The sequence below is a fragment of the Neodiprion virginianus genome, chromosome 7 (assembly GCF_021901495.1).
Source record: "Neodiprion virginianus isolate iyNeoVirg1 chromosome 7, iyNeoVirg1.1, whole genome shotgun sequence".
Lineage (NCBI taxonomy): Eukaryota > Metazoa > Arthropoda > Insecta > Hymenoptera > Diprionidae > Neodiprion > Neodiprion virginianus.
In genome coordinates this window covers 7097953-7234245 of record NC_060883.1, presented here as the reverse complement: position 1 = coordinate 7234245, position 136293 = coordinate 7097953, and the positions used below count along the sequence as shown (strand labels likewise).

General features: G+C 36.2%; 2 protein-coding genes across 5 annotated transcripts; both read left to right on the top strand.

Annotated features, from left to right (window-relative positions):
• Nucleotides 1-44222: 44222 nt before the first annotated feature.
• LOC124308852 (protein eva-1 homolog C-like) lies at nt 44223-121259 on the top strand. 2 transcript variants are annotated; one of them, XM_046772002.1, is made up of 12 exons: nt 44223-44479; nt 44724-45145; nt 46044-46360; nt 65121-65356; nt 86543-86698; nt 97786-97824; nt 98045-98195; nt 100273-100422; nt 102342-102503; nt 113113-113322; nt 118406-118646; nt 119299-121259. In XM_046772002.1, the coding sequence occupies exons 3-12, from the start codon at nt 46288-46290 to the stop codon at nt 119468-119470; spliced, it is 1590 nt and encodes a 529-aa protein (XP_046627958.1). In that variant the 5' UTR covers nt 44223-44479; nt 44724-45145; nt 46044-46287; the 3' UTR covers nt 119471-121259. The 2 variants fall into 2 exon arrangements, with proteins under 2 accessions (XP_046627958.1, XP_046627960.1); XM_046772004.1 differs by lacking the exons at nt 44223-44479; nt 44724-45145; nt 46044-46360; nt 65121-65356; nt 86543-86698 and adding an exon at nt 87247-87607.
• Nucleotides 121260-131250: 9991 nt separating this feature from the next.
• LOC124308573 (mediator of RNA polymerase II transcription subunit 27-like) lies at nt 131251-135559 on the top strand. 3 transcript variants are annotated; one of them, XR_006909026.1, is made up of 6 exons: nt 131251-131711; nt 131854-132123; nt 132204-132504; nt 132590-132892; nt 132994-133139; nt 133485-135559. XR_006909026.1 is itself a non-coding variant. In XM_046771392.1 (5 exons), the coding sequence occupies exons 1-4, from the start codon at nt 131539-131541 to the stop codon at nt 132725-132727; spliced, it is 882 nt and encodes a 293-aa protein (XP_046627348.1). In that variant the 5' UTR covers nt 131251-131538; the 3' UTR covers nt 132728-132770; nt 133485-135559. The 3 variants fall into 3 exon arrangements, 1 of the variants encoding a protein (XP_046627348.1); XR_006909025.1 differs by lacking the exon at nt 132994-133139; XM_046771392.1 differs by lacking the exon at nt 132994-133139 and having other exon boundaries at nt 132590-132770.
• The last annotated feature ends 734 nt before the right edge of the window (nt 135560-136293 follow it).

Below are 136293 nucleotides of genomic sequence, written 5' to 3'. Positions count from 1 at the left end.
TAAAATGCACTGACACCAGAAGTGCACTTATCATGAGCCCAATCTCGGCAACTAGTGCATTGTACCCACTCTTCTCCTGGGACACTGATTGAATGGGACTCAGCGCACACTAGACAAAAATAATCATCCTCTTTGGTGTCTGACGGAAGTTTTGTTTTCTTTACATTTTTTTTCTTCTTCTCATTAACCTTTTTATTATTTTTCTTAACGTGACTGAATATTAGAAGTCATTTCAACATGACTAAACATGGCTCATTCGACCCCAATTGTTGTGTCTCAAATGACCCCTTCCCCGAATTTCATTCAATATGTCAAATAACAAAAAATTTATTGAAAATAATTTATTTATGAAACTTGAAACATTGACAGTAATCATGTTAAAATCACAATATACTTACTAACGTGAGAAATCAACAAAAAAAGAAATAAAAGAATGTCCAGTGAACTTGTTAATAATAACTTCGATGTAATACAAGGTGAAACAATTATTTCTAACTTTACTATGCTGAATAAGAAAATTTTTTGATGGCGGCCATTTTGACGGCGGCCATATTTGATTTTTTGATGGCGGCCATTTTGATTTTTGCTTAGTCAGACGAGCGGCCATTTTGATTTTTGCTTAGCCGGATGAGCAGCCATTTTGATTTTTCATCGTCCGACAGTTTGATAATATGATTTTCGCTATGACGTCATCAGCATAATCGACCGATTTTGCCGTCTGACGAGCAGCCATTCAGACAGCGGCCATTTTGAATTTTGCTCAGTCGGATGGGCGGCCATTTTGATTTTTATCGTCAGACAGTTTGATAATGTGATTTATTTCTTGGTCGGACGAATAGCCATTTTGATTTTTCGCCGTTACCCGTAAACTTTCGCGCTAATAGTTTGCCTCGGGCAAAAAATAATATTTTCCACGTACTTCGAATACATTCTTGTGCGTTAATCGACCGGTTGGCGACATCGCAATTAGATAGACAGGGAATGTTCACTACAATTAGATAGGTCGGGGAATGATGACGACAATCCGTAAACTTTCACTCGCGCTAATAGTTTGCTTTGACTATCACTCTCCCAAATTCTTACCTTACCCAAGTGCAACACGATTGTCATATGCGCGCAAAGAATTGTCACATTTGCGAAAAGCCGTTTACCCCTGAGGAGAAAAAGTGCCACGACCACTGTCACTTCACGGGTAAATATCGTGCTCCTGCTCATAATCGGTGTAATTTGAATTTCAGAGAGACGCGCACATTCCGATAGTTTTCCACAATTTGTCCGGTTACGATTCTCACTTTTAATAAAATCCCTCGCGTCAACTTTTCCCGGTGAAATTACCCTTCTATAATTCTTGTGAGACGAAAGCGCTAAAGTCATCATGATACGTAATAACCAGTTTACCGGCGAAGAAATAATTATAGGATTCAGCGACGCGACTTCGGAGTTTTCGCTCCAAGATCTTCGGCGACTCGTTGAATGTGTCCGGAGAGCTCGCGCGCAACCGCGCAGACAGCACAGGATATATGTTCGGGACATAACATTAATCCTGCATTTTCAAAAATGGGGGAAATGAGGTGATCGCGATCTTTCGGACATCGAACCAGATGACGATGAACGCAAAGCCAATTGGATCGAGCGTCGTCAGATCAGCGAGGAATGAGATACGTCCCGACGTATGATTGTGCGCCCGGAAAACGTTCAACGACTGCAACAGTGTTCGCCCTCAGACCGAAAATAATATTTTCACCATACTTCGAATACATTCTTTGTGTTAATTGACCGGATGGCAACATCGCAATTAGATAGGTTGGGGATGATCACCACAATTAGATAGGTCGAGAATGTTGATGACAACCCGTAAACCTTCACGCTAATAGTTTACTCTCAGAGCGAAAATAATATTTTCACTATACTTCGAATACATTCTTTTCTGCTAATCGACCGGGTGGCGACATCGCAATTAGATAGGCTGGGAATGTTGATGGTGGTCCGTAAACTTTTACGCTAATAGTTTACCTCCAGGCTTATTTCCCACTCGATGGGGTGAGTGGTATATAAAACGTGGGCCTATTCCGATGATGACGCGGGCCTCATCGTCTCTTCGCGTCGTGAACTGCACTTACTAGTGAAAAACAAGAAACCGATTGAAACGCGATGGATCTAACAAAAGTTAACCACGTCGGCAGTCTGGAGCATCCGCCGACCAAGAAGATGTCGGAACTTGAAATTGGAGCGGCGTACAACATCACGGGCTTACGGCTGGTCAAAACGAAATTTGGGATATGTGTTCTGGCAACGATCGATGAAGATAACAACGTCTTCTTACCACCGAGAATCGCAAGGGTCCTGCAAGAAGATTCAAATCAGTTGGCTGAAATGTGCAACATGGCTGGGCAAAATCGCCTGCAAATGAAATATCTTGGTGGGGAATTCAACAAGCTCGAATTTTCATGCGGTTATGTGCCATAAATAAACTATGCGATCCCCAACCACCACCTCTACAAAAATTCATCCGCGAGGGGATGAAAGCAGGCGTGCTGGAGATCGAACTTTCGCCAACCGGATCCGAACGGGAGTTGTAACGAATCTCGGAAATATCAACCGGTACCAGCCTCTCGCTGCGGGGCTTTCGACGTTCGTTGAGCTGCCCAAGGACATTCAGCGGAAGAGGGCGGTGGTGAACGTGAAAAACAAAGATGAAAGATGCCTTCTCTGGCCCATCACTGCAGCCCGCCACCCGGCCAACACCCCCACCGATAGAACTAGCCATTATCGCCGCTTTATCTCCGAGTTGGACTGTACAGGTATCAAATTCCCCCCCACTCTGCATGATGTGAAAAAGCTCGAGATTCCATATTGATACCTGGACAGACCGACACCCTACCTTGGGGGTTTGTCCCAGCCCCCTGATAGCTATAGGATAAAACTGTACACGTTTAATTATTGTGAATATTTACGCTTGACGCCTCGGGCGATCCGCCATCATGCGGAAACCATTTGGACTGGATTTGAAAATGTGAATTCACATACTAAACATTTATTTATCTATTTATTTATTTATTTATTTATTTATTCATTTATTTATTTATTATGCGAAAAATCAAAACGGCTGTTCGTCCGACCAAGAAATAAATCACATTATCAAACTGTCGGACGATGAAAAATCAAAATGGCTGCTCATCAGGCTAGGCAAAAATCAAAATGGCCGCTGTGTGAATGACCGCTCGTCTAACTAAGCTAAAATCAAAATGGCCGCCATCAAAAAATCAAAAATGGCCGCCGTCGAAATGACCGCCATTTTCAAAATAGCCGCCGTGGGCACGTCAGCCGGTTACGTCACATGGTTACGTCACCTGGTTACGTAATGGCTTGGTCTAGAACTGTGATATCTATACTACTTAACAAGGACTGATTTTGTTTGCAACTTGAAGAAATTTCTCATAGAAAGTAAAAAATTGCAATAACCACCAGATAGTTGGTGATTCTAATATAAATATAGTGAATCTAGATACAATAGGAAAGGAATTTTTTACTAGTATGCTTGAATATGGATATAAACAATGTTTTGAAACTACAACTAGACCTGAAGCAAATTTGGATACATGTACCTGCATAGACGATATTTTTATTAAAACAAACGATGTCGATTACAAAGCTATGAAATTGCTACCAAAAATAACTGATCATTACCCACTGTTACTGAGCTTGAGAAATGTAACTAAACAAACTCAAGTAGATAATAATATGAAAATACTTAGCTATCGCAAACTAAAAAGAAATGCAAAGAAAGTAGATCGGCTAAGACTAATAATGTACGATCCGAATTTTACAACAGGTCTTCTTATAGATGAAATTAAACATTGCATATCACATTCGTACAAAAATCTGGGAGTAAAAAAATCTCACTCGAAAAATAGACCTAGGAAAAATTGGATTACTAAGGCTATTATTATATCGTGTAATCACAATGAAAATCTATATGAATTGTGGTAATTAAATCACAATAAGAAAGAACTGAGAGATAATTATAAAAATTATGCAAAAATTCTTGATAAAGTTAATGAAGATGCTAAATATAAGTTCGAAGAAAAACAGATTCTTAGATACAGTGAAGATCGAAAAGAACTTTGGGGCACTGTTAATTCCATAATAGGTGATAAGACTAATAAAAAAAACCCGTATAGAATATATAGTTGATGAAAATAATTGGGTAATTGAAAATAGTGATAATATAGCTGAAGAATTTATTGATTATTTCTGTAATATAGGAAAGAAATTGAGTGATGGGATCAATTGTGACAAATACAATAAAACGAAACTACCTGACTTTCAAAATAGTTCTATGTTACTTGATTGTGCGAATGAAAATGAAATTAAAAAAATACTTGAGAAGATGAAAGTTAAAAAAGGGGGAGTTGATAATATTGATACTAAAGTGGTCCAAGTTATTGTTGAACATATTGCTATGCCACTAACTGTATTATTTAATCAGTGCACGAGTCTTGGTGCATGGCCCGATGCATTGAAGAAAGCTGAAATTATTCCTATCCACGAATCAAGACATAAAAGTAAGGTTGAAAATTTCAAAAAAAAATTGACCAATTTCTCTGATATCAAATACTGCTAAAATCTTTGAGAAAATAATTCACTGTAGAATATGTAACATTGTTATAAAGAAAGGAATAATATTAAAAAAAAAAAAAAAAAATTCGGATCTATGAGAAATCTAGGGACTAGCGATGCGTCGGAGAAACTAACTTCCTTAACTAATTCCAACATCAATGGTAACGCAACAACTATTGTATCGTTTCTGGATTTGGCCAAAGCTTTCGATACTGTTGATAGAAAAATATTGCTACAAAAAATTTACAGGTATGGGATTAGAGGTGAGGCCTAGGTGTTACTAAGGAGTTATATTTAGAGTAGAGAACGAAGAGTCAAAATTAATAATGTTCATAGCAACTACCGCTCAATCGACGTTGGAGAACCTCAAGGTACAATATTAGGCCCACTACTATTCTTGATATACGTGAATGACTCACTAACAAGCATGTCGGATAATTCTATATTATCATTCGCCGATGATACCGATGTGATACCGAGCGATGATATATGAGCATTGGCGAAGATAAAAATGAATATATATCTAAAGGAAGTTTCAAACTGGCTTGCTTTTAATAAGCTATCACTGAACGCAGAGAAAACAGTGTACATTACTTTTGGTAGTTATGAGGACAGTGTTTCTGATAATATACGAATTACAATTAATGACAAATTGATAAAAGGAGTAGAGTTTTGCAGATATTTAGGAAATGCGTTAATCGCATTCTGTGAATTATAGCAGAGACACTGGGTTTATCCTAGTACCGCTGCAATATGCACTTTGTACTATTTGGATTTAAGAAAAAAAAAAAAAATGACGGTACTTTATGGATTGACTTTTTATTTTTTTATTAATTGATCAAGTTTTATAAGGTTAGTTTCCCTGATTTTTATTCATATTTTTATTATATATTATCAATGTTTGTTTCAAATTTGTCACCAACAAGACATTTGTAAAGAAATTGTTTCCAATACATGCATTAAATAATGTCCTGAGGATGACTCTAATCAGAGTCGAACCGTTGACCTCAAGTATTGTCGTTAATACTTTGACCTACGTATCCAAGATCAAGCGCAACAGTATGGATACAAAGTTTTCGATTTCAAAACATAAGACGTTGTACAATATCTTCAGGACCCAATTGAAGAAAAATGGTTCAGCGTAAGTTTGATAATTAACAGATTAGTCTCACTGATTTGTGAGATGTTCTGTTACGAATGTATCATTGCTCACACGGAATGATTGTTTATCAGGCCAGCAAAATTCTAATTTTTGAAACACTCCGTTAAAAATTTCTTAAGAACTTTACAAGTTAGAAGCTGTTTTTGGTTTTATTTTGTAGATAGTCAAATTTACTACAAAAAAAAAAAAAAGAAAAAACGGAAGAGACATTATTTACAGCCGGAGAAAGAGCTGAAAGTGAAACTTAACAAATTAGTGAGACAGGAGACTAGAGGACTAAGATCCTCCAAGTAAACGTTAGCGATTCAAACGAAAGCAGAACAACACGGCAAGAGAATTGTGTCATCGCAGTACAGGTAAACAGATGCGATAATTCGTAGGTCGAGCAGAATGATGGGAGAAATGATACCGAAATGCAAAAAAATACAAGTCGATCGAGTGATGACGGAACTGAAGTTGCAGCTTACAGACACAAGATACTCGAAGGAATGTTCAGAGAATTGATACTAAAATGTAAATTATAAAAGAAATACGTGGAGTCTATCTTGCGATGTAGGTATGAGGCGGATAAGAGATAGCTAGAAGAAATAGAAAAGGGCTCGGATATTTTCGACGATCAATAAAGGATAATAGAAAAAATTACAACGCGATGTCTTATCAGCTAGAGGGAAAAACTACGTTAACATCGGTATCGGAGAAGAAAGGTGATGGAAAAGATGTACAATACGGAGCAATACTCCAAAGTCAAAGGACGATGTGTTTATAAAGCGCAGCGATTTAAGGTCGCGCACGAGGTAAGCTTACGATGTTACTCAGTCGCATATATTAGGTGAGCGACCCATTTTACGATCAAATTAGAGATGTGGAAAACATAAAGAAAAGATAATAAGTGACAAGGATAGACTGTGAAAAAAGAAAACCATAGTTTGGTTCCACGGACGCCATTTGAAAAAATAATTAAAAATTCGTCAACTTCGAGGGCTCCAAATAGTCTAAATGCGCGTGAGAAATAAATTTTTATGGTCGAATCGGATACCTTGATCTCAAAGATACTTGAATCACGTATTTTCAAGAGTAAATATTCGTTTGATACGCAAAAAACATTGAGTCACTTTACGAGGCCATTTTACGAGTTTTCTCGGCCAATAAAGGTAGGAGTACCACATGAGCTTAATCGTCGACTCTCGCGTTACATTTTTGATCTGTCTGTACAAGCAATGGGTCCGGAAAATTTCCAGATCCTTCCCAGAATATCCTGGAAAAACCATCGAACCACTTACCGATTCCACCCCTTTATTACCCAGAACTGCCAAACATTTGTGACTCAGTGCAGGTGTAAAAGTATCTGCTCGAAGACTGTCTAAAACCGTTTTACAGACAGACCTCCCATATACCTACCTGCTTTTCACAATTTCATCCTTTCCCGTAGTCTCTAATGCGTTCGTGACTGTGTTTATAAGACATAAATTCAATATCGATGGGTGACGGTCAAGAATGAAACGATGCACTATTCGCACACGATTATGCTTTCATTCGACGTTTCTAACGTCATTAGGTTTATTTAATGTAAAATGAATAACACGATTTTACATGAGAACAATACGGTGTTTACAATTTAACTAATGTACGAAAATGCCGCTGTTTAATCTCATTGTTGAACTACTGTGTGAAATTCGAATATTCCAAACTTACATATATCGACATTATTTGGCACTTGTGGTGTTTGTTACATGGTGTTCAAGAAGGAAGTACGGATATCTCGTCTAAAATGCCGGAACAAAAAATCAAGACACCTTATAAACGGGACAACGAAATCATCAACATCAACATAAACAAGATAAAAAAAACTCGAGACAAACTGTCTATAATGAGAAATGGACAAATATTCCTTCTCAAATGTAAGAAATAAGGGTTGATTTCATCCTTTGTCACATTTAAATTTAATAATATTGCTCACTTAACTAACGACAATTCTTTCAAAAAAGTCACTAAAACAGCTACAACGGTTGTTCTCAATCTGAAAATAGCGCATAAATACCGTCAAGAAGTAGCAGCGTTGAATAAAAAAAAAAAATGATCAACAAATTGTCGAATTTCATGCAAATAATTCGAGTCGATAAGAACTGGATAGATTCAACGCTGACATTAAGAGCTCCGAAAGAACGTTTCTAAATATCAAATTGAACGACATCAAAAAACTTAATGCATTAGAGGTTAAAATGTGGCAAAATGTTGACGTACAAAAGAATTGGTGTGTTAATCTAACTAAGCACGAGATACCTGGTAACATTCACAACATGATAGCTCTTGGTCCTAAACATGTTATACTATTTAATAAAAAAGACATTACTATTAATGAGCCAATATGTTCCGTTGAGACTGTTTTAGCATGAAAATATGTTATAACCAAGGATAGAGTTGGAGCGAATGTCGCTAGACAAGTCCTTGATATCAGCAATTCAAGAGAGTGTAATTCTTATTATAAAAAGGCACAAGCATTTCTTAGATCACATAAGAGCATTGTTACTACAAAAGCGAATGAAGGCGATAGTACTGCCATTATGGACAGGGAAGATTATGTCGAAAAAAAAAAAAAAAAAGAAATGAAGAAATTCCTAATCATACACAGAACTATAAAGCACGCAAAGACTTGACTAATGGAATAGCGAAACAGACCAATGATCTAATCAATAGCATAGCGATGAAGGGAAATTTTTGCGAACAAATCTATGGAGTAGCTATGGGATCACCAATTAGTCCGAGTGCAGGTAATTTGGTAATGGAAAAACTAGAACAAACTTTCGTCAATTCTTTGCCTTTCGAATTAATTTTCTACAAACGATACGTGGACGATACAATAACATGTGTGCACAAGGACAACATCCAACAACTAGTAAATGCATTCAATTTCTATCATCCACGTATAAAGTTGACGTATGAAATTGAAAAGAAAACAACCGAATTAGCATTCTGGATACGTGGTTAACTGACTACGAAGGAAGAGTGAAAACTGATTGATTTCACGATGAAACTTGGTCTGCCAGATACATTCACTATCAATCTCACCATTCGCTTCAATATAAAAAGATGGTGTGGCAATAGGCCTATTTGACAGAATTTGGTACCAAAAACTCTAAATAAAAATGACTATACAGCAGAATTGATCTGGCATTTACAAGAACAACGAATAGAAAAACATTACGATAGTCGCATGTATAATAACGTTGATAACATCGATACTAAGAAACGAAAAGGCTTGGATCAGTCCCGTTTATCGATGACCTGTCACAAAACATCAAAAAGACAATGTTTATAGAAAACATCAATGTCTCGTGCAAAGTTACTATGTAGCAGTCGAATGAGCCTGCCAAAATCACAACAAGAGTTCAATGTAGATCGTGTAAAGGCTTGACCATCGCGGTCGTGGCCTATGAATCTAGTCCTCACCGTTTCTGGCTCTCACTCCCTCTACGGCAACTGAACCGATAACACGTTCGAAAGATAAACATATACATCTGAAAATGGAGTGAACTTTTCGAAAAAACCAATTTTATCGAAGACATACTGAATTATTAACGTTGAACAGTCACCTAAATTACACCCCAAAAAAGGCAAATATAAATAATAATGGAAATTACGAAGAGGCAGAAAATAGGATCGAATAAATCAACGGACGACACTGGACAAACACGAGGCTAAATCACGATCGGATCGCTATTGATAAGTTTACATTATACACATTACACATATTTATATTACATTTCCACATATTATCCAACTTTTATACAAGCAAGCAGAACTTCACCGTCCACAAGATAAGATAATTCTTTGTTCGCGTTCTTCTGTCAAACATTGACACGGAGATGTGGTGAAGGAGATGTACAAAGTGATTTATTATTTTAATTCATTTAATTGCATTGTGATGGAAAACAGGCATTCCGTCACAACTAATAAGTTGAATCATATATTTATGACTTGAAAATCAAAAACAGCCACACTGGAATAAACCAATGTTGTCTATAAAATCGATTGTAAAAATTGTGACAAATGTTACATCGGCCAATCGTCGCAACATCTGAAATAACGGATAGCTGTATACGGATACGATATTAAAACGCGCAATCCAGACAGATCAGGGTTGGCTTGTCACTCGCTCGTGGATGGACAGAGTTTTAATTTAGAAAATACAAATATTGAAAACAAAGAAACCAACTGGCAGAAGAGGATCGTAGAAGAAATGATACATCCCACCAGAGCGAGGCAGTCAGCAGAAGAACTGACGTTGAAAATTTAAGTTACCTCCATTCTGACATCATATAAATTCTCAAGAGGAAAAGCACTGACTGTTGCGTAAACAATACATAAAAACATACCAACTAACGCGTAAATATATGGATGACTTTCAAAGATAGTTGTTATAATTCAACATTGAGTGAATAGGCTTGTCAGTATACGTAGGAATGTGGGTAGTCACTTCCTTTTTGAACACCATTTAACAAACACCATAAGTACCAAGTAATGTCGATACGTGTAAGTTTGGAATATTTGAATTTTACACAGTAGTTCAACAATAAGATTAAACAGTGGTATTTTTGTACATTAGTTGAATTGTAAACACCGTATTGTTCTCGTGTAAAATCGTGTTGTTCATTTTACATCAAAGAAATCTGATGATGTTAAAAACGTCGAATAAAAAGCCTAATCCTGTGCGAGTATCGCATCTTTTCATCCTTGACCGTCACTCGACGATATTGAATTTATGCAATAAATTACGCGAAATGTTTATTTCAACAGTTTTTGAATGCAGAGAACGATTTATTTGATTTTTCAATTCACGTCGATTCGTTTCGTATTATAATGATGGTCGATCAACGATTTTTAAAATCACGTTTCAACGAACAATCTTTGCTACGAAAAGAACCTGATCTTATCGTATCCCAATCGAAATAATTGATTCATCAATCGGTACGAATACAAAGACTCGGATGATCATCACGCTGCGTTAAAAAAACATGCATTGTCGTTAAATCACCAATTTGATTTTGGCAGGGAACGGAGTATATGGTGGGGACAACTGAATCGATTACAGCTCTCATAGTGGACAAAATTTCGTCCAATCGTGCTTTCGTTATAAATAAACACGTAAAAATTGAATATAAAAATGGTTCATAATAGTTGTTGCGTTGTTCATTGTAAAAATACAGGCAGAAATAGTCGGTGCAAATGTTACGCATTTCCAAGAGCTAGTTGGAAAGTAGAGCAAAGCAAAAAGTGGATAAACAGAACTGAGAGAACAAAGTAAGTAATGTATAACCTATTTCTGTAGCATGCTCAGTCAGACTAGTGTGTGTGTTTCACTCTGCAAGTAATAAGTATTTTGTAAATACAAATACATTGAAAAAAATACATACATATACTTATATATATATACGTTCTGAAAACTGCCCGAACCGTAAAGTATATATATATTTTTTTATAGCGGCTTTTTATTTTTTACACACATCTTACGATTTTCAAGCGTGATTTAATGTAAACATCAGATGTCGCTTAATCTAATCACTGATATGAATTCGTAGGTACGTGACTGACCTTCTCACTTGTCTCACATTTTTTCTATGGTTCTGTTTACTTTCTTCTTCTTATTTATACTCACTCGTTACAAGAAATGGGTTATGTTATATTTACTGACCTCTCTCCAACTCTCTTTCTGTAACGACCTTTGGACAGAGTACTCGTGTGGTCCGATTTCTGACACGTTTGCGGTTGAATCATAAATAAGCCCAACGGAGCGATGAGAAATAAGAAAAAAAAAGTGTCAACCAATATAATTTGACACAGAAAGTGTTGACAAGGTTGCGTCAATAATGAAACATAACCTCTCTAGTTGATGTAATGTACAACAAGAATCTCAAAAAATCCAGTAATGAGACCGACTAGTTTTAACAATTTCGAAACAATGAATTTAAATGAAAAAGAAAATGATATTCATTCGCGAAACTTTGAGAATATGACTGATGAGTGCAAAATTTTACACTGACAATTAAACCCAAATGACAAATTGACTTTATTGATCCTGGATGTTCCTGGCGAAATATATAAAGTCATGAGAGAAAATCAGTCAAAAATATTTATTCGCATACAACGTTGCAGACTTTACGACATGACTGGTGTCGAACCTTGTTACAATTGTGGTATGCTAAACCACAAAGGTAGCAAGTGTGATAAATAAGTCAAATGCCTGAAATGTGCTGGTAAACATGCTACAATGAATTGTGAAGGTAACTGTAAGAAATGTTGCAATCGCTTTGACAGCAACCAGAATTACAATACTAAGTATAAAATTGACCACTTTACGACTGACTGTTACGAATGTGACATTCTGAAAAAGAAAATAAAGAGAGATATTGACAACACGGATTATAGCGATGAACCTATTTCACAAAGATTTGTTGGTAAAACTGAATTTACAAAGAATAACACCGCAGTTAAAGAGAAACCAGATTTATCAACTGTCGATGAAGGAGCGAATGATTCCAGCGACGATGAAGCGGGAATTACAAATTCTGAAACTACAAAGAAGAAAAAACTATCACCAAAGAAGAAAGTAAATAAGGATAATCTCTATATCGGATAAAAAAGTTTCGAACAAATGAAAGAGAAGCCTGAAGCCAAAGAGGCCTGAATCCTATAATAACAATAGTATACGCACGAAGTTGGCCGTGGGATGAGATAAGATGAAAACGAAACAAAAAGCATCTCGCAAACAAAGCTTCCTTTGACAGCTGTCATCGGCTGTTTATTACAGTCTTTGACAAATATCTTTATAGGTATCTGTTTCTGATACGAAAAAAATAAACATGCAAATTATCAAGATGATTCCCATCGACGCGCAGAGGTGAGACTGAGTATCGTTTCAAATATAGTGGATAATTGGTCTGCATTTGCGGGCTTTATTAGAGGTAATGAGTAAAACGGTTCAACAATAAGGTCAGCTGGTGATTACAAATCACGTATGAACAAAAATGGAATTTACGGGGGAGAAGCAGGATTAGCTGCAGCTGCGGACATTTTTAAGATATGTTTAATCGTGTATCGCGGAGAACAAAGTCATCCACACCAAATCGGATCCCAAGATGAGAAACAATTCTCGCTACTCTTCAACGGCGACGGAGGCAGTGGACACTTTAATGTCTTGCAGAAACAGAATACAATTCAGATAGTGAGTACAAAAATCTTCAAAAACTTCATTCGCCATAGCGTCTGCATCAATAACCAAGATGGGAGCTGATAAAGAAGAAAAGCTTTGGTTTATCAAACAATCCTCACGAACCTCGTGAATAGTTCCGAGTGGCTCTAAAGAAACGTTCGATTCTTCCTCACGAGAACGGGAATTCACTCCGGCAAAAGAACTTTCTGGGGAAACTCGCAAATAAACAATTAAATATACTCTGAGCTCAGACGAGCGAAGGAGAAGATCGAAAATTTTCATCAATCAATGAGATTCGAAGTCAACTTCGAACTAAATATGAAGTGAAAATTGTAAAATAAATTGATTTGAAAAAAAAAGGATTGATATCAATTATTTGTACTTATAAACCAGACACAGTAGACTCTATATCTCTATATGTAGATTAGACTTGTCCTTAGGAAGGGAAAAATCGAATTTTAATGGTCTTACCCCCCCCAATTGGTTCGAAATAATTAAAAAAACCCCACAGGCAGGGTCTTTTGAACCATCCAACAGGGTTACTAGAGAGCAAAAAAAAAGTCTCACACGAAAAATAGACCTAGGAAAAATTGGATTACTAAGGCTATTATTATATCGTGTAATCACAATGAAAATCTATATAAATTGGGGATATTAAATCACAATAAGAAAGAACTGAGAGATAATTATAAAAATTATGCAAAAATTCTTGATAAAGTTAATAAAGATGCTAAATATAAGTTCAAAGAAAAACAGATTCTTAGATACAGTGAAGATCGAAAAAAACTTCGGGGCACTGTTAATTCCATAATAGGTGATAAGACTAATAAAAAAAACCCGTATAGAATATACAGTTGACGAAAATAATAGGGTAATTGAAAATAGTGATAATATAGCTGAAGAATTTAATAATTATTTCTGTAATATAAGAAAAAAATTGAGTGATAGGATCAATAGTGACAAATACAATAAAACGAAACTACCTGACTTTAAAAATAGTTCTATGTTACTTGATTGTACGAATGAAAATGAAATTAAAAAAATAGCTAAGAAAATGAAAGTTAGAAAAGGGGGAGTTGATAATATTAGTACTAAAGTGATCCAAGTTATTCAACAATAACGATGATACTGATGTGATAGCGAGCGATGATACATGGGAATTGGCAAAGATAAAAATGAATATATATCTAAAGGAAGTTTCAAACTGGCTTGCTTTTAACAAGCTATCACTGAATGCAGAGAAAACAGTGTACATTACTTTTGGTAGTTATGAGGACAGTGTTCCTGATAATATACAAATTACAATTAATGACAAATTGATGAAAAGAGTAGAGTTTTTCAGATATTTAGGAAATGCGTTAATCGCATTCTGTGAATTATAGCAGAGACACTGGGTTTATCCTAGTACCTTTGCAATATGGACTTTGTACTATTTGCATTTAATAAAAAAAAAAAAAGATGACGGTATTTTATGGATTGACATTTCATTTTTTTACTAATTGATTAAGTTTTATAAGGTTAGTTTCCCTGATTTTTATTTATATTTTTATTATGTATTATCAATGTTTGTTTCAAATTTGTTACTGACAAGACATTTGTAAAGAAATTGTTTCCAATACATGCATTAAATAATGTCCTGAGGATGACTCTAATCAGAGTCGAACCGTTGACTTAAAATATTGTCGTCAATACTTTGACCTACGTATCCAAGATCAAGCGCAACAGTACGGATACAAAATTTTCGATTTCAAAACATAAGACATTGTACAATATCTTCAAGACCCAACTGAAGAAAAATGGTTCAGCGTAAGTTTGATAATTAACAGATCAGTCTCACTGATTTGTGAGTTGTTCTGTTACGAATGTATCATTGCTCACACGGAATGATTGTTTATCAGGCCAGCAAAATTCTAATTTTTGAAACACTCCGTTAAAAATTTCTTAAGAACTTTACAAGTTAGAAGCTGTTTTTGGTTTTATTTTGTAGATAATCAAATTTCCTACAAAAAAAAAAAAAAGAAAAAACGGAAGAGACATTATTTACAGCCGGAGATTAAATACAGCCGGAGAAAGAGGTGAAAGTGAGACTTAACAAATTAATGAGACAGGAGACTAGAAGACTAAGATCCTCCAAGTAAACGTTAGCGATTCAAACGAAAGCAGAACAACACGGCAAGAGAATTGTGTCATCACAGTACAAGTAAACAGACGCGATAATTCGTAGGTCAAGCAGAATGATGGGAGAAATGATACCGAAATGCAAAAAAATACAAGTCGATCGAGTGACGATGGAATTGAAGTAGCAGCTTACAGAAACAAGATACTCGAAGGAATGTTCAGAGAATTGATACTGAAATGTAAATTATAAAAGAAATACGTGGAGTCTATCTTGCGATATAGGTATAAGGTGGATAAGAGAGAGCTAGAAGAAATAGAAAAGGGCTCGGATATTTTCGACGATCAATAAAGGATAATAGAAAAAGTTACAACGCGATGTCTTATGAGCTAGCGGGACAAACTACGTTAACATCGGTATCGGAGAAGAAAGGTGATGAGAAAGATGTACAATACGGAGCAATACTCCAAAGTCAAAGGACGATCTGTTTATAAAGCGCAGCGATTTAAGGTCGCGCACGAGGTAAGCTTACGATGTTACTCAGTCGGATATATTAGGTGAGCGACCCAACTTACGATTAAATTAGAGATGTGAAAAACATAAAGAAAAGATACTAAGTGACAAAGATAAACTGTGAAAAATTGTAAGCCAATTAATTCACCGATCACTGCAGAGAAACAATAAATGATCAAATTCAAGTCAAACAAGGCAATTGAAGCTATTCAACAGTGAGCAAAAAGATAGTAAGCCGCTGCTGTTCATCGATATCAGGTGAATCAATCAATTATAGCAAAGCAAGATCAAGAAAATAGGCAACACTCGCTACAAATTAAATAAGTGCTGCCCGTTGCGAAGTCACTTGCGGTCAGGGTTGCAAATTTTTTAACCAAAAAGTAATGCGGTAACTATTACTTTTTCAATTCATAATGGAAATAATTTCCATTAAACCATTAAATTCGATGATTAAATTGCAATAAAATCCATTGAATCATTAAATTTAATCTGTTAATGAAAACACTAATGCAATTAAAAAAGTAATGCATTGTTTGCAACCCTGCTTGCAGTATTAGATGAATCCCACGTTGCTCACGCAGAGCAAACCACCAGAGAAAGTACGAAAAGAGAAAAGATGTAGAAAAGATACGATACAAGTAACTTCGTGGCTTGACGAAATAGAAAAAAGAAAACCTTACTTACGAGAATAGACGAAAATGCAGGTGCAGGTGTAGAAAGCAGGTAGAGAAGATGTCGGTAGCACGGTAGAGAAGAAGATAATAGAAAAGGGATGAAAAACTAAATCTATTGGAAGCGGTAGAAAAGATAACTCGTACGCAGAATCGAAAGCACGTCCGCTTGGACAATGTGTTGAACGTAGTGCGTGAGGCGTTGAGCGATGATTCTGGCGATACCGGCCGATTTTCGGTGTGCTGCTGTCACGTGATTGTCTCCTCATCCTGTGCGATCTCCGATTGGTCGAGCGGGTCACGTGATACGGGTCAACAGGTAAGAAGGACGGTAGTCCATCTTCGCTCGTCTTCTCCTTCGTCGATATATCTTGACATTATCGATCCGTAGAGCGATATGTGGAAGGATTGCGGTCGGATGCATCGCGCTACTAGTGAGGGGGGAGGTCTACCCCTCACGATATCGCGATATCGATGCGTGTGTAGATCTTGCAGGTAAAACGCACGATGATTGGAGATAACGATCTCACTCGCAATGTTGCGGTGTCAGTATCGAAAAGGTACAGATCCTGTGCCGACTCCTCGCTTTTTTGATATTCTCCGCGTAGTCCGTTTCTCCAATGCGTAGGTATAAATAAATGTCACTTAAAAGTAGTCAGTCTTTTGTTTGGAGTATTGGCCTCATTGTCAGCAGACGTGTTTTTTCGACGTGTTTCGCGTATAAAATACCACGTGACAAGACAAACAACGAACAATCGTTCGTCATGTTTTGAAATCGAAAACGTTGTATTCTTACCGATTGATTAACCAATTATTTAGATTGAAATAGGACATGATTAGATTCTATTCGCAACGAAAAATTGTTCGTTAAAAAGTGATTTTCGAAATCGTTTATGAACACAAAAAATAAACAAATCTCTCTCTCTGCGCTGAGAAAAAGTTGAAATAAACGTATCACGTGATTTGTTGCGCATTGTCATTTCTCAAAATCTCAGGTAAATATTTCCGACCGCTAAGCTAGCTTATCATCTTAAATTCCGAAATTGTATTTCAGCTGTAATCAATCGTTCCAGTTAGTTTTAATATCAATTAGTAACTGCCGTCTATCGCTCAACTTCGTGTCAATTGTGTAACTTGTTATTCTTGCACGCAGGGTTTTCATGAATTGTGCCAAACCCGCGAGGATACAAAGTTATTGTTGTCGTTGTTGGCGGATTGTGCTGCAAGACAAAGGATTGAAACAAGGGGACGAAAGTGAGAGCTTTGCAGCGAGAATAAAGCGTCGCGCTTTATACAAACCATTTCCAAAGTTTGGCACGTTACTTCGAAGTTGACGTATAATACATTAAAGGTGAGTAAATATGTATACTTCCGTTTTCGTTCGAGTAACTGAGACAAATTTTCTGGCTACCAAAAATAAACACTTGCTAGGTTTTTTAATTCTAATGGCTCTGCCATAAGTTCCTCTCAGTTTAACGTATGTTTTGAGGCTAATTTTAAGTCACAACAAACAATCGTCGAAACGAATAGACATCATCTTGGCACAACGAGGCGAATTCGAAAGCTCTGGCTGAAGTCAAACTGACAGTTGAATTTGCAAGGAACGATTATATTGTCGCAGATGTATTTTGAGTTAACTTTGAACAGCTGCTATATTGTTTGCAAAGTGTCGATTCTTGACAACCCAACATTGTCAAGATGAAAGAAAAATTGAAAACATCGGGTTGCTATTATAATTACTCAAGTTTGATTGACGAAAATTTTCGACCATGATAACACAGGCCCACAAATAAAAAAAAAAAAGAATCCGAATATGAAGTCAAAATGGGGGATTTTTCCGGGGCGATTTTCACTAAATGGCTCTTGAAAGTAAGAAAATAGTGATACACAGTCGTATGAGTTTTCGAAATTGCAATCATTGTAACTATACGTTTTTGGGGTCGCTGAATCCGAATCTGGGGTCGGTTTGACCCTGTCAGTTCGAAATCAAGGTCGTTTCAAGGTCAAAATGAGAAATAACCGTTGAAGCCGAGACGATCGCCATAACTATACGTATGTGTGGGGTCGATGAATCCGAATCTGGGGTCAGAATGGGGCATCCTCAGGTTCGATTTTCAATAAATGGCTGTTAAAGGTGAGAAAATTCCAACAATCAGATGTAAACACCTAATATGTAATTTAAATTCAAATTCCCCAGATTCGGATTCACCGATATTTTTGTTATTTGTCCTCGTGGGCCCGTGCAATGGATTTGCGCCTCTGGATCTTTTGTCCGACGGGAATATTTCCTCTAAGCTGTACTCACTCGGCACGTGAATATAATTCACTTCTCGGTACCGAAGGCGACAAGGTTAAGGCGGGACTTAAACTTGGATTTGCTCGTCAACGGTGCGAGAACTCGGAACCTCAAGCGTCTGCATCCCCGCAGAGACGTCAAAGTATGACTTGCGTATGACGCCAGTTATACGGCTGTATATACCTATGTATCACGCCATGTATTATGTATACTCGTAACGGGTGGTGGAAATTGTCAGGTCGAGAGTCGCGCAACAAGACGAGTGAGCTGCTCCTAATCCCCTTGCGGGTCTGGTAACCGAGACTAATAAGCAACGAAGCCGAAAGCGCTTTGCCTGCGGCGAAACTGTCTATTTCGATCAATAATATGTACTAATAGTCCAGTCACCAGGTGAGTCTATCCTACGATAATAGATAACCAAGCGTATGTATATTACAATCCTATTCGCCAGCCTACTAAAGAATTTATAGAGGTAATATGCGAAATAGCTGGGAAAATTAATGATTGTTCCGCAGTGAATCGTTGGATATGGCTGTTGAAGAAAAAATGGATTCACCAGCTGGGAAGCTTATGAAATTTTAAACAATCTCGTTTCTTCAATCACATCTCTACGGCCAATGGTTTAAGAAACATTCAGGTTTCCAACTGACGCAAGAGAGTGGAGTGAGCGTATTATGCAACTAGTACGTAAAATACGATTTTACGCACGGTATCGAAAAGTGCCCATCTACGCAGTAATAACACTGCACGGATCGTTTGAACGCTGCCTAACCCGAATGTTGTGGCATTTGTTGGTTTTTTTTTCTGTGCAAAAAAATTCCCTGGGGTCTAAATATTGGCAATGTTTTTTTTTTGCTTTCAATCGTACAAACGAGTTATTCTATCTTGCGCGTCGAATTTTGGAAATCAAATGGTGTTTTTAAGAAAATTCTTTTTCTGACATTTGCCTTCTAGGTTGAAAGAAATCTTGGAATTATATCGTTCCTTCCCTAAATTGCGTTAAGAAGACTGATACGGAATTTTGATCGATTGAATCAAATCTACTATGTAAGTTCATTCTAGTTCAATAAAATATCTTTCAAGCCGCCAAATTTTTGCATTGCAATTCAGTTGAATAAATTCTTAAACGATTCGAAATACACGTCCGTTCACCCTTTTTTTATGTAACCTAAACAAATCTACATTTTGTTCAGCAATACGGATTATTATAATCAAGCTTGCATCGTAAAAAAACAATAACTGTTTTTCAGGTAAGATTTTCACTCGATAGTTGAATCCGAAAATTATTTTCTACGTCGAATAAATTTTTGAAAATAACGCTTTTATTAGACAAGGCAACAAAGCTGAGATTTCTGCACGTTGTGAGATCAAACAGATCTAAGATTACTATTCAAACATATCGTCCCCTAGATAAAAAAAACAAAAAAAGGACGAAGAAACAACTTTTTTCTCTCGTCGTCGGTGCGTGAACCTGAGATACAAGAAGAAAATCGTTGACTTTGAGGTCTGTTTATTTTGCGTGAGTGTTCCTCACGTAAGCACAAAGGTCATCCTCCTAGCCTTTGGTAGCACCGTTCAAGCGAAATTCCGTAAGTTTGTTCATTTCCTACGAGATTACACAAGGGATGTCCCCCCGAGGAATTCAGGCCAAGCTTTGATAGCCTGAATTCGAATCCCGATAGACTGTCGCCACTATTCGCTAATGATTCCGCAATCATTGATGCGGCACGCCGTTTTGCAGTGGCGATTCAAAATCACTGCGGTTATGTCGATTATTCATCGAGGGCCGATCCGTTCGTGCAGATATTAACCCACGAACCGTACAAATCGGATAACAACGGGCCTTGGGAAATAATTTTTTTTTTAAAAAGTAACTTCAGACGAAATGTTTGTCGGTAAATAATTATTTCATAAAGTTTGAAAGACAGAATTGAACGATCTATTAATTTTCAAATAATTGCTGCAATTATGCCAATGATAAAATCTCACAGTTTTGTCAAATTAATTTGATTCAGTTAAATGATTGTCAGAATTCCGTGAAAATCTGGGTGAAAGTATAAGTAAGATTCTGCGGGGGGGATAAAAATGCCTGAAGTAATAACATTGCTGGAGATATTTTGACCGCGGTCATTTTGTCGAAAAGTCCTTTTCTACGGAGTCATTTTTTACGAAGTCATTTTGTCCCAAGTAATTAAGTGCGTTGACCGTAAATTGAGCACGATACTTTTGAATATGAAATGAATTTTTAGAATGTCTGCCATACTCGTAAAAAAAAATTCTTTGATTTGATAAGAATTGATTGTTGAGATTCGAGAAACTGTATTTAATTAAATCGAAGCTTGTTCAGTCGAAATAATTGTTCTTCTCTGAATGCGCGGTGAAAAGAGAAGGAAAATCTGAGCTTGAGGGTATCGATTTTTCCGTGCGGTGAATGCGCGGGTAAAAAAAAGTATTAGTTTTTGAACTAATTATCACTTGCCGAACGATGAGAAACCAGTTTTCAAAAAAAGATCAAATATAAACAAAAAATTTTAATCAGTGGTTTTCTTTTTATTTTTTCTTATTCACAGCTTCAACGCTCCGAGATATCGAATGGTTATATTTTTATTACAGACACGGTCAAAATGAATTTTTCATATTAAGGAATAGATTTTGCCTAATGATCTTACCTTTTTTTTTCCAACTATGACTGTGTAGTGATATTTCAATTGAAACGTTCGTGCAGACAATTAAATGTTTGAATTATTCCAAATAAAAGAAGCGAAATGTACCTAGCAATAAATTAATACATTTTCAAAAGATTGCTGATATCCGAAATTATGCACAGTTGATGCACTGGATTTACTCGGTAATAACAAGTATAATGAATAATTTATCTCTGCGTAAAACAAAATTAATTTACGCAACGTGAAGGAAAAACAGCGCCGAGAAATGGAATTTCGAACGTTGAACCGAAGATGAAATACATTTTAATTATTACCACGAAGTGAGTTTTTTTCATCCACTCGAAACGTAACTTATACATTTAACGATTATACACTGAGAGAAATTTTTAGTTCCGGTTACCGCTCGGTCCTTAACTATTTTCATTTTTTGCCACAATCGAAAAATATAGTTCTTGGTAGAAAATGAAAATTAGTTTTCTAGCTGTTAACAGAAAATCTAGTATCCGTTACGATTCTTTCTCATTACGATCACTGTTGCTAGATTTTCTTGCAACTGTTGCGAAAATTTAATGCTTGCGCAAGAATAAATTGACGTTAAAGACTTGTTTAACTAAAAAAATAGAGTAAACCTCTGTAATGATTCAAATATAACCGCGCAATGAACACGGCACGAGTGGATTAGGTTAGACCCATTGAGTGGGGAACCTGGTCACAAATTTGAGAAGGAGGAGGCTTGGTCTACGTCTCTCCAGGAGGAAGGAGGTGCGAAGGTTTTCCTCTGAAAAAAACTCGTAATCGATCCAAAATCGACCATTTAAAAATAATAAAGGAAATCTAAACTACGAGGACATACATATTAAATTAAAAATTAAACACTCCAAAACCCACGCCCAAATTTAAAAAGAGACGATATAGAACGAGAAATAACAAAAGTGTAATAAACAAATATAGTGCCTTGACGAAAGACGGTCATTGACAATTATTTATAATCTCAAGAATATCCACCAGTTTTAACCATATACACTGTTTTAAACCATATACACCTGGAATGAATGAATTGTGGAATGGATGAATGAATGAATTTTAAACCTAATGACGGCTCAGGTGTGGATATATTTATAAATAAATTAAAATTTTCACTCTACTACTCAGTTTATAAAAGATTTTTAATATTGATTTGGCATAATTTCTAATTTTCAAATAAACTTATAAGTTTCTACTGAATTTTTCTAGTTACCGTAGCAAATGAAACTTCCCTCGGCGTAGAGAATTGATTCGTCGTGAATGTATTATCTCTATCCGCAGGGCGAATGTTGTTTACCAAAGTTGATAAATTTTATCTCCGCACGTATAAGCAAGGATAGCTATAAGGAAAAAGGAAAAGCTTTTTCTCCGCAGCGGTACCTGCAATGTTTTCTGGTTTGAACTGCAGGCAAGTCGGGTAGGCATAAAACCCCTGAGAGATATGATCCCCGGTACGTGCAGCACGTATCGTCAAAGGACCTCTTATTTTCAGGTACGGATAAAACTCGCCGTCTCTCAACTGCTGAACCGATTTTTTTTTTCTATGTGGATAGCTGCAACGTCTGGTCGGGTTCAGGTCCGTGTTTCGGTACAATTAGATCGATAATTTTGGCGATACAACGATATTTGTAAACCAAGTCAGTTTTGTAGCATTTATAAATTAATAACATCATTATTTCAAACGGTTCGATGTTTGAGGCCTGATAACTCCGAAACGACTTACCTTACGCAAATCTTTGTTCAGATCTTTTTTGTAGAGCGTCAAATTTCCTACAAGAATATGTTTTGTTTATATCTTCACACTGATTCGTTTTCGAGCAATAAAATTCTAAATTTTTAAAAAAAATTTTCCCATGTTATTTAAATGGGAAATAGAAAATTGAGAATCGCCACCTCTAAATATCAATATTAAGAGCTCATATTTTACCGAGGTCATTTTTGAGGGACACTCGGAAGATTTTTCAATGTTCTCCAAAAAAAAAAAAAATTGTCGGTTTTTTTGATACACTCTAATATACCCGGAGGTATGATACGTAGTAACTACACGAAACTTTGCCATTTTGAATATTCGCCAGAGTTCCCACGTGCGAAATAACTCCGCGAATTCAATTCGCCTCTCGAATTCCTCCCGGCGTGTATGGAAAGCGAGCTTTTCGCTCTGTTTTTTTTTTTCCAATTTTTTTTTTTTTTTTCTCTCCGTTTAGTTACAACACCGCACCGACTGCCTACTCAACCTCTGCACGAGCTATCTATCCCGCAACAAATCGTTTCATTTCCGCTCACTCGGACGCGTATCCGTTCGACTTTTTTTCTCCCTCTGGTTCTTTGTTTTCTTGTTACTTTTTCAAAACGCTGCTCCTTGTCGCGAAATAATCGATCGATCTAACAGGTTTTTCATTTCGTTTCAGGCTTCTATGGATTCGAAATTTTTGCGCTGTCGCTAGTTCCGTGGGGAAAAAACAACGCTGTTCAAGGATTTTATTCATTTCTTCTGCGGCAAATCTTGCAGATCAACGAAACAATGTATCGTGTATCGAAGTACATGTATACACATATATATATACGTTAGGGTGATCCAAAAAAAAAAAAAAAAAATATTTTTTCTTCCAAACAGGCTCAAAAGTTTCGTTTCGATGTAAAAAAGTTTACTGTGAAAAAATGAGCCCTTAATATTAATATTAAGATAGTCCTCGTCGCATTTTTTTAATTCCCATAAGAATAATACGAGAAAAATTATTTTCGCTTCTTCTGATTTTTACACCTTTTAAACGACCAGTCGAATAAAAAAGCGCCATTCTGATCTTTGTAGAGAATTGAACGTCCTACAAAAAAGGTCTGAAAACATTTTTTGATTAGTCCACTCGTTAAAAAGTGATTCAAGATCAAAGTTAAATTTTTTTTTTCTTCTTAAAAAATTAACATCGGTTTTTTTTTTTTAGCTCACTTTGGTCTTAATTATTGTTTTCTTCGTGTTGTTCGTCAAATTTGAAATATCCCACGTTATTACCAGGCAATCTCCTTTCAATTATATCGGCACAAGTTGCCTTTGTTAATCTCATAATTCTCTGTACAATATTAATTTTAAGCAATTCACTCTTGTTACCAATTATTCTATTCTCGTGTCAGATGGTTCTGTAAATATATAAATATAATCGTTCCGAGGACGGGCCGGAAACGTAAACAATTTTTTCTGGATGTCGTTACTGACCTTCATTTCCAAGGAAAATATTTACTTCAACATTATCGAGGTCAAGAAACTACGATTCGTTATGTTATAAAGACGACTTGAAGCTCGAAAGGGTCATATAAATAAATTCTATACATTTTTGTCATTTTACTAGTGTAATTTTTTTTTTTTAGAGAATCAAAATATAAGACACAAAAATTAGATATATGTATATTTATATGAAAAAAGAAAAAATATGTCACAAGGCCTCGCCCTGCTAGCTCCGAGTCAAGGGTCCGACCGCGCTTGAAATTTCCCTACAAGTGGCTTTTATGGCGGAAAGCGAGCTTGCACTTTTTACATTTTAGAGTAGTCTTGGCCGTGCTCTCGCAACATACCCATCAATTATTTAGCTTCATTCGTTTCTCTTCACTATCGTTATTCATTCGTCTAGATTAGAGTACTGTAACTGTTGTTCTGTGGCTTTTCGTTTTCAACAAATCATCTATTTATTGTTCGTTACCGTTAACCATAATTTCTACCGTCAATCATTTCACTAATCACCCCTATAAACTCCACGATCGTTATTTTTAATCTTGAAATCAGAGGTGCCAGGTCAATCTTTTGAAAATATTTCAAATGTAGATATGATAGAACGAATGATTTTAAATTTGAGCAATTCTGAATTTTAATACAATTCTTTTGCCCTGTACTTGTTGAATTCTTAAAAAAAAAATATCTTCAACTCAGGGTAATCAATAAGGCATTTACCACTAATCCGATAACAGAAAATCGCATTACCAAATTCCATACCTAATCTCCAGCTGCGATGAACTTACAAAAAACTTGAGTCACGGTATGCAAAATAAACAAAAATTTGTTTTCTAACATGAGAGAAGCGCTTTATTTTTTTTTTTTTTTTTTTTTTATGAAATCCGCGATGTTTTTGCGTCTAATAATAAAAATATCCTCAATCCAGCATCATTCCAGTAACTGAGTACATTGTTTAACGTTTTTCGAAATCTCTCGCTGCAATAAATTAAATAAGCTTCACACAGCATGTGAAATTTTTATTAAAGTAAGTGTCAAAAAACCTAACTCATTGTCAGTCCAGTTTCCCCGAAGTATTTAGCAAAATAATGGTGACTACGTTTTTTTTTTTTTTTTTTTGTTTTTTGTTTTTTTTTGTCCTTTTTATGATGACGGACTGAAGCGTGCCTACGAAACGATCTCCGAAAACAAAATATGTTATCATTCATATTGAAACGTAGCTAATCCAATTGTTAATAATTTAAATAATTGTCAATAAATAAAATTGTCTCCCTGACGGAATTTTCCAGATCTATATATGTCACTCAAATGTGTCGTCATCTTGTACGTGATGTTAGAAAAAACAAAAAAGGAAAAACAAAGTAGGCAATAAGAAACAAGAGAAAAATTGTTCGATCGAGCGTCAAAACGGATCATTTCTTCCAAAGCGTCGACGTGAAAATCGTTGCAAGCTCGCAATTTTTTGTATTCATCTTTTTGTTTCGTTTCGTTTGGTCACGTCACATCTTTCTTTCATTTTATTCCATCCCTTTTGTTTTGTATCCAGTATTACTTTACAAGATCGAAAAAAAAATGTGCGATGTGAATTCGATAGATCGTTTTCACATACGAGAGTCAGTTTTGAATCGCATTAGAGAATCTAAAATTATATCAACAATCACGCTTCTAACGCGTTAAATTTTGAGTGAATTATTCGTTACTCGATACATAATAAAATTTGAATTTAGAATATTTCAACTCTTTTGAAACCAATTTTTTTACTCATCACTTGTTTACGGTAGAGCGATTTTCTGGAAAATAAAAAAACCGAATGTAACAAAGAACGATAAACTTGTTAAACTTGGTTTTTTATTTTTGAAGGCGTCAATTTCCCAATAATCCATCATCGTAAAAATATCGATTCATGTTTTTCGGGTACGAAACACTTACTAAAAAGCTGGCCAAAGTTTTGAAATAACTTTTCAGATTATACAGTCACGTATAAATGTCGATAAATCTAAATTTCCTTGCATAAATGCAGAGATTATGAGTCAAGAAAAAATATTGAATCGCAATTGTGAGAAGGAAAAACGTCAAGTAGGTTCAATTAGGCACGTTTAATAGTTTTTTCATCCGTAATAAATTCTTTCGTTAAAAATCCTGAATCATTATTTATTGAAAGGTCGTAAAGTGTAATGTATCGCACACTGAGAAAAATTTTATTTCTATAGTAATTAGAAAAATTCAGTAAAACAGGTATCGTTAAAAAAATATTTGAATATTGTTGGAGTTGAGAAAAACGAGGTAGGCGTAACCATTTTGTGCTACTGTCGATCCTTTTTTGGTAATTGCAACGCAAAATCAGTTTCTTCGGTTTACTATACTTTTTTAGTTAAACAAGGCTTTGAGGTCAATTTATTCTTGCACAAGCATTAAATTTTTGCAACAGTTGCAAGAAAATATAGTAACAGTGATCGTAATGAGAAAGAATAGTAACGGATACTAGACTTTTCGGTAACAGCTAGAAAACTAATTTTCATTTTCTACCTAGAATTGTATTTTTAAATTGTGGTGAAAAATGAAAATCGTTAAGGACTGAGCGGTAAGCGGAACTAAAAATTTCTCTCAGTGAACGTTTAATGGCATAAAGGACGTACGCTGTATTATACAACCTTTTACCACACGTGAGGGTGAAAGAAAGTATTTTTTTCCCTCTGTATTTACGTGAAAAACATCGAAGCCACATTCAACAACGTTATTATCTTTTTTTGAGAAATAGAAAAGATTTAAACGTTCTTCCCAAAATCAACGAATCTCCACATTTCAAAGATTTGCAAAGCGTTTGCGAAAAAGAAACAAAAATTGGTCGAAATGATCTGATACAGTTACGTGGGATATCATTTTTTCTTACCTTGTACCATTTCTAAATGTAACAAATAAATTTAAAAAAAAAAATAATTCCACCGCCTTTTACCGTCAAATTCATATTTTCGACGCATACGTCGTTTTACCATCAGACACGCGATATGTTTCTGAAAATTACCTCTAAGCATGGATTAATCGGGAGTTAGATTCGGCTGAACAAAGGATCGACAGAACCTCTCAGTCTTCGCATGAGATTATCTAGACTTACCGTTGTACTTTGAGCATAACTCGAAAGTTTTCTCGGTTCAGGCGGATCATCCACTGCAGACATCTGTTCGAGATTTAGAAGTAAAAATAGGGAAATGGTGAAATAATACGCGACCAGTTGAACGAGTGCAAGGCCTTGCGAGTCGTTTCATTGTAGGTAGATTCCATTCGGTAATGTCGGTGATTCTGAGTCGACTAACTTAATTCTTCGACTAAAAGGTTACGTTGGCAATGCTGAATCAGCACGCAGCGCCACTGGCGGCTAACAGTGAAACAGGTTCAAACTATGTGAACATAACATAACCTATAACCTATGAGCTTCGAATTTGATATTTTTGGGTTAGATTTGACGGCCACGAAACCGGCTCAACCTTTGCGAACATAAGATAACTCGTGGCCCGAGAATTTTGTATTTTTAGGTTAGATTCTACGGTCTTGAGTTATTTTTATCGACCTATTATGTTTACTAGAGCGATCCTTACAAAGGTTATGTTTGAATTTTGACCGGCTCACCTCCCAGTTTATCAGTTCCGAATAATTCAAAAATAACCTTCTAATTTCTTCAGATTTTCATCTAAACTCTAACCCGTGCCTGTAAGAGGGTGGATTTCAGCGTTTAACCCATTCACGGGTACGTTTAATCCACCGAACGATGAAATTCGGTGGAAATGGGTTTCGGGGATCGCTGACTACGAATCTGAACTCGAAATTTGAAAATTCCAAATGGCGGATCCAATATGGCGAACCAAAATCCAAAAAGTCATTCGATTCCGATAAAATTCAGTGCCCAGGGGTTTTTGAGGTCGCTGAATGCAAATACGAATTTAAGATTACAAAATTTAAAATCTTGGATCCAATATGGCGACATTGGTCCACCATATTGGATTCGCCATTTTTAATTTTCAACTTTTGAGATCAGATGAGCAGTCAGCGACCCAAGAAACCCGTCTGTTTCAAATTTCATGGAAATGCGTTTAGTAGATTTAATGTCCCCTTGAAGGGTTAAATGGGGATATCCACCCTCTTGCGGGGAGGGATTGGAGTTGAGATAAGAATCTAAAAAATAAGGGAATTATTTGTAAATTATTTGTAGCCGATTCAGGAGGTAAGTTGGTCAAATTTCAAAAATCACCATTTTAAGGACCACCCTGTTGTACACACACACACACACCGCAGTATGTTGACAAAGATTAAGCTTGTTTGAAAGCTGACCGGTGGTGGCGCTGCGGTCTGATCGGTATTGCCAACGTAACCGACTCACCGTGAAAATTAACCATTTCAGAAGCACTGCGGCCAAGTGTACGTGAAAAAAAAATTTGCCCACAGCGAATGGTTATCTTCTCTTCACGGTTCAATGCCGGCACGATTCCGACCTGAACAAAATCAAACCTTGCTGATATAACTATGCTGGTTGGTGATCGTGTCCGTCCAATGTGTGTTTACATCGTCAAGATCACTCGGAAGCATTGATTAGATGATGGAGATAAATAATAATTGGTAAGCACAAGTCTTGTCGCGGAAGCGGCTGCGCGGTGAAAAATTTAATTTTTTATGTTTAGTTAAAAATTTTAGTAAAAAAGGGTATCGTTGCGATAACGGTTAAAAAATTGTTGGAATTCCGAGAAAACTGTAAAGTTTCTGAATACAGCCATGAAATTCTTTCGAATTTCGTACCCCGAATTATATTTATTTTCGTTTTGGTGAAAAATTGAACTAGATCAGGATTAAAATCTTGTAATCATGTTGTTCAAATATTTGTACAAATTCCAGTAGAGAAGATGGAAAATTGTTATAAAATCTAATTCAATTCAGTGTTGTTCGAAAAAATTCTGATGTTTAGAGACTTTCGAAGTAATGTATGAAGATTTCAGTAAAAATAAATGCGCTTCGATAATTTCTCAAAAATTTAAAACTCGCCAAATCAAGTAAACAAAATTGCAATTAACAAGCTTTTCTGAATCAACCAGGGTTTTCTTGAATACTTCTAAGCCTCGTTTCGATCACCTCGTTTTCTTTTCTTTTTTTTCAACGATTAACGTGTTCATCTGAAAATTTTTCCAAAATCCATCGTTGTAGGATTTCTCGAAACGAATCAGCGTATTTCAAAGTAGTGAATTGTACACCACGAACCAAATACTTTACAATACTTTGGAAAAATCCTCGGTAATATTTCCTATAACTGATCTGTTGTATCAAAGATTTTTCAGAGATTTTCGAATATTTTTTTAAAACCCTGGAATATTCCGAAATATTCAAAATCATGAGGTCTTCATGTTACGTCCGATATTAAATTCTTTGACAACGATTTTTCTTCAAATGTTTCCGCGTCAGGCCGAAAGTTTAATGCGAGCTTCCTCAAAGCTGAAATATGTTGTAAACCGAATTATACGTAAACGTGCATACCTGTGTTCCACTTTGATGCCGCGCTTTATATAATTATATTAATTACCCTCCATTCTAACGGTAAATTCTTCGACTTTAATTAATGTTCACAGCGCATAATAATTATACATTCATAACATACCGTCGAGGTTACGGTACGTGTGTAAACAATTATGCGTGTATAAATACGTTGTTTATGTTTTTTGGGGTTTCCATGCGCGACTCTCATTTATAATACTTTCTCGTTCGTAACAATGAAAAAATAATAAAAAATTTCACGCCCCGTATATCATTGCGAGGTATAGTAACAGCACTTATTCAATTGTTTTTGTGATATTTCACTAAATTTTCAACATATTCCTTGGAAAATTGATATTCATTTTTTCGGACCAAAACACATTCGATACAAAAGTTCAGGTTATTTTTGATAAAACTGTTCAGATACCGCGATATTCTCTCACCTCTGATGTTCGTTTAATTTTAAATTTAAAAAATTTTATTCATAGATTACTGTGCTGCAAATTGAAATTCCTCGGTTCACTGTGCAATTTTCATCAAAATAACCACTGCTAGTTTTTGCGATTATTGTTGCTTCAAGTATCGTTTTTCAAGATACTTTCACAAGGACACGAACGAACAGTCACGGTCTAGTTTATGCGCAATCTACATCAAAGCTCCATAAAATTCTCGTCAATAAACCTGCGCGGTTCGACTATGGGTAATATGTCACGTAATATGAGAGAACCGTGTGCAAGGAGCGTTTTATTTTCATTGATAAAATTCCTTTCAAAATTGATCGGTATTCATATTTCGAGGGGCGCGCTCGTTGAAACAATTTGAATTTTATCTCTGTTCGACGGATTTTATATATTATATATTGTATAAACCATGTACCTAATATTATGCATAATGCGAATAATGCCGCCGGTTTGATTTATAATAAGATTTATCGTATAACACCTGTAATGTATTGCACTGATTGCGGCTCTGTACATTTCGCGAATTTTGCACACAATGGAGTATCGATTACGCTCGAAGCTGATAAGGGAAGACCGAAAATCTATCCTCCCTCGATTCGGACTACATTCGCCCCTTTTTGCGCCCTTGTTACTGACAGAGGGTCGAATGGATACCGTCGCCCTATTTTCGTATACACAATACGGATAAATGGCGCTCGGTTTTCACCAAATATACAAAAAACGAAACTATTTGTCTCTAGTAATAATTCGGGTATTACACTCGAACAATGGCTTTCCTGCTCTCAGTTTTGACGTTTAGTTAAAGGTGAAACGATATTTTACAAACAGTGAACTTTGCCGAATATTCAGGCTGTAGATTATTCCCAATATCAACGTAACTTTTCAACCAATATGGGAGCAATTTTTTAGATTTTCTTCAATCTCGTTTGGAGAGCTTTCTGCGAAAGTTCAAAAATATAAGCTTCGTATAGTCATAAATTTTTTATTGACACTCGATAACTCGAAATTCTCTGTCACCTTTCAGGAAAATAAAAAGCCGCACGGCCATTTGATTTCTAATTCATTTTTCCGTTCGCTGAACGAATGACCGAAAAACATGTCTGAAAAATATGAGGCGTAGTAAAAAGACAGAAAGGCAATATTATTTGCTTGTAAATATATTATTCACTCAAAGCGATTGACTCGAGGAGCTATTCACTCATTCAAATCAGAAGTGTCTTGCGATTACATTTTCTTGAAAATTACAATCAATCGCTTTGACTTGTTTGGAATCACTTCTAAATCCATTATAATTGTTTCAAAGCGTTTGGCAGCGTTTCAAACCACTTTTAAATCGTTTAAGACTTCTTGAAATTAGTTTGAAACCATTCTTAATCATTTTAAAATCGCTTGCGATCGTTAAAAATCACTTACAAATTGTTCAAAACTCCTTTGAATTAGTTTTCAACCAGTTTTCATCATTTTAAAATTATTACGAAGCGCTTGAGATTGCTAAAAACCACTTTTGAGTTGTTCAAAACTCCTTAAAATTATTTCGAGACAATTTGTCGTCAACCTGAAAGTGCCTGAAATCATCTCTGCATTCTTCGAACCCGTTAAAACTAGTTGAAAGGCACTTGTAACAATTTAAAAATCACTTCAAACCGTTCGAAATTACTTGAAAATTGTTCTAAACTTCTTGGTATTACTTTCCATTCATTTGAAAAACCACTTGAAATCACTTCGAAATCCATTATAATTATTTTACACCGCTTGAAATGGCTAAAAACGATTTTTAAAACGTTTAAAATTCGTTGATATGAGTTTAAAATCATTTGTAACAATTTAAAAATCGCTTGAAATCGTTCGAAATTACTGACAAGTTGCACGAAACTCCTTGATATTAGTTTCGAACCAAGTTTCATCATTTTGAATCCGTTCGAAATCACTTCAAATTCGTTCCAAATCGTTTTTTTTTTTTTTTTTTTTTATTATTATACTCGATCTGTAAGTGATCGAGTGTTTTCGCGTTATAGGATTATAACAATCAACACCACTAAAAATTTCTATCTACAAAAGTCAAAGATAAAGAACTTAAAGACACAAGATCACGTTTGTGCAGCTTGAGTTTCTTAAATTTTTCTCTATCGACACTCTAATTTCCATCGAATAATACGGATACTTGTTTGAAAAAATGAGATCAACACAGAGGCTTGACGCTTGAAAATAACGAAGCTTCAAACCCAACAAACTCGAAGCAGCACAGGTGTGTAAAAATTCTCTGATGAAAAGTTAGTCAAACGCGTTACAAGTTGCGATATATCGATGCCAGAAATGAAGGGAAGTACAAAAAAGGCGAGTTTTGCAAACGCGATGTATTTTTCGTTCGTTTTTCCCGCGCGCGGCAAAGCTTCATTCAAACTTTTAAATCGCGCGCTCTTTCATACGTCAAGTGTCGTTAGGTATAAGCGGAAAAACGGGCGCTGGAGACAATTTCGAAGAGAGGTGGAGAGGGGAGGAGTGTAAGGACACTGGGTGAAAGGATGTCGCCAATACGTCGCCTCACGCGAAATTGCCGAGAGCAAGGGAGAGAGAGGTGAGTAGCGTCTAGGTGCTCGTCGACAAGATTACGTCAGATCCGGCGAGACTCCGAGCGCCAATAAACGCGCGACGCCTCAAGCCGCAAGCTTTTCGGTAGCCGCCTGCAGCTGCTTTCTAGTGGTTCATAGTGGTTCGTAGTGGTTCGTAGTGGTTCGAGTCCGACCGGCGAACTCCTCGTTTATATATAATACTTATGCTGAGACGCACTTTAAACTCAATTTCACCCGCTCTGAGCGAACCTCGTTCACCTCGCGATTATTCCGGAAGAAGCGTTACGCGCTTGGGTAAGAATCTGGCAGATCCTCCGCTAGGAAAATATTTATCGTTAATACTTTTTCACGAATATATCGAAAATTATTAACCCTCAGCGGCACAGCGTCTTGTATGTGAGACACCGTTTTTCAATTTTCTAGATATCGTTGTCATCTTTTTTTTCCGCATATTTGGACTTCTAGGATGTCAATGTTGATGTTTCGAGAGGGATCACGGTGATTCGTATTCGATCCGCCATTTTGAATTTTGAAAATTTCTCATATCTGACCTCGTTTTTTACATCGGTGACATCGAAAATCCTTATATACACAGTTTTAAGAAATTTTACTGCAAGGAAAAATATACGCTTGAAAGGTTAAAAATCTTTTATGAATCCTGATTCGAAACCTTTTTATAAATTTCGACTTCGAGTTTCAATCGAGAAATTGATATTAAAATTTAAATTTCTTCAAAATATCATTCAGAACAAACGCACTAAGTTCTTTGATCCAATACCTAAAAGAAATACCTTTTTTCCTCTTGTTTTTAAACAAATATTAAGAATAATAATGATGTGTGGCACGATTTACTAACTCTGCTTAGCTCAGATTTCACAAATTTTTTTGATTTTTCAAATATCGAGAATTTAAAGTTGAAATTGAAATTTCATTGAAATATTTTAATCCAGAATCCAGTCAGTACACGCAGCTAGATCCACGATTGATAAAAATATTCCATAGATTTTCCGGAGAAGTTCAAGGTTTTCTCTGGGTTTTCATAATATCGGACCACGAAATTTCTATTTATAGCAATCATACAGCCCACAAGTATTTTCACTTTTCACCGTAATTCAAAAATACAATTCTGATTAAAAAATGAAAATCAGTTTCGTTATAAGTTGAATAGTACGTGTTTAATTTTTTTTTTTATTTTTGAATTTCATCACTTAAACTATATGTTTTCACGTCACTATTTCCATAATTGTATTTTAGTGCAACAACAATCTGATTTTAAGACCTTATTCCAATAGTTTCAGGTTTAAAATTTTCTTGAACTGTACCGTGGATTTTTATTGTAACTCGGCCGCCCAAAGGAGCGAAGAACTTACCTTGCGTATAATAATTTGGCGACCCGCGATGAAAGCTGTAAAATAGATCTTGTAAAAGATATCGCAAAATTTTGTTGGGCGTCTGACGTGATAAACACGCTTCTCTATCGTCAGCTTCTCTATTCCTCGGCTATTTTCTTCCGGCACTAAATAAGATGGGATCACTTTTTGGAGAAAAGGAACGGACGTTCATACACTATGAAATTTAACAAAATGAAATGAAATAATATATTCTGTATTAGAATTATTACACAACAAAAAAAGAGATATTTTCCAAAAACAAAAATATCGAAAACAAAATGTCGAATAAATCTTGAAACTACTTTCGCTAGTCGCACTCTTGATATGAAAATCAGATTAATACAACCGAAAAGAAGGAGAGTAATGAACGAAGGCGCTAATCGCCACGGATTTTGAGTCAATATTAATTACGACGCTATTTGCCAAACACAAAAACAAAAAAAAAACAAAAAAATTAATAAAAAATAAGAATATAGAGAACAGAGTCAAATTTTATAATTATTTATGGCGCCGCTACTCGCCAAGTAAAAAGAAAAAAAAAATTAGAGAACAATGTCACATTTAACAACTAATTAGTCTGGAACTAGTCGATAAAGAAAAACTAATAAATGTGCTACAAGTTTTGAATGACTAACGCGTCAATAGCACAACTACTCAATATCGGAAATAAAAAATAATTCCTAATTCAACAATCTTTGTTCAAAGCAGCCAACCGTGATGCAACCGAAACTTGAATATCACTCGAGCAACATCCAAGATTACACGATCGTATCGCTAACCTGAGCACTCACACACAGCCACCTAGATGAGAGGTAATCCTTCCCAAACACTCTAAAGCGACTAGACCTTGTGCAGCGGAATTTGCTGAACGCAAATTACCGAGATAAAAAATCTGACTCTCCTAAAAACCGTGACTGGACTATAAATTTCTGTAGCCTTAAGCCCTCGAAATTTTCAAAATTAAAATTTTCAAAATAGCACCTAGATTTTGAAAAATTTGGGCATGTGAACTCTCAATATCTTTACTTATAAAGGATCGGATTCCGATAAATTTCTCGCGTAAAGTTCGAGAACTTTGCACGCAGGTGTTAAAAATGTCGTAAACCCGCCAATTTTTTCCCTAGCATTAAAAGAAAATCTAAATGCTTCGTCTCTGTTGAACATAAAGAGAGAAATTTTTAAAATGTAAAGGATGATTTTTCCAGCGGTACGGCGCGAATAAAAATATGAAATATAATCGCCCAATATCGTATTACAAAATGTGTTTCCCTTTCAAATACAATTTTATGCACACTTAATTTCATAATTAGTTGATTTCATTTTCTGTCACCACTTTTGAAATTTAACCCATTGAACCATGCTGCAGCCTTAGAAATCGTGCCCCTTTAATCCGCAAAAATTCTGCAGAGCTTACTGGTTCTCGAATTACGCAATTCTTAAATCCTAGCTGATCGCTAACGTCGATTTCTGCTGTCGCGGAACGCTGATTGGCTGCCGGTCTCGCTGGCGCTCCCCCATTCGGCAGTGGCGTTGTGACGTAATCGCATCCGCCTCGGTTTCTCTCGCGGCAGAGTTCGTCATTGGCGCGCTTTTCGTAGCCTCGCGTGAGGCCCTCCGCTCGCTTTCGTCGCTCCTTCGTCGAAATTGTCCGCAACCGTTGTCCGAATTCTCCGCCGATTCCATGCCTGGTGTCGCGTATACTTGAAACAAGAATAAAAAAAAAGTCCTAAAACATTTCATTAGCTGACCTGTAAAGTGTCCCCTTCTCGGAATTTCGGATGAAATTACTAGCGATTACTATACAGGGTGGGGCACTTAGAGTGTGACAGAGCAATAGCACTCGAACTATTGATGACAGTCAAAAAAGTTTCAGACGAAAGTCACATTGTTCTAGAAGGCTGTCATACCGGAACATCTTGTTTCATTTTCGGTGGAGACGCTGAAGCTACGTCAAGGTCGACGCCACTTTTTTAAATGGAACAATGTATTTTTTTTTTCTACGAGATTATTACCGACTTTGAAGGAAATTCAGTGATCTACAACACAAGTATCGTTCTAGGCACGCGAAGTATGAAAACAGTCGAGAAATCGAATAAAATCAAGATAATTATTTTCAAAGGATTTACTAACCTTGGTTTATGTCTACCTACAGAAGATGCTCCAAGTGATGACCCTCGACTTGTAAACAATTGTTAATTCGCTGATGAAAAGACCGTCTAACTTCAGCCAACATTTTTGGTGTAATTTCAGCACATGCTCGGTGCATTCTTTCTTTCATGTCTTGAGGCGTGGGTGGTGCTACCGCCATTACGCGCTCTGTGACAAAACCCCAAAAAAAGTAATCAAGTGATGTTAGGTTAGATTAGGTTAGGCATCTTCTGTAGGTAGACAGAAACCAAGGTTAGTAAATCCTTTGAAAATAATTATCTTGATTTTATTCGATTTCTCGACTGTTTTCATACTTCGCGTGCCTAGAACGATACTTGTGTTATAGATCACTGAATTTTCCTCAAAGTCGGTAATAATCTCGTAGAAAAAAAAATACATTGTTCTATTTAAAAAAGTGGCGTCGACCTCGACGTAGCTTCAACGCCTCCACCGAAAAAGAAACAAGATGTTCCGGTATGACGGCCTTCTCGAACGATGTAACTTTCATCTGAAACTTTTTTGAGTATCGTCAGTAGTTCGAGTACTATTGTTCTGTCACACTTTAAATGTCCCACCCTGTATATCGCAAAATTCCTACTTCAGGGTTCCGCCTAGAGTTCGAGGAGCCAATTTCAACGCGTATCAAAAATCCCACGTTACAGTTACACCTATTTTCAACAATATCATGTAAAGCTATCATACAAAGACGCTTATTTTACTAGAAATTTCTACCAACTGTAACGATTGAATTTTTTTCTGCGCAAGACGGAAAGGGGGAAATATTTTCAACTTCCGAGGTAGTCTAGTTTTATTTTCGATCTGGAACGTGGTTGTTAAGTGGAACCCAATTTCTCCAGCAGCGATTTTCTCAGGACACTTTTGCGAAAGGGATCAATCTATTGGGCAACCTGTGGGAGCATTAAATGGTTTTCAAGGGGGAACTTTCGCGCTATTCAAAGGAGGGCGTCGAATCTCTTGGCCCGGTGAGTCGAGTTTTGTGAGAAAATTCAGTAAACGTATTCCACCTTATTTTTAATCTACCGGCTGCAGGCTGCGCTCGAGGGCTCTCAAGGGCCCTTCCGAAATGTTTTACTCGCGAACCAATCGGTAAAAGTAATATCACACAGCCGCTTGAATCGAGAGCAAAAACATTCTCCCGATTTTTAAAACGGCGATGATTTCAAGAAAAAAAAAAATATTTTGAGTGACTTAATTTTGACGGAACTCGGAGAAGTTGATTACAAAAATAGTTATATTATTTTTTTTTTGAGATACTTTATACGACGTCGCGAAAATTTTGACCAACCTGTTGAATCTCGTGCTGGTAAAGACTTTTGTTTTCTCGAAAACAAAGATAAACACGTTTTATTTGTTAATTTACAAAGAATGGCACACATTGAAGAAAACGTCTCTTTCTTCCTTCACATTTTCAGTATCTGATTAACGTTTGGAACAAGAAAAAATAAATTTTGAAATGCTAGTTATTGAATGAATTATCGCACAATTATCGATTCTTTGAAAATGATCCAAGTTTTTAACTGAAGAAAATAAATACAAGTTCTGTGAAATAATAAAAATTCGTAAACACGAATTGCAATTTCATATTTAAACCCGATTCAACGACGAGACCCAAATTTTAACTTCCATGTATTATACATTTTAATCGGGGTAACATTCTAAATATTCACTGTCACACAATTATCGCTTCTCACATTTCGATTGAAAAAAAAAAAGAAAAAAGCTTACGGAATTGATCAAATTTTCTCACATCTTCAACTCGCAACTGACACAGAGCGTCTATTTTGTACTTGAAATATTAATTAATTCCTCTTGAAACCTGATTATTGGAATAAAAAGTGTACCCTGTCTAGTAAAAATCGTTTCGAATAATTTTAAAGTCACCGTGTGAAATATGCTGAAAAACGTTTTTCCGACTAGCTCGAATTCAGTTAAACAATTATGGACAGATTTTCAACATTCAAGCGTTACAAAACACACATAAAATTACCGTCTATCAGCCGTCTCATCTTCGGTTATTTGCAAACCTTCTCGTATCAATAAGACCAAAAAAAGAAAAAACAACAACGACAACAATAAAAACACAAACAACAACGACAATCACAAAATATATGTTTTGAAAAAAATTTCCAGCCAAAAAAATCGATATTCAGACAATAACGAAGAACGAGTTCTTTTTAACGTGAAAAATATATTTTTTTTTTCGCGCCAAAAAACGCCCCGCATTCAACGAAACACCGAAACACGGATCTTTTTACGATGGTCCGAAAACGCGTTGAGATTTTTCTTCGTTTCGTAGTTTAATCGATCGTACCGATATTTTTATCTCGGTTGGGGTGCATTTTTTTTTTTTTTCTTTTTTTTCTCACTTCGAGAAGTAAACACTCATAGACGACGGGCGTTTTGATGGCTGAATTTTTTGAAATCCATTCCCGCATCTGCAGTGCGATCGCGTATTTCCGAGATGAAACGGCCCGGTTTCCCCGCAACGAATTCCGTGGGCAGATATTGGAATAGCTGACATTTTTGAAGGGGTCGGTTTACGCGCGGCTTCCGGTCTTCGTGTTAAATTTATTAAGGGGTTACATCTGTTTGTGTGTCTGTGTCTGCGAGCGATTTTTTCATCTCGTTAATCGGTTGGAATTTTTTTTTTTCTTTTTTTTTTTTATTCTCACGAGAGGCAAAATGGCTACCCTAGAAAACTAGAAAAAAATCTGATGCGTACGCACAACGTTGCTCGTTATTTCCGCATAGTTCGCCGGTCGCGATTTTTTTTTGCGTGAGAAATGGGGATACAGCGATGCGTGCTGGTGACATTTTTTTTACAGCGAAAAAAAATCACGACAACGTTTCATTACGTTTACCGTACACATTGGGGTGGCAATTGATATTGGTAAAAACAAATTTTTTCTTCTCAAACCTCGAATCTTATTAAATTGACTCGAAATACTGAAAAATGATTTTTAAACGCGAAATCCGCATTTAATTTTAATATTAACCCGTGCCCCGAAGGCCCTTTCAGGGTGTTAAAATCGATCAGGAGTGATTAACGAGGTGAAAAATTTGATAAAGAATAAGATTTACACAGTTTTTTCCTGCGAAAATCAATGCCGTTATCCGTATTTCTACAGCGTTACTTTTTTGACATGAAATAAATACGAGATAATCGAAAAATAATCAGAGCAAAAAACCGCAACGTTTATAGATCGGCAATAATTATGGTCGGAGATTTTCACATCGATTTCCGGCTCATTTTTGTAAAAGTTTCACCGTTTTTTCACGTTAAAAATTTTCCTTAAAACATTCTTTATTTCTGCTTCTTAAATTCAAATCAAATCAAATAATCTCTAATTTTGTCCAATTAAAAACGATTGTTTCATTCGTATTTATTAGCGATTAATAACATATCAAAAATTCAGCTTTTTATCTTTACGTTGCTCTGATGTCCATATCACGTTAAGAAATTCAGATAAATCTACGGAACGCGGTGAAATTACTTTTACATTAGTTCAAGTTGCCACTCAATGTTATTTCATTGTTTATACGCATATTGATCGAAAAGTTGACAAAAAAAAAAAATAAATCCATTTCGAATCCTTTAAAGGGCCTTTGGGGCACGGGTTGATATTAAAATTACGAGTGGATTTCAATTTTAAAAATCATTTTTTTACTATTCCGAGTCGATTTAATATTAGACTTGTATTTTATAACCAAAAAAATTCAATTAAAAAATTGCCTCCGTACTTTTTACTAACATTAAAATAAAATGCAAAATACATTCTTAATCGACTAATTAATTCTGGTATGCTAACAATCTTTCCAAAAGGTTAATATTTTTACTTCATCCAGTAACAATTGTTCGACAGAATCGCTTCGTTCAATGTAAAATTTCAACGACTTTACAAATTTCTACAAATCCGTTTTATACAGTTTATTTCCCCTCGAGTTATGAAAAACCGAACGAATGATTTTCCTTTGATAGCGGTTAACTTTTGCCCACGGTTTTCCACGCGCATAGCTACAATAAATTTATATCCGCTTTAATTACCGTAGTGTTTAAATTTCAAATCAATTTCCAATGCGAGCGTTCAAAGTACAAAGCGAAATTTTTCCCCCCAAGTAATGGGAAAATATTTGCCAAAACAGCGGCGCCGAACCGAAACGCGGGTAGTGGAGCAAAAAATGAGCACCAACGACGCGAATCGTGTTCCCCTCGTTTATCTACGTGCACGCATATCTGCTTCAGAGATAATAGAAACCCACACGATATTCCCCGAATACGCGGGTGGTATTGGGAAAAAAATATATATATTATATATATATATGTATGTATATATAAAAAAAATAAAACTCGGTTACTACAAATATGCAGGTATCATACATATATATACATCCTTTTTATTCATTTTTTCCATATCCGAGGACAAAGAAAAAAAAACAACGACGAATGAAGCAGTTCAATAAAAAGAGTGTCTCGTTTTTTTTTTTTTTTAATAAATAAATTTTGATTTTTATACATCGAATGATAACCAAAATATTCATGACTATGTCCGCCAAAAACTTCCATGTACGTATTTGTCAACGTGAAAGAAAGACGAAAGCAAGCTTCGCGAGCAATGAATCACAATTTTGGTTAACATTCGATGTCATCGAATCAAAATTTATTTATTTAAATATAAACTCGAAACAATCATTTTTTTTTTTTTTTGTTTTTTATTTACGTCGGCCTGTGATTAATTGTTATTTTCGAATGAAAGTTGGATTGAAATGCGAAACTGAAGTCTGTTCAATTCATTTATTTACGATAAATGTTTGAGAAAATTAATAAGTAGTTTTTCTTAAAGTCCGAAATATCGTTGTGGTTTGTAGAAAAACAAACTTTGTCTAGTTAGACGGTTTCTTCTTTTATTAGTTACGTGAATGAAATCAAAATTTGACATCTGGGACACAGACTCGAAATTCGTGTTGACCGGTGTGATGAAACTTGTATACATATATTGATATGTAACATATATTAATATTGAATCACGGATTCCGGTGGCAAAATTTTTGTCGATAATGTATTTAACGAATGAAAATCCCGATTCGCCTGTCAGATTTTTCTGCACGACATATCCGAACGCTTTTTTAGCACCGTTTCAAGATATTTTCCGAAAACAATTAATTTCGTCAGTGTACATGTTGCTGGCTACTTTAAATATGTTTCACAGAAAAATTTGAGCGCCAATTATAGTTACTTATTTACGGACTTGAAGTTGAAAAAAACTGTGACTGCGTTTAGAAAAATTATGAAAATCGTGCTTTTTATTTTGGAGACGTTAAATGTTTTTTTTTTTGTTTTGTCAATATTACGTATCGCAAATTTTTGCTAATTCACAAAGAATCAATATGCAACAACCTAGTTAAAAAATGACTCATAATCGGTTTTCTAAATGGAATTCGTTTACATTCGCGTATCGTGTGTTTGAGAAAAACATGAGAAAATAGGTCAAGAGTCTGTAATTCTTACGAATCAAAATTGACGATCGGATACCGGTGAAGTTAGTTACTTAATCCTGAGATTTAAAATAAAGACTCAAAAAAGTACGTGAAAAATTATTTGCACAAGTTATATTCTATGACTGATTGGATTTTTTAACGAAAAACTAAACTGTTTTTCGGACGAAAAATTTTGAATCTCTCTTTCACACTTCTCAAGTTTGCTTCCGTATTATTCCGGCCAAATACGTCTAAATTCATGGTTGATTTATTAGGCACTTAATTTTGATTCCACTTCGTTCGCAATTTCCGAATGAACGCACATATATAAAAGGGATATTAAACATCATTAGTACCAACCGTAAACAAAATTAAACGATATGAGAATTTGTGTGTATGTATATATACAAAGCGCGCAGTGGGTAGAAATTGAGTTTTCGAACGAGACTTTTTCTCCCTGAAATTACTTCCACTGCAGGATTGTATTATTATACAAGTTGATGAACTGTAATTTCCGGTCCTTTCTTTTTTTTTTTTTTCTTCCTTCTTATTTTCTGTTCAACCCAACAAAGGCTGCCGCGCCAGCGTAAAATTATGCTGACAAACGCGAGGCGCATCGGGAAGTCTTGCCATTTAAACACAATCTCTTGTGATTCCGGTTCAGTGACGTCACGCGTCTTTTGCACATTTCTGACGTATAACTGTCGAAATTCAAAATTCCGCAGAGCTAGCAAAGAAATTTATGGAAAACCAAAATTGTTTTCGCGCAGCGCAGTTTGCGAAATCTTATTTGCGGACCTGGAATTTCAAGGATACGAATCTTATTGAATTCTACAATTCACCGCGAAAAACGTTGATGCTTTTTTCCATTTAAAGTATTATTCATACATTTTTTTCCCGATATCTTTTCCTCGGGTTTTGATATTTCTTCGAAAAATGTACGGTATAACTTTTCAATCCTTCATGTTTGCGAAATCTCTAACAAGATTGGCAAAACGACGGTTCTTATTAATTCTTTCAAATTTTCCATTTTCGACAAAATTACCGTCTGCATTCAACAGATTTAATCGAAACTATTTAGTGTATTATAATTAATTAATCACTGCATCGAATTCGACCGCGATAAATTCCAATCACGATTAAATTAGCTCGGTATCTATCTGTGTGAATTAGTCGAGAATTACCGATACGTTTGAGTACCCGTTGATTTTCAGTTATTATTAATATATCAGCGAATTTTCATAAATTCATATTTGTTCATCGAATATCGGGGAGTATGAAACCGTTTTGCCGGTATGAAATATTCTTCGGGTGACACAAAATTAGTAATTTCAACGAATTGAATTGGAAAATGCTCATTTAGAGTCAATAAAGATATATATATATATATATATATATATATATATGTATCGATATAAATTATTTGACAATTATACACAATTATATAAAAAGTGAAGTGAATTGACATCTCAAATTATTATTGTATATCTATATTAGGTTATATTCCATATTTCGTTTGCAAAAAATTCATAAAGTTTGTTTAAACGTCGCTAGATATAATTTGGAAATTATGAAAAATTTTATTTCAATAGTTTGTCTTAAAAAAATACTCAGAAAACTTGAATAAAAAAAAAAAGAAAAAAAAAACAGTCGTCTCGCCGCCTTAAAGTTACCTCGAAATCGACTAGATATTAAATTCGATAACTGCGGTAGTTTTCGAAAATCCAAGCATCAAAATCGAACAAAGGAACATTTCTCAGCTCGAAACGAACCGGAACGTTAATTTTGTATACTCGCCGATCAAGGTGATCCAGAATCACCGCCTTTTTGAAAAACCGATTCATTGTGCGCTCCGGGGCGGCAGAATAACAATAATAAACTTTCCGATTGGAATCGCGGGGTACGTTTGCGGCCGTAGTTTTTACGGGGGGCGGGGGATGAAAACAGCGTCGCATCACGTCGCGTCGTTCCTCCTTCCAGGCTTGTAGTGCGCAGCGGCTAAGAGAACGAAGTTGGTAAAACAGGAGCTTGCGACGATTCTGACGACTGAAGGGGCGGGGGTGAATTCCTCGCGCAGAGTGGGGGGGACTCCGTCGACGGCAAGAGAGAGGGAAAGAGAGAGAGAGAGAGAGGACAGTCACCCGTCAGCTTTCGGCGCCGTTGGGTCGACGATACGCGATGTCGAAAGCTTCCTCGATCCTCGGGCCGTATCTCCACGCCGGAGAAAAGTAGAGAATTAAATGGTAACTAATCGCCCCTGAGACCGCGAGTTGAATAATCAAAAAGGCCAACCGACTCGAATGCAGCGTCGCAATGCACGAGAGATGACATTTGCCATTGACAGTGGTTAGTGAGAGTGATTAGCAGTGAGGATTGTTTGTTTCGTCGACTTTCTTCCGCTCAATGATGGGTAATTAAGTGTTCGGCAAGTTATTGAAATTTTACCGCACAGCTATGATAATAATTTATCATTTATTATTCGAACACAGCTGGTACGGAATTTGAGATCTTTATTCAGTCGCCTTTTTGCGGCTTGTTGTTTCTTGTACGATAATATTGACTGCGTTCCGGAGTTTACTTTTGGCTGGTGAAAACGCACGGCGTACATAGTGGGGTTCAACCACGGTGTATAAAGTTCTGTCTATTTTTTTCAGCTTTTCTGCAAGTTTCTCGACTCTTTGATATTTTTTCTTGTCCTTTTCTCTACCCTAGTCTTCTATTTTTTGGCCCGACTCACCGGAGGTGAATAAAAGTTTTGTTTTATCCGTAGGGATTATTATGTCGGTAGGAATGATGATACTTTTGGGAAAAGTTGTTCTTTTTTGCCCCTAGGACATTTTCAATTCTAACTCAGTTTGCAGGTTCGAAAGTTGAGAACTGACCGAAAAGAAGCTTTCAGAAATGTCAAAGTATGTATCGAGGACTCGAGACACCTTTCGAAAGACCAGCATTGTGTACCGAACGTGGAGTTTGGCTGTATTCCTATCCTTGCATGTGGGACGCAATGAGAACCAAATTTTATAAGCAGAAGGTGTTCGAACTAATAGGAATAAGTGAGAAATATGAGAAACGAAAGGTGAATTGAAGCCGGAAAAATTCGTATTGAACGCTAAAAAATATTTCAAATTTTCTGAAAACTTTCACCGAATAAGGTTGGTCCGATCATAGTGAATAAATGAAAAGCACCGATCCGTTAGTTTCGATTAATGACAGCTGACGGTTATACTTTCGTAAAAGAATTGTGTTAAAATACCCTGATTTGAGATTTTTCCATTGAAGCTTTTTAATTAATTAAAAAACTGTACGCAAAATCGATATCGGTTTGTATTAATCAAGTATCGCTTCAGCAGTAAACCTTTATCGAGGTGATTGAATATTCATTTCTGGAAATTTTTGAAGAATCAAATTACAAAACAAATAATTAGCTTGGATCTATCAAAGTACAAAAAATACGATGTTTGTATCAAAAAAAAAGAAAAACGCAAGGATGATTCGATCCTGATAAAGTTAACAAACACTAAAGATTCTCCACTCGGATTATTTTTCATAAGCGTAAACGCGGTTCATTTAATACGGTTAATTTATTTTCTTCAATTTCAATTATAGTTTTTGAACTTCTGGTTTTCTTGGGGCATTGGATCCCACGTTGTCATCAATTGTAACTTTGATGCGTTCCTATCAATATTGAAAATCTCTAAAGTTTCAGAAACTTTTCACCAAATTAGTGAGAAGAAGAAGAGAGTCTTGAACGAGTTTTGCCTCTGATCCTTGACTTAAGGTCCAAAAAAGTATACGAGATTTCAGATTAAAACACTCTAAAATAGATTTCAGTTTCACTTGGGGAGATAATAAGTTTTATATGAAAGTTCTAGGAAAAAAGAAGGAAAAATTTAACGTTTCTACCATGAATAAAATAACGTATTTCATTCTCTCGTTGTTTCACTACTGCGTGAATTTTCGATCCTTCTTCACAGATACTAGTCATTTTTTTCTGTCGACATTCGTCGCAGTAACGTCAGAAGCTTGATTAGAATCCAATATTCAACAGCCAACAGTGAATTCCGATGTAACAAAATATGTTCGAAAATATTCTCACGGACGAAAAATGCCCCGCATATCGTACACGATGACGCATTGAGCGGATAGAAGGAAGGTGGGTAAGAGTACCGTGAGAAAATGGAACCTGTCGACCATAGTGAGTGAATTTAAGGTGCAAGCATGTGCTGGAGAATTGCCACGATTTACATAATGGCTCACCTCTCGAGCATTCGTGCTGATATGGATTATATGGGTAAGCCTGTGAAAGTCTTATCGAGCCAAAGCTTGACGGTGGCAACTGATTTGCTTAATTATGATCAACGTAGGATAATTGGCATTAATGCGCGATGCAAAAACTTTATTCAAATTCAAAAGAATCGAAATACAATACTGCCACTAGTTCACTAGTCAGGGTGGCCACAAATTTTTTGGACAACAAATTCCATCACATTTTCCAAGTTTGCCAGCACCTGAAACCTAGTTTTCCCTCATATTTCCCCAGTTCTAGTAAAGTACTAAAACCTAAATCGTTCGGCTTATCAACTCTGTAGTCAGTTCGAATTTAATTCGAATTGACGAACAACATATTATACAAAAAAGTCAGTATAAGCCAGTTTATTTTTGTGACAAAAAAAAAGTAAATTTGTTACCTCGAAAAATCGTTTCCAATTCCCATGATAGGAAACTGATATTTTCAGTTTTTTCCAATTCCAGGTTTTCCAGGATTTCCTAGATCTCCAGGTTTTTCAGGTTTTCCACGTGTGTGGCCGCTATCTTAGTGTTGCTACGATCGTTTTGCATTTGAATTCAACAAAATGTCACTTTGTATCCGAATATACTGAAAAAAAATTATCACACGTTACAAATTTTTACAGATTTTCACTTTTGCTCTGGTCTTTATTTAAATGAGTACTTTTGTCCAAATTTTCCTGGAGAAGGATGAAAAGAATTCAGAAGTTAATTTTTCTCCACTTGCTGCTGTTACCCATTTTTACGATTGAATTTTAAGCAATCAAAAACATTCGTGAAAAATTGCTTTTTCGTGTCCCCGTTTGAGGAACCACAATGTAGGCTTCAGAAAGTTGTGTAGAATGAGGACAGAAGAATTGATCAAATAAAAGAATTTAGTCTCCTATTAATAAGACGAAGAAATATGAGAAATCCAAAAAGCATTTTTTTCCAAATGGTATGCGTAATTTTTCGAAAAAAATTAAAAATACCATAGTAGGTAAATGTATTGATTAACTGGATAGGTTTTGTTTTATGTTTTTTTTTTTTTTTTTAACTGCGTTTTTATATCAAACTCGTTAAGATTAAAATAAATCCGATAATGATATCTGATACCTCAAAAATATATAGGAGGTATAATTCCGTACAAAATAATTCTGTTTCCCAATGACCGAATACACGCGAATTTCAAAATCAATGAATTATAATGAACACTCGAACAAAATGGTAGGAAAAATTTCCGTTGAAGAATGAAAAAAGAAATAAAAAATTATCAACAAATTCGTGTACTTTTCCTCAAATGTAACTAGATGCAAAAAACAAAGAAAGTAATTTCATAGAATTTCAAAGAGAGACACATCGGTGAATTTTCTTTCTTTGCGAAAGACAGATAAAGAAAAAATCATCCCTACAATTAACTTCAATTTTCGTTGACAATCACGAGTCGGTTTGAAGGAAAAAAAATCAAAAAAAAAAAAAAAAAAAAATGTTCAAACACCGTCAAATCCAGAAAACAATGAATCGTCAAGGCCGAATCTTTATTCATATCACGAATTTTCATTTTCCCTTGAAGATAACGTAGCGGCAGGCTTAATAAGAGCGACAGTTTTTCTTACTCGTATATACTTTGCTTCGTTCTTGAATCGTGTCCGGACTACCGATCGGACAGGGAACGAAACCCTCGAAGGTCCCGGAGGACACAATTTCTCGTCGATTTTCAATCGAGTCACTGAAAATTCGGCCAGTTTTTCACAATGAATACGGAAAAGAAGTAATGATAATAATAAACATGAAGCCTATTCTACCTATGAAAAGAAAATTCTCGCTAATCTGAATTCACGAATGGTACCTGCGATTTTTTTTTTTTTTTACACCGAACGAAAGGTAAAGCAATCATCGAATTTTTATATGGGGAATTCCATGCCGATCCAACCAGCGTCTGACCCTCATCATTTCTGATTTTGTTCGAAATTTTTTGTGCAATTTTTCCAGCCCTGAAACAGTACCCTGAATTTTTTCAGATTTTTTCATTTCACTGGTTGATTATTTACGAATATTGAGAGTGATTTTCAAATTTTTTTTACAATCCTCCAGAAATTCTGTTAGACTGTATTTTCTCTTTCAAACTTTTCGTATATCATTTTTCTTTATCAATTAAAACGATGTTTAAACAATCTGAAAATTTCCAAAGACTTCTATTCCTCGCTTAGAACATTTCTAGACTGGTTTCATTATGAAGTTGATACAAAAAAAAGTTTGAATATGCGAAAAAAAATTGACAAAAATTGCTCCATAATGAACCCGGTCTAGAAATTTTCCAAGTGAAAAATAGAAGTTTTGAGATTATATCAGGATAATCGTATAAATAATATTTTGGATGACCGAGAAAATTAAAAGTGCGGAAGAAAATGAACAAAAATTGGCCCATTATGGCCCGGCTTGAAATATTTGGGATAAGAAATACAGTTTTTCAGAGTTTTTTGAGAATTTTAAAAAAGGTTTGCTTTAAAATCACTGTGAATATTTATAGCTACCCAAGTAGTGGAATAAAAAAAAATTTTAAATTCGGAGTGCTGTTTCAGAGTTCGGAAAATTTCAGAAATTTTTTCAAACAAAATCAGAAATCACGAGGGTCAGACAAATTGGTCGACTTGGCGTGGAATTACCCATATAATGATACGCTGATTGTATAATTCAATCAGGCATTTGAAGCGGAGTACTTCAATTTAATGAATTCGTTACTAACTACAAGTTAGTAGGAAAAGGTCCTTCCATTTTTTGGTAAAATTTTGACTTTCCGGACGTTTGTTTTCATAAAATGGCAATTGAATTACTCGGTGATTTTAGAAATAAATTACACGATCAATCCGGCAAGCTAAACAGTGTTACAGAGTAGATGAATTAATCCTCGTTCTAGTAGGTATATGAGTTGAGTAAAATCTCAAAAACCAACTCAACGTTAATTAACAATGCCTCGCTTAGTCGGGCTCCCGTTAATTTAATTACTAACAGGCGCGTAACAACGAGGTGAAAATTTCTGGAATACGCGTGACGAGCTTCAAGTGAAATATGCGCGACGGAATGAATAAGTGGTTGAATTTTTCAACTCGTTTCAGTTTATTCTTTTCTCATATTTATCTCTCAACACGTCTGTGCGTCGTCACGCTCATTAATAAGATTACTAATTATAACCCGTTTGCCGAAGACTTACCCGATGAATGTACATCTGAATAATTTAGAGAGCGAAGCTCATTGAAGTTAATCGGTCATTTTTAGAAAAATCATTACTTCGCAAATGTAGGATCGTCTCGAAACGACTGATCTATTTTTAACAAGCAAAGTCTATTCAGAGTTTGGAAAGTGAACTCCTTCAAAGTCGTTCTCAACTATCGAAACAATGATTTTAGTTTCAATATCCCGTTACATTAACGTTACTAACTTCAATCTGGTGAATTTAGTAACCTTTAAATTTCTTTCACGTATATTCAAGAATAAGCACGAACGATCAGAGAAATAAACCAAAGACGCCCGGTTACAAATTTCGCTCAAAATTCAGAAGTCTCGTATAATATTGACTGGCTGGATTATTAAGGTTCGCATTGGATTGAATGGATGAAAATATGTATTACGAATGAATAGAAGCAACGAACCAGCGTAATTTTTAAAACAGGATATCGGTATTCCGATTTTTATCATGCTGTGCAGTGGTGAGATGATAATAATGTTATTATATATTGACAATAATAGTTTTTGTAGTTTGTTGAAGCTATTCGACTCTGCAGGCGTAGTTGAAACGGGATATTTGATAGCGAAACTGTTTCAGGTGGGAAAAGATAATAATTAACGAGCAGGGTAATTAAACCGGACTAGCCTGCGGCATAAAAAGTGCGTTCGCTGTACAACCGGGGTAAATCATAACTGTGGAAAATTAACGGGGTGAAAGAAAGCTCTAAGCTCACTGCAAACGATCGTCAATCAACGTTACGAGGGTTTGTAATGCCAGTCTACTTGAAGATTATACAGAGATAGACAAAAAGATTGCGGCTGAAATTTATTGAGTCGCACTTAATTCGACATGGTTTGTTTGAGTTATCATTTCTATTTCTCGAGTGAATTGCACTGATTTTCTTTATTTTTCTGTACGTACGAGATGTTCGCGATGATGTCAAAATTTTACAAATTTAAGATGAATGAAACACGGATTCAAGAGAAGGATTAGAAAATTCTTAACCAATCAAGTGTAAATTTTCGCCCAAGAATTGCATGATTTTATGAAGGAATTGCGCGAATTACAAATTTATTTCAATTGACTGATGTAGAGAAACGAATTTAACCGTTTCGTGCAGAAATTTTTCCTTACATGCGATTCACTCGAAATTTTGCACTAATGGACTTTTGGAGTCGCTGATTACGAATCTGAACTTGAAATTCGAAAAATCGGAATGCTGGATCAAATATGACGAACAAACTAAAACAACGAGAAGAAAAATTTCATGACACGTATGAAGTTTGTGTCAAAATTGGCATTCGGATTTTAATGGCAGATTAGCAGAAAACGCTTTTTTCATAGAAAAGTACGAACTTCGACTTATTGTTCAAATGTGCTAATTTATAATACATAATTAAAAATAAATTTCGTATTCTTTTTAGACTTGGAAATATTTCAGGAACCATGTGAAACCAAAAAATTCTGCAGTTGTTACCAAAAAAGTAGTTCGATAAGTAAAAAGCTCCAAAAAAAAGGTGGAACCCTAATCGTTTCAGTGTGAATTGAAGGGTTCAAAGAGAAAACAATTCAAAATACGCGAAACCGAAACAACAGCTCGAAGTTGTATTTCGTAAATCTGTAGTAAAATAAAAAAAAAAAAAAAAAAAAACGGAAAAACGCCGTTGAATTCGCAGAAAGGAAAGTGTAAAAAATCGTTCTCATTAGAACTCCGTCTGACTAATTATATCGTTGAAAATTAATGAAAACCTCCGAAAAATATACGGGTAAAAGTTGGGGGTAAAAAAAAAAAAATCGTCCACGAAGGAAAATGTGAGACTGATATAATTTGAATAACAATTTCCCTCGGGGCAATATTCGCTCAGAATCAATGTCAAAAATGGTAATCGTAATAAAATTTCAAGCCGCACGGTTATATCGAGAACTTTACGTTGGCTCTTCAAGCTTGCGCTCAACCCCCACCCCAATTTGATAAATTACCGTCTTTCGAAAACGGAGCAGAAATGACAAAACGAGGGGCGAAGTTGAAATTTCGAATTTGAAGGTTAAAGTAAAGAAATCAAGCTCTGACGAAACATGAAAGTTTCGAAAGGTCAGAAACCAGACGCTCAAAATTCCGAAAAAGTAAAATTTCGAAAGTGCAAAAATGAGAAAATTCAAAAAAACCGAAACATCGAAATTCTGAATAATCGTAGATTTTCAGTTCTGTGAATTTCTGGCTTGGTAAAATTTCACCACCTTGACATTTCTGTTTTGGATTTTCGATATTTTTACGATCGGAGTCCCGGTCATTCTGATTGTCAGTTTTTTATTTGATTATCTACAGCCACTCGTAAATTTTAATTTCTGGAATTTCACTCGGTCGAAAGTTTATTTTTCAGAATTTTTCCTCCGTCAGAACTTCACTTTTCGGAATTTAACTTTGCTGGATCGTAACTTGAATTTTCGGAACTTTGATTCGTCTGGTTTCCGATCCTTCGATACTTAGTTGTTTCCCCAAAGTTCGACTTCTTTACTTCAAGTTTCACCACCAAATAATTCGGAATTGGCCGCTTTCGGAACTTTTCAATTTTGGAACTTCAACCCCGCCTCCAAAATGAAAATAAATACACGCGTGTGATTCGGTAACTAGAAAGCGCCGAGCGATTTGCTCCGCGGTATGTAAAAAGCAATTTGATCGTTTGATTGATGCCCTGCGGAATTTTACGTACGCGGATGTAATATTAAACTGCACACCTGGGGAGCTTTTTCCATCTCTCGTTTACTGAAAATTCTGAATTGTCGCAACCAAACACAGTTCGGCTAATTTGACACCGCGTCGAATAACGATGGGAAAATACATTTCGCATATGACGGAAGAAAATCGCTTCCGCGGTAAAGCGAGTCTTTCGATTTTTGGTCAATCAACTTTCCTAATATTTATTAGAGACTTTCAAAAATCTAGTTTCGGAGAACAAACAGGGTGTACAGAAAAGAATTCGCTTCTGTCGCTTTGTTCTTACATTTTTCAAAATTAACAAAGAATTAGGAAAATTTTTCACGAATTATCTGCACATTTCGATCGACGGAAGTGATTTTTTTTTTTTTTTTCTCCCAAATATCACGAATACTGATTTATCCAACCTCGAGAACATTATTTCGAAACTTGACTTTGCGTAAGAAAATTTTCTTGTGAGAAAAACTAAAAATAAATGGCAAATGTTTACTTGACGCAAAGAATAACATTTCTATCAACATTTGTCTTGGGTTTTTTCGTTTTCGGGATCTTTCTAGTTTTCTGAAATATCGTAACGGATTTACGTAAATTGAAAACAAAAAAAAAAAAAAGTAAAAGTCTGTCATTAAACAGTTTTAAAAGCATACAAGAAATGGAATTTATTCTTTCCACGACAGCCAAAATAAAAACAAAGAATTAAAATCTTGTTAATAGCTTGTGCGATATAAACTCGAAAGATTCTATAACACGGACTCCTCAAATTCTGCCGCGATATCAAGTTTTAGAAATAATACCAAAAAATTTACAAGGATTTGTTTAGCTAAGGAACCGAAAAAAATTTTGTCTACGAGGTCAGAAAAATCACAGTTATTAAAATTTAAACGATTTTGAGGCAATTTTGAATCCAGATCTACAGATAACAAGACTATTTTATTGCTTCTAATTTTTGTTTCACGTTATATCTTTTCCGTATATTCGCGAAAGGAATTTCGTTTGGCGAATGTTACATTCTAAAAAATTTGTCACCTCACGGATGTTTAGAAAATGTGACGGACACAATTTTCAAAATTTCTTTCAGTGTAATTGATTGAAGGGGCAGTCAAACCGTTTATCCGAAATAAATGTTAATCGGAAGATTCTGTATCCCAAAATTTCGATAAATTGGTTACTCGATTCATGAAAATAAAACTAAAAATTATCACAAATTTTCAACTCTCCAAAATGATAAAACGTTATTTCTACGCCAATTAAAACCGCGATATTATCCGCGTCTTTTCCCACTTGACCTCCATTCTGAAATTGGACGGTAAAAGTCATCGGCAGAATATTTCCCGTAGAAATAGATTGGCGTATTCAAGTGCGGATCGAGAAGCGTTGATTGGAAAGCCATAGACGACGGTTTTCGCAGTTGTGACGAGGAGAATGATTGTTTGATTGAAAAATATGAGACGGAGGGAATTGGGACGAATTGCCGGCTTCGCGGAGCCCGCGATCGCATAAAATTTGAATATTGTTATCGGCGAAGTTTAATGATCGTATATATAATAAGGAGACGCGGTGGAAGAAGCCGGCTTATTGGAAACGGACGTTAAGGGGGATGGTCTTCGAGTCGTTGATATTGATACGCGAAGCTTCGCGAATAACCGACGATCGAAATATACCGCTTTCATCTTTCTAAACCTAACCTTGGATTCAGGAATATCACACGGAAAAAAAAATTCAGCTCGTGGAACTAAATATTAGATAGTTACTTGTAAACAGTTCGTCGAACTAAACGTTCTGTTATTGGAAGAGCACTGCATGGTTCGTATAACTGACTGTTAGTCAGCCGTCATAGCTGTACGTTGTTCAGCTCTCTCAGCTAAACAGCTTCGTTCGAAGAGCTAGACCAGAATTTTTCGGCTCCGCTCACAGCGCTTATTATTAAATAGTACAATTATATTGCTATTAGTATTATTTTTCATCATTATTATCATTATTTATTCAGTGTCATTTACATATTTGAATGGACTATTTAAACAATTATCTATCAACTGTATTTAAATCATACTCATGAAATTTGAAGGTTATGAAATATGTCAACGCACCAGAGCACAGCGCAACTTACAGCTCTTAGAGCAAAACCATTCAGCTGTGAGAGCTGAACAACTTGCAGCTATCAGAGCTGACTAATATATAGTTGCTGTAACTACAAGATAGACCGTAGAGTGCGTATAGTTACTGGAGCTGTAGAATACAGCTCGCCGAACAGAATTTTTTTTTCCGTGCATCCAATATCCCTTAGCTATGTATTCCAGGGTGGCGACAGACGGCTCTGAGAAAAATTTCATTCGTTAGAGTAACTAGGAAAAATTCAGTAAAACAGGTATCGTTAAAAAACGAACTGTTTGAATATTGTTGGAATTAGGAAAAACGAGGTACGTCTAACCATTTTGCGCCGTTGTCGATCCTTTTTCGGTTATTGCAACGCAAAATCAGTTTTTGAGGTTTACTCTACTTTTTTAGTCAAACAAGGCTTTGACGTCAATTTATTCTTGCACGAGCGTTAAATTTTCGCAACGGTTGCAAGAAAATCTAGCAACAGCGATCGTAATGAGAAAGAATAGTAACGGATCCTAGACTTTTCGGTAAAGGCTATATTTCAAGAACTATATTTTTCGATTGTGGTAAAAAATGGAAATAGTTAAGGACCGAGCGGTAACCGGAACTAAAAATTTCTATCCGTGCGGAAAAATCTGGAAAACTTGGGGAAAAGTCGAGGGGTTTTATTTAACGAAAATTATCGCCACCCTGTGTACTCATTCCACTTGAAATAACGTTTTTCAAAACTTTCGCACTGTAATTTCGAAACCGTTTCTACGGTTTCAATGAAACTTTGTATACACGAGGAATTCCATACGAACCCAACCAACGACCGAGCCTCGCCATTTTTGATTGTGTTCAAAAATTTTTCTGCAGTTGACCCAACTCTAAAACAGTAGTCTGAATTTTTTTCAGATTTTTTACTCAACCGCCTCACTATTTATGAATATTGAGAGTGATTTCGAAAAAAACCTTTTTTCAAAATTCTCAAAAAATTCTCAAAAAATTCTCAAAAACTGTGTTTTCTTTTCCAAACATCTCAAGATCGGGCTCGTGACGGGCTGATTCTTTTATCATTTTTCTTTTTTTTTTTTTTTTTCTTAAAGAATTTTATTGATCTACTCAAACATTGTTTGAACGCTCTGAAGAATTCCGATAAATTCTCGAAACGTTTATCTTTTACCGAGAACATTTCTAACGTTTGATTGACAAAGATACGGCCTGAAATGTGTCACCGTTACCTCCTTATCGTTTAAAAAAAAAAAAAAAAAAAAAAAAAAACAAAGGAAGGAAAAAAAAAGGATCCAAACCGAAGTTTTTTATCACGGCAAGCGCATTCCTCGAAATCTCACGCGCGTCGAAGATCGAACGAGTAAATAAATTGAAATAAAAAAAAAAAGAAAAAGAAAAAGGAAAAAAGAAAAAAAGTAATCCATGTTACACAGTGTGTAAAAGAAAAGTATATTGGCGCGGAATTCCCCCGCTTTTATTTACTCTTTTCACTTTCACTCAACGATACCGAGGCAAAAGGGATCCAACGTCGGATTGAAGGGTCCCCGGATACGTGAGATGGTCCGTTGAACGCGGATCAAGGTTTGCATGCCTTGACGGTGCAAAGAGAAAGAGGAAAAGTGGATCACCTTCTCTGCACGTGACCATCCACCACCAAGGCCTAATCTCTCACCTGTCGTATCGATACCTTCGCCATTAGGGCGATTTATTCCTACTCGAGCAACGATACGTCTGGCTTGTGAGAGGAAGAAAGAGAGAGAGAGGGTGACGGAGAGGGAGAGGGAGAGGGAGAGGGGATAGATAGATAGATATATGTTCATTTAGCTTCCTCTGCTATTTGTTGTACATTTATAATATTATCTTGCACACAAGTGCATACATATATATACATTAGACTGGGCCAACAAAATTGACTATTTTTTTTTTTTTGAAAAATATATTGAGAATATCATTCAGTATGGCAAAAAAAAAAATTTCATGAAATTTTAAGCCCTTAATATTAACTTTAAGAGGTCCATCATCGCAATTTTTGATTTTTACTAATAATTTGATGTTTTACGTCAGAACTGTCGAAATATTGAAGTGAAAAATTTTTATGTTCACTTATCCCTTTATAAAATTAAATTCCCCACAAAAAAGGTCTGATTATAGATTTTTGTCAGACAAGCCGTTTCCGAGTAATTAAGCTTAATAAATTGATATAATTTCTCGATTTGACTTTTTTAATTTGGAATCTCGTGACTAACGAATCAATGAATGTATAAAAAAGATCATGACAGATTCTTAAAGGAAATTTAATGTTCTACAAAAAAGATCTCTTAATATTTTTGCCTCAATTTAATTTTTCAAAAGTTATTCTCAATTAAAATTGAAGAAAAACTTGAAATTTCAATATTGTTTCGAAAAAATTTAACGGTTTATTATTATTATTATTATTATTATTATTATTATTATTATTGATCGAAGTTGGCACCTCGAAAAAAAAGCGCGTGGGTGGCCCCGGTGATTTCGGCTCTTGATGTTATCTGAAATCAAAAATTCTCGACAATTCTTGATCTACAGACATATGTCATTCTCGTCGGAACTACTGAGGTTAAATTTTGTGGATAAATAACGAAATGGCGGACTTTGAAAAAAAACGTCCATTTATCTTAGCGAAGAAGGGGTTGTAAAATAGAAAGTTGGGGGTGAAAAAGTTTCTCGGTAGTTCCGACAAGAACGAGATATGTCTGTAGATCAAGAATTGTCGTGAATTTTTGATTTCAGACAACATCAAGAGCCAAAATCACCGGGGCCACCCACGCGCTTTTTTTTCGACGTGCCAACTTCGATCAATAATAATAATAATAATAATAATGATAATGATAATAATAACAATAAACCGTTAATTTTTTCAAAAAAATTTCTTTTCGTATCTTTAATATGTAAATAAAAACATCCTAAATATCCAAAACGATTAATTTTTATTTTCCTACGAAAAAAACGCCCTCCAAAAAAGAAATGAAAATCGGCTCAAGTTACCAGACTACTACCTTGAACTGTTCCAATTTCTCACAGTCTTTTACCTCTGTCGGTAGCGCATTGTACATCCTTACTCCTTCGTAGTACGTACATACTTTTTTGGGCATTTTTTCGTCCTCCTAAATGGTAATGCTTTACTCCCAACTCGACTTGTCCCTCTTCCACTTCTCGTTCCGACTATCCGCAGTCGATTTTTTTATTTCTTTTGGAGGTAGGTTATTCACCGCCTTAAATATAAATATATATATACATACATTTACATTTGAAATTCGTCGCGAAGAGACACATTTTTGACTTGTGTGTGAAGCTTGTTGGTATGTGCACACATATGCTGTATGTGGCTATTAATGTTTTTTATTTATTTAATTGATTATTAATTATACATACAATATACAATTTTAATAATTAATATTAATTATACATACATTGTAATATAGTCTCTGTCTTATTGACGTGAAGTGTAACACATTGGGAATTTCCTCGACGAATGAGGGAGACAGGGAAAGATGAGGAGGAGAATGTAACAAAACAGAGATATTTATTGGTTTCCTGGGACCTACGTCCCTTGTGTAAACAATAGTTAGTATAATATAATGCTTTATACGTATATATTAAAGGGTCAGTTTCGTATTATCAGGGCGTAAAAACGCCGGTCAATTAAGATACGAAATCGAAATAGTACTGTTGTTACTAACTTTTGCGTCGGTGTAATTTTTGAGACTCTTTGGATTCGTTTTATACTCAATTGAATCGTGATAGTGTGACATAAATTGCAGAATTTTTTTTAAAGTAGCAGTTTGAAAATTAGATGATCGAAAAAATCCTTGCTTTGCAAGTTCTTTTTTTTTTTTTTTTTTTTTTTTTTGTTACAAATATTACAACGGATAGGATAGGAGGATTTCATAGATTTATAGAAGCTTACGTTGTTTCTGCAAAATCATGAGTAACAATACAACGAAATTAACAAATTGAAATTTTTCCATTTTTTACCGATCTGATGATTATTTAAAAAATTTACCCGTCACTTAAAGTTTCCATTGAAAATCACCGATTCCTGTTCCGGCTCTTTTTATACTCACTCAGAACGATCGATCGAATTTTAACGACGTTCCAGAGTCCATGATCGCCAACGTTATGGAGTACAGACTTAAAAAAATCATCGTTCTCAATTTGAGAATGATTTTGTAGCATTTGTTACAAATTCTTTGTTCTACTGAAACCGTAATTTACAATCTGATACTGTATTTTCAATTTTTGAACGATTCTGCATTTCCGAATTGGCGATTCTCATATTGAAAATTCCAGCATTCATCCAACGCGAAAAACTGTTCCGATAATTCGGTCAGTTCGGATAAATCCCTAACTCTCAGCTCTCCGCAGATAAGATTGAAGTTACGGTTTACGAGTTCAAGATGTTAATCGGATTACATGCAAGGAATATAAAGACGGCAGGTATAACGAATCGGATCGCGTGTATATTCGAAGAATAAAGATTGTAGCGAGTAAGGAATACCGAATATCGGGAGGATAAACCGATCTCGCGGTGTATCAGAAGCGAAGGATCGAAACGGGAGTCGAGGAAAATACGCAAAGCTCGGCGAAATTGGCGTACGAGAGTGAAAAGGGGAGGGAAATTAAATTGGCGTACAGCAAAAGGTCGAAGGTTAAAAAATGTATACGCACGCGCATAAATACGGAGTGTCGGTGCCAACTCGAGCAAATTTTAACCGCAGCATTTTCAATTTGATCTAAGCTTTTCAGGTGCTAAATGATATTCGTGTCTTTGAAACCATACGTTTTTGTTTTTTTATTTTTCACACTACCACGCAAAGGTTGCGGTTGGGTTGTGAACGCATAAAAAATTTTACGACTCCGCCTATGTTTATTCTTTGAAAATCTCGAATTTACGCGATTCGATGTTCCAAAAACGTTCCTGAATATTTTTTACCCCGTAAGAAGCTTGTTAAAATTATAAGAAAGATGGATTTACCTTATTCACTATTTTTATAGCGAATAATACGCGATATTTTCCGGAATTTCAAAAAGTTTATCGTGGACTCAAAAATATCGTAGAGTATTTTTTACATTCTCTGAACGATTGGACATCGATTGTTGAAAATGAAAATTTTTCTTCAATGTTACTACGATAAGACGAAGGAAAAAAATGATTCCAACATAAAACCGATCTTGAAATAATTGAAATTAAATCTTCAAATTTCCGACCATTTCTTGATAGTTCTCCAAAAAAGGTTGAACCGCGAAAGTGTTTAAATATTCACAACCCAATAACTGTAGATTAGAAATTCGTTTGAAAAGAAACTTGCGCCACTGGATGAAACTTCAAAAATTTCAACAAAATTGAAAATGGTGGCGTAAAATCTTGGTCGGGTGACAAATCTCGATCCATCTTCCTCCGATCTCGATATTTCTTCAACTTCCTATTCGAAGTGTCTCCGCCTCTTTCCTCAGAGGAAGAAGATAAGCAGCTTCCGCAAATAAACCCAGCAACGAAAAAAGAAAGTAAGACGAAGGAAGGAACGAAGAGAACATGAGTGGGAAAATGGAAGAGAAGAAAAGAAAAATCATTCGGAAACATAATACTTGTGACGTTTGCTTCGCCGTAGTTCCGAAAGCTGCGCAGCGATGCTTTGGCACAAGAAAGATCTCGGGGCGATTTAGGGTTGAAATACGGGTTCGTATATCCCGGGTGTGTATTTTAATATAAGGGTAATGCAGGGCCGTTCGAGCCCTTCGAATGGGGCGGGTATCTCCCGGCTTTCCTTTGCCTTCCTCATCCCGCAGGACTCGACAAATTTATAACGAAACACAGTATCCAAATCCGCGTAAATCCTCGCCGAATTTAATAAAATTGTTAACGGCTATCGGACACCTTCTCCGTCGGCCAATATAACCCGAAAGGATTCGAACAATTTCTAACCTCCCTCCCTCCCTCCCTCTCCCTCTCTCTCTCTCTCTCTCTCTCTCTCAATTTCAATTCCACGCTCGAATAAGGTCGTCCGACATCCAATGCGAGGGACGATTCTTATTTCGCGGATCTGACTCGAAGCGGTGGATAAGGCTATTGGCAATTAGCGAAATCCGCTTCTGACTCGGCCCTTAATGTTTCATCAGTCGATTTTTTTCGTTACAGTGAGTCTAGTTCTGGATATTTATAACCTTGTAAATATAATCGAATCAATTTTGGTAAATGCGTATATTTTTTTGTGATACCCGTATCAGACATTTAAAATTATTGAGTATTTGAAAAATATAATCAATAATAACGTGTATTTAGCAATTCGTTTTTGGAAATTGAACATTTTGTACACTCACAATTATCAATTATTAAAAAGGTATAACCAATAGTCGCGTGCATTTATATAGTAATCCAGTTTTTGAAAATCAAACAGTCTGTAGTGAGCAGTTAGGGAGGAAGATCATTTTTTTCTCCGTCTTTTGATTAGGTTTTTGCATTGTGTGGGGCATGGTTGAAAAATCGTTTATTTTTTTTTTTCAGTTTAAAATTTCCGTTCATTCGAATCGCTAATTTCGCGTACTGATTTCATACGAAAGATAATGACCGTTTTGTATTCGCTTTTCTCAAAATTGTAGGAAGAAACTTTACTTATTCTTTTCTTTCCAAGTACCCAGAAAATAATTACGATATTTAAAAAATTGTCAGTACGTTCGGTGTCAAGAAGTGATCAAAATAATGCCGAATTATTAACACTGATACATTTTATAACAGCAATTGCATTTGAAAATTGTTATGTTATTGTTTTCGTTCGATATTGGGTGAGTTGATCAGTCATGTGTATGTAAAGTAATTCTACGTTATTACTTCGCTGATTTGACATTTCGCCTATTTGCGCCAGTTAGATAAGTAAATAAATAACAACACTCGAAACATATCGACATAGCTGTCACGTCGTCCTAAACGACGAGTGTGGTCGGTTCATTAATAGACACTGAAGTGTGAATATACATTAAAAAACTGTAAGGTAGAAACGATTGGGATATAATAACTTTTAATTTCATTTCTTATATTCTTACAGGTAAGAACATTTATCTGGTTTAAGTTAGTTTATAAAGTTGTGACAATTGTGAATAAAAAACTTGTATTCTTACAGAAACACAATTTAGCTGTTTAAACCAATCGTGACTAAGATAGAGATTCTCGATACATATATTTATCAAAAAAGCGTCGGTAAGTTAATTTCAATTGATTTTCATCATTTTCGTTTTCTTTTTTCGTTTGAAACTCGTCGTTTTTAAATATGCAAACGGAGGTTATCAAGTTGCGAAGAAATGAATTCTCCTCCAGAGTGCAATAATTTTCTGATCCCTGAGAACGAAAAACGACATGTATCAGAAAATGAGGAAAAAAAAATATCGCGGGATAAGTAGAGTTGAGCTGAGGTGGAATACCCGGTACATGTATATTCTTATCTCGTGGGCCAAAATCTCTCAATCACTCGGGAAGGGTCGGAGGGGGAATTGATCACGCTACATTAATCTGATTGTGAAATCGCATATAATGGCTTTGAGAAAAAATTTCCTGCAGGGGATATATTGTATGTAAGGCGTTCCGATAGTCGATTTTAATTTCTTTTTTCACACTCCAGTACGCGGATTTTCATTTTATTGGGAAGAAAAGAACGACGCAGCAGATCGAAATTAAGATACACGAATCTCAAGGTTTTTTATGCGAATCATGCGTTGAGTTTGAGACTTGAACGAATAAAGTTCGTTCGAACATAATTACGTTCAAAACAAGTTCCAGGATTCTGTTTGTGAATAACATGTGGGACCTTCCGTGCAAAATTAACCAATTTTCACCCTAGCCAGATTTTTCGATTTTTCAAAAACTTTTTTAAGTATCTTGAAAGAATTTCTGAAACCTGCGATTCGTGTACAGAATTTTTGTCTCTGATTGCGAAATATGAAAATTCACTAAATGTCGTTTTGAGGAGGGCCCCCACTCGGGTCGAAACGTCAACATGTGTCGTTATCATTGATCTTCGTATCCAAAAATCATTTTGTTCGTCGACGGTGAGGTCAAGAATTATTTTTACATTACGAACGACGTCGACACAGGCAGCAATATACCGGAATGATTGAGAACTTGGTTATCTTTTCAGCAGTCGGCGATTCCACAAAATTGATCACAGCAATGTTTCGAATGTTCAGATTAGCCTTCGCACTGTCATCCGCCTCACTCACAGACAATAGCACTTGACTCTAGACTGTCGATATCAACACATTGCGTGTGAGTGTTATTGGGTGGGTAACGAGCGTAAACATAATTCAAAATTTCATAATGTTCATACGTGAAGTAAAATAAACCAGTAAAGAAAAATACTCAGCATAGTTGAAGAAAGTGTTAAAAAAAAACAGGTCATTCATTTATTTATAGTTACCGACGAGCCATTAGATAATTTTTATAATAGAATAGAAGATTAATTCCCCTATACACGGTGCAAGCCAGCAAATTTGACCTGATAGTTTAAATCGAACGAGGATAAAAAATAAAATATGTATATAATAATCATCGAATTCAATTCAAAATTGTCGTAAAAGTGAATGATGAATAACGAAAGTTAGGATATCGGATAGCCGTTAGTGAAATTTACATGAAAACGTCAAGCGGTTGGGAGAAGTTGTGCAGATATCGAAGGGAGCTCGAATGTGAATACTTGAGTGTGTACGTGTTATTTTATTTAATCGCGTTATTTTATATATTTGCAATTTCAAGCCTCGTCGTGTATCGGTTTTCGGTTTATTACCTGATCAGGATTCATTTCTGTCACACTTCGCAGAGATTTCTTCACGCAATTTCAAAATCAAACCGACTCTTGTCGGCAAACTGATCCGCTCCGACCTTTTATCCTCGATGTTATCCACGCGTGGTTAAATAAAAACTTTGTTGCCGTCAACTTGAGATTATCTTACGACCATGAAAGGACAAGCGGGTTTTGAATGTCACAGCGAATAAATAGAAATAGCAGAGGGTGAGTATTGTTCGATAGACAATGTCGACCGCGTGTTTACCGTAGTTCCGAATTTTCAAGTGAAACAGAGAAAAAGCCATTTTTCGTGAAACCGAAAAATAACCGCACTGGATCTTTTGCTCTTTGCTCCGTACGTAGCGGGAAGTAAGACGAACTTACTTTCTGCAGAGCGGAAATCAAGCGTGTCAGTTATCGACACCTTTAGACCCAATTATTGACACTTTTACTTTCCATAATTATAAATCTAAAGCACAAATTGTGAATTTCTCGATTACTAAAGTCAATTGCTCGACCCTTAGACGCTACAAATTTATGATCATGTCATTTTAGAACTAAGGATCAAACAGCTGCAATTGAAAAAGGTGAATAATTAAGACAGGATTAATAAATGGTAGACTCGCCGTAGTTAATTATTCGTTGTGACTACCGAATGTCTTCACACCGTTGCCGATCAAGCTAATAAGGCTTCGGTACTGATTTGGGAAATAACGAATCGAAATTTGAGATATTTTTAAGTCATTAATGTGAACGACGTGAGAATTTGATAACGGAAGTAGCCGCCAGTGACGAACAGTACACAAGATTAATCTCGTACAGCATGTATTATGTTACGGAGTTTTATGGTCATGAATTTCGAAATTAACGTTCAACGGGAAAAGATCTCTCAGATTAATCACACATTACGGTTTCCAGTATTGTTTCTGTCACTGGAAAAAAGTGTCTTGAGATCATGCCCATACATTAGTGAACAATATCAGTTTTTGACTTTTCTAACAATGTCGGACCATCGAGAAAAATCTGAAAAAATCATGGAAAATCACATGAAACCAGATGTTCACACTGTGAAAAAAAGGTCGTAACGACTCTTCAAAATCCACCGGAAATCAGCTATCCGAATGTTGAAAGAATCTTATAAGATGGAGTTTGACATCAAAAAATCTTAAAAAAATCTTTCGTATGCACACAAATTTCTACCGGATCTATGATTTGAAAAAAATATTTTTGCAAGTGGAAATAGCGAAATTCTCGTGGTAAAACTGAAAATCACGTTTCATTTTGCAATAATTTCGAACAAAATGGAGTTGGAAGGTTAAAATGTGGTATGAGTCGGACATTCACCAAAAGAAAACAGTTTAGCGAAAAATAAAAAAATATGGCATTCTCTGCTCTATAAAATGTAGGTGGAAATTACGTAGCAGTCAAAATTGATTTTTCGGAAATTTTCACGATGCGAGGTCGACTAGACATCAATCGATGATAATTATCATCAGCGAGTTTGAAAAATTATAAAAATCGTCAAGCTTCGTTTCTTGGAAAAATAAAATCTCAGACACGTTAACCATCGATTTTCAACAAAAATTTTATCAAAGAAATGTGCGCGACCAATCGCAAAATGATTGAAAGAAGAACCGAGATTCTCGATAGTGTTTGAAAATTTCCAAATTAAACAACGAACAACTCATTTCGAGACGTACGGGAAATAAAAGTCTCAAAAAAATGCTACTGCCTCTAATTTTTCCACCCCTGCATTACGAACATAAAAATCTGAAAATAATCGATCGTGGTGCAATCAATAGTACATTATGTCACAAGGGAATAAAGTCGAAGAAATATCGCCCGAGACGTAATAATATGCTACTTTTGTCAACATCACGGTCGAGTCGGGAATAAAATGAGTATAATTGTTCGGAGTTCTTTTAATATTTTCTGGTTCCAGCTCTCCTTTCGGAAACACTGCGCACCCGTTATCTGCTCGGATGTACGGCTTCCTCTTCGGCGACATCCGTTCCCCTGACCCTTCGTTGCCCTCCCGGCACGACAATAAGCGTCACCCTTGCGCACTACACGGACAATCCGACAGCATCCCTCGGCATTCTGCAAGTTCCTCAATGTCCGCTGCCGGTTATCACACCTGACCAAGTATTCGGCCTAAATTGTACCAGCAACGTGCAGGTAGGTCCTGTATCTATTATTTTCTCTTCTCATTTCGGTCCTTTTCTAAGGATCTACTGGCTATACATTCTCCACCAAACGCGAGTCTCGTCGACGGTATTGAATACTTTCTGACGAGGTGAAAATCGGAAGACATCAACCGCAATAAAGACGATAAGAAAATCAAAATTGAATCACAAAAATGCCCGGATGGTGTCAATTAATTGTACGAACAAAACGTTGTTCAACAAGTTTTTGGAGAATTTTTTCCAGAACTCCAGGTCGAGTCAAATGAATTCGTTGATTTTTCCGAATACACGTGAATTTTCGAAAAATTTTCTCGTTGTTTTGAAATTTCCGTTTTCGAAAATTTTGAATTTTGAAAAATTATCAAATTTTTCTCAGTCGGACAAAAATCTGGTACGAAATAATAAAAAGGATTTATGTACAAGGTACGGAAAATATCAGTCGAACATAATTATATACAACTCACAAGTGTAATAATAATAAAAAAAAACAACAGTAATTGAAGTATTGTCATAACAGATTTGAATTTCCTTGTGCACCGTCAGTTTATGTAAAAAAAAAGAAAAAAAAACATAACTACCCTCGGACGGAAAATTTGTCTCGCTTTTTTATGAGAATTTATATTTCATTATTTTTTCATTTAAAGAAATTTATTTTACCGACGGGCATGAAATGGAATTATAACAGGCTGTTTCAAATTCGTGACAATTGTACATAAAAGCGTAGCTGATTCGTATACAGCGAAAAAATCGAGTTCACAATAATTAAGGCAGATGTCCATGTGATCAAGCTGTAGCGACATCTTGTACCGCAATTTTTACGGATGCTTCATATCGAGGTTATGTAGTACATTCCTACCCTTACCGACAGAGCAAAATCACCTTTTTTCTTCCAATATTAAATAAACGAACGAACGAAGGAAAAGGGTTTGAATTTTGACAATGCATCGCTCTTTTCCAGCGGAAGTCAGGAAATTAATTCGTATCCCGGAAAGGGGTTAGTTTGCTCGGTCGGTAAGGGTGAGAGTACTACATGACCTTAAGCGTAGCGCGTAAAGCTGCGAGAAGAATGGGCAGGGATTTAATTTTCTGAAAGCAAGAGAACATTTAAGTAATGAGAAGACACTCGGTCTCTCAGTCTCGTTGACGTCAAAATTTAAGCTTACGATCACCGTCTCGAGGGGAATCTAAAAACTTCGAATGAATATTGATCGCTGCGAACAAGTGACAGTTTGAAGCTCGCATTTTCCCTCTCTAGGCAATCGAAAAAATCCAAACAATGAAAAGGATATGAATGACAGAGGGAAATTGGGAGGATAAAAAAAAAAACCACCCCAATCATAAAAACGAAACGTACAGAATCCGTTCAGCCGATACGCTTTATATAAAGCTCGGAGAAAGGTGAAACGCAAGCTTTGCGAATGCTTTCTTATTTTTTATCATTACGACACATGTTTTTGCCGTACTTGTTGCGTAATCAGCAAACTAATCAATTTTTTCGACTATGAAACTGTTGGATAATTTATTCGCTCTGTGTGTGTGTGTGTGTGTCTGTGTGCGTGAAAATAATTTATATTTATGTAAAGAAAACGTATATTTATAATTAAAAAATTTGCATCGAATTCTAATGAAATCCTAAATGATTTTTTTTTTATTCTCGTTTTATTTCAAACGATTTGCGACCAAACAAACTGTGTTTTTATTTCTGTGCATATTGTCACGGTGTTGATAAATTTTACCGTTAATGCGGAAGATTTTTTCTATAACATACCGTAAGATTGTAGAATTTCAACAGATCGGTAGAAATCACGTTGAGATTAAAGAGTGCGAGTTTAATGTTCGGCATGAAAATACACAGCTGCATTATTTAATGTGAAAGTAGAAATTTCCGGCTCTTAGCTATCAAAAACAGAAGTAAATAAAAGAGGGTGTTACTGGAATTTTTACTCGTGCAAATTTAACGCTAGAATTCTCGACGCAACCCGTTGCAGGAATGAGTGGATGTAATTAATTCCGTTCGGAGGCGTTGAATGAAATTAAACGAAATTGGATGAGATAAGGATGGGCTCATGATGGGAATAGAAAACGAGAACTCGCGTACCAAGAAAATATTCATCCGGGCACCAGGAATTGATAATGAAATGAGAAAATGGACCGACGATACTTAATTCCGTTTAAATTACTCCCGCGGTGTTATTATGTACATATATAATACATATTAGGGTGAATCAGGAAAATTTTTTTTTTTCTTTTTTTCTTTCAAACAGGTTCAAAAGTTTCATTTAGGTATACAGAGACACCAGTTAATATTTAAGATCTTAATATCAATATTAAGGGATGGCTCATCGCACTTTTCGATTTTCCATAAGAATAACGTAGGAAAAATGTTGTTTGATTCTTCTAGTTTTTATAACTATCTAACGAAACGTCGTACAAAAACCTTAAAGACATATTTTTCTAGGAAATTGAATGCTCTATAAAAAAGGTCTGTTGTCAAAATTTCGTAAAACTAACTGTGTCAAAGTTACAGCCTGTCAAACGTTGAGTTACCTATAATTTGACCGTTTTTGAATATTATAGCGTAGCTACCGGTCTCATAAAAAAAGTGTGCATGAGTTTTTTTGTGAAGCGTACATTTTACTTCAAATAGATGATAACTGATAATTAATTTTTCCAACAATAAAAAAATTGTACACTTGAAAAAAATTTTTAGCAGAAATCTGCTCTGAAATTGTTTTTGTCCTTTTATTATTTTGAAAAATGATTCGTCAGTTATCATCTGTTTAAAATCGAGTGTATGCTTTACAAAAAAAACTCATGCACACTTTTTTTATAAGACCGGTAGCTACGCTATAATATTCAAGAAAAGGTCAAATTATAAGTAATTCAACTTTTGACAGGCTGTAACTTTGGCACAGTTAGTTTTACGAAATTTTGACAAGAGACCTTTTTTGTAGAGCATTCAATTTCCTAGAAAAATATGGCTTTGGATTTTTCGTACGACGCTTCGTTAGCTAGTTATAAAAACTAGCAGAATCAAACAACACTTATCCTATGTTATTCTTATGGAAAATCGAAAAGTGCGATGAGCCATCCCTTAATATTAATATTAAAATCTTAAATTTTAACTGGTGTCTTTGTATACCTAAATGAAACTTTTGAATCTGTTCGGAAGGAAAAAAAAAATTTTTTTTTTCTGAATCACCCTAATATATATACACAAGTCGAAATTTCTTATCGTACTAAAAGTTTGATAGCGGTGTCAAAAATAAAGATAATCAAACGTTCCGAGCAGAGTTTTTTCAGAAGTTTTTCAAATCTTTAATTTTGGTCGGTCGATAAAATCGTTTCGAAAAATTGTAGAAAATTCAAATTAAGTCGAAAAAAAAACCAGAGTACCTTTCAAAGTGAGAACAATCATAGAAAAAATCGCGCATCAAATCTGAGAGGTCAAGGGTAAAACCCAGGTTGAATTGGCACGGAATGCCCTATATATAATAAAATTAAAAATAAAACTGCAATTCACTTTTGTTGGTGTAATTCCAATGTTGAAACTGCATTTGAAATTATTACTCACGATGAAAATAATAGTATTGGATCAGCTTTCTTCCCCTAGATTTTCGAATCTAACTATTTTCCAATCGACGGGGTAAAATATTCTATCCGGATTTGACAGAACAAATCCTCTGGTCCGCTTTTATTTCCATTTTATAAGCTGTTGAACGCGTGGGTTTTATTTTAATAACCCGAGGATGAAATATAAATCCTTCGCACTGAGCCCTGCTTCACGTTTCGTCAGGACTCACATTTCGAGCCGTGATATCAAATTACAAATCCCAGTGAAGAAGTTGAAAGCCGTGGAAAACATCCTCCGTCATGCGTCAGTTTTAGAGCCACTTGTGTAAAAAATTTTTTATTCAATCCTCGGTGTAAACAAAGCCATTAAAAAGAACTCTCGTAAATCGAGTTAAGAATGAATCGGAACTTATTGTTGAAAAAATCTCCAGCAATATTACAAGATATCATCGAACGATACAAATTCAACTCGTATGAAATTTTTTTTTGGCAAGTAATTCCTCGTCAATATTCAACACACTTCGGACCTTTGTCCCAGTTTTGTTTTATTTTTTTAATTTTTTTTTTTTTTCCTCCACCGAATTCTTCTTCCTTCGAGTTTGGCGAGGAAAGTTTGATCGGAGAAAAGTTTTCGTTAAAATTCAATAAAATTCCTTGAAATTCAACCAATCCTTATCCAATTTAAAATCCCTTATTTAGTAGTTTTCTTTATTCAACGTAATCGTATAGATTTTTTTCGTTTGGAAAATTATTACTCTCCTGGGATAAAAAAAAATTACTCGAACGAAGAAGCGTCAAATCAAATCTTTTAAATTACTTTTATACAATGAAAGTTTGTTGTTATCTTTTGCGTTCTTTCGTTTCCTTTAAGTTTGAATAATATAATTCGTTTTTCGTGTATAAAAAAAAAAAAAAAAAAAAAAAAAAAAAAAACGAAAGGGAAGCGCCTTCCTGTTGACCGATATAAGAGCGGCAATGAAACGGTGCCAAACGGTTAGATCCGAATTATATCGAGTCTCTGGGTGAATTGGGCGTGTTTTTTTCCACGCGAAAAAGAGCCACTCGTTTAACTGTATCGTCGGCAGAGCGAGATTAGGGTGATTGAGATTTCTGAGAGAAGATTAGCCAGACTTCGCGACGCTGTCATTGCAGCAGACAGAAGCGTTGACATTTCCGCGAGTTTGATGATCGCCATCAAATAAGCCCGAGGAAAGTTTCACGGATTAAATGATGCTTGCGGTGATTAATCCAAATTTGCTACGGAGGATTTCCCCCTTTATTGAATACAATTTTATACCTTGGTGGAAATGAAATTTCTCCGCGCAATTCTGCAGAACGTTTCTCTACGCAGAAATCTCTGGATTAAAACTCGTTGTCGTTACCTGGATAAAAGAAAATACAGATACGTAGAAAATAATGAAATCAAATCGTGAATTTCCCCCTTTTACCTGCGACAATTTCAACATTGAGAAAAATTTCATTTCTTACAGTATACTGGAAAAATTAAGTAAAACAGGTATCGTTAAAAAAAACTGTTCGAATACTGTTGGAATTACAAGTAACGAGGTACGCGTAAACATTTTGCACTATTGGCGATCCTTTTTGGTAATTGCAACGCAAAATCAGTTTCTGAGGTTTACTCTACTTTTTTTAGCTAGAAAACTAATTTTCATTTTCTACTTGAAAAAATGAAAATAATTAAGGACTGTGAGCGATAATCGGAAATAAAAATTTCTCTCAGTTAAGTTATCCTTAGCCAATTTTAAAATATCTTTATAAAATTAATCTAACCTGAATTTCCGACGGTTCTGCAAAAAAAAAAAAAATTTTTATTCAGCCGCACCGGATTTTTTTGGTAAATATTTCGTTTTCGAGTCTCCTGAATCGAAAAATTACTTCCATTTCCCTTCATCGCACACAGTATTTTTGAAAAATACAAGTTGTTTGCATTAAAATGTGTAACAATAATGAAAAAACGAACATTTCATTATAACAAACCAAACAATATTTCTCATGAAATTAAATAAACTATCTCTCCGTGAAATTTACTCAACATTCGGTGTTCATTCTTTTTAACTATGAAACCTTTTCTTCTTCTTTTTAATACTTTTCCATTTTCTGTTTCCCAGTTTGTATTTATTCCCGAGTCTCACTCTAATAAACATTAAATTGAAACGAGAAATCACCGTTGCAGACGATTTTTATAATCAATAAAACTACAGATACGAGTTCAAGAAAAAAACATCACCTGATGGAATTTTTTTGAGTATTTTTCCCGGTTTCAGTGAGTAAAAATGCATTAAAAAAACAGTATGAAAAAATCTCTAGAGTTTTTCGGTTGAAGATCTGTTAAATCTGTAGTAAAAAAAAAAAAAAAAAACGGACTTGAGTCGTTTCCTTGGGTTTTTATGATGTTATTTCCATCCAATGTCTATGATAGCATATTGGCACGAAGGCATGAAGTTCGATTTCGAAAGGGCTATGACGATACATTGACCATGAAATGGAATCACCGCTATATTGACACAGTTTCAGTAGGCGAGTTTATAAACAACAACTTTCAACGTACAATGAAGGATGAATTTTTCGTAAAAATATTCAAAGAAACGGTCCATTTAAATACCAACTTGTAAATAAATTTTGAAATATCATCCAAAGTGAAACTTACTTGAAACTGTAAAAAAAAAAAAAAAAAAATATACGATCATTGGGCTACTGATTTTTATTATTTTGATAAGATAAAATTCAAATTCAAATTCGAAAAAAAATGTTTACTTTCACGGAAAGCAGCGTTCAACATTTAGTAAGTGAAAAAAATTAAAAAAGCTCGAACTGTAACACGCGACAGAGCTTTAAATTTTTATCGCATTATTTTACTGTATAACTTCAACAATTTCTGACTCAATTTTGTCTCAACTTTGTCGACCATGAATGCGAAAAACAAAATTTGCTTACGCACTGTTAAAATTAATTGTGAATTTACCGCACATTTACTGTACAAAAGAATTGGTAATTTACGAAATGAGGTTGTAAATTTACAAATTCAATACAGTGACGTAAATTATCACGTATTTTTTTTAAATTTATAACGAAAATCTTTGATTCCACTAAGATTTATAGGAAAAACACGAAAAAGTATTTTGAATTTATTCAATTGTTTAGTAAATTTATCGTACTTGTGAACTGAATAAACAGTAAATTTACTGATTAATTCACTGTTCTGTATCCGAATAAAACTTTTAATACAGTGTAGAAAGCTTTCATACAGAAATTTTTAACAGTGCAGCTTTTACCATCGATTGTTTCTGAAGTAATGTATTTTTTTATTTTATTTTTTTTTTAATTTTTTACTTCTCTTCCCTCGCCGATGTCATTTTATCCTCTACAAACCGGCGAAACTTTGACGAAATTTCATGCACAAAGCGAGGAATGCGAGGAGCTTTGATAAACGGAGTATGGCCATGTTAAATTTCATAACTTTTCTCCCGATCGATAGCGCAAGCTTTTACAAGTACATACCGAGTTATTTACGTTCCGGAAGCGATACGCAACGAGTTTATCCTCAAGTTTTCACCCCGATGTAAAACAGGAAATAATATTCTCAAATCAATATAAAAACGGTTTTCGAAATCTCGAGGAGCAGAATTATATCATTTGGCAGCAGTTTCTGTTTTCACCTGTTCGCGAAAAATTCGAAATTTGAAATGGCTGATTCTAAAAAGAAATGGCGAAAAATTGAAAAAAATTGCAAGACGATCAACGCGTAAGCTTTGATTGAAAAGGAAATCAAATATCCCTGAGTATTTGCAGAATTTTTGACATAAAATACCGTTGATTTTATTTTGTTATTACTTTTCGTACGTACGACGTCTCGCGACATATTTCGCTGCTCGAGAATCCTCCCCTCGAGTGTACGAGAACAGCTCATTAATATGAAGTTGAACATACATTGAGAGCGTATAACGAGACTTTGAAATGTAAAATATTCTTGGGGAAATTTCATAGCTATGTAGGTCAAACGTTTCAAGTATATTTTCACGGTTACTTGAACGTTTATTACGAACGAATTGAATTTTCCTAAAATTTAAATTATTCCAATTCCATTACCCACGATTAATTCGTGTAATTTCAGTTTGACATTCCTGAGACGTTTCGTTAATTTTCATTCGGTTCACAATTACGTAAATAACCATGCGACAATTGTATTAAACACGTTATATTACATGTATTTGTATATATATTAATGCGCAACCGCGGTCTGGTATTTAGTATTTAAATTGTTCATTTCGCGCGGCTTCAGGCCTGTGTAAATTTTCGCCTATTCGCACATTCTACGCGATATGTTCATTTCAACAGGGCGGGGTTGAAATTTGGAGTTTGAAAATTACGGAAAGGACCAAAATCCGAATTCTTTTTTTTTTTTTTTTTGTTGGTGGAACTTGAAATAAAGATATCCAAAAAAAAAAAAAAAAACAACAGCAAACATCAAAGTTTCGCAGATAAACAAAATTTTTTTAGGAACAAGCGATTTTCATAATGTTTCATCAATCGTGCAAGGTATTATATTTTCTGAATTTCAGTTATAACGTTGAAAAAAAAGAGTTGTGCAAATATTTCCCAGCGTTATAATTATCGTCTCACGTAGTTGAAAGAGAAAATACTTTGTGACACTAATTAACTCCAATCAATAACTAGCTGTTTGACCAGAATCGCAAATATACATATATTGCAGTTGACGATTTCCCATCGAGTATAGAAAATTAAATACCGAATGTTTCATTTTACATAATTGACGGTATTCGAGTTTTTATATTTGGCAGATCACAATTTTACAAAATTATACATCTTCTAATATCACCTTGAAAGTAACGACACTTTTTCCCCCTTTAGAATTAGTATCTAGGAATATATTGAATACAATTCATTTGAAGGAAATGGAAAATACTTGTTTTCGACGAGATTATCATCAGTAATGTTTACGCTGTTATCGTTTAACCAAAAAAGTTAAATTGTTATATGAAAGAAAAAACATAAATACACAAATAAGTAAATTACGAAACAGGAGTTTAAGGATAGAAATCGATTGAAGTTGATTGGTTACATGAATTTTATCAAAACAACATGTAATGACCATGAATAATGCGTTTTCGCAAATTTACACGAAAGTTTTCCAATCGTTACAGCAACTCTCCGTGATATTTTCAATGCCACCTATATTTACTGCGTTAAATTTACACAAAATGTAACGAAAGATAAACTTGTGTGCTTTATGATAGATAATGGAAAAAAGTGGTAGTTCTTATGAAATATATGTTTTAAAAGATTTATGGAAAACCGATTAGTTCGTAGAATTTGTACAAATGCTTACTCTCTGAGCGTTGGAAGAAGCTACACTGAGAGAAAAATTTAGTTCCGGTTACCGCCCGATCCTTAACTATTTTCATTTTTTACCACAATTTAAAAATACACTTCCAGGTAGAAAATGAAAACTAGTTTTCTAGATTTTACCAGAAAGTCTAGCATCCGTTACTATTCTTGATCATTACGATCACTGTTACTATATTTTCTTGCAACTGTTGCCGAAATTTAATGCTCGTGCAAGAATAAATTGACGTTAAAGCCTTGTTTAACTAAAAGAGTAGAGTAAACCTCAGAAACTGATTTTGCGTTGCAATAACCAAAAAAGGATCGACAATATCGCGAAATGGTTACGCGTACCCCGTTTTTCGTAATTCCAACAATATTCACAGAGTTTTTTTTAACGATACCTGTTTCACTGAATTTTTCTAGTTACTGTAACAAACGAAATTTTTCTCAGTGTAGTTGCAATTCGAGGTTGGCTAGAATGAGAACCATTTGAATGAATAAGAATATAGCAGGCACGAAAATAATTCAAACGACTCTGTAGTTTGTTTTTCTATGTACGAAAGTACTTTCTTATAGATTTATTGTTATAATTTTCTGTATTTCGAGTTTCTATATTTTAAAAATTCTGTTAAACAGATTATCAGCTTGTTGAAAATTCGACACAGCGACTTTTGGACATTTTTACTCCCTGCGGTCTGAAATCTAGTCCACTCCGCAATTCTCATATCCATTATTATCTCCTTCCTCCGAAAAAAAAACCGAGAGTGTCAATTCGTCCCGAAACCCGAAGGGATCAATTTCAGTATCGCCAAAGGGTGGGAGAGAACTGCATTATCGACGGTCGGTAAAGTCATCCGTCCGGAGGATAAGATCACGATCTGCTGTAACGGTATGAAGAAGAGCGAAATATCGGAGCGAGAAAGAGGGAGGAATGGGGCAAAGGGCGAGAAATGGGGACGAAAAGGAGGGTAAAAGTGTCCGGGAAAATGGGCAGAGCAGTTTCGACGAAACCGGATGTGACCCCGTCAAGTACGGTCCATCCGTCGCGGGTCGGCGTTTTCTCCGCGGCAATTCCGCGTCAAGTGTTTGCCTCTGCGATTCCTCGTCGTACAAATCCACCCTGCATAGTTTTTTCGCCACTGGCGATGAAATACAAACACACACGTACGTAACCGAGGGAGAAGCCTAACAACGAGAAGTTAAAATTCGGACCACGTGACGCCGTCTCCTCCTCATGTCGATTTACGATCGCTCTGCGGTCCGGGGTTCAATTTCGATATCGAAGCTGTAACAAACGAATCATCTTCGAACCTACAGCCGCATGCTTTTAATTCTTCTCCTCCGTAAACATTGTACATCCACGTCTTTCAAGAGACTCTCTCAATCCTTTTATTCTTGCTTTTCAATTTCCACCGCGGTTTTCTCAGGGAATTTCATTGATTTTTAGATTAATTAATTTCCCCCGTTTCAACACTCGTATCTTATTTTAAACCACTGGTGCTGTACGCTTCTTAGCTACAATTAAGGTCGTTTGGTATTCTACCCTTACCGACCGAGTAAACTCATCCTTTTTCTCTCTATCTTGAATAAACAATCGAACGCGAAGGGTTCAAATTTCAACGGTGTATCGCTCTTTTGTAAAGGAATTCAGGAATGTTACTCATTTACCAATAATCGTTTTAAAAAATGTGTGCTATTGTGATACGTGTTGCTATTCCCACAACTCCAAAAAGTGCTGAGAAATTATTTTCGCAATTCGGGAAAGAATGAGAAGTGAAATGAGCCATCGTGAAAACGTTTTACACAAGATTGACGTCGCTAGACGAAAAATGGGATCTATAATAATTTTGTAAATAAAATATGCTTCCACGATCAGCTGGACGCACGTTAACCAAAAAATAACTACACTCACTCAAATAAATACTTTCTTTCCACGGCACAGTATCTCCATATTTTTTTTTCTTCAATATCCGTGTCTTGAGATTTGGTTGAAATTATGTCTTTCAGCGCAAAATATGAGTGCTTTATGATTTTTTGAGTAGATCGGTACGTTTCCCGATATTTTGTTGCTTTATGGATTTTTACTTCATTTTCAAAATTTCAAATAATTTGCCTGGAAATATCATAGTTAAAAAGTATCCCAGGATTTTTCCAACTCATTTGAATCTATGTCTTCGTTTATACGCAGTGACTTTTGATGTGGATTTATAAGTACGTCGTTAAAGAATTCACTGACAATCGGTATCAACTTTGATCGACAGAAATTGGACAGGTAATGCAAGTTTACTTGCCATTAAAAGAAACGAAATTATAGCGCAGTGCATCTAATCGTGTTCGTGAGAATTTAGAGAACGTTTCAGCCACCTAGCGGAGAAAATATTACAACCGGTGATATTTCCACAGGCGTGGATGAGAAATTTAACAAATTTTACCAAATTTTTCGTCATCTCGTTAAACACGTGTAAGAATTTCTGTTTTTTGATATTCACATTTGAACTGTTATTGTGGTGTTAAATAATTAGCGCTGCAGGTTTCACGGTATCAAAATTTTCACCTCGTCGCGTGTCATTTGAAATTTGCCAGGATATTCAAATTTTTCCACCCCTCCGACATTCCCGTCACCTCGACCCTGCTGTGGAAATGGAATTCGAGGCATCTCCTGAAATTCCTCAAAAGTTTCATTGCGTCTTATGAAGACGTGCAGGGAAAGTCTCGGCCCGTCCACACAGACATAATTGACATTTCTTGGAAAGGGCGAAGTAGACGGAAAACTTTACTTGAAAAGGTTGGTTTATCAAAGAACGATACATTTCGGTCATTTTATGAAGAGAGAGTCGTTAAGTTGCGTCATCAAATCTCATCGAGCCATTATATCCGTAAACTACGTAGATCTCTTTAAAAACATGATGGTAGAAAATTTTTAATCTACCCACTGATTTTCCTGATAACAATTTTCAACCTGTGATTGATCCTGACCACTTTTAATACTCATGATTTTTTTCAAATCATTAACTCACTGCACCTCGAGTCGTATATCTTGAAAAAAAATTAAAAATCTAGATATTGACACTATTTTTATTTAAATTATTTGACACGTATATTCGATTTTTAAGATGTCGCTGTAATTCTTTTTTTTTTTTTGCGTAATTGGAGTTCTAGGATGTCAATTTTGATGTTTCAAGAGGGATTATGATGATTCTGCGAATATGGTGAGCGCTATAAATAAACCGACGTCCAAATTTCGAAACTCAAAATATCGGATCCAATATGGCGGACTGAAAATATAAAAACCGATCTGAGTCTCTTTAAATTTGTTACGCTAAGTTTTCGGGATCGCTGAAAATGAAACCGACGTCCAAATTTCGAAACTCAAAATATTGGATCCAATATGGCGGATTGAAAATATGAAAATTGATCCGATTCTCTTGAAATTTATTACTCGGGGTTCTTGAGGTCGCTGAAAATGAACGTGACGTCCAAATTTTTAAACTCATAATATCGGATCCAATATGGCGGACTGAAAATATAAAAACCGATCTGAGTCTCTTTATATTTGTTACGCTAAGTTTTCGGGATCGCTGAAAACGAATCCGATTTCAGTATTCCAAAATTCAATACGACTGATCCAATATGGTGGACTAAAAATATAAAAATTGGTCCGATTCGCTCGTATCAAATACAGCATTTTGAATTTTGTAAAATTCTCGGATCTGACCCCATTTTTGAAATTAGCGACCTCGACAACTCTTACATACCCAGTTCCAAGGAATTTCACCGCAAAGAAAAACGCATGGTTGAAAGGGTTAAGATGGCTGAAACTCTGAAAATATTTTACGATTTCACTGTACAAATGGCTCATTATAATATGCGGAAGACTATTTTCACAACTCTTAGAAGAAACGTTTTCTGCTGATAAACCGCCTCTTTTCGAAATCATTATACAAAGAAAAGGCATTATATTGTCGGCTATTAATTTGCCGAATTGTTTCCGAGTCTCTTTATTCGCAACAGTGCGAACGCTCCGAAAAATGGGCTAAATTCGAAGCGAGTAAACATCCGGTTACCGGAGGCTCGGTTTCAAGAACGCTGCTCTGGTTGGTCGAAGCTTTATCAAGCTTTCGTTTTCACCGCACGCCAAAGCGAGCTTACACATTTATCTTTGCCCAATTCTCCGCTGAAGCAAACACGACATCTTGCTTTTACCAGCTCATTCCTTCTGTAACAGTTCAAATAGCGCGCCAACTACGCAAACCAAATGAGAGAGTGATCGTGTAGTGTGCGTGAATCAACGTCGAATTGATACCTCGTAGTCCACAATTCAATTTATTTTTTCACCCGTCAATTTTACAACCGTACATTTCTTTTTTACTAAACACAGTTCAGGCACATTTTCATCTAACAATAAAACTATATGAGACAAAACGTAACAAGCTTAGCAAGCTTATAATTACGAAAAGTGAAAAACCATTTACGAAAACGAGATCTGTGCAACGAAACCACTTTGCACAACGATAGATGAGAGTAAAAGCCGAGTAAAAGAAAAAAACTGTTATTATTTGAAGAAAGAACCAATCACCGAAGAATTGTCACAAGAAACAAAAAATCGTTTGACAACGATCATTATATATGTGTAAAAGGCTTATTTTGATTTTGCAAATGAATGGAAGGACGATACAATGATTGAAAATAAGTAATATTTACAATGATAAATTTTGTTTATACCACTTATACACCCCTAATTTATTGATTTATTGAACAAAAAAAGGTTTATACAGTTTTCATAAGAAGAAGATGATTCGCTCGAAATTTATATATGATAGAATAACATTGATTGATTTTATATCTGGGAATACAGGTTTGAACAATTTTCTTTATACATCGTCTACACCTCGTGTCTTTAATAATGAGTTTTTCGCCTTTTTTTTGCGATTGTTTTTATTTCGATAACGAAAAATTTCTTCAAATCAAAAACAAGACTGAGAAAAATTTCATTTGTTACAGTGACTAGAAAAATTCAGTAAACAAGTATCGTTAAAAAAAGTGTTTGAATATTGTTGGAATTAGGAAAAACGAGGTACGCGTAAACATTTTGCGCTGTTGTCGATCCTTTTTTGGTTATTGCAACGCAAAATCGGTTTGTTCGGTTTACTCTACTTTTTTAGTTAAACAAGGCTTTAACGTCAATTTATTCTTGCACGAGCATTAAATTTCGGCAACAGTTGCAAGAAAATATAGTCAACAGTGATCGTAATGACAAAGAATAGTAACGGATGCTAGACTTTCTGGTAAAATCTAGAAAACTAGTTTTCATTTTCTACCTAGAACTGTATTTTCAAATTGTGGTAAAAAATGAAAATAGTTAAGGATCGGGCGATAACCGCAACTAAATTTTTTTCTCAGTGTAGCTTCTTCCAACGCTCAGAGAGTAAGCATTTGTACAAATTCTACGAACTAATCGGTTTTCCATAAATTTTTTAAAACATATATTTCATAAGAACTACCACTTTTTTCCATTATCTATCATAAAGCACACAAGTTTATCTTTCGTTACATTTTGTGTAAATTTAACGCAGTAAATATAGGTGGCATTGAAAATATCACGGAGAGTTGCTGTAACGATTGGAAAACTTTCTTGTAAATTTGCGAAAACGCATTATTCATGGTCATTACATGTTGTTTTGATAAAATTCATGTAACCAGTCAACTTCAATCGATTTCTATCCTTAAACTCCTGTTTCGTAATTTACTTATTTGTGTATTTATGTTTTTTCTTTCATATAACAACTTAACTTTTGTGATCGTAATGAGAAAGAATAGTAACGGATACTAGACTTTTCGGTAACAGCTAGAAAACTAATTTTCATTTTCTACCTAGAATTGTATTTTTAAATTGTGGTAAGAAATGAAAATAGTTGAGGACTGAGCGGTAATCGCAACTAAAAATTTCTCTCAGTGAACCGTTACATTTCGTTGTTCCTGCAGCTGTAAAACTGGCAAATTTTTACATCGAGGATCTCACGTATGTACCTATAAACAAATGAATCCCTTCGTGATCTTGATTATATCCCATAAACGCGGCCCTCGCTTCTCACCAATTTTTCTACCATCTTCCCGAAACCCTTTTCCCCGGATTTATCGCTCCTCCCGCATTCACCGACATTCGTATTTATCGGCTTCGTCCGTATCCCGCGGGGAACAAATGTACGCTTGTATAAGCAAGTCGGAGTTGCGGTTAAAAAATGTATTTCCCTCGACCAGCTGAGTTGCCGTTATTTTTTCAAGACTTTCCACGTACGGAATCGATTCGTGATTGATCCGGATCCTCGCTATTCCTAGCATTTTTCAACTTTACTATACTTTTACTTTACGCCGTTTGGAATTTACTAAACGTGCTGCTGAAATTACAATTTGATGTTGCGTTACGTTGAGAAATCTTTTGAGTTCAAATATTTCCAATTAATTATATACACATATCTCAAGTCAGGCGGTACGTGAAACGATAAATCTAATCATTATATCTAATTATACAAAATATATAAACACGAATTAAAAGTATCGTAAAAATCATTTTCAGCCGTGACTGACACCTGTATTCGATTCAATTCGATTTTTCTTTTTTTTTTTTTTATTGTTTAGTATAAATCAATTATCACCTTGAATATAAATTTTCAAAAAATTTCAACATTTCCTTAAAACATGTCATTTTTCCGCAATTGTAAAATTCAAATCACCCATTTATTTATTTTCTCCAGCTTAAATTACAACACACAAATGTCGATTGCAATTTGTGCACATCCGACTGGAATTGAAATATTCATTTTGTATCTTATTGTTGCTTATATCAATTATATACAAATAACATTTTTTATTTATTATCAGTAAAATATGAACTATAATTTTGCATTCTGTACGTTCGCATTTTGAAAAACAGCGGTAAAAATAATCAAAAATCCATCGACTCGATAACGAAAAATTACAACTTTCTTTAATGTAGTAACTACGATTCTTATAATTCGAAGTAAGAAGAAAAGAAGAATAAAACCGTAAAAAATAGCAACACATACTCAAATATCTGCTTGATGTGCGGAATAAAATGAATAACGCCCGAAGACAGTTCGGAAAAAGGTATAAAGATGTGATAAAATAAAAAAAAAAAAAAAGCAGAGAAAAAATAAAAACACTAAACCTCGCAGCTTTTCCTTAGGAAGAAATAAATCAAGGCATTCACGTCTCACTTTATTTATCCAACAGCCTCAGGATCGCCTGAGATTAGAGCCCGCGGGTTTGAACTCAGCGATACAAGTATATTCGTGAATTGGAGAATTTGAATGTCACGGTACATAAAAGTCATGCGACGCGGGTGAAAAACCGCCGATTCATCTCGAACCCTTCGATCCTGCAGAGACTGATCTCGTATCCCAGAGAAATCATGGAAATATCGACTCGGAGTCCCGCAGGAGTCTGAAAGGCTGCGCGGATACAGCCTTAGATGTTTTTTCGTTTGCTGTCGTTTCTCTCTCTCTCTCTCTCCTCAAAGAAGAAACATTCATCCTGATAGTGGCGGCACACGAACTGTAGGAGGTGATTTTTCTTCCACTTTTCCCGGGGGCGCGGTAAGTCTTTATACATCCAACGGAATTCTGCAGAGACACCTGATGGAAATTCTACCCATATAGACGTCGAGCTTTAAGCTCGTCGCCCAACCGCGAATCCTTTCGATGTCTCTTTCACAATCAGTAGCGGGATGCCTGTGCAGCTCGATTTGCATCCTAAATCTAATCTGAATTGAATTCAGGTATAGGTTAGTAATCTGTGCCATGAATATAAGGATTGAAAATTGGGCTTTATGGCACGTAATCTGTGCGTAATATTTTTGACTTTTACAAAATTCTACACTTATTTCCAAAAGTAGCAAAGTGATTGTACAGGGTCGGGCATCTAAAGTGACCAGGGCGATTTTCTCGAAAACGAAGCAAAATCTTAAATAAGTTTCAGACGAGAGCTGTAGGGTTTTGAAGGGGAGGGAACACAGCGCGTTCGAATTTTTATTAAGTCGATGCGCCAAAAAGATACGAAGTCAGCTTCGGTTTTTTAAATTGGATGCTGTATTTTTTATTTGGAAAATGAAAAGAGTATTCAATTTCGTGGATAAAAGTAAAACCAGTTTCTTAAAATTGCCACTGAATAGGATATTTCAAAAATAAGAAAAAGATACGACGACGAACAACATCGACGAATGACATTCGTCTACAACTTTGTATTTTAACTGATGACTCTTGGTTCGATTTCAACTTTTTACTTTACACGGGAAAAACAATGCCTCTAAGTTTTGTAAGATGTAAACAATTTTTTCAGGCATTAGATGCTTAATGCTACCTTTGAAAATCGAACCAAGAGTTACCAGTCAGAACACAAAGTTGTAGACGAATGTTATTCGTTGATCGTTATTGAAAGTATTCGCATCACGTCGTAGAAATTTCCTCAGTAGTAACATTCAGAATTCCTATTACCGTAATTATTATATTTGAAAAATGGATCCGTATACGGTTGCCGAAAAGATCGATATGATTTACATTTATGGCGAGACGCATAAAAACGCTAGTGCAGCTTGTAATTTACACGGAGAACGATACCCCGAAAGAAGTCAACCATCTCGCAGAACTTTTGATCGAGTCATACGGTTGTTTTCAGAAACCGGAAGTGCCGCAACGAAAAAAAGGAATCAAAGTGTGTTGAAGTTAATGGCCATCATTTCGAACATTTGCTTTGATAAAATTGTAAATTAATCCGCGTAAAGTGGAGAACGGACATGTTTTTCTTATTTTTGAAATATCCTATTGAGTGTCAATTTTAGGAAACTGGTGTACTTATACTTTTATACTCGAAATTGAATACTCTTTTCATTTTCAAAATAAAAATTACACCATCCCGTTTAAACAACCGAAGCTGACCTTCGTATCTCTTTGGTGCGTCCACTTAATAAAAATTCGAACGCGCTGTGTTCCATCCCCTTCAAAACCCTACAGCTCTCGTCTGAAGCTTTTTTTGAGATCTTGCTTCGTTTTCGAAAAAATCGCCCTGGTCACTTTAAATGTCCCACCCTGTATACAAAAGTCGTTTCTCATTCATCTTCAAAAATTATCCAAATCCGGGTTTTTGTCAAGTTCATTATAACATTTCTCAAACGATGAATTCGTAATTGAGTAATGCAATCGACACTCACGTAAGGGATTTCAAAAGAAAATCGTAATAAATGTAGAGCAATTAAACATTAAATTGTAAGTACCTCGTAATTAGCTGGTATTTGCATAAAAAACACCGCGTAACATGAATAAATTAACTTGTGACTGGGAAGAACGGGGCAGATTATACTTTTTGAGAAACTTAGATAACTCTAAAATTTCCAATGGTAAATAAAAAAATTTTAACCCTGATTGGATACGAAAAAAATAAAAAAAATACTTTCGAATAATTTGAAATCTATTGTGATTTTATTATAATTATTTAGCACCAAAGGCTAAACGTTCTGAGAGATTTTTACCAACTGACAAGGATTTTGACATATTCCAAGAAACCGAATACAAGACAATAATGCCGATTTTGCCCCAGCAATGTTTAAATTTGTTTCATATCGCTGCTTACTTGTTTTGGGAAAAATTTAATCCTAAAAACTAAAAACTTCTCCAATTACACTTAAAAACTATTGAACCTATTAAATGCAAGAAATGGCCACAGCCAACTGTTGCACGCTAATAAATTACCCTGCATTACTGGCGGTCAAGCTTAGCTCTGGAATTCTGGTAAATTCCACGTCTATTATGATGGATTCCGGCACGATAATTTTCAGGAGAGTTAAACACCGCGAGGTGTGTACGTTAAGTGTGATTTTTAGTCACAGTCTAATTAACGATCATTGAAAAAAGGCAAATTAATTAAATTCAGATGAACTAATTCTTCGGAACTGAGTTTGCATTTTTATTTTATTTTAATTGTTTTTTTTTATTTTCTATCAATTTTCTAAGCGACTAGTCTTTTGCTGCACGAAACCGAAAGTAACGATAAATTATCGTTTCTCCTGCGGTAAAAATCATTGAAATGAATTATTTCTCCACTGCGATGAACAAATTGAGATTTGATAACTGTTGAGCATACTTTGTTTTTTTTTTTGTTTTTTTTTTCTTATACCACAATGGAAAATGATAACTCTTAACTTTTTCTGACTGAATGAGGTATTATTTTCCCGAAAGGCCATTAGCGGAATGAGGCAAATGCGATTGCTCACAAACACAAATAAATAACCTTTGGATGGATCGTAAAGTAGAATTTTCATCTATTCGAATTCATAAATGCGACGGATCAAGAATCAGAACGGTTAGAACTCCGAGTAGTGATCTCGTAGATGGCTCGGAATATAGAATTGCAGTGTATCAGAATCGTCAGAATGAAGAATCGCAACATATCAGAAGAGTCAATAACTCATATCGTATCAGAAGCCAAAAAATATAAGTTTATGATGTCAAAAGTCGTATTCAATCTTTTAATGAGATGAAAATATTGCAGAATTTGATTGATTCTGTATATAAAACATTTTACAAGTCAAAATAGATTAGTTAGATAGACTCGGAATGTGAAATTCTGCTGGAAAGCCATCTATACGGTTAATTTTGGAATTCTGATCTTTTCGAATTGTACGATTCTGAATAATGACCCTTCTACATTCTGGATATCTGTTTTCCGCCGTTTCTAGATGATCAAGTTCCAACTTTTATTTTCATAATATTTAGATATTTCAGAATATGAAACTTTCTACAAATTCATTCCCTAGAATATTGACTCAATACATTATTAAATTCTGCGTCTCTGAATTCTTGGATTAACGTTTTCTGAAGTAAGTGGGTTCGGATAACAGAGCCCTTTATTAAATACATTTTAGGTCAACTGCAGCTTTTTGTTCGGCAGCATTCGAGGCTTAAAATTTCTGATAGTATCCGTTCTCTCATATTTGTTATTCGAGTTTATTAAATTCGGAATTCTGGACATTCTGATTTTCGGTTTTTTTGATTTTTTACCCCCACCTAAGAAAGAATCGTGAGAATCTCAAGCTGCCCGACATATGTGCTCGTGTATAGATATCTAAAGTTCACGTGTAACACTCTCGTTTGAATCGACACGCAAGCTTGCGGTTCGCGTACCGTTTCCCGTCTAAAATCTGGTAGTTTCGGCGCTATAATTCGTGTTTGGTGGACTATGAATGACAGAACTTTGACACACGTAATCCAACTCTTGAATCTCACGCAGTTTGCCCAGCGGAGAGTGCTAATTATACCGAAATATTAACGCCATTCACCAACTTCAATGAAGAGAAGTCCCTCGCATTCTAGAATAATACACTGCGATAATCACACGCTCGTTTCACGCCAGCTGCAGGAACGTAAACGTAAACTTTGACAAAGCCCAGAAGTTATCGTTGTTTTTAACAGTGGATCGCTGCGTTATAATGTCAGCATTAACTTTCACATGCGGATCAAAACGCGTTTGAGGAATTTGATCCAACGAAGAATACGATTTTTTTTCCTTTTTTTTGTATTCAAAATATTAATTTGGTTGAACCACGCAGTTGTTAAATGAATTTTCATCCTAAACTAACGTGAAGTCACGTTACGTTCATTCCTTAACATTTTGTTCTAATTATTGAATAGTAGAATTTGACTTTACCCTTCTCAACTCGCAGATTCATTCGTTCTTAAGGTCATATAGTACTCCTACCTTTACCGACCGAGAAAACTCAGCTTTTTTTTCTCCCCGCATTAAATAAACAAACGAAAAGAAAGGTTTCACATTTCGACGTTGCATCGCTGTTTCGTAGCGGAATTCAGGAAAGTTATTCGTATCCCGAGAAAGGGACAGTTTGCTCGGTCGGTAAGGGTAAGAGGACTACATTACCTGGGTGGTGATTAGCTGCCGTTACTGTTGGCAGCCTTGGCGGCTGTTCGGCATAGAGATGTTGCGAATATAGTAAGTAAGCGAATCGTATATGGGTCCAAGTGACAAAAAGAGAGAGGAAGTCTAATGACCGAGCTATTCTTCTATACCGAGTATGCGCAGTGTTTTATTGCTACTCTACCTCTGCGCAGTAACACACTGCGCATGCTTGGTAGAAACGGATAGCTAGTCATAAGATTTTTTCTCTCTTTTTGTCCGTCCTGTACCTTGCTTACTCTGTTTATAATATCTCTAGGTGTTCAGCATTTGCTCGTCATTTGGAAGCTCAATGCCCATATCAGCGTCCATTTCGAACCCAGTGATCACGTGGTTTGAAGAGGTTATACTGATGACTGACGTCAGAAAGGAAAAGGCGAACACTTATTTTTGCAGAAGGATTAACGCAAGAAAATCTGTTTATTGGGAAAGTAATAAATTTTAATATCCTTTCACCTAAACTCGATCATGGGCTTTGAATTTGTTAGAATCTTATATAGGACTAGAAATTGATACTTACGAAAGCAAGGTTTTGGAAAAATTTTATGTTTGAAGAGGTGATTGATAGGAATAGAACTTTCGAACGCAAGAATTTCAATTCAACCAATGATATATATTCAAAATTTGACTAGGTACGAAATGAAGACATTTAAAATGCATGGAAAGAGTCAAGACATAATTATTCAATATTTAAAAATGGTCAGAAGGTAAAAATCGATGTGTAGAAACGGAAAATGTCGAATTACAGTCGGATTTAAAGAACTGTATTTTCACCGTGCTTCTGTTATATTCATAATTCTCTATTTCTACCCTCTTCCGATGTCTATATTATTTTCCTCAAAGTCGGTAATAATCTCGTAGAAAAAAAATACATTGTTCCATTTAAAAAGGTGGCGTCGACCTCGACGTAGCTTCAGCGCCTCCACCGAAAAACTAAACCAGATGTTGCGGTATGACGGCCTTCTCGAACAATGTAACTTTCATCTGAAACCTTTTCGACTATCATCAATGGTTCGAGTACTATTGCTATGTCACACTTTAAGTGCCCCACCCTTTATACGTCAACGTCGAAATCGACCGACGTAAGGCAACACCCTTAATCATAACAAAGATACAACATGTTTGAAATCATCGTCTCAAACCACGTCCACTTTTCATCGCGTCCTTCGATCCCTCCGGAGAACAGGCAATATATCCTTCATTGATGGCGGCACTCAATCGCCGTCTGGCGGTGCCCGAGACAGGCAAAAACGTAACAGAGCGATTATGGGATGGCAGATCCTGGAAGAGCCAACGTCGTTCCCTGGTTGCAGATTTGGCGGCGGTAAGAGAGAGAGAGAGAGAGAAAGAGAGAGGGGGAGGAGGATAAGGGGGAGGGGAAGGCGATAGGGAATTCCGAGATCCTATCGCGTCCTAATGCCGCCTCTGCGGAAATAAAGAATGAAAAGGTCAATCCAGGCCGGATGTCGACCTTCCGATTCACCTTCGACCCGGCTTACGACACGTTTCATACCGTCACAGTCTGAGAAACATTTCTGACCCGAAGTGCGCATGCGTTAAATAATTTCACTTATCATAGGCTGACTGAGACGGTTTTTCTTCTGCTCGTGCAGGTTCGGCAACTTGACAAAATTGAGATCCGAACAGTAGATTCGATTTCGCGAGGAAATTTGTTGTATCGTAATACTAAATATTTTTTGAAAAACAATGATTGGTCATTGATATGTCGTTCATGTTTGTTATCGAATTTATTGTACAAATTAAAGCATTTTTACACATCGGATTCTGTTCGTTGTATTAGGAATATGAATTTATAATTGGATAGAAAATAAATTGTTGTTTGTCTTGTTCGATCCGGATGTTCTTTTGATGTATAAATTGCAGTGTTTATTGATCGATACTATCATAGATACGATTCAACTGATCACCGCGTATGGGGCTGATCTGTTCAGATTTCATGGCGAACGAACGATCGACATAACCTTGAATACTTACAAGTTTTTAGGTTAACTGGCTTGTCTTAGTAGACGAAAAAATCCGCGCATGCGCGTGATGTTGAAATTCGTCGAAAGGGTGGAAAATTGAACCTTGTAAGTTATACTCACCCTGCATGTTATACACGGAAAGAATAAAAAAGCAGATTTTATACTGAGAAAATTTCATTTTTTACAGTAACAAGAAAAAAAGATGTCGTTGAAAAAACTGTTTCAATATTGTTGTTTTTACGAAAAACGAGGTACGCGTAACCATTTTGCGCTATTGTCGATTCTTTTTTGGTAATTGCTACGCAAAATTAGTTTGTGAAGTTTACGCTACTTTTTTAGTTAAACAAGGCTTTAACGTCAATTTATCGTTGCAAAAGCATTAAATTTTCGCAACGGTTACAAGAAAATATAGTCAACAATGATCGTAATGAGAAAGAATAGTAACGGACACGAGACTTTCCGGTGACAGCTAGAAAACTAATTTTCATTTTCTACCTAGAACTATATTTTTCGATTGTGGTAAAAAATGAAAATAGTTAAGGACTGAGCGTTAACCGGAACTAAAAATTTCTCTCAGTGTACTCAAAATATAAATGTCACTTCGTTAAATGCAGAAATTATTGTAGAATCATTGAAAACCATTGTGTACAGAGTAAAATCTGCTACATTTGTAGTAAAAAGTATAGTTGAGAAGGGTATTTTTTACTAGAAACTCTGATGTGTTCCTCTTTTCCTGCAGTTTTGAGTAAAATCTGCTCCTTTTCTTCTCTACGTGTAGAGACAAAATTACTTATACAGAGCAGTTCGCTTCCGAAATTTTTTACCGTCGTGCCTCTCTTCGCTGAATTGTTTTCGTTTCTTTTCTCTTCACCCGATAACTTCCCGACTTGTTCGTTTCGATAAAAATTTATCGACAATATCTCAGATCGTTTCTTCCGTAATTTTCTCCGATCGTCTCCGGAAACGAGCGGAAGACTTTCCACGACCTTCAAACTAGCGCAGTTACTGAATTCCTTCGATCATTCGGAGCAACTTACTTCAGAGCTTTGTCTTTCGATCGTTGAAACTACTGAAAACGGCTTAAAATCTTGAATAAGATTATTTTACTGCGTATAATGTGTTGAATATTCAAGTAATATTTCTGAGAAAGATTTTCTCGTGTGTTTGAAAGACGAATACATTTTTCTCGATCAATGAATCTGAATTTCAGTTCACATTTTTCATACATTTTTCAACATTTTATCGCAAAATCCGAATCCTTTCATATTTGAGAATAGAAAGGACAGGATTTTTCTTGAATAATTCGATTCTAAACTCATTTGAAAACCAATAATATCTACGAAAAATTTAATTTCACGGTTTGATTTGGTAAAATTATAAACAGAGTTGTTATACGCCGAGAAAAATAATGAATTTGCATGCCAAGGCACGAAAAAAAATCTCCCCAAGCTGATAAATTCGCAATTTTCTTACATGAAAATTCACAAGTTCGATTTGAATAAATTTTTTCATTTTTGAGTCAGAAATACATCGACCTAATAATAAATAAAACTGTAGCCAGTGCTAATATCAGTTAGTTACAAATCTCTATGAGAGAGGTATACAATCTTTATACATAATTATACGAATTATCACTGCTGAAAAATCGAAAAATCGAACGCATCGTTGGAATTCGTCGTTTTAAACCGGAAAGCAATAAATGTCATGAAAAAATTTCACCCGTAATTTTGTCGGAGGAATTCAAAAATTCACAGCAGTCGGTGTCACTGATGCCTCGTAAAAACTCAGCAGCCGTTATTCCTTCGGTTGTGCCAAATCGTGCGAGGCGATGTCTCCCTAATTTTGACTTTGACACACGGAATTGCATTCCAAGAAACAGGTAATCTGACGCTTTGGTAAAATTGCGTTCACGAAAAAGTCCCAAAGGGTTTATAGTTCTTCCCAAGTCTGTAATACCGCATATTTATTTCTATCGAAATGAAGCGCATGACCCTGTTTTCAAAAGCTGTGAAAAACTGGAATATGTATAAATATTAGACTGGGCCAAAAAAATTGACTATTTTTTTTTTTGAAAAATATATTGAGAATATCATTCAGTATGGCAAAAATAAAATTTCATGAAATTTTAACCCCTTAATATTAACTTTAAGAGGTCTATCATCGTTATTTTTGATTTTTAGTAATAATTTGATGTTTTACGTCAGAACTGTTGAAATATTGAAGTGAAAAAATTTATGTTCACTTATCCCTTTATAAAATTAAATTCCCTACAAAAAAGGTCTGATTATAGATTTTTGTCAGACAAGCTGTTTCCGAGTAATTAAGTTTAATAAATTGATATAATTTCTCGAGAATTAATCGAGAGTTAATCGAGAAATTAATCGAGAAATTATATCAATTTATTAAGCTTAATTACTCGGAAACGGCTTGTCTGACAAAAATCTATAATCAGACCTTTTTTGTAGGGAATTTAATTTTATAAAGGGATAAGTGAACATAAATTTTTTTACTTCAATATTTCGACAGTTCTGACGTAAAACATCAAATTATTACTAAAAATCAAAAATAGCGATGATAGACCTCTTAAAGTTAATATTAGGGGCTTAAAATTTCATGAAATTTTTTTTTTGCCATACTGAATGATATTCTCAATATATTTTTCAAAAAAAAAATAGTCAATTTTTTTGGCCCAGTCTAATAAATATACCCTTAAAATTTTAAAATAATTGATACAGTAGTTTTTTTTTTTTTTTTTATAAATTCCCAAAAATCGCCTTTTCTTAGGCTGTCACACTGGGTGTGCCCCTTAAATCGTTTCTCTTTAATTTCGATATGGTTTTTGGAGTTATTACTGTGTGAGTTTTGAATGTCTATCTTTGCGGTGAATTTCCTTTTATTACACATTCGTCTGAGTCCATTTAGCGGGTACACTCGAATCGTTACGACCCGACGAAGCGAAGGATTGAAATCGAGCTTCTCACTTTGTTACCTTCGAACCGTAATCAAGGATCGTTAGCCAGAGCGTTGAATTGAACGGTGCATTTCGGTCACGATCCTCGACTTTTGACGAAGAATCTTCACGTAGCCGTATCGATGTTGCGATATGAGGGGCTGAATTTCAAAAGGGTATCTTTTGATCAATTTTCGACTTTTTTTTTTTTTTGTTTTAAGAATCTGGTAGAAAATCCTAAACTCTATTGATATTTTTCATCAAATTATATGAATTCAAACTTCTTTCAGCATAAAGAAAATAATTAAATTTACGATTGGGATCAAAAGGAGATCTTTTTGAAAAATTTAATGAATAATTCAGTATTTATCATTATTAGTAAATTATATAAACATCGTTTATATATTTATTATTATTATTATGTTTTTTATGTTTTTATATTAATTTAAAATTAAAAATTATTACGAATATTAATGTTAATATTAATCTCTTTATCATTAATATTTAATAATACACTTTGTTTTATCACCTTGAATCAAAGGGGTGTTTTTTTTATGACTTTGGATCAAACGGGTATCTTTTTATAAATTCGGATCAAAAGGGCACTTTTTCTAATTTTAAATATTAATTACACTAAAAGTAAAAAAAAATTTTCAGTAAAAATTAACTCACGGCTTCTATCTCCACAAGCGCTATGCGTGTGAATAAAAAAAAATTAATAAAAAAAGTTATAGCTTAAAGTAGACAGTTTTTTTACTTGTATTGAAATAAACTGAAAAATAAAAAGATACCCCTTTGAAATTCAGCTCCTCATATATGGTCGATGACAAGAATTTCTCCGTAATAAATACACTGAGAAAAATTTCATTTGTCACGGTAAGTAGAAAAATTGATCAAAACAGGTATCGTTAAAAAAAACTGTTTGAATATTGTTGGAATTACGAAAAACTAGCCACGCCTAACCATTTTGCGATATTGTCGAACCTTTCTTGGTAATTGTAACGCAAAATCGGTTTCTGAGGTTTACCATACTTTTTTAGTTAAACAAGGCTTTAACGTCAATTTATTCTTGCACAAGCATTAAATTTTCGCAACAGTTGTAACAAAATATAGTCAACAGTGATCGTAATGAGAAAGAATATCAACGGATGCTAGAATTTCCGGTAACAGCTAGAAAACTAATTTTCATTTTGTACTTGGAACTATATTTTTCTATTGTGGTAAAAAATGAAAATAGTTAAAGACTGAGCGTTAATCGGAATTAAAAATTTCTCTCGGCGTAGATTTTCAGCACTGAATACATTTGCGGGATCGCAGAGCAGCGCTATTAACCCAGTTGTGAAGTTCGCAGTAGCAAAACTTTCCTAATATCATCCTTCATACATCTCAGAATGCGCGGCACATTCAAACGACACGCAACACAGACGCAACTATTTTTCAACGCCTGATATGTGTGGGGAATAAGTGCTGAAAAGTATCGCCGGTGTATAAAATACATCGATGGGAAAATGATATCGATGCTTTATTTTCTGTGCATCGTTCGTTTCGAAATTTAAGGATGACTGAAAATAATGGATTATTTTTTAAACTCGATTGATCGAACGACTCGAATTACATTTATTAATAATCGGTTTTTGCTTTTTACTCCCACGAACGACGCAACGCAATATCAATTTATGTAATTAAAGTATCAATTATTATCATCGTTTTACTCACCAAGTTCAACTATTTGATGTAATAAATGAAAGATAAACGAATATTTTCACCTGAAATTGAAAATTATTTCGAACGAAACAACAAGTCATTTTTGTTTCGCATGCACCGTTTAAAAAAAAGAAAACACGAAATAATCGGTTAATCGTTTAATTTTTATCGACTCAATGGAGTCGTGTTCGATTATTTTTATGGACTCGATTAATCGATGCATCGATTATTTTTAGCTTACGATTAGTGGCCGTCGTTGAAATTTTATACGAATTGTTTGTATGAAAGTGATTGTTGAAAAATGGTGAAAACACATTTCCACACGTATTTAGTAGACCAACTAAAATCGATGCAATTATAATAGACTAAGTAAATTTCTCCTATTTACCGCATTTTGATTTGTTATTTGTTGACGTAAATTTTTAATCGATCCTCTATAATATTAGTCAATTATTCAGATCAACTTGGAAGAATAGCAGATTTTACTATCGGACAAGATCACAGCAACGATTCAAATGATCGAATCTGTTGATTAAAAAAATGTCATACCTCAAATGTAAATCAAATATTTATAATAATCTATTCAACACTTTTTTTCATTTTGCATATTAATCGTTATGCTCAATTTATTGCGACGAATACCTTTCAATACTTTTAATACATAATACGAATACGGATAATTCAATTCAAACTTCTATTCGATACTCGATATTCGCTAAAAGCTTTAATTATAATTGTAATTATAATTGACGTCGAAGTTTGAGCAGCGTTTTTTTTTCTCTCTTTCTTTCTTTTCTATGGTGTCCTGTAACTCAACCCTATTGTATTATTTTAGCCGACTCATAGGTCAGCGGCATTTAGAAACTCATAGGACAGCCTTCGTTGGTCAATAAAAGCTCATGATACTTACAGTGATTGATTTAGCAAATGGCAAATAAGATCGTAATCTGTACAAATTGATACACCCGAATTAAAAATTTCTTTCAGTGCACCGTCACGTTATCGGAACAAATATTTTGAAAACATTGCTAATATTCTGCAGCTTAGAGCAGCTTTTGGCAATCATTTGCTGAAATATACTGTGCGAATACATCAACAATTTAAACAAGTTTCGCAGTTTTTGAAGAAAGAACGAAACTTGAAAGATTACCGTTGAATAAAAGTAGACAAAAATACGAGAATCAGAAAGATTAGATTGCACGGCTTGACAGTAGAGACATTTCAATTTCGCGAAATATTTGCGTTATCCTTGTGAAATATATCACGTGAAATTTTTGCGATTTCACGAGAAAGAGAACGGACGTCGAAATATTGTGAGATATTAGAAAAAGAGTACACGAATATTTCATTCTACGTATAGCGATGTAAGTGATAAATGACTTGGCGAAATTTAACTTTATGGGGGAGGAAATTCTATTTGTAGGGTTGTACGAAGTCGGTTGTGAAATTCCGACTAGAGGACCAAGTTGAGATGATACTTGCAGCTAGAAATGTGAATAATGAGAAACTTTGGGCACTTGCATTTTTCAGAAAATCATGAGGATGTCGTATAGAATTCCAAAGTAATCGTGGAAACAATTTCAATGATTCTATTAACGATTGATTGAAAAGAAGACTGTACAGGTATAAGTATAAACGGATGCGAAACAGGTTTATAGTAATTATATTTCTAAAGAAATGAAAATCCTGAAAATTTTCAAATCAGACCCGGACTCAAAAACACAAAAAAAAATTTCAAGACTTCTTTATCTCTGTATACAAAATCTTGGATAATTAATTATCAGGCAAAATGAGTTTCAAGAAGCTCGAAACTTCATCGACATCTTTGATTGTTATTTTATTTTATTTTTTTTTTTTTTTATTGCGTTATTAATTACGAACCTGATAATGAAATTGTGGGAAAAATTCAAATTTACAATCGTCTCTCGGAGCGAATCGTTGAAACTTTTATGACGTGTGGGTCAGAAAAACGAGAGGCAAAAGTTCTTTGAATGCCTGCGATGTAATTTCCGTAAAGCCTGAAATAGGGGATCATTCAACGTCGAAACGAATCATTGTTATACCTCATAGTTGTCCGAAATTCGTGTCGACCTTTGACCTGTGTCACACGCCGCGTGATAAATATTAATGCCTACGGTGTATTCTCAAATCCCTGCGAATTCGATGCAATTTTTAGTACCAATGCATGTACCTGAAAAAGGAAGAAAGAAGAAAAAAGGAAAAAAGGAATATTTTTAGCGAATTTTGATTTGTATCGATTTTTGCGAAACTTTCGCCAATTTTTCTTGCCAATTATTATCGTTGAAGAAGAAATACAAAATTTCGTCATTACAAACGGTAAAAACTATTCATTCAAATTGTCTCGCGATTCGGTCGAAGCAAAAGTTTCATTTTTTCTCGTTCAATTGTTTAATCGGTTGATTGTAATTTTTCGCGGTGTGTATATTTTTATAACTATGACATGTGACGAATCTTCCTTGCTTTTTTTCTCTCGACATTGAATTAGTTGGAAATTTAATAGTTTAAAGTTGTTAATCTAACCATATTGGTCTGAAAACTGTGTTAAAGATGCAAACATTGTGATTTACCGTTGCGAAAGTAAATTCTCCTTAAAATATTGTGTAAAAAATGTCATGTATACAATTTGATCTTTTTTTTGTTTCTTTTTTTTTTTTTATTTCATGTAAGCTCTAAGGAAGGTCGAACTTTGGTTTTATCGAAACGACAGTCAATTTGAGTAAATAGTTTTCACCGTTTATTTATTCTACATTAATTCTATGTTCAAAAAAAAAAAAAAAAAATAGATGTATATAACTCAGCCGTTTGTTCGAAATCTTTTAAAAATGTTAGAAATGCAAAAGCTTTCAAGCTTACATTGCCCTGTTAAAAATCACTCGACAAACCTACGGTGTAAAAATTGTCGCGGACAAATTGAATTGACCAGTTCAAAAACGACTCCAGCTTTAAATCTGTCGATCAGCACGTAGGTGAAGGTATACAATAGTGAAAAGCTGTTGAAAAGCGGCTTCAACATTATGAATATTAATCGAAACGATTTTATAAATTGCGATAATTCGCCTGCCTCAAAGCTGGTTTCGTCGTAGTGCAAAAAGGAAAATGCATTGGACGATGACCTATATGTTTCATACATGGGGCATTCCAACTGAATTCGACCTACGCTTGACCGCATTTGTTCATATTCGGTTCTCAATTTTTTTTTTTATATTTTATCAACCCACAAGAAGACTGTGAATTTTTTCAAAGGTTACCAGAGGATTTTATGCGTTTCTAAATAATACAAGAAAGTTTTCAAGAGTTGTCCGAGTATTCTCGAAGTTGGAAGAATGTTTCAAAATATTTTCAAAATATTTTCAAACGTTACAGGATAAAAAAAAAAAAATTGGAAATGATTTCATTCACGTTATTCGAGACGGTTTATTCAATTTTTCATCAAATATTGTCGAGTCGAGTTGAAATTGTTTTTCCTCTTCGACGAAAAGTTGGTGTAAAATTTTCCGAGTCTTGAAATATTTGTAACGAATGCGCGTTTTTGTGCGAAAAATTCGGGACGATCCAATCATGACGTACTCGATGGGAAATCGATTTGTTTTGCTTCCGGAGAGAAAAAATCAATTTAGGGAGTTTCAAATTTTTTTTTTTTTTTTTTTATCGAACTTCTAAACGAACCAAGGATTTTCTTTCAATGATTTTTACCGTTAGTTTTTTAAAAAAGATGATCAAAAAAAAAAATCATATTGCGCAAATGAGATTGGTCTTTAAAAAAATTTGATCAAAATTCAGGGTCTTCTTGCGGGCTGTTGGAATTCCGAAAAAAAAAAATTGGGAACTGAATCTGCACAAATGAGGTCGAGTTCAATTGGAATATCCCATATATGTATTATATGTATACCTATATTATTGAGGTTAACGCATGCCGGCAGATGATTGCAATCCGGTAGTCTGCCAATGAATAGCGCGACAAATAACGAACGCTACCTATAATATATATTCTTGTGCGTTTGTGTCTGTGTGTCAACGATTCGCAAATGAAAGAGCGCGGCATGAATCGGTGCCGGAATAATTGTGCCATAAGCTTTACGAATGGCAAGCGATAGATTACCGGTGGAAAATGGTACAATACCGATTCTCTGTGCAGCGTTTAATAAACGGTGAAATACACTTGACAATTGTTAATGGTGTTGGGAAAATGACAAAGTACAAGGAAAACAGATATTATACAGATGAATAAAGTTGCATTCGTTGTGACGAATTTCTTTACGTCACATCCAACTTTGTTCGGTGTGAAGTCAATGTGACTAATCAAAGTTTTGTTTGAATTCGCAAATCGCTAAAAATCAACTTTTTTCGCATATCAGATTTTTTTTACAATTATATATATATATATTTCTAGGAAAATTGTTCATGTTATAAAGCGAAAAACTGAAATGTATTCCGTATTCTTATATTTATTGAGTTGCAATACCGTCAAGCGTCACTTTTTAAAATAAGAAATGTGAAGAATTATTGTGCTACCGTTTAAATAAGAAATCCAAAGAATCGTTTTGTCACCATTCAAAGAGTTATTCCTCTGATAGGTTGGCAACGCTGCCGAGGACGCTAATCAGCTATCCAGTTATTAGTACAGAAATCAGTGAATCTGGGACAAGAGAATAATTGCTTCCTGATCCTTCCATCTGCCCATCCATCCATCCGTCCATCCATCCATCCATCCACGGAATCGTCCACCTCCCTTCTTCCGATGTCTCGTCGAGAGACGTCCGTTGTTTAATAATATTATAGTCATATATCTAACGCACAGTGAAGCCCGAAGTTAATTATTTCCCGTTGTTTCTTTGCTTCCAGACAAAGTGGAGGGACGTCGACCACGGATCGTGGGGAAGGGTAGATATATAAAAGCGAAAACGGTTCGGAGGGTCAAACGTTTTGTCTTCGCGCTAACGAAATAAAGTCCCTCCGTCTTTTCTGCTCTTTCTTCTCAATCGTATTTTCGTTTTTTTTTTTTTTTTATTTTATTACCTTTTTGTCGTTTCTTTTCGTTTCACTCGCCGTCGTTTCTTCACCTTCCGCTCTCTTATTCCTTTTCTTGGGGATCCTGCGACAGTACTCGCTGCTGCAGACGGTCGTCGAGGCCTGCCAGAAGAAGAGACAGTGTCGAGTCTTGACGGGCGATGAAAACGAACGGGATCCTTGCCTTCTACACCACCGTCTACGTCGGCCCCGACTCGTCGAGCTCGCCTACAAATGTCGACCATGTGAGTCGAGATTCGAGTCGAATTCACTCTAGGAACCTAACTTTCGGGACAACTTGGCATTCGCCGAGGAGGCTTCTCGGACATCCTTCGCTGACGCCGGAAGTACGAATGGGCGCGATGCGAAACGGAAATTTCGCGATACCGAATTTTTTATAACCGTGAAAGTCTGTTTTATTGAATTTTTCAAACCTGAGAAGGTGAAGATTTGGGAGGCCGAACTATGGAATCGCCGGCGTTGATGCGAAGATGTTGAAAAATATGAAAATTCAAGTACGAACGTAGAATGCCAAAATGCAGAATCGTTAGGAAAGTAGTAAAAATGTAAAGACAAATGTTACATGAATTTTGACAGTAACCTATAATTCCTAAATACCAATGTTGTCCCCCTCTACGTTTTGATATTTCATGAAACAGATCTTCGTATCTGCAATGTGAACAATCGACATTGTCATTCTTCTATCACGTAACTATTCCACTTTACGACCTCCTTCCAAACGAATGCTTCAATGTCACCACCGAATATTCTTATCGTTCATTCCCGATTTCCATTGCGACCATAAATATTTTGATTTTTGCGGACTCGACGCGCAGAACATCCCTTCTACCGGTCCTCTTACCTCCGATTCTTTTTCCCTCATCGTGCTCAAATTCAAGGCAAAGAGGGCGTCACGTTTTTCGATGGTAAAACTCGCCACTCAACATCTGTTTGAATTTTTGTGTCTGGTCGGAATGTGTCGAACCTAATGAAAATTAAATGCCTATTCAAATTCCAGTGCCTCTGAAAAAACTTTGTGCTCAATGAAGCTTGTATAATTTCAATTCTGTGCCCGATAATCGATACCAATGTTACGTCGTGATTTTCGAAGTAATTGATTATTCGTATGAACTTTTGACTCGCAGAAGGTCACAATTGAGAATATAGAAGCGATTGAAGTTGTTAAAATTTTGGCTCTCTGCTCTCAAACTTTTGAACAGAAAACTTTGAACCAACTGACAAAATCGTACCAAAAATTTGTTTCACCTGACAGTTTTTGGAGACATTTATAAGATCGTCGTGGCGATATTAAAAATTCATGATCAACGTTTTTGAGACATGCCATCTACGGTATGAAATAAGTTTCCAAACATGAAATGGTCAAATTCATTAGCTATATACACATATATGTATATATGATTGGCATGGAATGAGATGATTTAAGCATACATCGCAAGTTTCATTTTCCAGCGAATGTTTGAAATAATGTAAAAATTCATGTTTATATTTGAAACTGAACTCGATTCGGTTGGATGTCATTAGCATTTGTTTGACCGACCAAAGAGATGAGAAAGGATTCGTCCAACATGATTTGCAAAGAATTTATTGAAACATACAACGATCATTGATTCACTCAAATCAGAGGAAGAGCACATTCTACAGTTACAAGAAAATTGATTAAAATAATGTACACGTCTGGACAATGATTCTGAAAAAGCTCATTTTTTTCCCTGGTCAAGTCAGAGTTTCTGTTACGTTTAAAAATATTGCGCCGATTTCGCTGAAATTCCATTGAGTCCCTACTTTAAACACAGGGACTCTAAAATTCCCAATTGCCAACTTAAACGGCCAGGGAAAAAATGAGTCGTTTCAGTATCATTGTCCGCACGTGTACCTAACGTCTATAAAATGCAAAATTCCATCCAGCTTGTCAAATTGACATTCGTAGGTTTGAAAAATTTAATTCTTCTTACGAAACCCTTATTGCGGATTTGTACCGTACTAAACGCGAAGGGATCGTTTCGGTGTTTCGGAGAAGGATTAAACGGAATCGCGTAATCTTTACAGCGAGTTTAGTCGGAGGCAAAGTTAGTTTAGGCAGAGATCGAAGCCTCCTCGACGATTCCTCAGTTAACGGGGGCATGATCGCTTTGCGTTTCGGGCACATCTCGAACCGGAGTCGGAGTGCTCGGTGAAGTGGAACTTAACGAACGGCACTGAAATCTCGTCGCTCTACCAGCTGCGGGGTTCCGAAACTAGAGATAAGCTCACGGGCTCGCTAAATCCTCCTCTCCAATAGCTAAACGTGAAATTTTCTCGCAGACGAGTTTCGGAGCAAACTGTCATGCGCCGGTGAGAGAGTCTCGTTATCCTGCAACCCCGGAAGCCGAGTTGCCGTCTACAGCGGATTTTACGGCAGGAACGAGTACGAAAACCTCCACTGCCCTCAGCCGCCTGGCGTTCCGGAGGAAAGTAAGCGAGAACTCCGTGAGATTCACGGAAATATCGACGAAAGGATATTTGTGATGAGATGTTGTGGGACGTACGTCGATGTCGATCAACGTGAGTCTCGGTGAGAGTATCGAACGCTTCGCGATTAGATGAATATCTGAGAAAAGTCAAACAAAACCAAGATGATGAGATAATTAGTCTTGAATAATAATAATGCCGAAAAGTCGTTGGTCAATCGTTTGGGCAAAAATCTGTCAAACAAATCTCTAGTGACGTTGCTTCCATTCCATTTTTTTAGAATCTTTGGCGATTTTGAATAATTCCGTTTTCCAAAATTTTCTTACGCGCTATTTGTAAAACTGTTTGTTCCGTGCCTCTAAAACTTATTCGGTGTAACGTTTGACCATTTACGAAAACTTATCCGAAAATACAGGACTTTTGATACAATTTTCAAATTCTCGAATCAGATTTTTCAAAATCACCAAGTATCCCGAAAAAATGCGCAGTCGTTCGGAAAAATCGACAAATTCATTACATATGAAACGAAAAAAATTTCACCAAAGATTTAGTACACAAATTTTCGTCTAAACACTTGAGTAACAAATTTTTAGCATTATTATTATTACTGTTCAAAACGGATTATCTCATCAACTCGGTTACGATTGTTTTTCACATTTTTGCGTTATCGCGAAGTGTTCAATATTCTGACCATGACTCACTCTTGGATGGGAATATACGTTCCGCGACACATTGAATGTTCCTTGAATTGCACGAAGATGTTGTAAAAGTAACGTATTCGGTGTGAATGTAGTTGTCCGTACTGTATTTATCGATTACAGCAAGGTTATTTGATCTGTTTTCTCACCTTACCGCATGTTTTTAGTTGAATTTTATATCAATGTCAAACACCCGAATTCAAATTACCGCAATGGAGACTTAAAATATGCAGCACGAGTGACCGTAACGAAAACGAATCGTGTTACAAACTAGATTTCTAATTACAGGTACAAAAGTATTCGGTTATTCGGTTGTGGTAGAAAATGGAAATTGTTAAGGACTGTATTGTATATACTTGGCTCGCAACTTAAACCTGAGAGTGTTCGAAATTGTCGCTTTAAAACTCATGATAATTATGTAGGATATGTAACTGTTGATTATTATTATTTAAAAGTAGAAGAAAAAAGTTTCGCAATTTTTTGCATCGGTTGTACTTCTTCAACACGGACGCCAAAAGCGGTAACAAATTGAAATTTCAAGACAAGACGCATATAACGGACAACCAATCTCAAAATATTAAAATTCCATACCTAATTCTAATTTTTTTCTCCATTTGGGTATTTTTTTCCATTCCATTCAAATTCCATTCAAATTCCATTCAAATTCTACCCGGTCTTCTAAAAAGTCGTAATAAACAGTCTCCCATTCAATTATTTAGGATCTTAGATCGATGATTTTGAGCACCTTGATTTTATCAGTATATTTTATAACACTATGATAAAAAACATTAAGGAAGATTCCGATTGACTAAAAAATACCGTGAGTCAGGATCAGTGAAAATCGATTGAAAACTAAGAATCGTCCAGTTTCGAAAATTCTTTATTTCCCGTAGAGATTAGAACGCTTTCAAATTTTCGATTCTTTGCCAAGATTTTGTTCCAAGGTGCCCCGTTATTTTTCTGCAATTTAAAAAACTGACGACGATTACTTCAAAGTTCAAAAACAAGTAATTTTTCAAATCAAAGCGTTGGAAGGTTGAAAATTTGCTTGAAAGATTTCTTCCAAGTATTTCGTATCATTGCCTTGCGCCATCAAAAGCCCGGCAAGAAAATCGCGTTGATTTTTCGAGAGCCGATTTATCTGGAATACCGAAACAGATTATTTCGGACAACATCGGCGTTAATGTTTGATCGATGTTTACGACCCCTTTTCACGCCACGCAGCCTGTGTCAGCGAGGGAGGAACGAGAACTGTGATGAGAGCTTGTCACGGACGGAGAAGCTGCGTCCTAACCACGAGCCCCAAATTGTTCATTCGTCCAGCGACCTCGAATCCGTGCAAGCACTCGAACACGAAGCCTTATCTCTACGTTGTCTACACTTGCGGTAAGACGATCCCGTCTCATTTTACTTCTTTGAGTAACAAACGTTCGCTCGAGTTTGATTTTTTATCATTTGCGGAGCGAAATTGATTGCGAATAACGAGAGTGTTTGCCGAGGCAAAAAAGCTGTCAACTGCATTCAAAATTATACCAGACGCAGTGAATACTGTCGATTGTATTTCAAGATTGTAATTGTTCGGATGAGATTCTCAACTACACTTCAAAAATGTGACCGATTCAAAGACGGTCGTCAATTATTCTCGTAATTTGCAATTGAAAACAAACTTTAGAAAAAATTACTTTTCAATTAAGTCACAATTGACACGAAGTTAATTACGGTTTAGGAAAGTATTTACAAAAATAATCCGTTCTGTGATTTTTAATACGTTGTGATTGTGATAAATTGTAAAATGCAATCGCAATAGTAATCGTTTCAGTAATTTGTGATCACAAAATTAATCGCCTTTGTGATTTGTAACTGAAAACCAACTCTAACGAAATTCCTCCTATAACCTCCAATTGCAGCGAAACTGATTACAAATTACAAGTAACGGTAAAAGTCACTCTTGCATTTACTTTTAGAATTCTTTTACAAATTACAAAAATAATATCTTCCTTCATTATTTCCGAAATTTTGATTTTTCCAATTAATTTCGCTTCGATAACAAATTTATAAAGTAATTTTGTTGAGAGTTTGCTTTCGATTCGATTACTTGTTGAATAAATTACAATTTGCAGAAGCTATCGGAAAATTTCTGTAATTTGTAATAGATTTCATTTCGAATACATATTACTTTGAGGGGCCAATTTGTTAATTCAGCGGACCTTGACGTAATTTTGAGTAACACGCGTTGTATAATGACTCTGATGTTTGTGCTAAAATTTATTCATCTGTCAAGTTCTCAACTGTTTGTTTGCAGAGTATAAAATTTTTTTTCTTTTTTTTTTTTTTTTGTAGCAAAATACACTTTAGACAGCCTGCGAATAACAACCGGAATATTAATATATATGTCGTTGTAAATTACTTCACCGCATTAGAATGTGTGACGTAGGAAAAGGGTACGATTAGGGACTAGTTCTCTCAACTGTCAAACAATTACTCTTACTTCACGGCTGAAGCCAGTAGTCTGTTATCCACCTTGCTTCATTATGCCAACAAAGAGGATAAAACAGTTTCTACTCCGGTGTTAAAAGTACCAAAGTGCTTTTCCTTTTCTCGAACTAATTACAAACTCCACTCTAATTATGTCGGATCCCGGGGTTCAGACCTTTAGAAACAGCCTCGCAGGTGAGTTACGAACTCCATATGCAAAATCGACTCTAATCCGCGTTAATTTTGGCATAAAAATTTTATACGGCGACGAAAATTTCAACGTTTTACGCATGAAGATTATTTTTAACGGTGCTAAAGATGAAACATGAACAAGTTATTAATCCAAATTTCAATCGTACTTGCATAAATTGTTTTAAAACACCGCAGAAACATAATACATCGAACGGCGTTGATTGTTCAAGTTCAGCATCTGCGAAAAGTTTAAATATGTGAAAGAAGTGTCGTGAAATCTGATTTCCCGCAGAACTGTAATTTTTCATTCCATTCCGATCTTGAATCAGATGGGTAAATTAAATTTTTCATAAATTTACTCTTCTCTTTCCTGTTTAAAACTTTATTATACTTTTGTGCACATTATTATTCATTCAGTGAGCACAAAAGATCTAAATTCTCGTATTGAAATTAGCGATACTTTGTATCACGAAGCACCAAGAATCGTTACAAAAATGACGTAAAATTAGAAATGGATCGTTTCAAGATTATTTTGTCCCACGCTGCATAGATGAGGGAATATTTAACTATTATATCCCATCATATCTCACGGTGAACGTGTATGTATCGCCCATTAGCTAAATTCATTCGCAAAACGGTCAAAGAGGGAACTCGAAATGAGAGAGTGAGTGATTTGTGTTTAAACAAAGTCCATCGGCGAAGGGTAAGATGAAAAAGGTGCGGAAAGGAAAGGAGGTAAAAAAGAGACACACGTGTGCGATGCTCTCATTCGCTGACCTTTCCGATTGCTTTTCCGGGGTAGGATAAACCGGAGTGAATACACAAATGCGGAAAATGGGAAAGGGTGAGAAGCGGGAATCTGCTTTGGAGATGAGCCGATGATAGAGAGAGGGAGAAAAAAGGAAACGAGAATAAAGGGGATCGGGGAAAAAGTACCGCAGAAACGAAAGGGACGCGGTAAATAATAATTTTTGCCCCCGAATTCACGGGCTCATCTTCACCGAAAATAGGACTGACCCCGGAACCCGATTGTGCCGGCCATAAATTATGCCGGCGCACATACAGCAAGTTTCCCGGAGTTCTGCGAGTCCTGAAAAGCTCGCGAAACTTCTGACCGCGTCGTGCCGTCGTTCGTGAAATATTAAGCTCGATTCAATCGCGATTCCCTCAAAGGAAAACCGAATGGAGTGCTTCGATCCCTTCTCAGGGCCGCGTGACAAGCCGAACTGTGTCTGACCGGTTCGTCGTTCTTTCCACTGCCTCGAACTTTAGTCGAGGAAATAAAGCGCTAAAAACGGCCCAACTGTCGATTTTTTGAGCAGTAAGACGGATTTCAATGCGGTTTTTTGCATTCGCTTCGTAAGAGCGCCTACAAACTTTGTGAACTAAATTGATTAATTAATTTTTTGAAAATGCATTATGGCATTAATAATATGCATTTTGCAAGTGCACTACCAAGACACACTAAATAAAAAATTTGCTACTCGGGGGTTTTTGGGGTCGCTGAACACGAATATCGCCACGGCAACCGTCTCCGAGGTACCTGGTGCCCAGGGTGAACGTTTCAACGTCTTTTTCTGGAATTATCTTGAGTATTATCATTTTTACCTCAATTAAAGTATATTGTTCTTAATTCAATCACAAATTCGATCACAATTTTCGCCAAAACTCTAGGAGAAGACGTTGATACTGTCCACCCTGGGCACCAGGTACCTCGGAGACGGTTGCCGTGGCGATATTCGTGTTCAGCGACCCCAAAAACCCCCGAGTAGCAAATTTTTTATTTAGTGTCTCTTGGAAGTGCACTTGCAAAATGCATATTATTAATGCCATAATGCATTTTCAAAAAATTAATTAATCAATTTAGTTCACAAAGTTTGTAGGCGCTCTTACGAAGCGAATGCAAAAAACCGCATTAAAATCCGTGTTACTGCTCAAAAAATCGACAGTCCATTGCTTTATTTCCTCGACTACTTGGCGACTTTATCGCGCTAAACGGCTCGCTCGATTTTCCTGCTGGTCGAGATTCTTGACAGTCAACCCTTTGAGTCGAAAATTACTGCGCCGAGTCAACTTTTATCACAACAAAGTATTCTCTGCTTTTTGGCCTCCCTGATTACAAATCTAAAATCAGATTACGAAAATTCGAGACGGTGGATCCGATGCGAAGCACGAAAATTTCAAACTTGATCGAATAGGGTTAAAAAATTCTTATGCAGGGGTCTTTGGCGTCGCTGATTGTATTCGCCGTACTGAATTTGCAGAGTCTGATTCCAGATCCGTAATCAGTGACCCCGAAATCTTATAAGTGGTGTAATTTATGTCTGCATGTCGAAGAGTTTCTTTCTCGGGAATGAATTATTCTTATTATAATATACACAGAATTGGGCAGCAGAAATTACTTTCGTCATTTCATTACCCGTAAATTACAATTACTGTGAATAACTGTAATATTTAGTAACTAATTACAATTGCGGGAAATAATTATAAATTTTGATTTATCAATTACAGTTAGTATAAACAATTGTAATTTTATGATTATCAACTACAATTACTCGAAATAATTGTAATTTTTTTGTTGTCAATTGAAATTACTTGGAAAAATTGTAATTTTTTTGCTATTAATTACAATTACTTGGAACAATTGTAATTTTTCTGTTATCCATTACAATTAATGGAAATGATTATGTTTTTTTTTCAAATTTCAATTGTTTTTCATAATTTATTTAAACAAATTACCTTTGGAAACGTAATGTCGAATTCTCAACATAATTTCAAATTCCGAAAACATCGGGAACTTCATGGAGCTTACATATTCACATTGACTGGTCAAGCAAATTATTTAAACAAATTAATTTTTCAAAGTAATGTGAAATCCTTGATCAGCTACCCAAAAAACTTTGGTAACCATAGCCCATTCACATATTGACTGTAAAAGACTCGTTCCGATCACACCATTTGAATACTCCAAAAACGGAGTAAATTTATTTGTCTATTTAATATTATTTCACAGGAATAACGTTAGAGAAAAAAATTCAATTGGACCACATCGTGTGGTTTACAATTACTCAAAAGAATTTTAATAATGTCTGATTTAATTACAATCACTGAGGATAATTGAAATGATTTCTGATTAAATTCCAATCACTGAAAGTAATTTTGATAAACTTTGATTAAATTCAAATTACTCAATGTAATTTTAATGAAATCCAATTCAATTACAATTACTGGAAATAATTTCGATGGACTCTGAGTCAATTACAATTATCAAAAGTAATTTCACTGAACTCCGATTCAATTATTATTACTGAAAATAATTTCAATGGAATTTGATGTCATTAAAAATTATCCTTAGTGATTTGTAATTGTTAATTTTTTATTACAATTTTGCCCAACACTGAATATACATTCAATTTGTTTCCAGCAATAATAATAATTCACATCGTATCGCAATAATTACTCTCGAGCATTAAAAACCTACCAGTATACTGTAAGCAATGTCAAAAAACCGCAAATAAATGTGTTGAAAAGTTTTCTAAATACCCAAAAAATGAATATGAAATAGGCGGGAAGAATACTTACCATTGTGACTCAAAGAGTTCAGATCCAAATTCAAACAGCAATTTCATTTGTTTAGTTACTTGTACAGGAAGTTATGATAAAATTGGGATAGTTACAGTAATGGTTCAGGTATTATTGATATCAAAGGAAAACTTTCCATCTTTTAATTCTTCGTTTGTTTCAATTCGTATTACACCCAGAAGTCTGTTCTTGGGTTACAGTGAATAATGAGAATAGTCAAGGTGTTTATAATCTAGACCACAACTAGAAATCACTCTCGGTCCAAATATCTGAAACATCAAAGAAAATGAACAACGAATTTTTCTAAAAAATTTATTCAATTCCGAAAAGGTCCAAATACCGAATGCAGGGGAATTTTTGTACGTTTTAAATTACCTTATGGCGTTCAAACTCTGAATCATTTTTATAAATGGAAAGGAAATCGTGCCCGGCATGTATTGAGATAATTTACACGAGAAGCTTGGGAGAATTACAACCGTTCGTAATTTTGACCCCATGAAAATTCACACCGTCCGGAGTTTGACCCTTCCAACTGATGAATTTCGACGTATTAATGGTCAATCTGAATTTCGGTAGTTCGAAAGTTCGACCCGCACCCCAATTTGTATACCGTCAGGGTGGAGAGAGGATATGGGAAAATGGCTAAATCCAATTCTCGAATAACGCGGTTTTGCAAATGTCGAAATGTTGTCAAACTAATTTGAATAAATGCTGTCAAGCAATTCGAGATTTAAAGTTCTCAATGTGAGAGAAAATAATCCGATCGTTTCTCCACGATTCGATACCACTGATATACTTTGAACGTCAATGTTTGATTGGGAGAAAAAAGTGACGAATCAAATATATCCTAACCGTTTGTACAAAACAAAAAGTATTCAAACCATCCTCGTTACGCATTTCTTTTTTTTTTTTGTCATCGATTATTAGTAATTTTTAAACGGTTTTTCACAGTATTTGTTTTTGTTTTTTTTACAAAATAAATTTATTCCTTACAACAAATTGCCGGCAAATCTTTATATTCGAGGTTGGGCAAAATTGTGACACTTTTATGGTCGAGTTACACAAAAATCGCTCGCTCAGAAAGTTATTTCGAAAAACCTTCCGACTCGCCGTTTCTATCACTGGTTTTTCCTCCTCCTCTTCGTTTTCTTTGTTATTGGGCTATTTTGACGTATCACCGGTCATTTCTACCCCTTAATCCATCTTCCAGCCGTCGCAGGTAGTAAATTAATGTTATCGCGATATGAATCGTGAAACCGGCACTTTTGCCTCCCCTCTGATTTACCCTCAGAGTATAAAGCAATACGGATGTACATTAGACTAGGCCAAAAAAATTAGCTATTTTTTTTTTTGAAAAATATATTGAAAATATCATTCAGTATGGCAAAAAAAAAAAAATTTCATTAAATTTTATGCCCTTAATATTAACTTTAAGAGGTCTATCATCGCTATTTTTGATTTTTAGTAATAATTTGATGTTTTACGTCAGAACTGTCGAAATATTGAAGTGAAAAAATTTATGTTCACTTATCCCTTTGTAAAATTAAATTCCCTAAAAAAAAGGTCTGATTAAAGATTTTTGTCAGACAAGCCGTTTCCGAGTAATTAAGCTTAATAAATTGATATAATTTCTCGAGAATTAATCGAGAATTAATCGATAATATTTATCGATCGATAATCGATAATCGACTTCAATATTTCGACAGTTCTGACGTAAAACATCAAATTATTACTAAAAATCAAAAATAGCGATGATAGACCTCTTAAAGTTAATATTAAGGGCTCAAAATTTCATGAAATTTTTTTTTTGCCATACTGAATGATATTCTCAATATATTTTTCAAAAAAAAAAATAGTCAATTTTTTTGGCCCAGTCTAATGTACATATATGTATACCGGGTTATTCCGTAAAAAATTTTCCCGCGTAATTTGAAATAACATGAAAAATCTGTCTGTAATGCAATTCAGCGCACATTTAACCTAGATTCGACTGCATTTATTCAATTCAGGGAAAATTTTACCGTTCAAGATTCGTCTCATTGTTCAGGCTTAGCCGACTCCTTATTCTCTCCAATCCCAGACTATTAAACAAATGTCGATTCGTAAACTGTTGCCTGAATCGCTCGCACAAATGCCGATGGATTTATACCATAATGTTAGACTGCACTTTATAACATTTTCACCGCATAACTCGGTAACTGTACTTTTCATTGACTCAGAACTGGCTTTCAGCTCTCGAATGTTCTGAAACGGATTTACTGTTGTTTGGGTGAAGTTTCAACTTTGATTTAAGCTCCGGCTTATTGAGTATCGAGCCTTCGTGGAAGGCTGTTTGCAACGTTGCCAAGACGACACAAGATCTGCGGAAAGGGGAATTACTTCAGGTGGTAACTTGAATGTGCCGAATCGGAATTGACGAATTTAGTCTGGGAGTTCGATGGGTTTCGATTTTAAAAACAAACGATTTTAGATCATGCAAAAACGTCTAGTTATCCAAAATCGTACGTGGAAGATATCGAAGTATCGTTTTTATGATTTCATACACACTGTTCCTTTGAATTGATTAAAACGATGAACATTCTATTGTAAAATGATACAAAAAAATTAAATTATTTCTCGCCGAAACATACATCGCATCAAAATTATACGCGGTTAATGATTTTGAAATCACAACGCACGTGTCGCTTGTTCAACGAACGGACAATTTCCATTTGCTCGAATAAATTAATTCCAAATTTGCTTCGCGAAATTCGGTTATTGAAAATAACCTCATACGATAATTTATCGCAGTCGGGTCGACGAAATTTACTATAAAAATACAAAGATCAAGCGAACAGAAGCGTAATTACTTTGGTTCAAGTGTATTTTGCGGTTGCATTCCGGTTGCCGAACGCGAGGTATAAATTTCATTACGAAATTTCACCCGTTCGCGTTACGGTGATTAATTCGAATCGGCCGTTTTGTATCTATACGCGTACTCCGGTATATTATTCACGTTTTCCCCTGCATGTGATTATACCGACGTATTTTTACGGGCAGTTGCTATCCCGTGATCAATGACAGGGACGATTTCATTTCGGGTAATCGTAAATTCTCCAAATTGGGATCATTCTCTCTCTCTCTCTCTCCCTCCTTCTCCAACATGCAAATGGAAAAGCGAATCGGAGATCGAATCACCGCTGGCGAATCCGAAATGTCGAATGAAAAAATCTCTGATTTCCCAAAGGTCGTCGATAATTCAAACGGCAGAATCAAACGTCGGATTTCACGAGTCGATGATGCTATCGGTGTAATGTAAGGTGATCAACGTCCTCACTCTTACGTACAGCGTGATATTTTTTGCAGGTCCGTAATGAGGGCCTGAATAATTGACACAACTCGAATTTGGATAATCGGGAATTGAATTGGAACAGAAGTTCATCATAGTCATATTTGGAATGCAAATATTCTTGTTAGATTCTTGGCAGAATTTCTGTACAAAGCCCCCTGTGGCAAAATAAACAATTACGTAAACATTCTACAGGTTAGTTTAACGTTAGAAGATCATTCTCAGCAGACATTTTCAGGTGTGATTATTTTTAATTTTATTTTACTAGTCCAAGAATATTCAATTCCCTTTTTTCTGTTTCGTTATTCCTAATACACAATTCAAAGCAAGGTCAGGCGAACTGTTATCAAATGTTTCGATGAAGCTTGAAAGCACTTAATAGTGTGTTCTTTATCGAGCAAGTTAATTCATTTTCTTCATTCTTCGTCATTAATTATCCGACGTCTGGAATTTACTAAAATTATGTCAAAGCATTGCTCTTTCACCGTAAAAATCGAAACTTTCGCTTCTGTCCATAAAATGATAAAAAAAAAATGGATAGTTTCGACCCCAACTTATTTCGTTCCAGGCTCCAACGTTCTTCCGATCGTTCCAAAGAAATTTGCACACGTCACGTGCTCATGCCGAAGTCCTTTACGGCTTTGTTCTTTATTCGGGCGTATCGACGTGTATCGGTTTTAAAGCTTTATACAATTCCCAGTCTACGACCCGAATACCTAATGGCCGATGGAATAAACGCTGTAGCCGAGTTTGAACCGTAGCTATAGGTGCGGAATACCGGAAACAAAACAAGAATAAGGAGGCCGGTGTATCTGAGAGATTTTCTCCACCTTTCTAACGAAATTTCTATACATTCCTACGTATAGTTATTTATATAGGTCGCTACCTTTTCAGACGAAAAATAAACATTAAATTTAATCTCTCCAATATCGCTGCTGATCCGCATTTTGAACAACAAATCTCCCAAATCAACGGGCAAAGGCGATAATTATGTTCAACGTATCACGTATCAAAATCGGTCCCAGGGAAGCAAAAAAAAATGGGTGCGTGTACTTATGTACGCGCGTGAAAAGTTATACTTCTTTGGCATCATTAAAAAATACACAACATGTCAAAATCTTCTGTCACACAATGATAAAGAAAATAAGTATGTAATAAAAAACAATAAAACAAATAACGGATGTCTTGCATTATATTTAAATAATCTATTAAATTTTTGTCACGAACTTTTTATTAAATGTTCTATTAAATTTATTTCTTTATTTTGTAAATATTAAAAAACCAATAATAAGTATTCAACATTGATAATTTAATAATATTTAGTATTAATTATATTAAATAATGATATTTTAATTTATATCAATAAATAATACATACGGATAACTAACCTCGATTATATTGGAGCACTTGAAAAAGTATTTTAGCACAATTTTTTCACTAATATTCACAAATAGTAAATAATATTAATCCAAATATTCAATTTAAATCACTACTGAATATATTTTATTGCCACATATAGAATTCGCACTTGTATGAAAATAAAACACGTGTTGTGACTGTAAAAACTAAAACCATGTGGATAAATATTATAAATAAATATGAAAACAGTGATCAGAGGCGACAAACGTACCAACATTAGCTTTTTTTCGAGATTTAATGAATTCGGTTGAGTGGGCAACTTCATCCTGTTAATTTTGTGTTACAGTGATGCGCGCGCATCTTGAAATTTCACTCTCATCAGTTTTTCATAACGCGCCTAAAGAAGTATAACTTCAAAAAAAAAATATATATATATCGTCCAATTTTGGTGTTGGCCGAATGAATTAATTTTCGAAGGTGATTCGAGAAATTTCACCCCAAATTTCATTGCCTTCGGATTCATCGAATAAGGCATATCGATTGAATCGGAGATAAGTAGGAATGGACAGCTAATTTACTATCGAAACAGTGATTCGACGAACCGCAACTACCGCATCTATGCATTAATCGATCACGAACGACTTCGAACCCTGTACCGGACTATAAATCCGGGGTAATATCGGGTATAAACCGATCGAGTTAGGATAACCGATGAGCACACAAGGCCAACATAACGAAATGAGCCCGGGCGGGAATGGAGCGGTGATGACTGTTCCCGCATAAATCAGCGGTAGACGCGGGATTTCGGTTTGATTGGGTTGCGGTTGCGGTTCGATGCTACGATACCGAACCTGAAGCCGAGTACGAATCTCTCGGGGCTCGGGACGTCCGCGAGCTTCCGTCCGAGCTTACGTCCGCGGTCGCGATGCCGCGAGCCTTTGATTACCGGGTACATACCGTGTAAATTGAAACGCCGACTTTCCCTGATTTTGACTGACGCGGAAATCGAGTTGGCCGTAAAATTCAGCTCGCCTCGTACCCTCTAATTTTCCAACGCAGTTCCCAGAAAGGTCCTCGCCGAGGAATACGAAATGCCTCTGCTGCCCGACGAGGACGAAAACCTCCAGGAGCCGGATGTCCTCGAGGAGGGGTTCGACAAGGCAGACTTCAAAGCCGCCTTCAGTCCCAGCCCGAATCTGGTCGGACCGCTTTCCGACACCGTCAACTCGACGTCGCGGACTCCGCAGCCTCGGCCACCCCTGACCAAGGGTGAGTGGGAAATCAACGTTTTGCAGGGACGCGAATCGTTTGACAATTTTTTCGCGGTGAATGGTCGCAACGTGACGGCCGAAAGCTCATAGCTTTCACGTGGAAAAGGGGCGGGGTTGAAGTTGCGAATTTGAAAAGTTTCGAAACCGCCTGATTCCGAATTATTTCATGAGGAAATTTCACGCGAAGAAATCACACTTTTGCGAAACAAAGTTTCGAAATGCAAGATGCCGAAAATTCAAGCTACGATAGAGCAAAGTTCCGAAAAGTAACGTGCCGATAGAGCAAAAATCCGACGAATAAAGTTTCGATGGAGTAAAGTTTCAGATATTGAAATATGCTCACGCGGCCTAGTTTATTGAACGAGTGGGTGTAAAAATTCAGAAAAAGTGAAAATCAGAGTGATCAGGATTCCGAACGTAAAAATATCCAAAATCCAAAACAAAGAAAAATCAGAGTGGTGAAAAAATTTCACCATGCCAGAAATTCACGGTACTAAAAATTTTCGATTATTCGGAATTTTGATGCTTCAGATGTTTCAAATCTTCTCATTTTTGCACCTTCGGAACTTTGAGCATCGGATTACGGACCATTCGAAGCTTTCACTTCAAGTTTCACCGCCAAAAAATTCGGATTCAGACGCTTTCTAACTTTTAAGATCAGGAATATCAATCCCGCCCCGTGGAAAAGTCGTTTAACGTTGAATAAATTCACAATCTTCGACAAGCTGTTACAGTTTCTTTTCGCAAATACCTGTAGATTATCCGCGATGTTCAATTATATAATTACACTAGCAGCCCATCCCGGCTTCGCACGGGCATATAATAATATTAAGTAATAATATAAATGTTATTTTTCTAGAAACTCACTGTAAACATTGTGTATTTTCTTTTATTATATTATTATATGCCCGTGCGAAGCCGGGATGGGTTGTTAGTGTAGCTTATATGACACGTTCGTAGATTTACCATAGCAGCGCCATCTATTGATTACTTACTCAACCCAGTCGAAAGGTATCGACATCTGTTAGAATCATTTGGAGTTAACAGATAATTGTGACTGTCGAATAATAACAGACAAATAATTAGCAATAAATTAAAATTGCGACTATAATTTGAGATTTAAACTATCCTATCTCTCAAGTTGGATCGAACTGCACATGGTGTGCGTATTTTCTTATAATCGGTTAAGTGGTTTAGGAGTCCATTGAGGACAAACATCGTGACACGAGATTTATATATATTAAGATTTTCCACCCCGTCCACTAGATCACCAGGTAGTTTCCCATCTCATGGGCTACGTACAATCATTTTTAAAATTATTATAATAACGGATAGTAATGTAATAGCTATACGCCACGAATTCGTGAGAATTGAAAGAATACGTTCAAAATGATACTGATCATGTCGCGAAATCGAATTCGCGATAGTGATTCAGAAGAATCGAAATCAGAAGCTAGTAAAAGGGAGGATCACCAACTTTGGTAACTTTTGAAGCGACTTGAAAAGTAAGAAAAATGGTTACGTAAAACGAAGCACAGACATCATCGACATCATCGGCACAGATAAGATAGCATCTACTCAAAGAATGATTGTAAGTTGAAATTTGAATCAAATCAACGATCACAGACCAGATTTTCTACAGACGAGTTCTACCCAGGTTAGATGACAAGTTGATTCTTCCCTACGGCTTCCTCCTAGACGAGTTCTTGGATAGATTAGTCACGAGTTGTTCAACGAAGCCGATCAATTCTCAGAGGAGTTCTGGAAAATCAGATCCTCGCAGATAAGAATTTACGTAACGGGTTACGAAGATGCGTCGTTACACTCCTCAGGACGAGACCGATTCGGATCAACTTCACGACGAGGCAGATCCGAATCAACGACATGCAGAGAATCGGATGTTGTTCTAATTCAAAACAACCTCTGTCAAAAATATGTAAAAACATATTGAACATACTAGGCAGCAAGATTATAGAGGAAAAAATTTGAAGCAAGGAAATTCATCCGGATACTGCCTGCAGATGGGAAATGATTCCAACAAAAGAACTTTCCCCCGATTTGAAATCGGAGTTAGTTAAGAAATACTGAGCTCCGCGTAATCCCACTCTTATCGATGTCAGATTTACGTCATATTGATTCGGAAACACGAAGGTGATTCGTAAGCTCTAGTGTCGATACGTCAGATAAGGAAACAATGACAGGGGCTCCGATTGGAAAGTTTTTATTCGGTAATAATTTGGGAGAACAGGTAAGCTCGGCAAAATCTCTGGAAGAAATTTCTTGGAGTGTGAAAAATAACAAACCTGACTATAAAAAGCCGGATACCAACAAGAAATTACCTTTATTCCCGACTCAACCATAAAGTTAACTTTTTTTTACCTCGAAAGCGGGACGAAAATGGCCTAAAACGCATTTGCGGGAAATATGAGATCGTTATCCAGTCTTAACAAGGTCCAACCAGTACTAAAACTGACAAATTTTCACGAAAACTCCAACGTTTTTATAGCATTCGTATTAAAAACTTACACCGCAAAGACTAAGAATATCCATGGTACTATCAAAAGATTATCCATTACCACAAGGAGACCGCGTAATGAAATGATAACATCACAAACCCTCAGCAGATGGGTGAAAACTGTATTAGGCAGAAGTGGTTTAGACACGAACATCTTTGAGGCACATAGAACAAGGCATGCGTTCACTTTTGCCGCTTGTAGAAAGATCCTCAATTTAGAAAATTTATTAGTTGGACTAAAAAATCAGTTGGCTTTACCAAGTTTTATAATAAACCAGTTCCAGAAGCGTGTTCATTTGCCTAAGTAGTACTTTCTGCTTGATTTTTTTTTTCATGCCCAAAGTTTGTGTAGGAAGGGCTTGTTCGTTGGTTTATAGTTTGTAAATTAGTTCTAAGTTAATTCAGAGGTATTTGTAAATGTTTGATTGATAGAAAATAACTTCAAGTTTAATAAGCAACGCTCTTTTCACGGGATTGTGGTGAAAAAGGAGAAGTCATTCGGTAAAAAATGTTGTAGGAATTGAGAGTTGTTTTGTGAATAATAAATAAAGTTATTTACGACTTTCGTATCGCTGGTATCATCAAGTGCACTGGAAAAGTTTATTTGAATTCATTATTCGATTTAAGTCGTTCCACCTCTGTTGTAAAAGTTGATCAGAGAGATTCTGGCAACTTTAGTTCATCTAAAAGGAAAAGTCTTCCAGATAACTAAAGACCAGGATGTAATCAGCTAAAGATTTCAGAAATTCACAAAACTTAAAAGAAAACATCTTAAACAAATCACCAATTTATCTTGAGATAAATTATTGATGAGACTTCTCGTGACGAACTAAATAAATAAATAACCGTAATAATATAAAGTGGAAGATAGAAATTCGGGCGACAACATCTTCCCATCACAACGTTTAGAGTCAATAAAAATTATTCTAATTAATTATAAGGTATATTTATAAAATAGAATTTCAAAAACATACGTGTACGTTTGTGTTCTCACAAGCATTGTCGTAAGATGCTTTGAACATCTACCTGATGATCTAGAGGACGGGGCAGAAAATACAATTATGATCGAACTTCACAGGTAAGTTCGTTTGATCATTTAATTATAAACTCGGTTCAATATGATCGTCATACTTTTCAGTGTTTATTATATCTGGAGGTGAATATTAAGAGAAAAGAGAAGAAAAATAAACTTCAGACAAAACCTCATGCTCTCAATTTTACAGTAGAATTTCTTTAATCGAATAACATACAGGATTTTTGACAGTTCGTGCAGGTTAATTTCTTTACTATATCCACGTATTGCCTGAATATAATGTGAAATTTGGCAAATTTTTCACCTTCAGCCGTGGCTATGCGATAAAAAATTTAGAGTTTTGAGAGAGAAAGGAAACTTAACTATGAACTCCCTGTAATCCTGTTGTTTAAATGAAAAAATTCGAAAGCTATGCAGACGAATTTAGAATTGAGAATTACTTAAACATGCGATCAAATATACGTAAGGTTATAATATATTACATTATTTTATCATGTGATTATACTTGGCATAACTTCCATTGTAACGCGACGATATTTTTTTTCTCTGACGATAAAAATAAACCATGTTCTTTGAAACATGTCCCGGAGGAACTAATTTCGGATCATGGAAAGCTCCTAGCATTTTATGAATCGACGTCATTGGATATTCGAGCAAAATTAATTCTCGAATCGAGTAAATACGCTCTATTAGCACAATTCAATTTCACGTTGTCTTGATTCGACTGAATTTTTCTGTTTGCAATAAAAGGACTAAGTCTCGATAACAGCAGCTGCTATGATCCCATCTGCAGAGCACTGTGTACCATATCTAGCTATCTGGTAAAAATTTTCGCCGTAGATTTCACCACATAACTCTGCGGAATATCTTTCCGGACGTCTCTGTAAAGTGCTCAGTAAAATGCACAGAGAATTCCTGAGTTTCCTCGATGCGTTCCCCACATCTTTTTCAAATCCCTCGCGATTTATTTGCATCTTTCAACAGCTGCATTCTGATCTGCTCTGACACGTTTATCAGTGGTACTGAAATTCTTTTCACGTACATACCGGTAGGATTCATTCATTTCTGTGGAATATATTAAAAATTCTCGTTTATTTTTAAGATCAAACTCATCTGACGCTATTCATGCTTATTTGCGTAAGTAAATGCTCGGAAAGTTTCTCAGGAAACACGGTAAAACTTTGATGGAAAAGAGTATCATGTTTCATGGAATACTAGATAGCCAGTTTTTACCGATCGCGAAAAGTGTACTCATTTTAACCAGTGACTCCATTAATTTTTCAACAGTAACTGGATCAATTTTTTGCATCACCGACGCGTGGCTGGCTTTGCTAATAAAGTCAAAATAAAGCAGTGTGGCTTTACGATGCTGGTAAAGACAGACCAAAGAATCATCTCCCTATTATAAATGTAACAATTCCGATTGCGACCAGAAAAAATTTCCGCGTTCACCATTTTTACACTCGAGAATTTGACGGCAACGGCGAAAGCATTGATGAAAAGTGAGGCATGTTTTGCCGGTTACATTTACAGAGGGTGCGGGTTTCGAGGGCTCGAAAGACGAAGGCATGTTCTACGTCTGGGTTGGCCTCTGCTCGGGCGTTCTGCTGACGCTGAGTGCTGTTCTGGCGAGGGTTGTCGTTCAGCAGTTGAACTCCGGCCGTCCCCTCACCCCCGACACACCGCCGAGGACAAAATTCCCCGCCGACTTGGCCGCGATCGAGGCTGAGGTCGACCTGACAACGACGACGCTTTCGATAACGAAGAAAAAAAGGTAGGCTATCACGGGTGTTCTCAAGTATAGTCTGCAGTATGTGGGATTGCCTAACACTAAGGTGAACAAATATCGGTAATACAGACCCACCGAGTTATCGTTAGGTAGCGCGTGTAAAGTCCTCGCCAGTGAGCTGGAACTGCTCCTGTAGCAGTTGTTTCAGCGATGAATGATTCAGAACTTGTGGTTATGAGACAGAAAAATTATGCCATATTTCCGTAGCTGTCGATTTACTTTGTAAGGGGATAGGTAGCAGAGAAAGAATGACAATCTTACACATGGTAATTTCGCTTTATTAGAGACAACTTGACGTACAGAACCGAAGCTCCTAATTACATGCAATTAAACGTATACGTCATACAAGCGCCTCATCACAGACAATTTTTTGGGCACAAAGATGTCTTTTAGATATAAAGATAAGACTGAGTTAAAATAACCGCTCACGACCACACAAAGCACTTGAAAGTTGAGGGATGGAAAAATGTACAGCTGTGTTGTAACACTCTTCGGTTTTCGCTACAGATTTAAATTTCATGCACACAATTTTGATGAATCTAAAAGCGATACAATCGAAAAATAAGTTATACTATTATATTCTGTGATATTTTTTACCGTGTGTTATAACAAAATTTTCTTCATTTTACATGTAAAGCGTGCCTCACGTCGTAGAAGACACCATGACGTTTACTGCGGCGGAAAATCGGTACCCGCTGCGACCTGTTTCGACAACGCATCGGGGACTCATGGAGACGTCTCTGGTGACGACGAATGACCTGGTCGGAGCTTCCCTCCGGAATGGTCAGAACCTCTGTTGTCCTGCGTGACGTCAGGGCGGTGGTCGCCAATCCGATTTTCGCGTGACCGCCTCGCCATCACCATCGACTCTGGGCAGTACTCGTTGTCATTTGGAAGACGGCCGCCACTCGGCTGGAATCGGGAGCCCCGAGAACAACAAACCAAGGCCAAAGGCCAGGTCGTCTGACGTCATTGGTCAACCGAAATCGTGCACGAGGATGTACTGTTTCTAAAAGTGCATTGATCAATCTCCACGATTCGGAACGGACTATATTGAAATTTGAAATGTTTTTATATAACGCGAACATGTTTTACGCGTTTTTCCATGTCTGTTTTCCGTACTCAAAGTACTCGTTTCCATGCCGGTCGAGTTGCTCTGCGAATGCGCGTGCGCGGAGTACTGAAAAGACCACTTTTAAGTTCTTGGAGTTAAAAGTGGTCTTTTTTGTACTGAGCGCATGCGTTTTCGTGTTTAGTGAAGAACGCGGAACATACTCTTGTTATATAAAGAATGGTGTGCAACAAGAAGGCAACGGTTTTTTTCGCATCGCGTATTTGCGTATTATCGTCTTCGGTTCGCCTACAACTCGTATTGCAAACTTACGCTCGCCCCGAAATGACCGATTTTGCCTCCCTGTTACCACAATATACTATAGTTTGATATGAACGGGAATTGGAATCGGAATTATTGGTTATGATTTCGAAAAGTGTACCAGCCACCACACAAAAACGCATGTCAATCCGAACTGGAAGTTGTACAGCATATTTGGCAATCTGATAATTGCGTTTCAGTGACATTATAGGTACGATAAAATTCTGTACGATGATATTAATCTTTTTTCATTTTTAAATAACTCTAATTTTGTTAAAGCTCTTAAAAACCCGTTTGCAATACTCGCCGATTTTTTTTACAGCTGGAACCCTCTACAGCTCTTCAAATTCGGTTTCAAAATATGATCTTTAGTTATGAATAATGTCTGAATGATTCCGGGATCATCGAGTATTCTTTCATTTATGAAATAGTATGTTGAAAAAGAACATTCTAGTCGAAAACCTGCCGAGAAGGTTTTACAACAACGATAAAGTATTTTCGCATGGAAAATCAGTTACACATTATTATGACTGTTCATGTCATTGATCATACTTTTTTAATGTAAGAGGTAGCAAGTTGTGGAGACTTTTATTTATCGACACAGTAAGTCCTGTGGTTTATACAAATTTTGCGACTGACACGCCTTTTTTGTTCGAGAAATGATTGAATAGTGTTATCTCTCAAGTTTCAGATGATAGGACTGTGGTAGTTGATTTTTGTGATCTGACCAAATTTTTTGGAGGCTTATTGGCTGTTTCTTAACCAAAATTCAACTCTATCAACATCAGTTACGTTATAAGTCAACTTGATGTTTAACGGAATCTTACAAAATTTACGAGTTCTTCAACTGGCTTTATGATAATTGATTCATGGAGATCTGACTAGATCTGCTCAGCATTTAGAGTTTCTAAAGTGAAAGTTTGGCTGATCCAAACTGTCGTCCTTCAGACTGTAATTCTCGCAATTTTGTACTTTTGCACAGTAAATTTCCACCGAATAATTGTAAATACAGGTATATGTGACTGTAAAATTCTTCAAGCTTGGCGAATGTAGGGTATTATAAATACTGTCTACTGAAAATTTCATGAAATTCTATGGAATTTTTATTACTTCGATGTCAAAATTACTGTCATTCTCCAAGTCTTGGATATACACCTTTGATTATTATGTTTATAAATGTACTTTACGAACCATGTTGACAGTGAAATATATAATATTCTAAATTATTGTTTGTGAACTATCTGTACATAATATATTATACCTTTGTTTGTTGTGTAACATCTTTATGCTGTATAATCAATAAATCCTATAACTATGTTTCAAAAACAAAACAAAGAAACTTTCATTTCCAAAGATTTTAACATGCAGCAGTCATTAGTATTATTTCCCACCTGAATAAGAGTGAGTATGTGCAAATTTATATCGCAAAAATTCAAGGCAAATGAATCATCGCTTAGGAAATTACCAAGGAAAACAAACAGAAAGTCAGTCCATCATAGGCTTTTGTCGTGAGTTAACATTTCAAAACTCGAACTTAGAAATATTAGTCTTTCTGATGAGAATTGGGAAGTGTTATTGTCTATTTCGACAGACATTCTAGTGAAATAGCAGAAGCTGACCACTTTTTCTTGCTGATTGTGCGAAACTGATATATACGTGTTGCATGCCAGTGAATAAATTAATCTTGACCAGCTTGTGCGTTCTGCTCAAATATTCTCCTGATACCAGGAGCAATTTTTCGCTGAAATTTCTCCGATTTCCCTGATTTTAAAAAGAGGCACAAAATTGAGCGATCACATGCCCTCTCAAGCAAGCAAGCATGCCTTCAGTCACACAGTGTCGACATCACATGCAGTCAATCAATGTGTCCCTGTTTTCAGAAGAGCTTCTCGGTTCTCCTGCGCTCCTGATACCAGGAGTAATTTTCGCTGAAATTCGTCCGATTTGCTTAGTTCTAAGAGAAAGTGGCGGGGAAATTATCGATCACATGCTCTCTCAATCAAGCAGGCATGCCTTCAGTCACACAGCGTCGACATCACATGCAGTCAATCAATCAATCAATGTGTCCCTGTTCTTAGAAGAGCTCCTCGGCTCTCCTGTGCTCCTGATACCAGGAGTCATTTTCGCTGAAATTTCTCCGATTTGCTTAGGTCTAAGAGAAAATGGCGGGCAAATCAGCGATCACATGCCCTCTTAATCAAGCAGGCATGCCTTCAGTCACACAGCGTCGATATCACATGCAGTCAATCAATCAATCAATGTGTCCCTGTTTTTAGAAGAGCTCCTCGGCTCTCCTGTGCTCCTGATACCAGGAGTCATTTTCCCTGAAATTTCTCCGATTTGCTCAGTTCCAATAAGAGGTGGCACGAAAATTAGCGATCTCATGCCCTCTTGAGCTAGCAGGCATGCCTTCAGTCACACAGCGTCGACATCACATGCAGTCAATCGATGTGTCCCTGTTTTCAAAAGAGCTCCTCGGTTCTCCTGCGCTCCGGATACCAGGAGTAATTTTCGCTGAAATTCGTTCGATTTGCTCAGTTATACGAGAAAGTGGCGGGGAAATTAGCAATCACATGCTCTCTCAATCAAGCAGGCACACTTTCAGTCACACATCGTCGACATCACATGCAGTCAATCAATCAATCAATGTGTCCCTATTTTTAGAAAAGCTCCTCGGTTCTCCTGCGCTCCTGATACCAGGAGTAATTTTTGCTAAAATTCATCCGATTTGCTCAGTTATACGAGAAAGTAGCGGGAAAATTAGCGATCACATGCTGTTTTAATCGAGCAGGCATGCCTTCAGTCACACAGCGTCGACATCACATGCAGTCAATCGATGTGTCCCTGTTTTCAAAAGAGCTCCTCGGTTCTCCTGCGCTCCGGATACCAGGAGTAATTTTCGCTGAAATTCGTTCGATTTGCTCAGTTATACGAGAAAGTGGCGGGGAAATTAGCAATCACATGCTCTCTCAATCAAGCAGGCACACTTTCAGTCACACATCGTCGACATCACATGCAGTCAATCAATCAATCAATGTGTCCCTATTTTTAGAAAAGCTCCTCGGTTCTCCTGCGCTCCTGATACCAGGAGTAATTTTTGCTAAAATTCATCCGATTTGCTCAGTTATACGAGAAAGTAGCGGGAAAATTAGCGATCACATGCTGTTTTAATCGAGCAGGCATGCCTTCAGTCACACAGCGTCGACATCACATGCAGTCAATCAATCAATCAATGTGTCCTTGTTTTCAGTAGAGCTCCTCGGTTCTCCTGCGCTCCGGATACCAGGAGTAATTTTCGCTGAAATTCGTTCGATTTGCTCAGTTATACGAGAAAGTGGCGGGGAAATTAGCAATCACATGCTGTTTTAATCAAGCAGGCATGCCTTCAGTCACACAGCGTCGACATCACATGCAGTCAATCAATCAATCAATGTGTCCCTGTTCTTAGAAGAGCTCCTCGGCTCTGCTGTGCTCCTGATACCAGGAGTCATTTTCGCTGAAATTTCTCCGATTTGCTTAGGTCTAAGAGAAAATGGCGGGCAAATCAGCGATCACATGCCCTCTTAATCAAGCAGGCATGCCTTCAGTCACACAGCGTCGATATCACATGCAGTCAATCAATCAATCAATGTGTCCCTATTTTCAGAAGAGCTCCTCGGTTTTTCTGCGCTCCTGATACCAGGAGTAATTTTCGCTGAAATTCGTCCGATTCGCTCAGATATACGAGAAAGTAGCGGGGAAATTAGCGATCACATCCTCTCTCATTTAAGCAGGCATACCTTCAGTCACACAGCGTCGACATCACATGCAGTTAATCGATGTGTCCCTGTTTTCAGAAGAGCTTCTCGGTTCTCCTGCGCTCCTGATACCAGAAGTAATTTTCGCTGAAATTCGTCCGATTTGCTTAGTTATACGAGAAAGTGGCGGGGAAATTATCGATTTCATGCTCTCTCAATCAAGCAGGCATGCCTTCAGTTACACAGCGTCGACATCACATGCAGTTAATCGATGTGTCCCTGTTTTCAGAAGAGCTCCTCGGTTCTCCTGCGCTCCTGATACCAGGAGTAATTTTCGCTGAAATTTATCCGATTTGCTCAGTTATACGAGAAAGTAGCGGGGAAATTATCGATCACATGCTCTCTCAATCAAGCAGGCATGCCTTCAGTTACACAGCGTCGACATCACATGCAGTCAATCAATCAATCAATGTGTCCCTATTTTCAGAAGAGCTCCTCGGTTTTTCTGGGCTCCTGATACCAGGAGTAATTTTCGCTGAAATTCGTCCGATTCGCTCGGATATACGAGAAAGTAGCGGGGAAATTAGCGATCACATCCTCTCTCAATTAAGCAGGCATACCTTCAGTCACACAGCGTCGACATCACATGCAGTTAATCGATGTGTCCCTGTTTTCAGAAGAGCTTCTCGGTTCTCCTGCGCTCCTGATACCAGGAGTAATTTTCGCTGAAATTCGTCCGATTTGCTTAGTTATACGAGAAAGTGGCGGGGAAATTATCGATTTCATGCTCTCTCAATCAAGCAGGCATGCCTTCAGTTACACAGCGTCGACATCAAATGCAGTCAATCAATCAATCAATGTGTCCCTATTCTCAGAAGAGCTCCTCGGTTCTTCTGCGCTCCTGATACCAGGAGTAATTTTTGCTGAAATTCATCCGATTTGCTCAGTTATACGAGAAAGTGGCGGGGAAATTAGCAATCACATGCTGTTTTAATCAAGCAGGCATGCCTTCAGTCACACAGCGTCGACATCACATGCAGTCAATCAATCAATCAATGTGTCCCTATTTTCAAAAGAGCTCCTCGGTTCTCCTGCGCTCCTGATACCAGGAGTAATTTTCGCTGAAATTCATCCGATTTGCTCAGTTATACGAGAAAGTAGCGGGGAAATTATCGATCACATGCTCTCTCAATCAAGCAGGCATGCCTTCAGTTACACAGCGTCGACATCAAATGCAGTCAATCAATCAATCAATGTGTCCCTATTCTCAGAAGAGCTCCTCGGTTCTTCTGCGCTCCTGATACCAGGAGTAATTTTTGCTGAAATTCATCCGATTTGCTCAGTTATACGAGAAAGTGGCGGGGAAATTAGCAATCACATGCTGTTTTAATCAAGCAGGCATGCCTTCAGTCACACAGCGTCGACATCACATGCAGTCAATCAATCAATCAATGTGTCCCTATTTTCAAAAGAGCTCCTCGGTTCTCCTGCGCTCCTGATACCAGGAGTAATTTTCGCTGAAATTCATCCGATTTGCTCAGTTATACGAGAAAGTAGCGGGGAAATTATCGATCACATGCTCTCTCAATCAAGCAGGCATGCCTTCAGTTACACAGCGTCGACATCAAATGCAGTCAATCAATCAATCAATGTGTCCCTATTTTCAGAAGAGCTCCTCGGTTCTTCTGCGCTCCTGATACCAGGAGTAATTTTCGCTGCGATTCGTCCGATTTGCTCGGTTCTAAGAGAAAGTGGCGGGAAAATTAGCGATCACATGCTCTCTCAATCAAGCAGGCATGCCTTCAGTCACACAGCGTCGACATCACATGCAGTCAATCAATCAATCAATGTGTCCCTATTTTCAAAAGAGCTCCTCGGTTCTCCTGTGCTCCTGATACCAGGAGTAATTTTCGCTGAAATTTATCCGATTTGCTCAGTTATACGAGAAAGTAGCGGGGAAATTATCGATCACATGCTCTCTCAATCAAGCAGGCATGCCTTCAGTTACACAGCGTCGACATCACATGCAGTCAATCAATCAATCAATCTGTCCCTATTTTCAGAAGAGCTCCTCGGTTCTTCTGCGCTTCTGATACCAGGAGTAATTTTCGCTGAAATTCGTCCGATTCGCTCAGATATACGAGAAAGTAGCGGGGAAATTAGCGATCACATCCTCTCTCAATTAAGCAGGCATACCTTCAGTCACACAGCGTCGACATCACATGCAGTTAATCGATGTGTCCCTGTTTTTAGAAGAGCTTCTCGGTTCTCCTGCGCTCCTGATACCAGGAGTAATTTTCGCTGAAATCCGTCCGATTTGCTTAGTTCTAAGAGAAAGTGGCGGCAAAGTCATCGATCACATGCTCTCAGAATCAAGCAGGCATGCCTTTAGTCACACAGCGTCGACATCACATGCAGTCAATCAATCAATCAATGTGTCCCTATTTTCAAAAGAGCTCCTCGGTTCTCCTGCGCTCCTGATACCAGGAGTAATTTTCGCTGAAATTCATCCGATTTGCTCAGTTATACGAGAAAGTAGCGGGGAAATTATCGATCACATGCTCTCTCAATCAAGCAGGCATGCCTTCAGTTACACAGCGTCGACATCAAATGCAGTCAATCAATCAATCAATGTGTCCCTATTTTCAGAAGAGCTCCTCGGTTCTTCTGCGCTCCTGATACCAGGAGTAATTTTTGCTGAAATTCATCCGATTTGCTCAGTTATACGAGAAAGTGGCGGGGAAATTATCGATTTCATGCTCTCTCAATCAAGCAGGCATGCCTTCAGTTACACAGCGTCGACATCAAATGCAGTCAATCAATCAATCAATGTGTCCCTATTCTCAGAAGAGCTCCTCGGTTCTTCTGCGCTCCTGATACCAGGAGTAATTTTTGCTGAAATTCATCCGATTTGCTCAGTTATACGAGAAAGTGGCGGGGAAATTAGCAATCACATGCTGTTTTAATCAAGCAGGCATGCCTTCAGTCACACAGCGTCGACATCACATGCAGTCAATCAATCAATCAATGTGTCCCTATTTTCAAAAGAGCTCCTCGGTTCTTCTGCGCTCCTGATACCAGGAGTAATTTTCGCTGAAATTCATCCGATTTGCTCAGTTATACGAGAAAGTAGCGGGGAAATTATCGATCACATACTCTCTCAATCAAGCAGGCATGCCTTCAGTTACACAGCGTCGACATCAAATGCAGTCAATCAATCAATCAATGTGTCCCTATTTTCAGAAGAGCTCCTCGGTTCTTCTGCGCTCCTGATACCAGGAGTAATTTTCGCTGCGATTCGTCCGATTTGCTCGGTTCTAAGAGAAAGTGGCGGGAAAATTAGCGATCACATGCTCTCTCAATCAAGCAGGCATGCCTTCAGTCACACAGCGTCGACATCACATGCAGTCAATCAATCAATCAATGTGTCCCTATTTTCAGAAGAGCTCCTCGGTTCTCCTGTGCTCCTGATACCAGGAGTAATTTTCGCTGAAATTTATCCGATTTGCTCAGTTATACGAGAAAGTAGCGGGGAAATTATCGATCACATGCTCTCTCAATCAAGCAGGCATGCCTTCAGTTACACAGCGTCGACATCACATGCAGTCAATCAATCAATCAATCTGTCCCTATTTTCAGAAGAGCTCCTCGGTTCTTCTGCGCTTCTGATACCAGGAGTAATTTTCGCTGAAATTCGTCCGATTCGCTCAGATATACGAGAAAGTAGCGGGGAAATTAGCGATCACATCCTCTCTCAATTAAGCAGGCATACCTTCAGTCACACAGCGTCGACATCACATGCAGTTAATCGATGTGTCCCTGTTTTTAGAAGAGCTTCTCGGTTCTCCTGCGCTCCTGATACCAGGAGTAATTTTCGCTGAAATTCGTCCGATTTGCTTAGTTATACGAGAAAGTGGCGGGGAAATTATCGATTTCATGCTCTCTCAATCAAGCAGGCATGCCTTCAGTTACACAGCGTCGACATCAAATGCAGTCAATCAATCAATCAATGTGTCCCTATTCTCAGAAGAGCTCCTCGGTTCTTCTGCGCTCCTGATACCAGGAGTAATTTTTGCTGAAATTCATCCGATTTGCTCAGTTATACGAGAAAGTGGCGGGGAAATTAGCAATCACATGCTGTTTTAATCAAGCAGGCATGCCTTCAGTCACACAGCGTCGACATCACATGCAGTCAATCAATCAATCAATGTGTCCCTATTTTCAAAAGAGCTCCTCGGTTCTCCTGCGCTCCTGATACCAGGAGTAATTTTCGCTGAAATTCATCCGATTTGCTCAGTTATACGAGAAAGTAGCGGGGAAATTATCGATCACATGCTCTCTCAATCAAGCAGGCATGCCTTCAGTTACACAGCGTCGACATCAAATGCAGTCAATCAATCATTCAATGTGTCCCTATTCTCAGAAGAGCTCCTCGGTTCTTCTGCGCTCCTGATACCAGGAGTAATTTTTGCTGAAATTCATCCGATTTGCTCAGTTATACGAGAAAGTGGCGGGGAAATTAGCAATCACATGCTGTTTTAATCAAGCAGGCATGCCTTCAGTCACACAGCGTCGACATCACATGCAGTCAATCAATCAATCAATGTGTCCCTATTTTCAAAAGAGCTCCTCGGTTCTCCTGCGCTCCTGATACCAGGAGTAATTTTCGCTGAAATTCATCCGATTTGCTCAGTTATACGAGAAAGTAGCGGGGAAATTATCGATCACATGCTCTCTCAATCAAGCAGGCATGCCTTCAGTTACACAGCGTCGACATCAAATGCAGTCAATCAATCAATCAATGTGTCCCTATTTTCAGAAGAGCTCCTCGGTTCTTCTGCGCTCCTGATACCAGGAGTAATTTTCGCTGCGATTCGTCCGATTTGCTCGGTTCTAAGAGAAAGTGGCGGGAAAATTAGCGATCACATGCTCTCTCAATCAAGCAGGCATGCCTTCAGTCACACAGCGTCGACATCACATGCAGTCAATCAATCAATCAATGTGTCCCTATTTTCAGAAGAGCTCCTCGGTTCTCCTGTGCTCCTGATACCAGGAGTAATTTTCGCTGAAATTTATCCGATTTGCTCAGTTATACGAGAAAGTAGCGGGGAAATTATCGATCACATGCTCTCTCAATCAAGCAGGCATGCCTTCAGTTACACAGCGTCGACATCACATGCAGTCAATCAATCAATCAATCTGTCCCTATTTTCAGAAGAGCTCCTCGGTTCTTCTGCGCTTCTGATACCAGGAGTAATTTTCGCTGAAATTCGTCCGATTCGCTCAGATATACGAGAAAGTAGCGGGGAAATTAGCGATCACATCCTCTCTCAATTAAGCAGGCATACCTTCAGTCACACAGCGTCGACATCACATGCAGTTAATCGATGTGTCCCTGTTTTTAGAAGAGCTTCTCGGTTCTCCTGCGCTCCTGATACCAGGAGTAATTTTCGCTGAAATTCGTCCGATTTGCTTAGTTCTAAGAGAAAGTGGCGGCAAAATCATCGATCACATGCTCTCAGAATCAAGCAGGCATGCCTTTAGTCACACAGCGACGATATCACATGCAGTTAATCAAAGTTTCCCTATTTTCAGAGGAGCACCTCGGCTCATATGCGCTTTTGCTACCAGAAGCGGTTGTACGCTGAAATTCCTTAGATTGTCCTACCTATTATTCGATTCACCAAATGGATAGTGGATTGTGGAATTATTGTCAATCCATTGTATTTTATTTCTTTTAATTTTGCGAGATCTTCAAAATTGCTCAATTCCGCCATCTTCGGCTGTTCATTCACGCAAGGTTGCGAGAGAATCTGGTCCCACACAGTCCAGTTGCTGCGAGCAACGGATGAAAGTAGACGCCCGAAAAACTCCACTAGATTCACAAAGAGGTGAGGAAAAAAAACAACGAGACCCAAAGTTTTAGTTTCGGTTTATTCAATATACCTGACTTTCAGTACAAGTGTTTTGTCGTCAGTGTATTGTAGTATAACAAGTTGCCAAATAATATTAAAGTGCAAAACAATATCTAGAAAGACAATTGCTATGTACATTAGTTTCAGTCGAATATGAAAAATGTTATGTAAGATAGTTATATTTGCAGTTTATTAGTATAGTTTAAGTTATGTCCTGCAAAGAGGTGCAATCATCGCCGATGTTCGCGTAGGGCGCGGTCGGGCGATCACCCATGTCGCTAAATCTATGGGGGTGCCACTGCCTGGTGCAGTCCGCATGGTGATAATTAGATAAAAGAGATGAAGCAGTGCTGAAAGTGTACAGTATTAAGCCTTGAAAGGGGTAAAAAAGGAGGTTCAAAACTTTCTACGTCGAATTCGTTAGCTCTGGGTAAAGCTGAAGGAAAGTGTTAAAAATTCTCACATGGGTTCCATTAATTTGAATCCGCCCGAACGGATCAAACAGCAAGCTGCCAATTTCCCATTTTGGAAAGGGGCGCCACATAATCTTGAACCGGGGCGCTAGTTGTGCTAAAACCGGCACTGCTCATAAGTCGACCTACCCTAGCTAAGGAATACTACCCACATGATAAATATTACAGAACATAGTATATGCAAGCGTATCTTAAGATAATTAATTATTCGAGATTTTATTCAATTAATTCCATTAAAGATAAACCATACAAATAGTTCGAGGTAATTTCAGCAACGTGATCCTAGTATCAGAGATCGATACTTAATAAACCACAATTATATTCCATAATCAATCACTATTCTACTTTAATGAAGCATATAGAATATTACTCGTCTAAAATAATAACCAAAAGCAAACGCTATTGTATCCTAGTTAAACAAATTAATCCATTGTTGTAATATTCCATAGTAAAGTTGCAGCATATTCTAGAAGTAAAACTACGCTTAAAATATAACGTCCCGTAACCTCAAGAACGCTGATGCTACTACTAAATCAAAACCCGACGGCCACCTCATATACACAAACACGGCCTTACATACAGGCCTTGCAATGAACGTAGTGGGGGGTGGTCAGTTCACGTCCAAAACAAAAGTACAACTTATGGCCACAAGAGCGGCGCTACGAGTTATTCATAAGCTTATTATTATTATTTGGCGGAACCCTAACCTATCTTTTTGATACTCATATACAGATAACTTTACGTTGTAACATGGAGACCAGCCCCCTGACACTCACCACTTCTCGTATACTAAAAAATTGTACGCGTTTTGTCCCCGTTTTTTATTTCCTCTACGTAGCACTAGTAGACTTCTGACACGCTCACTGCCTTCGCTGATGGCGCGCAAGTTTGTCAGACAACTACTAGCGCCACTAGTGGTGCGGATTGGCGGCAGAATCGAGGGACATTTTGCGAACCACTTTTAGCAGCGTGTGTCAGGGGGCTGGCCTATAAGATGCATACGTGAGAATCGGTTTTGGTAGCACTGCCAGGCGGGTAAAATCCGCGAATCGTTCATCACTTTCACAGTCCATTTTGCCAGCATTGCGTTCCGCCTCCTTACCTCCAGTCTCCAGAGAAGTTTCTTTCTGTAGTCTCCATGGACTTGACGCCATCCATGTCGAGCTTCGATGTTCGAGTATCGACTATCGCATATCGTAACGTATATCGAATCTCGAATGTCGTCGCATCATTTGAATTATAACCGACTAACTTTGTTGATAGTAACCTTAAATATATCACCGAGTGTCAGAAGTACTTTTGATGTTTGTATAGGATACTATTAATCAAAGTAATGATTAATTTGAGAACATAATAAATTTTTCAACGTTAAAATAAGCCATGGCGGAATTGCAAACTGCGTTAACCGCGATCAGATTACTGCGAATAAGTGTCCGGCAGCTTTTTAATATTGTGGGAAGCGGCCAGGGAGTCGATGGTGGTGAAGATAACTCGATGACAAATTTTCCTCGGGACCTCCAGGAATTTCTAAGTACTATTGCTAGCCGTGTAAGGTAAATTACACATTACTCACACTTCATCAGATAATAATTACTACATGCCTGTGATTGTTTAAATTTTCACGCTTCTGAAGTTTCTATCGATCGATCAATCTTTCATGTCTGGAAAAATGAATTACTGACTGAATGTTTGCAGAGATGTAGAACAGGCGGTGAACACTCTGGAACCAACTCCGGAACCGTTCGATCTTCCAAGTATGATGTACCTGGGCCAGCACACGACACAGGAAGGACAAGCGTTCCACGACACATTGGTAAACACTTATAGATGGATAAAGGATGTTCAGGAGAAAAGCGACGTCGCCCAAACACTACTTACTCAGAACTCAATGACGCGTTCGTACCTAACTGCGGGCAGACCAGTGAAAAAAAGATTGCGAACGGCCAGTCATAACGTTCCTCCGGAGTAAGTACTCCAGTACTTGCTGTCATAAATTGTGACACGTGGAATCGACGGCAAGCTTTTTTAACAAATGATATCAACAGGCAAGTCGACTCTGTCATACTGACAATAGACAGACTGTACGACGACATGACGATAACCATTTCACGACAGCTCTCCTCCAATGCCGTGCTCCACGTCACTCTTGGTCACATTTTGAAAGCAGTGATTGCATGCAAGGGGTTGTTGATAGAGAGCGTGGTCATAAAAGGGTACGGAGAGTCGACGGATTTGTGGACAGAATCGCGACACGAGGTGTTCAAAAAACTTACAGAGAATGCATACGCGGCTATGCTTCAGTATGATTCACCCACTTCACCTGAATGCTCTGTTATATCGTTCATGGTTCGTTTAATTATTCGTTTTGTTTTGGGCGACGGAATAATGCATCCTCCGAGAAAACTTGATGAAATCTTTGCATATTCTCCAGGACTGGGTCCACAGCTTCACTAACCTGTTCAGTGTACCTTGCAAACGATGCGGATTGTATCTTCACAACTTCCTGCCGCCTACTTGGCGAGATTTTGACACCTTGGAGCCTTATCATCAAGAGTGCAGAGCCTCGTAATTGAAATCCCGTAACTTATTACGACTGGCAATAAACTAGAAAAGTATGTACACACAACTTGGTCTTCTCAGTTTGTATTAACAAAAAGGCGCGACTTCTCTTCAATCGTTCTTATTCAATGAATCGCAGAAATAAAGAATGATTGGAATCAAATTTCGACGAATGGTAAGTTTTTCTAAGCAACCAATCATCGCATTGACCTTATATAAATTATGCATGGTCGTAATTGAGTGTTCTATTATTTACCGTATTGTTCCGAGCATAAGACGACCCCCAATTCTGAAGAGTGTTTTTCTTAACTATGACGTAAGACGAGTTTGCATAGTCCGTTTGGAGGGTGCTGTCAACGACGAAAAACCTCGGCGAATATTCGGAACAATACGGTATTTCGTATATTTGCTAAATATACCTGGTATGTATAGAATAAATGAAGGAATACATATGTCAGCAATTACTACAATACTTCAATTGTTACCAATAAAGCTTCTAACGACCTGAATGATCAAATAAAAGCTTTTCGTCATTTAACAATTGATTAATAATATCAGTATCGACAGCTTGAGAATGGCATAAGTACTTTCAATCGGTTTATTCGATGATAAACAAAAAACATTCTGTCGCTAGTGTTTGAACCGTGTAACTCGCCCATTGCCGATAAGAATCCAACTTTTGTCATTTGATCTGTACAATTGTCCTTTGTTTTGTCAACTTCGCTTAAAATATCAATACCTGTGTTTATGTTTATGTGTGTTTGCAGAGCTGATCAAGAAACACCAAAGGGGCAAACCATTTTGTGATACTAAAAAGAGATTTATCTACAAACTGATAGGGAGCTGCAAAAGTCTCCGTTAGATTAGGTCATTACGCACTGTAAATAATTGATTCTACAAGTTTATGTAAGTAGGTTCTTTTTTCCTTTTTCTTTATTTATAATACGCTAATTGTATATTATTGTGTTTAATTGCTACTAGCATGAGTTTCAATCACTGAGCTCTATAACGACTGAAAATGTGCGAAAGCGTTATTTAATTGAACAAATTGCAATTTATACCTGCTTTTTTCATCTGTGGATGTTTATTTCAATCGAAATACTGCGTCCAACGTCCCACGGACGTAAACTCCGGTTGTAAGTGATCTACAGATATTTTTTCGTTTTGGTGAAACCATCTTTTGAGTTCTGACCACTGGACCCGTATTATCGATATTATTATGAATTTCCATACTTGCTAGTTTGATCGCAACATCATTTATTAATTTTTTCCAATTTTCGCAACAAAACTGTACTTTTCATGGGATAATTATTCATTTTTATTCGGTATATAACAGGTGTGCAGTTGATTTATCTTTATTCTAAATCTGTATATCATTCTTAATATCACCATATCGTAATTAATTCTATGTATAATGACAATCATAATCATAATGAGTATCGTTATAATGTAATTATAATTATGGTGTAATTGTTATCTCCACAGAACTGTACACATCCATAATTGGAACATTGGCGCTTTAACGAGGGCGCAAGTCATTGTTTTTTTCATTTTTGTTTTTTATTTGTGTGGTAATGAACTTATTTTACTCATTGTTACTGTAATCACTTGCTCGATGGACTCTGGGTCCCAACTTTGTAAGGCTCTATCTACTTTGCGTCAAATGAGCTTACCGTGATTTTATTTATTCATTCAAAACATTTTCTGCAAATTAGCTACCCTTTTTAAAATAAAATATATGAAATGCTGTATTTTATATTCATCGATACATATAATTCAGCGTGTCGTAAAATACTTTTGAAATTCGTAGAATTGTTCTCGTTATTATACTCTGGCTGTACCATATACTATGAACTTGGAATCATGGTAGAAACCGTAAAAACTATTCGAAAAGTTTACACACTTGCCAGATTAATCTCGTCGGTTATTACTACATGTTTACTAACAATAACGCCTGTGTACTTAACGCGCATTTATAGTTCTGAGTCAAAAAAATTGCTTCTATTTTACCAGTTATCGTATTGAGTTCATAAGCTTATAACATTTAAAAAATGGATATGCTAGCTTTACTCTGTCCGGAATTATAACTTCAGTCTTAACTTAAATTATTGTTAATAATATAGTATCGTAAAGTCTGATAGTACCACAATGCGAGGAAACCTACTTTAGCATATTCTCAGTTCAATAGCTTTATTGCTTTTCTCACTGATTCTGTATGTTTTGGACAGCTTATAATTAGAAGTTCTTTTTTTTTCAATTACGTTTATATGGTGCGCAGCACTGATAATGAAATTATTCAAGTAGCATTTCACGAGATGCGAATAAACGATTTGAAAAATCGTCTTTCATTAAATTCATATTTAATTAACACGATAATAGAATTCTTCCTCATAAGTAGCACTTTGATAACTTTTGAGAGAAAATAACGTGTTTTTTATATTATACATCAATTTTCAAATCAGAGCAATTTTTCGGTCAAATTGTTGAAGAAATTTAGGTCACGCGTTCCATGAAGAAATAAAACTAGTCTGCGAATGTATGCAAATTTCTGTGATAAAAATGCCTATAAAATTTATTACAATGTTATATATATTTATAAATTGAGGTATACTGCCTTGTCAGATTTATAGTGAATGATTAATATATATTTTTTAGCCAAGGAGTCTTTAACTTAGTGAATGTAAAAGCCTCAAAGTGTACGAGGAATGATAATGTCGAAATAGTAGACTGTGATAAATGCATTTGTATACATATACAGTTGACATTTTGTTTTTTTGTGAAGATGAAAATTGTTGTATTGATAATAAAAGTGCAATGTACTTATTATTAGTCACAATTGTTGATTCGAAGTTGCAATGCAGAACAATTGTTCATACAGTTTTGATGTATAAAATTATTCCTACCCAAATACCATAAATTTCCAACTAAACACCGCAGTATATTGGGTTGTCTACCACTGAGGGAAACATATATCGGTAATCCAGACCTACCGAATTATCGGTAGGCAGCGCTTTTAAAGTCCTCGCCTAGTGACTTACAAAGAACTGCCCGTGTTACCGATTTCTACGGATTTGGCTGGGCAATAATTTCGTTGGATATAACCTATGCTGAAGGTGTCAGTGATCACGTTTCGAAGTCACGTTAGAATGATCAAATGACTTGACTTGACTCGACTGAAGTGATTATGACTCGGTAACTCTGTTTTACCGATATTTGTTCCCCTCATTAGTAGGCAACCCAACGTACTACGGCACTTAATCATAAACAACCGGTATCATTTTTGAGTGATAAGCTTTCACGTAACGATAATTATATTACTTTCATAATCGGCAAGTAATTAGGATTACCATATTATACTCTTGTCATTCATTGATTTATCGATATGCAGGTGGGAAAAAATAGCGTGATGTGTGCCAATAAATAAACTTACATGCGCGCGAGGTGTGTGAAATTCTAGAATTTCGATCGCAACTCTAATAAAATTTTAAATCTCAACATCGAGAGCTAGATCAATGGATTGTGAACAAATCGAATAATTATGGATAGAAAAAATGTTTTTGAATGATTTGACGAAAT

What these genes read in the sequence shown, in the direction of transcription:
- LOC124308852 (XM_046772002.1), top strand. Translation starts at nt 46,288, where the DNA reads ATGTGCTGGAGAATTGCCACGATTTACATAATGGCTCACCTCTCGAGC. An exon ending in ATTGTACCAGCAACGTGCAG is followed by an intron (nt 65,357 to 86,542) that starts GTAGGTCCTGTA and finishes TAATATCTCTAG; the next exon opens with GTGTTCAGCATTTGCTCGTC. An exon ending in CGCCTACAAATGTCGACCAT is followed by an intron (nt 98,196 to 100,272) that starts GTGAGTCGAGAT and finishes ATTTTCTCGCAG; the next exon opens with ACGAGTTTCGGAGCAAACTG.
- LOC124308573 (XM_046771392.1), top strand. Translation starts at nt 131,539, where the DNA reads ATGGCGGAATTGCAAACTGCGTTAACCGCGATCAGATTACTGCGAATA. An exon ending in ACTATTGCTAGCCGTGTAAG is followed by an intron (nt 131,712 to 131,853) that starts GTAAATTACACA and finishes GAATGTTTGCAG; the next exon opens with AGATGTAGAACAGGCGGTGA. An exon ending in AGTCATAACGTTCCTCCGGA is followed by an intron (nt 132,124 to 132,203) that starts GTAAGTACTCCA and finishes TGATATCAACAG; the next exon opens with GCAAGTCGACTCTGTCATAC.